At 43.2% G+C, this 144,179-nt stretch overlaps 1 protein-coding gene across 6 annotated transcripts; it reads right to left on the bottom strand.

Moving 5' to 3' along the window:
• Positions 1-40,674: 40,674 nt before the first annotated feature.
• LOC143806825 (synaptotagmin-2-like) lies at positions 40,675-143,859 on the bottom strand. 6 transcript variants are annotated; one of them, XM_077287764.1, is made up of 10 exons: positions 143,746-143,859; positions 77,626-77,711; positions 70,974-71,026; positions 69,921-69,998; positions 67,042-67,209; positions 63,070-63,185; positions 61,045-61,434; positions 57,613-57,732; positions 43,139-43,250; positions 40,675-41,298 (listed from the first exon to the last, which is right to left on the bottom strand). In XM_077287764.1, exons 4-10 carry the CDS (start codon positions 69,934-69,936, stop codon positions 40,997-40,999), a joined length of 1,224 nt encoding a protein of 407 aa, XP_077143879.1. In that variant the 5' UTR covers positions 69,937-69,998; positions 70,974-71,026; positions 77,626-77,711; positions 143,746-143,859; the 3' UTR covers positions 40,675-40,996. The 6 variants fall into 6 exon arrangements, with proteins under 6 accessions (XP_077143879.1, XP_077143880.1, XP_077143881.1 ...); XM_077287765.1 differs by lacking the exon at positions 143,746-143,859 and adding an exon at positions 107,271-107,576; XM_077287766.1 differs by lacking the exon at positions 143,746-143,859 and adding an exon at positions 101,738-102,032.
• Positions 143,860-144,179: the final 320 nt, after the last annotated feature.

Raw genomic sequence — 144,179 nt, 5'->3', positions numbered from 1 at the left:
GACCCTAGCGTCGCCCCTCTCCTGTTGTTGCCCCCTATGTCTTCGTAGGTGATTTGTGTGAGACAGCCCGCCTATAGCTGACTGTCCTGCCGTAGGTTTGAAGTATTGCTTGGAGCCTAGTACTTTCTCGGCGTTCCGGCCACCGGCTACGCACCTCAGTAGGATGTTGCCTCGTCTTACAGCACGACTCCTACTGGTATTTCTCCTAGTTGCGTTGATCTCGTTTCTCACTCAGCACAATATACCTCGCTTCTTGTCCTTTCTTAGGGTACCGCCGCGATCAAGTGCAGGCGCGGTCCCGTAACGTTCTCTCTGTTCGCTAGGCCTCTGTCAGGATCCCACCCCTGACAGGGACCCCCCTGAGTCTCTCCCCGCAACACCCTCTGCCACAGGGTGTTGCTTGTTCGATTCCCAGTCAGCTTCTGTCTAACTTTCTGCCTAACCCCCAGTTTTACCAGATTGTGAGGAGTGGCCTAATACATAGCACCCTTAGCTCCCCCTGGAGGCCAGACTGTGAAGTGTTTTGGTGACTGTGATACCTGGTCAGAAGAACTCCTTCAGTGCCATCAGACGTACCATAGCCCCCCTTAGCGGCGGAGCGTCAGTACTGCAGCAACCAGGACTCTGGGGCGCTGCAGAGACTCCAAGTTGGGTCTTCATCCAGAGGGTTGCCTGTAGTAGAAGGTGTGTCAGAGGCCTATTTTATTGTTTCTACTCTGTAGAATTCGATGCCACTTTAGTGGTGTGTAAAAATAATTTATTGAAATGTGGCAACTCTAAGTTGGGTCTCCATATGGTAGGTTGCCTGTAGTAGAAGGTATCTCAGAGGCCTATTATATTTTTTCTACTCTGCTGAAATTGATGTCACTTTAGTGGTGTGTGACAATAATTTTATGAAATGTGGACACTCCGAGTTGGGTCTCCATCTGGTGGGTTGCCTCTAGTAGAAAGTGTGTCAGAAGCCTATTATACTGTTTCTACTCGGTGGAAATTGATGCCATTTTAGCGGTGTGTGACAATTATTTTTTGAAATATGGAGACTCCAAGTTGTGTCTCCATCTGGTGGGTTGGCTGTGTAAGTAGGGCACCCAGACAGGCAGGACTGCTCTTACTTTCCTTACATTTTTCTACCAATAGTACTGTATGAAACTGATGTTTGCACCATCTGAGTTTAGCTGGAATAATAAAAAAAAATTGGAGTTGTTGCATACGCAGCTACTTTAACGACCAGGTCCTCATTGAAACTTCAATTCCAAGCTGTAAATGCTGGGCCAGATCCTGATACCTCATGCATGGCTCATGGCTGACTGCTGCTGTGCCATTTGCAAATTTCTACTGCGGGTCGATTGTTGCCACTTTTCATGGTGTCTGCCCCTAATTTTAGCTGTTTGGGAAGCTTTTTAGTGATGCTGGAGAGTCCACAGGATCATCTTCTGACGGACATCTAGGGGTCTCCAACTTCAGCTGATTCATTTTGGTAGTTTTGGTAGCAGAGCCTTTTTTTAATTTCTGTTCACTCTCTGACTCCAAACTGACTGCCTCACTCATCTTTTCAATTAAGACTTCATCTAAAATTCCAGGATCTTTTATGCAAATTGCCTCTTCTGAGAAAAAGAGGACTTAACTCTATAGCTCCACCTGTTTGAAGTAGCGATCCTACAAGTCACAATCAACCCTCTAACGAGTCGTGCAATATGACTTAGGATAAAAGCCAAATCAGTATCTCAATTCGCAGACACGGTGTTTAGGGCTGTTGGTCCTCGTCAGTGCGAAGCATGAGAACTGATTTGGCTAGGTGAGAGGCTCTGGACTGGGGTCTAAGGGGTATCGTTTCTCCTTATGGAGAGTGACATACCATCTCTGGCTTGTCAAGGTAAGGAGGCTTATTTGCCGCACAATGCTCCTCTGGGAAATTAAATATGCAAATTGCCTCTTCTGAGAAAAAGAGGACTTAACTCTATAGCGCCACCTGTTGGAAGTAGCGATCCTACAAGTCACAATCAACCCTCTAACGAGTCGTGCAATATGACTTAGGATAAAAGCCAAATCAGTATCTCAATTTGCAGACACGGTGTTTCGGGCTGTTGGCCCTCGTCAGTGTGAAGCATGAGAACTGATTTGGCTAGGTGAGAGGCTCTGGACTGGGGTCTAAGGGGTATCGTTTCTCCTTATGGAGAGTGACATACCATCTCTGGCTTGTCAAGGTAAGGAGGCTTATTTGCCGTACAATGCTCCTCTAGGATCTTTTAGGCACTAATTCATCTGCAACTTGATGTCTTTGTTGATTACTCCTGTTCCTAAAGATCTCAGAGTCGTCTTCTAGACTAGCTCAGCATTAAACTCTTCCTCCACCTCTATATCACCAATGCAAATAACAGTCTGTCCTTAACCCCTTCATGACCTTGGGATTTTCCATGTTTTCGTGTTCGTTTTTCGCTCTTCTCCTTCCCAGAGCCATAACTTTTGTATTTTTCCGTTAATATGTGAGGGCTTATTTTTTGCGGAGTGAGTTTTACTTTTGAACGACAACATTGGTTTTACCATGTCGTGTACTAGAAAACGGGAAAAAAATTCCAAGTGCGGTGAAATTGCAAACAAAAGTGCAATGCCACACTTGTTTTTTGTATGGCTTTTTTGCTAGGTTCACTAAATGCTAAAACTGACCTGCCATTTTGAATCTCCAGGTCATTATGAGTTCATACACACCAAACATGTCTATATTCTTTTTTATCTAAGTGGTGAAAAAAATTTCAAAACTTTGCTAAAAAAAAAATTGTGCCATTTTCCGATACTCGTAGCGTCTGCAATTTTCGTGATCTGGGGTCGGGTGAGGGCTTATTTTTTGGGTGCTGAGCTGACGTTTTTAATGATACCATCTTGGTGTAGATACGTTCTTTTGATCGCCCGTTATTGCATTTGAATGCAATGTCACGGCAACCAAAAAAACGTAATTTGAGAGTTTCGATTTTTTTTCTCGCTACGCCGTGTAGCGATCAGATTAATCCTATTTTTTGGATAGATAGATCAGGCGATTCTGAACGCGGCGATACCAAATATGTGTATATTTGATTTTTTTATTGTTTTATTTTGAATGGGGCGAAAGGGGGTGATTTAAACTTTTATATTTTTTTATTTTTTTCATATTTTTTTAAACATTTTTTTTTTACTTTTGCGATGCTTCAACAGCCTCCATGGGAGGCTAGAAGCTGGCACAACTGGATCGGCTCAGCTACATAGGAGCGATCATCTCAAGGAGACCTCTGGTTACTATGCCGATGCATCGCTGACCCCCGATCATGTGACGTGGGTCGGCGATGCGCTCATTTCTGGCCCGATGGCCGGAAGCGCCGGTTAAATGCCACTGTCAGCGTTTGACAGAGGCATTTAACTAGTTAATAGCGACGGGTGGATCGCGATTCCACCCTTCGCTATTGCGGGCACATGTCAGCTGTTCAAAACAGCTGACATGTCCCGGCTTTGATGCGGGCTCACCGCCGGAGCCCACATCAAAGCCCGGAAATCTGACCTCGGACGTACTATCCCGTCCGAGGTCAGAAAGAGGTTAAGTTCAATTGAACTAAACAAGAAACTATGAGGAGTCTCCTTGTGGCCCTGGTAGATGTTAACGAGTTGGAGGAACAGTTCTTAAGTGGTTTCTTCTTTATATTGCCCCTTTGAAATCATCTTCAGTTGTGGCAATGTCAAGTGACTTTTCATTTCTAGCACATTTTGAAGGTTCAGTCCTGGGCTGATAGCTTTCACCACTCACTCCACGATCTCATCTAGCTGGTAGCCATTCTGCAATCCTGCATCAATCTGGTGCAACAAGTTTGTATGAGGCAGTTTCTCCTTATGTTTGAGTTCCCCAATCTGTCCAAGGATCTTAAAATCTTTCAATTCCTGTAGTTCTGCCTGTGTAAGGGTATGTGTCCACGATCAGGATGGCCGGCGGTATCGTCGGAGCGGCAAAGCCGCTCGGCGCTAAGCCCCGCCCCCTTCTGGGACGCAATGATGCCGGATGTGTTCATTGTACACATCCGGGATCATCGCACCCTCGCATAGGGCCCTGTGTTATTCCTTGCGGCGACACAGCGTCGCCGCAAGGAACACGGACATGCTGCGATCTGAAAAGACGTGCAGCATGTCCGGAGTCGCAGGGCCGCCGCGTGCGTGTTTCCACGCATAGTGGACACGGGATTTCAAAAAATCCCCTCCACTAAGCTGGAACATCTGGACGCTGCGTGTTTGACGCTGCGGCCCCACGCAGCGTCAAACACGCAGCGTTTCCTGACCGTGGACACGTACCCTAAGGAGTTTCCCGTTCTTACTGATTGGCACCTACCTTCGATCCTTCATTTTAAACCCAGTTATAAACTGTGTTAATTCCTGAAGGAATGTCCCTATTACATTCTCATCCTCTCTCTCTGCTAACTTATCCATCTGTTTGCTAATGCCTGTTAATAGATATCTGCGATTGCGTGCTGTAGAGATTGGTTCTTCTGCCATCTTTACATGTCCTGCTACCACATTCAATTTCTCATAGCTTAACTGCTGAAGCAACTCACTGACACTGTTAACCTGTGTTTCCACATCCATAGCTGCTGGTTTTGCTATTGTGCTTTTAGAATGCTGGTCCCCTTTAATTGGTGTAGCAGAGTTGAGTTAAGGTACTGTGTTGCTGTATGTTTCAATAGCTGTGCCTCTGCTCAATTACAGTCTTATTCCATGCCACGCAGGATATCAGAGCGATACAAAGAAAATATGAGTTCTTGTTGGAATCCTGGGGAAATCTTACTCAGGGCGACCATTAATTATAATTCTTTAGAGGGGAGGGTAACGGTTTACAGACACACAGCATGGCACAGTTCTGAACTGAATTTGATCACTGAGGTTTTATTCAAGCTTTTTTTATCACACAGAATCACTTGTTTGCATGCAATGCTTCATCAACATACAGTACAGACCAAAAGTTTGGACACACCTTCTCATTTAAAGATTTTTCTGTATTTTCATGACTATGAAAATTGTACATTCACACTGAAAGCATCAAAACGTTGAATTAACAAATGTGGAATTATATACTTAACAAAAAAGTGTGAAACAACTGAAAATATGTCTTATATTCTAGGTTCTTCAAAGTAGCCACCTTTTGCTTTGATGACTGCTTTGCACACTCTTGGCATTCTCTTGATGAGCTTCAAGAGGTAGTCACCGGGAATGGTCTTTCAGCAATCTTGAAGGAGTTCCCAGAGATGCTTAGCACTTGTTGGCCCTTTTGCCTTTACTCTGTGGTCCAGCTCACCCCAAACCATCTCGATTGGGTTCAGGTCTGGTGACTGTGGAGGCCAGGTCATCTGGCGTAGCACCCCATCACTCTACTTCCTGGTCAAATATCCCTTACACAGCCTGGAGGTGTGTTTGGGGTCATTGTCCTGTTGAAAAATAAATGAAGGTCCAACTAAACGCAAACCGGATGGAATAGCATGCCGCTGCAAGATGCTGTGGTAGCCATGCTGGTTCAGTATGCCTTCAATTTTGAATAAATCCCCAACAGTGTCACCAGCAAAGCACCCCCACACCATCACACCTCCTCCTCCATGCTTCACGGTGGGAACCAGGCATGTAGAGTCCATCCGTTCACTTTTTCTGCGTCGCACAAAGACACTGTGGTTGGAACCAAAGATCTCAAATTTGGACTCATCAGACCCAAAGCACAGATTTCCACTGATCTAATGTCGATTCCTTGTGTTCTTTAGCCCAAACAAGTCTCTTCTGCTTGTTGCCTGTCCTTAGCAGTGGTTTCCTAGCAGCTATTTTACCATGAAGGCCTGCTGCACAAAGTCTTCTCTTAACAGTTGTTATAGAGATGTGTGTTGTGAAATCTGCTCTTGGGCTCCCTCCGGTGGTTATAAGTGGTAGTGCTGCTGTATCTGGATCGCAGCATTCATCAGGTGTGTCAAGTTTTTGCAATCCTGACTGGGATATTTAGCCTTGCTTGACCCTTTAGTCAGTGCCAGTTGTCCATTGTTCCTGGAGGATTCACATCCTTGCCTGCTCTCTCCTGCTTTGCTGTTCCTTTCAACAAAGATAAGTTCTGGCCTTGATTTTTGCTGTCCACATGCTGTGGCCTTATTGTTCAGTTCTTTTCCATGTTTTTTGTCTTGTCCAGCTTGGTCTGAATAAGGATTTGTTTAGCCAAGCTGGTATCTCTGGAGATGCAGATATACCCTCCATATCTTTAGTTAGCTTTGGAGATTTTTGTATTTTCTGTGGTGGATATTTTCTAGTGTTTTAATACTGACCGCATAGTACTCTGTCCTATCCTTTCTATTTAGCTAGAAGTGGCCTCCTTTGCTAAATTCTGATTTCAGTCTGTGTATGTTTTTTCCCTCTCCTCTCACAGTCAATATTTGTGGGGGGCTGGCTATCCTTTGGGAATTTTCTCTGAGGCAAGATAGTTTTCCCTTTTCTATCTCTAGGGGTAATTAGTCCTCCGGCTGTGTCGAGATGTCTAGGGAGTGATAGGTACATTCCACGGCTACTTCTAGTTGCGGTGTTAAGTTCAGGGTCTGCGGTCAGTACAGGTACCACCTTCTCCAGAGTACGTCTCATGCTGCTCTTAGGCCACCAGATCATAACAGTACAACTGGCCAACAATTAGTTAACCGCATCTCAGAAGAAGGGAAGGAAAGTGCTGAGCCATTTTTTTTTCTGTAGTCTGTTGTGGGTTTTTTTTCCCTCTTTACCTCTGGGTGGCTCAGGAGTTCGGCGCTGGTATGGATGTTCAGGGATTGGCTTCTCGTGTGGATCAACTTGCTGCTAGAGTACAGGGTATTTCCGATTATATCGTTCAGACTCCGGTTTGAGAGCCTAGAATTCCAACTCCTGATTTGTTTCTTGGGGACAGGTCCAAATTTTTGAGCTTTAAAAATAACTGTAAACTGTTTTTTGCTCTGAAACCCCGTTCCTCTGGTGATCCCATCCAGCAGGTTAAAATTGTTATATCTCTGCTGCGTGGTGACCCCCAGGATTGGGCATTTGCCCTGGAACCTGGGAATCCGGCGTTGCTTAATGTAGACACCTTTTTTCAGGCGCTTGGGTTATTGTATGATGAACCTAATTCAGTGGATCATGCTGAGAAGACCTTGTTGGCCCTGTGTCAGGGTCAAGAAGCGGCAGAATCATATTGCCAGAAATTTAGAAAATGGTCTGTACTGACTAAATGGAATGAGGATGCCTTGGCGGCAATTTTCAGAAAGGGTCTTTCTGAATCCGTTAAAGATGTTATGGTGGGGTTCCCCACGCCTGCTGGTCTGAGTGATTCTATGTCTCTGGCCATTCAGATTGATCGGCGCTTGCGCGAGCGCAGAGTTGTGCACACTATGGCATTGTCTTCCGACCGGAGTCCTGAGCCTATACAGTGTGATAGGATTGTGTCTAGAGCTGAACGACAAGGATTCAGACGTCAGAATAGTTTGTGTTTTTACTGCGGCGATTCTGCTCATGTTATTTCTGATTGCCCTAAGCGTACCAAGAGAATCGCTAGTTCTGTTACCATCAGTACTGTACAACCTAAATTTCTGTTATCTGTGACCCTGATCTGCTCATTATCGTCATTTTCTGTCATGGCATTTGTGGATTCAGGCGCCGCTCTAAACTTAATGGACTTAGAATTTGCCAGACGTTGTGGTTTCCCCTTGCAGCCTTTGCAGAGTCCTATTCCTTTGAGGGGCATTGATGCTACACCGTTGGCTAAAAATAAACCTCAGTTTTGGACACAGCTGACCATGTGCATGGCGCCAGCCCATCAGGAAGATTGTCGTTTTCTGGTGTTGCATAATTTGCATGATGCTATTGTGCTGGGTTTCCCATGGTTACAGGTGCATATTCCGGTGACGTTCCTTTGATGTCAATTGCCTCCTCCCCCTCTTCTGAAATTCCTGAGTTTTTGTAAGATTTCCAGGATGTATTCAATGAACCCAAGTCCAGTTCCCTTCCACCGCATAGGGACTGTGATTGTGCTATTGACTTGATTCCAGGCTGTAAGTTCCCTAAGGGCCGACTTTTCAACCTGTCTGTGCCAGAACATACCGCCATGCGGAGCTATGTTAAGGAGTCCTTGGGGAAGGGGCATATTCGGCCATCTTCTTCACCATTGGGAGCAGGTTTTTTTTTTGTTGCCAAAAAAGATGGCTCCTTGAGACCCTGAATTGATTATCACCTCTTGAATAAGGTCACGGTCAAATTCCAATACCCTTTGCCTTTGCTTTCTGATCTGTTTGCTAGGATTAAGGGGGCTAGTTGGTTTACTAAGATTGACCTTCGAGGGGCATATAATCTTGTTCGTATTAAGCAGGGTGACGAATAGAAAACTGCGTTTAATACGCCCGAAGGTCATTTTGAATACCTTGTGATGCCATTCGGACTCTCTAATGCTGCATCTGTGTTTCAGTCCTTCATGCATGATATATTTCGGAATTATCTTGATAAATTCATGATTGTATATTTGGATGATATTTTGATTTTTTCAGATGATTGGGAGTCTCATGTGAAACAAGTCAGGATGGTGTTTCAGATCCTTCGTGATAATGCCTTGTTTGTGAAGGGGTCTAAGTGCCTCTTTGGAGTACAGAAGATTTCTTTTTTGGGCTTCATTTTTTCTCCCTCATCTATAGAAATGGATCCGGTTAAGGTTCAGGCCATTCATGATTGGATCCAGCCCACATCCGTGAAGAGCCTTCAGAAATTTTTGGGCTTTGCTAATTTTCATCACCGTTTCATTGCCAACTTCTCCAGTGTGGTTAAACCCCTGACCGATTTGACGAAGAAAGGCGCTGATGTGACGAATTGGCCCTCTGCGGCTGTTTCTGCCTTTCTGGAGCTTAAACGCCGATTTACTTCTGCCCCTGTGTTGCGTCAGCCGGATGTTTCTCTTCCTTTTCAGGTTGAGGTTGACGCTTCTTAGATTGGGGCAGGGGCCGTTTTGTCTCAGAGGAATTCTGATGGTTCCTTGATGAAACCGTGTGCCTTCTTTTCTCGAAAGTTTTCGCCTGCGGAACGCAATTATGATGTCGGCAATCGTGAGTTGTTGGCTATGAAGTGGGCATTTGAGGAGTGGCGACATTGGCTTGAGGGGGCCAAGCACCGTATTGTGGTCTTGACCGATCATAAGAATCTGATTTACCTCGAGTCTGCCAAACGGCTGAATCCTAGACAGGCCCGATGGTCCCTGTTTTTCTCCCGTTTTGATTTTGTGGTCTCGTATCTTCCGGGTTCTAAGAATGTTAAGGCTGATGCCCTCTCTAGGAGCTTTTTGCCTGATTCTCCTGGGGTCCTTGAGCCGGTCGGCATTCTGAAGGAAGGGGTGATTCTTTCTGCCATCTCCCCTGATTTACGACGGGTTCTTCAGGAATTTCAGGCTGATAAACCTGACCGCTGTCCAGTGGGGAAACTGTTTGTTCCTGACAGATGGACTAGTAAAGTGATTTCGGAGGTTCATTGTTCTGTGTTGACTGGTCATCCTGGGATTTTTGGTACCAGAGATTTGGTTGGTAGGTCCTTTTGGTGGCCTTCTTTGTCACGGGATGTGCGTTCTTTTGTGCAGTCCTGTGGGACTTGTGCTTGGGCCAAGCCTTGCTGTTCCCGCGCTAGTGGGTTGCTTTTGCCTTTGCCGGTCCCTGAGAGGCCTTGGACGCATATTTCTATGGATTTTATTTCGGATCTTCCGGTTTCCCAGAGGATGTCGGTTATCTGGGTGGTTTGTGACCGGTTTTCTAAGATGGTTCATTTGGTACCTTTGCCTAAGTTGCCTTCCTCTTCTGATTCGGTTCCATTGTTTTTTCAGCATGTGGTTCGTTTGCATGGCATTCCGGAGAATATTGTGTCCGATAGAGGTTCCCAGTTTGTTTCTAGGTTTTGGCGGGCCTTTTGTGCTAGGCTGGGCATTGATTTGTCTTTTTCTGCCGCGTTTCATCCTCAAACAAATGGCCAAACCGAGCGAACTAATCAGACTTTGGAAACTTATTTGAGATGCTTTGTGTCTGCTGATCAGGATGATTGGGTGGCTTTCTTGCCATTGGCCGAGTTTGCCCTTAATAATCGGGCTAGTTCTGCTACCTTGGTTTCACCCTTCTTTTGTAACTCTGGTTTTCATCCTCGTTTTTCTTCAGGGCAGGTTGAGCCTTCTGATTGTCCTGGGGTGGACTCTGTGGTTGACAGGTTGCAGCAAATTTGGGCTCATGTTGTTGACAATTTGGTGTTGTCTCAGGAGGGGGCTCAGCGTTTTGCTAACCGTCGTCTGTGTGTTGGTTCCCGGCTTCGGGTTGGGGATTTGGTCTGGTTGTCTTCCCGTCATGTTCCTATGAAGGTTTCTTCCCCTAAGTTTAAGCCTCGGTTTATTGGCCCTTATAGGATTTCTGAGATTATCAATCCAGTGTCTTTTCGTTTGGCCCTTCCAGCCTCTTTTTCCATCCATAATGTTTTTCATAGATCTTTGTTGCGGAAATATGTGGTGCCCATTGTTCCCTCTGTTGATCCTCCTGCCCCGGTGTTGATTGATGGGGAGTTGGAGTATGTGGTTGAGAAGATTTTGGATTCTCGTTTTTCGAGGCGGAAGCTTCAGTATCTTGTCAAATGGAAGGGTTATGGCCAGGAGGATAATTCTTGGGTTGTTGCCTCCGATTTTCATGCTGAGGATTTGGTTCGTGCCTTTCATTTGGCTCGTCCGGATGGGCTTGGGGGCTCTGGTGAGGGTTCGTTGACCCCTCCTCAAGGGGGGGGTACTGTTGTGAAATCTGCTCTTGGGCTGCCTCCGGTGGTTATAAGTGGTAGTGCTGCTGTCTCTGGATCGCAGCATTCATCAGGTGTGTCAAGTTTTTGCAATCCTGACTGGGCTATTTAGCCTTGCTTGACCCTTTAGTCAGTGCCAGTTGTCCATTGTTCCTGGAGGATTCACATCCTTGCCTCCTCTCTCCTGCTTTGCTGTTCCTTTCAACAAAGATAAGTTCTGGCCTTGATTTTTGCTGTCCACATGCTGTGGCCTTATTGTTCAGTTCTTTTCCATGTTTTTTGTCTTGTCCAGCTTGGTCTGAATAAGGATTTGTTTAGCCAAGCTGGTATCTCTGGAGATGCAGACATACCCTCCATATCTTTAGTTAGCTTTGGAGATTTTTGTATTTTCTGTGGTGGATATTTTCTAGTGTTTTAATACTGACCGCATAGTACTCTGTCCTATCCTTTCTATTTAGCTAGAAGTGGCCTCCTTTGCTAAATTCTGATTTCAGTTGGTGTATGTTTTTTCCCTCTCCTCTCACAGTCAATATTTGTGGGGGGCTGGCTATCCTTTGGGAATTTTCTCTGAGGCAAGATAGTTTTCCCTTTTCTATCTCTAGGGGTAATTAGTCCTCCGGCTGTGTCGAGATGTCTAGGGAGTGATAGGTACATTCCACGGCTACTTCTAGTTGCCGTGTTAAGTTCAGGGTCTGCGGTCAGTACAGGTACCACCTTCTCCAGAGTACGTCTCATGCTGCTCTTAGGCCACCAGATCATTACAGATGTGCCTGCTGCTAGAACTCTGTGTGGCATTGACCTGATCTCTAATCTGAGCTGCTGATAATCTGCGATTTCTGAGGCTGGTGACTCGGATAAACTTACCCTCAGAAGCAGAGGTGACTCTTGGTCTTCCTTTCCTGGGGCGGTCCTCATGTGAGCCAGTTTCTTTGTAGCGCTTGATGGTTTTTGCAACTGCACTTGGGGACACTTTCAAAGTTTTCCCAATTTTTCAGACTGACTGACCTTCCTTTCTTAAAGTAATGATGGCCACTCATTTTTCTTTACTTAGCTGCTTTTTTCTTGCCATAATACAAATTCGAACAGTCTATTCAGTAGGACTATCAGCTGTGTATCCACCAGACTTCTGCCAAACACAACTGAAGGTCCCAACACCATTTATAAGGCAAGAAATCCCACTTATTAAACCTTTCAGGGCACACCTGTGAAGTGAAAACCATTCCTGGTGACTACCTCTTGAAGCTCATCAAGAGAATGCCAAGAGTGTGCAAAGCAGTCATTAAAGCAAAAGGTGGTTGCTTTGAAGAACCTAGAATATAAGACATAATTTCAGTTGTTTCACACTTTTTTGTTAAGTATATAATTCCACATGTGTTAATTCATAGTGTTGATGCCTTCAGTGTGAATGTACAATTTTCATAGTCATGTACAGAAAAATCTTTAAATGAGAAGGTGTGTCAAAACTTTTGGTCTGTACTGTATATGAAAGTTTCTTTACGGATATCTTCACTTCACAGATAACTTTTCTTCACACACATTGTCTTAACCTAAGCAGAACTGTACCTTGCTCAAGCAATGAGGTTGGGGGAGGGGGTAATTTTGGTGCTGTAGCTCTCTCACTTTTATCTTCTACTATATAATTGTCTAAGGGTCACTTCCGTCTGTCTGTCTGTCTGTCATGCTGTCTGTCATGGATATTCATTGGTCGCGGCCTCTGTCTGTCATGGAAATCCAAGTCACTGATTGGTCGCGGCAAAACGGCCACGACCAATCAGCGACGGGCACAGTCCGGCAGCAAAATGGCTGCTCCTTCCTCCCCGCATTCAGTGCCCGCTCCATAATCCCCTCCAGTCAGCGCTCACACAGGGTTAATGGCAGCGGTAACGGACGGCGTTATGCCGCGGGTAATGCACTCTGTTACCGCTGCTATTAACCCTGTGTGACCAACTTTTTACTATTGATGCTGCCTATGCGATATACTGCGGGGGCTGTGTGATATACTGCGGGGGCTGTGCTATATACTACATGGGCAGTGTGATATACTGCATGGGCTGTGCTATATACTATGTGCCCTGTGTTATATACTGCGTGGCTGCTATATACTGCGTGGGCTGTGTTATATAGTACGTGGGCTGTGTTATATACTGTTTGGGCTGTGTTATATACTGTTTGGGCTGTGTTATATACTGCGTGGCCTGTATTAACGCATCGGCTATTCTACAATATGTATGTATATAGCAGCCACATAGTATATAGCACAGGCCACGTAGTTTTCGTCTGCTATATACTACATGGCTCCTATATACTACGTGGCCTGTGTTATATACTATGTGGCTGCTATATACATTCATATTCTAGAATACCCGATGCGTTAGAGGTGAGGTAATAAAGATGCTCCTGGCTGTCCTGACTGCTTTTATGATTACAGCAATCACTTTCTAGGAAGAACTGGTCTATACAGCTTGTCTGATTTCAGTCTGACAAGAGACTCTCTAAGGGTACTGTCACACAGTGGCACTTTGATCGCTACAACGGCACGATCCGTGACGTTCCAGCGATATAGTTACGATATCGCTGTGTCTGACACGCTACTGCGATCAGGGACCCCGCTGAGAATCGTACGTCGTAGCAGATCGTTTGAAACTTTATTTCGTCGTCAAGTGTCCCGCTGTGGCGGCATGATCGCAGCGCAAAGGTGTGCACGATATTCCCAATGTCCCGTATGACTTCTACATCGCAACTACGTCATGAAATTATCGCTCCAGCGCCGTGCATTGCAAAGTGTGACCGCAGTTTACGACGCTGGAGCGATAATCAAGCGACGCTGCAACGTCACGGATCGTGCCGTCGGAGCGATCAAAGTGCCACTGTGTGACAGTACCCTTAGGCTACTTTCACACTAGCGTTAACTGCATTACGTCTCAAAACGTCTTTTTTGCCGAAAAAACGGATGCGTCGAAAAAGTGAAAAACGGAGACAAACGTATGCCACGCATACAGCATTTCGACGGATCCGTCGCAAATCCGTTAAACGTTTCCGTCGAAAATACTGGATGCGTTGCATACGTTGCGTCCGTTTTTACCATCCGTTACATCCGTTTTTCCGACGGATCCGTTTTTAAAATGGGAGGCTCCCAAATTTGATTGGCTACTGGAAAATAGGGAAAACTATATAGTTACTGTTTTTACAGCCCATCTTTGTGGGTTTTAGTTTTGTGGCAGCGATGGAAGGTGTTCTTGGGAGGATTGCTAGTTTGGTTACCGACGTTATCTTTGAGACGAATCGCCTGGACATCATAGTGCGGGAGAAGGAGGCGGCAGCGGAAAGGCGTAGGATGCTTCTGCAGCAACGGAGACGGAGACGACTGTGGATTTATCCAATTAATGAACTACGGATGACCCGGGGTGTCCAGTCCACTCTGTACCTGGAGTTGCGGCACAATCCACACAAATTCTATAACTACGTGCAGATGAGGCTGGAAAATTTTGACTTTTTGCTTGAAAAAATGGAGGATGTCATCCGAAGACAGGACACAAGGATGAGGCTTGCCATCACACCGGCGGAGCGGCTGATGGTGACCCTGCGGTAAGCCTCTATTTTTTGATGTCATTGGTCATTTTAAATGTTATATTACATGCTGCAGACAATACTGCGCTGGCATACTGCGCACTATTTTCTGCAGCATGTAATTTTGGTTTTCTGGGCGGACATTCCACTGCTTTTCTTCATGTCATTGGTCATTTTTAATGTTATATTACATGCTGCAGACAATACTGCGCTGGCATACTGCGCACTATTTTCTGCAGCATGTAATTTTGGTTTTCTGGGCGGACATTCCACTGCTTTTCTTCATGTCATTGGTCATTTTTAATGTTATATTACATGCTGCAGACAATACTGCACTGGCATACTGCGCACTATTTTCTGCAGCATGTAATTTTGGTTTTCTGGGCGGTCATTCCACTGCTTTTTTTACACCGGTTTCATGCTTGTTTGATTGTGTGTCCCGTCCTTTAAAAAAAAAAAACAGTGAAATTAACAGTGCCATATTGAAACTTGTTGGTCTGTGCAATTTTTGCTAATTTTTTTTTTTTTTTTTTTTACAGTTTCCTAGCTACGGGTGAATCTATGACTTCGCTCCATTACCAATTCAGGCTGGGCATTTCCACTATTTCTGGAATAATGAAGGACACATGTCGGGCTATTTGGACCACTTTGCAACCAGAGTATATCCCCCAACCATCCATGGAAATCTGGTTGCGAAGTGCTGAAGAGTTTCAGCAAATTTGCAATTTCCCTAATTGTGTGGGTGCAGTTGACGGGAAACATATAAGGATTTCGAAACCGGCAGGAACAGGATCGGAGTATTATAATTATAAGAAGTATTTCTCCATCGTCCTTATGGCTATTGCAGATGCCAACTGCAGGTTCCTTGCCGTGGACATCGGAGTGTTTGGACGGTCCAACGATTCCCAAGTTTTTAAAAACTCACCAATGGGTCGTTGCCTTTATGGAGAGAGCTACGATTTCCCGCCAGCCAGACCACTGCCAGGAACAACTGAACCAGCCATGGAATATGTCTGTGTAGGTGATGAAGCCTTTCAACTGTCGCCGCACCTACTGAAACCGTACAGTAGCCGGAACTTAACCCATACCAAGCGGGTCTTTAATTACCGGCTTACTAGAGCACGAAGAGTCGTGGAGTGTTCTTTTGGCATATTGACGGCGAAGTGGCGAGTTCTGCTGACAGCTATCAAACTGAAAACCACAACTATAGACGAGGTGGTTAAAGCCTGTGTGGTGCTCCACAACTTTGTCCTTTCAAAGGAGCCCGTTTCCTTGGATGATGAAGAGTTGGAGACCACCTTGTGGGACTACCGCAGCAGCTCGGTTCGCTCTACAGGTTCAGTTACAAGGATGAGGGACCAGTTTGCCGATTATTTTGTCTCACCTGTCGGGCGGATCCCGTGGCAAGACATGATTGTGTAACCTGTTTCTCATGTGTTTTGTTTATGTAAAAAATGTGTTTCTACCAAAAAAAAAAAAAAAAAAAAAAAGACCCAAAAGCGTGGTTTTCTTGCTAGTAAAACCATTGTGTTATACCTTTCACATGTCTCGTGTTTGTTTTTATTAAACCTTTTCTATTATATTACCTTAATAAATCCACACACACACAAAGAATAGAATTAAAATCAGAGAAAATTTTATTTTAACTCTTTTTAAAAAAAAAAAAAAAAAAAAAAAAAAAATTTTACAAAATAAGATATTTTTTATTTTCCATTTTTTTTTTAAACAATTTGTTAATATTTGAAAAAAAAAATTAGCAAGCAATAACAAAACATTACTAAAGGTTTTCAAAGTGTGGGGTGGAGATACTAGGGGAGGAGGGGCAGGAAGGTTGGACCACGTCGATAGATGGGGAAACCCTACTTGTTTGGGATGCAGTGGAAGGGGGGGTAAAACCAGGAGGCTGAGCAGAGGGGGGTGGTGTTGGGGTAGGGGGAATACTAACTGGGGAAGGTAAGCTGGGCAAGGAAGAAAACAGTGGGGAATGAATTTGGTTTGGGGGCCGGGATGGGTATGGGGACTGGGTTGGGTATTGGGACTGGGTTGGGTAGTGGGACTGGGTTGGGTAGTGGGACTGGGTTGGGTAGTGGGACTGGGTTTGGTAATGGGGCTGGTGTGGGGATTGGGGCTGGGTTCGGTAATGGTGCTGGTGTGGGTATTGGGGCTGGGTTTGGTAATGGTGGGTATGGTGTGGAAATGGGGCCCTTGGTGGGGCCTGGTGTGGAAATGGGGCCTGGGGTGGAATTGTAGTGGAGGTGTGGGGAGGTGTGTGGGTAGATTGGGGGTCATTAACGGCCTGCAGTAGAGCATTATGGCAGGTATTCATTACCCGCATCTGTTGCTCAAAAGAAAGCTTCTCCATGCTCCTGAGCATGGATTGAAAAAAAATATTGGCCGGATCGGGACTTACAGCTGAATGCAGCCTATCCAAGCGACTGCTGGTTTCCTGGCTTGTTTCACTGATGCGGGATTGCACCATGTTGAAACCAGCAGTCACTTGCTCTCCCAAAATTTTGAAAGAGCCTTGGAAGGATGCATTCAGGTGCAAGAACTCAGGAGCATAGCTCCTTTCCTGACCCCTCTGTCGCTGACGCCACGAACCTAATGGTGGTCTCGAGGTGGCAGGATCAGAGGGGTGGGGTAAAGGGAACGCTATCTGTTCAGCATCAGATGCGAGCAATGAAGCCTGCAATAATGCTCCACTGCTTGGGGCGGATGAAGTGGAGGGGACAGAGGGGTCAGAGGAGGGGACAGAGGGTTCAGAGGAGGGGACAGTGGTGTGGGGCCTACCGACGTGGCCCTCAGTGGCGGACTCAGGAGGGATCGCTCCAGAGGGCGCAGAGGAAGATGCAGGCGCACGGTGGCTGGAGAAGGTGCTGTGAAAGAAAAAACAAAAGAAATTAATACATTGAAATGAAAAAGCCCTGACTGAAAGCAAACTAAGTAGACAGTTTAACATGGTTATTAGTGGGCTGTAGAATACTTACACTCTGCTCAGCATGGTTCACCTCAGGAAGGAGAGGGCCTGGCCATATTTGTATTTCCTCCTCTTCCTTCCTGCTGAGCCACTCGGGGCCTGCATCTCCAGGTTGAATTCCCTCTTAAAGCGATCCCTCAGTGACCGCCACTGCTTCCTAACCTTTTGAACTGTGAAGACAAGAATCAAAAGAAAAAAAAAAATTGGTAAATGCTATACATTACAGTCAGCTCAAAACATCACTGGAAAGAATACTTACCTAGTTTGCTCAGCTGCTGAGGATGAAGGCTCTCCCACCTTGGAAACAGGTTGTGACACACTTCGTCCCAGAGCCGACGGGTGACACCGGTATCGGCATGCCTGCGGTCAGCCATGTTCCACAGCGGCTCCCGCTCGCGAACCTCCTCAATGAGGCTGTCGATGTCGATGTCGTCATCATCATCATCATCATCCTCTTCTGCGGGAGCACGCTGTGAAGCCTGTGCCAAAAAAAAGAAGAAAAACAAACAAATTAGTACACTGAAACACTACAGTACCAATAGAATCCCCCTCCCAAAAAAAAACAACTCACTGATGGCCGACCGCGGCGACGAGTCCGCCGACTCTGGGAGTGTCTGGGAGAACCTTCAGCGGCAGCAGCAGGAGCAGCAGCAGCAGCCTGAAATAAAGGAAACAAATTCTCAGTTATGTAGGCATATATTTTCTGTGTTTAGTTATGTATGAAAATCTGTTTTGTGTATGGTGCAGTGTGATGTGCGAAGCAACTGTTTCACCACTACTTACACTTGGTTCCTCCTCCACTGGCATCTCTCCACCCGTCTCGCCCCCTTCTGACAGCTCCTCATCTGATTCAGCTTCCTGTTGAAACATAATTTATGCATGTAGTGATCAAAAAAATGTAAATTTAAAACAAAACAAAAAAAATTTTGTGTTAACTTACCAATACACGCTGTTGCTGTGGAGGAGGGCTGTCAGAAGAGGACATTGTTGTGGTAGCAAGGCCGGCGGCTGTGGTCCTGGTGTTTCTGTAAAAGTTAAAAGACACTTGCAATCTGCTCTACACATTGAAGCAGCAGATTTGGGATCTTCAAAACTTACTTTGAAAGATTTGTGGCTGTGGTCCTGGTGGGCTGGTCCTGGGCTGACAGGCTGCGGCTGTGGTCCTGGGCTGTGGTCCTGGTGTCTCTGTAAGTTAAAAGACACTTGCAATCTGCTCTACACATTGAAGCAGCAGATTTGGGGTCTTCAAAACTTACTTTGAAAGATGTGTGGGTGTGGTCCTGGTGGGCTGGTCAGTGGCTGCGGTCCTGGTGTATCTGTAATATGTATAATTGATTTATAGTTAGACCACCCCCTGAACTAGGTAATGTTTAACGATAAACACCCTGCAAAAATGATGTCAGAAATGTTCATTACAGGTGAACACCAAAACATCCCCAAAAAAGTTGCACGTTATAGCATTCATTTCCATGTCCCAAAAAATAACACTTTGAAATGTTAAACCCACCCTGCAAAAATATATCTGCCACATTTTATTTTAAAAAATCACCCTCCCCCCCTAAAAAAAACCTTTACAGTATAACCTTTATTAAAAAATAAGCCCTCAACCAACTCTGTATTGTATGTGTAACCATTGGTACATACACCAGTTTTAAATTTACCTTTATGAAATGATACTACGGACATTTTTTTAAAAAAACATTTTATTATTCTCTTTTTTTTCACTTTTTTTTTTTTTAAATCACAATTAGGAGCTGAAATGCTCTTTATTTTAAATACAAGTACATCAACTGTAAATGGTTTTAACAGGAAAATAAAATCACTTTTAAATAGAAAAAAAAACACTCACACATTCAAACCACAAGCTGCAGACCACTAGACTTTTAAAAAATACATCAGATTTAAAAAAAACAAAAAAAAAAAAACACATTTTAACCACATGCTACACAGACCACTATACAGTCAATACATCAGAAAAAGGCAATTAACCAATTAAAGCCTGGACAAATGCACATGCAATCAATAAGACGCACACAAACATGCCTGGTATGTGTCCACATTCCGGATCGCATCAGGATTTGGTCAGAATTTTCCATCAGTATTTGTAAGCCAAAACCAGGAGTGTAACAATTTGAGGGAAAGTAGGAAAACAGGCACACTTTTGCTTTTATCACCCACTCCTGGTTTTGGCTTACAAATACTGATGTCTAGTGTTGAGCATTCCGATACTGCAAGTATCGGGTATCGGCCGATACTTGCTGTATCGGAATTCCGATACCGAGATCCGATATTTTTGTGATATCGGGTATCGGTATCGAAACAACATTAATGTAAAAATGTGTAAAAGAGAGAATTAAAATAAAAAATATTGCTATACTCACCTCTCCGACGCAGCCTGCACCTTACCGAGGGAAGCGGCAGCGTTCTTTGTTTAAAATTCGCGCTTTTCTTTCCTTTACGTGAGTCCCGGCTTGTGATTGGTTGCGTGCCGCCCATGTGACCGGGACGCAACCAATCACAGCAAGCCGTGACGTAATTTCAGGTCCTTCAGGATTTTAAAATTACGTTCCGGCGTTGTGATTGGTTGCGTCGCAGTCACATGGGAGACGCAACCAATCACAGCAAGCCGTGACGTAATTTCAGGTCCTTAAGGATTTTAAAATTACGTCCCGGCTTTGTGATTGGTCCGCGTCCCGGCAACATGGCCGCCATTAACCAATCACAAGCCGTGACGTCACGGGAGGCTGGACACGCGCGCTTTTTAAAATGGGCGCGTGTCCAGCCTCCCGTGACGTCCCGGCTTGTGATTGGTTGCGCCGCGGTCAACCAATCACAAGCCGGGAGGCTGGACACGCGCCCATTTTAAAATTTTAAAATGCGCGCGTGTCCAGCCTCCCGGCTTGTGATTGGTTGACCGCGGCGCAACCAATCACAAGCCGGGACGTCACGGGAGGCTGGACACGCGCCCATTTTAAAAAGCGCGCGTGTCCAGCCTCCCGTGACATCACGGCTTGTGATTGGTTAATGGCGGCCATGTTGCCGGGACGCGGACCAATCACAGCAAGCCGTGACGTAATTTCGTCACGGCTTGCTGTGATTGGTCCGCGTCCCGGCAACATGGCCGCCCTGACCAATCACAAGCCGGGACTTCACGTAACCAAGTAAAAGCGCGAATTTTAAACAAACAACGCTGCCGGTTCCCTCGCTGAGGTCCAGGCTGCGTCGGAGAGGTGAGTATAGCGATATTTTTTATTTTAATTCTTTCTTTTACACATTTATATGGATCCCAGGGCCTGAAGGAGAGTTTCCTCTCCTTCAGACCCTGGGAACCATCAGGAATACCGTCCGATACTTGAGTCCCATTGACTTGTATTGGTATCGGGTATCGGTATCGGATTGGATCCGATACTTTGCCGGTATCGGCCGATACTTTCCGATACCGATACTTTCAAGTATCGGACGGTATCGCTCAACACTACTGATGTCAAATCCTGACCAAAACCTGATGCAATCCTGAACATGGACACATACCCTCCCACATGAACAGGCATAAGATTGGCAAAGGCAAGGTGCAGGCACATTACTTACAAAAGCACAAAGCCGTACAAAAATACACACACACACGCACGCACATAAGCTTTATGCAAATACACATATGTACAACAAAGGCAGAAAGGTGAACCCAATCAGAAGACACATACACACTCACATACACACACATACAAATGGCTGACAATCCTTTGGCTGGAGCTGCAGGTCTTCACAGTGGCTGGCATCAGGGTGGATCTGGACTCTAGCATGGCACTGGCTGTTGAAGGACGATGGCAGGCCTCTGGTTCTCTTCAGGTTTTAAGCTCTTGCTGTAGTCAGTAGTACCTCATACACACAGAAATGCACAGGCACACAGATGCACACAAAAATTGCAATACTCACACTGGCTCTATGGTGGCTGGAGTCTTGTGGCTGGAGTCCTGTGGCTGGCTCCTGTGGCTGGCTCCTGTGGCTGGCTGGGGTCTTGCTGGCAGTCTGGAGTCTTGCTGGCAGTCTGGAGTCTTGGTGGCAGGCTTCTTCTCTGTAGGCTTCTTGCTGGCATATGTGAGGTTGAAGGCCCAGGCCAGGTTTATATAGATTTGGGGGTGTCTGGCCAATTGGCAACAACATCCTGCTTCTGAGCATGCTCAGTGTAAAAAAACGTATTGCAGCGCTGTATTGCGTCGTACGACGTGTCCCGACGCATCCGTCGCTCATAGGCTTCCATTGCAGCCAACGACGTATGCCGCAGGATGCGTCGCGACACGTTTTTTAGGCGGAGACAAAAAACGTTACAATCAACGTTTTTTTGAGACGACGTGTCGCCAAATTTCGACGCATACGTCGTAAAACGTACACGACGTATGCCAATCCGTCGCAATACGTCGCCAATACAAGTCTATGGGAAAAAAACGCATCCAGCAAAAACTTTTGCTGGATGCGTTTTTTAGAAAAAAAGACGTTTTGAGACGTAATGCAGTTAACGCTAGTGTGAAAGTAGCCTTACACACAACTTACTTTAGGATGTACAGGACACAATAACAACTTTCCCAATATCACTTGAGGCTGAGCTAACCACTCCCTGTCTGCTATAACTATTTTAACCCCTATAATTACTGGATGATTCTAAATCAAAAGTGCAGCTTCTATCTGTCACACTCGGTTCACATTTACTGTATTTTATCCTCTATGCTAAGGACTTAAACTGGGGTTTCTGTATGATGCCCCCCCAAAAAACCTGATTCCGACTAAACCCCTGACAGATCATTCACTATGAGGCAGATGGAGTCACTTTGGAGTTTGTTTGGCCTCTATTCTGGTGGTGTCCCGTCTTTTTAGGCGTGCACACAATTGTGGTCAACCACATATTTTTGTGCTAAAAAAGCAGAACACCACCAGAACACAGGCCAGACAGAGATATTTGTCTCCATCTGCCTCGTAGTGAAAAGCCTGTTTGGGGTTTCGTCCAAATCATTATTTTGGGGGGATTTTAACTAAATTCCTATGTAAGTGGTTAGCTTTTTGTTACATTTTTACTAACTTTAATAATTTTTTTTACTTGGTCCTACTGAGAAATTTGAATATTTTACATGTTGATTGCTGGTTTCATACACAGTTTTACACTGAGGACGTCAGAGCTGGAAAAACTGGATAAATCAGCCTTCTTCCCTGTGACTGATCTGTCTGCACATGAACTTGATGGTCTCTGTGTTTTAGCATACAGTAGACTACTTTACAATTATAAAAGTAGATATGGTCTCATAAATATGAGACACTATGAAAAACCAGAAAACAAAGTAGTCATCAATGTACAGTACAGACCAAAAGTTTGGACACACCTTCTCATTCAAAGATTTTTCTGTATTTTCATGACTATGAAAATTGTACATTCACACTGAAGGCATCAAAACTATGAATTAAAACATGTGGAATTATATACTTAACAAAAAAGTGTGAAACAACTGAAAATATGTCTTATAGTCTAGGTTCTTCAAAGTAGCCACCTTTTGCTTTGATTACTGCTTTGCACACTCTTGGCATTCTTTTGATGAGCTTCAAGAGGTAGTCTCCGGAAATGGTTTTCACTTCACAGGTGTGCCCTGTCAGGTTTAATAAGTGGGATTGCTTGCCTTATAAATGGGGTTGGGACCATCAGGTGTGTTGTGCAGAAGTCTGGTGGATACACAGCTGATAGTCCTACTGAATAGACTGTTAGCTGCTTTTTTCTTGCCATAATACAAATTCTAAGTAAAGAAAAACAAGTGGCCATCATTACTTTAAGAAATGAAGGTCAGTCAGTCTGAAAAATTGGGAAAACTTTGAAAGTGTCCCCAAGTGCAGTTGCAAAAACCATCAAGCGCTACAAAGAAACTGGCTCACATGAGGACCGCCCCAGGAAAGGAAGACCAAGAGTCACCTCTGCTTCTGAGGATAAGTTTATCCGAGTCACCAGCCTCAGAAATCGCAGGTTAACAGCAGCTCAGATTAGAGACCAGGTCAATGCCACACAGAGCTCTAGCACATCTCTACAACAACTGTTAAGAGGAGACTTTGTGCAGCAGGCCTTCATGGTAAAATAGCTGCTAGGAAACCACTGCTAAGGACAGGCAACAAGCAGAAGAGACTTGTTTGGGCTAAAGAACACAAGGAATCGACATTAGACCAGTGGAAATCTGTGCTTTGATCTGATGAGTCCAAATTTGAGATCTTTGGTTCCAACGACCGTGTCTTTGTGTGACACAGAAAAGGTGAACGGATGGACTCTACATGCCTGGTTCCACCGTGAAGCATGGAGGAGGAGGTGTGATGGTGTGGGGGTGCTTTGCTGGTGACACTGTTGGGGATTTATTCAAAATTGAAGGCATACTGAACCAGCATGGCTACCACAGCATCTTGCAGCGGCATGCTATTCCATCCGGTTTGCGTTTAGTTGGACCACCATTTATTTTTCAACAGGACAATGACCCCAAACACACCTCCAGGCTGTGTAAGGGCTATTTGACCAAGAAGGAGAGTGATGGGGTGCTACGCCAGATGACCTGGCCTCCACAGTCACCAGACCTGAACCCAATCGAGATGGTTTGGGGTGAGCTTTACCGCAGAGTGAAGGCAAAAGGGCCAACAAGTGCTAAGCATCTCTGGGAACTCCTTCAAGACTGTTGGAATTCCATTTCCGGTGATTACCTCTTGAAGCTCATCAAGAGAATGCCAAGAGTGTGCAAAGCAGTCATCAAAGCAAAAGGTGGCTACTTTGAAGAACCTTCAATATAAGACGTATTTTCAGTTCTTTCACACTTTTTTGTTAAGTATATAATTCCACATGTGTTAATTCATAGTTTTGATGCCTGCAGTGTAGATGTACAATTTTCATAGTCATGAAAATGCAGAAAAATCTTTGAATGAGAAGGTGTGTCCAAACTTTTGGTCTGTACTGTAAAGTATAACATAATTATCGCCACCTAGTGGCAAAGTATATGTATATACAGTGCTTAGCATAAGAGAGTACAACCCCTTTTAAGGCTGTGTGCACACGTTGCAGATTTTTCGCGTTTATTTCACGTTTTTTCGCTATAAAAATGCTAAAAAAAGCATACATTATGCATCCCATCATTTAGAATGCATTCCGCAATTTTTGTGCACATGATGCGTTTTTTTCCGTGAAAAAAAAACACATTGCGGTAAAAAACGCAGCATGTTCATTAATTTTGCTGATTTTTTGCGGATTTCCCACTATATTATTGCATTGGGAACCTCCGGAAAAATCCACCAAAAACGCGGTAAAAACGCGAGAAAAACGCATGCAGATTTCTTGCAGGAAATGTCCGGTTTTGCTCAGGAAATTTCTGCAAGAAATCCTGAACGTGTGCACATAGCCTAAAAGTAAAATTTCAATCAGTATCTCACTGAATACAATAACAATTTCCCAAACTGTGACAAGACGGAATTTCATAGAAAATTAGTTTAATCCATATGAAAGTAAGGTTAATAATGGAACTTTCATTACAAGATCTTCAGTTTTACTCAAACTAGTTGATGCAAATATGAATACATCCCACATCAATGACCTCCATAATTTTTTAGGACAGCAAAAAGTCTTTTTGGCATGGAATGAACAAATTGGCGACATTTTACAACATTTATCTATTCCCAGTCCTCTTTTAGAGCCTGGATGCTGGACGGGGAGTGATGGCAACTTGGCAGGAGACACCTAGCCACTGAATCACTGTCACTCTGTTCTTCAAAAATGCACCTGATATGTGTTTTGTATTATTGTCAAGTTGGAAAAGTGCACATCTACCAAGAGCAAGGAGTGCTGGCACCATCTACCCTTTCTATGTAGAGCCGAACATCTGTAAATTCATGACACCATTAATGAAATGTAGCTCCCCGACACCAGCAGTGCTCATGCAGCCTCACATGAGAACATCGCCACCATCATGTTTTACTGTAGGCATTTAGAGAAATGCATGGTGTCTGTATGGAGACGATCCAAAGGTCCAAATAATTCATGATGAGTTCATAAAAACGCAGAGGAGCCAGGGGACAATGTGTAAATACTGAGAAAAAAAATAGCCTATGGTGTATGGAACAGCAGATCAGTATGGTTGTTAAGGAAGTAAAAGCTTTAAAAACAAGTCAATAAAACTCCAATAACATTAACAAAGAGTTTATGATTGCTCGTACATTAACCTGTGCATTAATAACACACAGGCAGCACAACAAAGGGAGAGACAATTCCGGGGTCCTTTAAAGGTTCCCATTCAGTCCCAGCTTTTATTTGCCAGACACACCATTGATTACAGCATACCAGGGGTTAAATGTCAGAGGCTTCTTTAACTTGGACAGTTGGAGCAGGCAGCTGTAAATTACTGCCCATGCTATTGTTAATGATTGTGCAACCAATGCTACTGAACCCACTCCATCAGCACGACTAGTACGCTCATTATGATAGGACCACTGCCGACCACCCATAGTGATGATGAGCACACGTGATTTGTCATTATTAGTGATGAGTGAGTATACTCGTTGCTCGGGTTTTCCAGAGCACGCTCGGGTGTCCTCCGAGTATTTGTAACTTGTAAGTGCTCGGAGATTTCGTTTTTGTTGACGCAGCTGTATGATTTATGGCTGCTAGACAGCCTGAATACATGTGGGAATTCTCTAGCAACCAGGAAACACCCACTCTGTTCTTCAAAAATGCACCTGATTTGTGTTTTGTATTATTGTCAAGCTGGAAAAGTGCACATCTACCAAGAGCAAGGAGTGCTGGCACCATCTACCCTTTCTATATAGAGCCAAAAATTTGTAAATTCATGACACCATTTATGAAATGTAGCTCCCCGACACCAGCAGCTCTCATGCAGACAAAAAAGAAAAAAGACGACTGTAAAAAGCCGTAGCCAGCTCACCAACCAGACCATCAGATGCGGTGCACGGAAGTTCGTCCAGACCAAGACGTCCTGCAATAGCAATCTCAAAAGAACATGGATACTCCAGCTCAAGCAAGATGGGTAAAGAAAAAAAAAATAATTTTTTTTTCCTTTATATTTTATTGTAAATCCAACATGAAGATAAAAAACAAATCCTTACAAAAGGTAGACCAAACAGGTGATTGTGAAGATATGGCTACGCGTTTCGACCAAAATAGGTCTTACTCATGCCTATGCAGCCCCAAAAGTGAGCGCTACACATATAGCACACACAGACCTAAGACACACCCCTCGTGTCACATGATCATTTTGTAAGGCCCTGGAACCACATATATTTTAAAATAATTTCTACAATACTATACAAAACACTTTAAGGGTACGTTCACACAGGACTTTTTTGCTGCTTTTTTTTGCTGCTTTTTTTTATGCTAATTTAGGTGCATTTTTTTGGTGCGTATTTGGTGCGTTTTTTGGGTACGTTCACACAGGACTTTTTTGCTGCAGATTTTTGCTGCAGTTTTTTGCTGCAGTTTTTTTTTATGCCAATTTTCAGCTGCTAGGACACCTCACAATGGCTCTTCACACCTCACAATGGCTCTTCACACCTTACTACCAGGAACTCCCTCACAATAGATCACAATCAGGACACCTTACAATGGCTCACAATGGCTCTTCACACCTCACTAACCACACCCCTAAGCTCTTGGCTGTGAGATCACTTCCTGCTGGCCATGATTTTCTGCACAAAAAACGCAGCAAATAATGCTACATGCGTTTTTGCAGCGTTTTTTTCATCACCCATTCAAGTCAATGGGTGAAAAAACGCTGCAAAAACGCAGCAAAAACGCTGAAAGAAGTGACATGCCCTATGTCCAAAAAAAGCAGCAAAGCAGAAAATACTGATCAAACAAAAAACCAACGTGTGTGCATGAGATTTCTGAAATCTCATAGGCTTTAATGGTACTGTAAAAAGCAGCTGAAAATTAGCATAAAAAAAAGCAGCAAAAAAAGCAGCAAAAAAGTCCTGTGTGAACGTACCCTTAAACATCAACAGTAATGATACATAATTTCATTTCTCCTGTTCATGCCAGCAGGAAAACGGGTATTTAAATTATAGATCCAAAAAGCCTCTCTTGTGAGCACGCGTCTTTTTAGATCCCCCCCGCGATATGACAGATAAACTTTCTCAATGCCGTGCACTTTCAAAGTTGTTATGTCCCCATTATGTTGCATACAAAAATGTTTTGACACCATAGACATATTCCTATTTGTCATATTACGATTAGTAGCATCTCTAATATGTTCAGTTACACGTGTTTTTAGTTTTCGTGATGTACATCCTATATAGGAAATATGACATAATGTACAATCAATCTTGTAAACAACATTTTTAGTATGACAATTAATGAAACTATTTATTTTGTATTCTTTGGTTCCTTCTGAGTTTTGGAAAATATTACCAGGCTGCATATGTGCACATGTACTGCACACAGTAGTACCGCACCCGAAAAAACCCTTACATTCTAACCAAGTCTTGGATTTAGCTTTAACTGGACCCGAAATCAGGGCAATAGTGTCTCCAATAGTTTGTGCCCTCCTTGCTACCACACTTATTCCATCTTTTAAAATATCCAACAATGTATTATCTTCATATAGGATAGGTAAGGTACCGTCACACTAAACGATATCGCTAGCGATCCGTGACGTTGCAGCGTCCTCGCTAGCGATATCGTTTAGTTTGACACGCAGCAGCGATCAGGATCCTGCTGTGATGTCGCTGGTCGCTGAATAAAGTCCAGAACTTTATTTGGTCGTCCGATCGCCGTGTATCATTGTGTTTGACACCAAAAGCAACGATACCAGCGATGTTTTACACTGGTAACCAGGGTAAACATCGGGTTACTAAGCGCAGGGCCGCGCTTAGTAACCCGATGTTTACCCTGGTTACCAGCGTAAAAGTAAAAAAAACAAACAGTACATGCTCACCTGCGCGTCCCCCAGCGTCTGCTTCCTGCTCTGACTGAGATCCGGCCCTAAAGTGAAAGTGAAAGCACAGCGGTGACGTCACCGCTCTGCTGTTAGGGCCGGAGCTCAGTCAGTGTCAGGAAGCAGACGCTGGGGGACGCGCAGGTGAGCATGTACTGTTTGTTTTTTTTACTTTTACGCTGGTAACCAGGGTAAACATCGGGTTACTAAGCGCGGCCCTGCGCTTAGCAACCCGATGCTTACCCTGGTTACCCGGGGACCTCGGCATCGTTGGTCGCTGGAGAGCGGTCTGTGTGACAGCTCCCCAGCGATCAAACAGCGACGCTGCAGCGATCGGCATCGTTGTCGCTATCGCTGCAGCGTCGCTTAATGTGACGGTACCTGTAGTCTCTTATTAATTATCCTTTAATTTGATTAAACTGAGAGGAAAACTGCAAACAGACATATGGCTTTCCATCATAATTTTTTCTTTTTCCTTTTTGACACCTCACCATTATTAGACATTATCAAATCCTCCCTCTGTTTTTTATCCACTATTTTTATGGCTCTGTTTAAAGTCCAGTTTGGGTATTTGCGAGTTTTAAGTTTATTACTGAGTTGATTGAATTCTCTTAACCTATCCTCCTCCCTACTGCAATTTCGTTTCAGCCTAGTGAACTCACCCACAGGTATTGATTTAATGGTGTGGGCAGGATGACTACTCCCAGCGTGTAGAAGCGTATTACCACTAACTGGCTTTACATGTGTCTTACTCCTAACCCATTCCCCAACATGGCCATACAAATCCAAGTCCAGAAAGGAAATATTACAAAAATCATGAACAAAAGTGAATTTGATACCACAGTCATTCGAGTTGATGTATTTTATAAATCCTGGTATGGCAGACACATTGCCCCTCCAAATGATGAGAGTGTCATCGATGTATCTGCCATACCAGGAGATACACTCAACAAAGGGATTATCGGCAGAATAAATGAATTTTTGCTCCCAATATGCCATAGTTAAATTGGCTAAAGACGGTGAGTATTTAGCCCCCATGGGGACTCCCGACTTCTGAACATATATTTCGTCCCCAAAAGAAAAAATATTGTTTTGCATGAGGAAATGTAAAACCTGTAATGAAAAATTAATCAAGTCCTCAGAATATTGTCCATAATATTTATTATTTATTATTATTTTTTTATTTTCATTTCTCAATATGCAATCGCAAGACAGCCCAGTCAGCTTCTCCCTAACTTTCTATCTAACCCCCAGTTTTACCAGACTGTGAGGAGTGGCCTAATACATAGTGCCCTTTGCTCCCCCTGGAGGCCAGACTATGAAGTGTATTGGTGTCTGTGATACCTGGTCAGGTGAACTCCTTCAGTGCCATCAGACGTACCATCCCTCCCCTTAGCGGCGGAGCGATGTTACTGCAACGACCAGGTCTCTGGGGCGCTGCACATGGAACAGCAGATCAGTATGGTTGTTAAGGAAGTAAAAGCTTTAAAAACAAGTCAATAAAACTCCAATAACATTAACAAAGAGTTTATCATTGCTCGTACATTAACCTGTGCAGTAATAACACACAGGCAGCACAACAAAGGGAGAGACAATCTCGGGGTCCTTTAAAGGTTCCCATTCAGTCCCTGCTTTTATTTGCCAGACACACCATTGATTACAGCATACCAGGGGTTAAATGTCAGAGGCTTCTTTAACTTGGACAGTTGGAGCAGGCAGCTGTACATTACTGTCCATGCATTGTTAATGATTGTGCAACCAATGCTACTGAACCCACTCCATCAGCACGACTAGTACGCTCATTATGATAGGACCATGGTGATGATGAGCACACGTGATTTGTCATTATTAGTGATGAGTGAGTATACTCGTTGCTCGGGTTTTTCTGAGCACGCTCGGGTGTCCTCCGAGTATTTGTAAGTGCTCGGAGATTTTGTTTTTGTTGACGCAGCTGTATGATTTATGGCTGCTAGACAGGCTGAATACATGTGGGAATTCTCTAGCAACCAGGCAACACCCACATGTACTCAGGCTGGCTAGCAGTTGTAAATCATGCAGCTGCGTCGTCAAAAACTAAATCTCAGAACACTAACAAATACTTAGAGACCACCAGAGTATGCTCAGGAAAAACCGAGCAATGAGCATACTCACTCATCACTAGTCATTATGCAGTTACTCGTAAAGTCACACATACATGAAAAATGTAAATTCCCCTTACAAACCTGGGGAATAGCTCGATCTTTGGACCTCTTGCAATCCTTGCAAAGAGATGATAACTTTCAACCGTTCCAGAACCATTGTCACAAATCTGGGGGACACTGTCCGGAGAGGATCTACTGATTTCAACTGTAACTGAATCCCGAGGGCACTGCTATAGATAGTTGAACAACAGTGGAGCAGACAGCCATCAGATCCCTACTCCACTATTCACTTAGAGTAGAGACTAAAGGACCTTCAAGTCACGTGATCAGCAGCAGAGATCACCTCGAAAGAGAATCAGGACACACAAGCAAGTTGAATGCTTGCATTGGGCATCATACTGTGTGTGGGGAGGGCAGAAGGGACATCATGCTGTATAGGTCTGTGACGGGCATTGTACTGTCTAGTGGACAGGGTTAACTGTGGGAGTGTACTATTAAAAACATCATAATGTGTGTGGGTGACAGTGGAGGCATCATACTGTGTGTAAGGGGCTGTGGAGAAATTTACTTTGGGGGCATAATACTGTGTTTGTTGAGCACTGTTTCTGACATCATGCTGTGTAGTAAGCACCACGTGGGCTATGAAAAAGGTGCCATACTGTGGGGGGAACACCAATGGCTTTCATTAGGAGCAACATTTCTGTGTTGGCACATTTAACCCCATAATGACCGCCAATATGTCTTTTTACTGACATGAGATATAAGAGCATAGCCTCCCCATACAGGTGAAAATCCAGCAGCTGTCGGCTGTACACTATAGCTTACAACTTGCTGCATCAGCCACAATCAATGTTTTCACGGTCCAAATCTGTTTAACCCCTTAGGCTGCCGCCACACTAGCAGTATTTGGTCTATATTTTACATCAGTATTTGTAAGCGAAAACCAGGAGTGGGTGATAGAAACATAGCCACAACTTCTGGATTTATTATACTTTTCCTCTAATTGTTCCACTCCTGGTTTTGGCTTACAAATACTGATGTAAAATACATTACTGACCAAATACTGCTAGTGTGACGGCAGCCTTAGATGCTGCTATCAATAGTGACCACATCATTTAAATGGGGCTTCCTCTTTATCCCATTTGGTGACCTCAGATCATGATTGTGTGGTCCTGATGTTTGCGATGGCAATTCACGGCCAAATAGCGGCCGTAGAGTCTGCCGGCTGTTGTAACCTGTTCAGAAGTTAGCGGCATTTGGGTAGAAAGATACACATTTTCATTTCTGTCAAGCCACATTGCATTAATTCCTGAAAATCCCCTGAAGGGTTAATAAACTATCTGACTGCAGTTTTCAGTATGTCAGGTGTTGTTTTTAAAATGGTATAACTTTTGGGGGTTTCCCAATATATGGGACCCCTAAAGTCATTTCAAACATGGATAGGTCCCTAAAAAAATAAATTTTGCAAATTTCCTTGAAAAAATGAAAAATTACTACTATATTTTTAAACCTCCTAAAATGCTAACAAAATAAAATAACATTTTACAAATGGTGCTGGTAAGGCCGACATGTGATAAATGTTATTTATTAATGTTTAGCTGTGGTATGAGTATCTGGATTAAAGTGATAATCATTAACCCCTTTACCCCCAAGGGTGGTTTGCATGTTAATGACCGGGCCAATTTTTACAATTCTGACCACTGTCCCTTTATGAGGTTATAACTCTGGAACGCTTCAACGGATCCTGGTGATTCTGACACTGTTTTCTCATAACATATTGTACTTCATGATATTGGTAAAATTTCTTTGATATTACCTGCGTTTATTTGTGAAAAAAACGGAAATTTGGCGAAAATTTTGAAAATTTTGCAATTTTCCAACTTTTTAATTTTTATACAATTAAATCACAGAGATATGTCACACAAAATACTTAATAAGTAACATTTCCCACATGTCTACTTTACATCAGCACAATTTTGGAACCAACATTTTTTTTTTTGTTAGGGAGTTATAAGGGTTAAAAGTTGACCAGCAATTTCTCATTTTTACAACACAAATTTTTTTAGGGACCACAACTCAGTTGAAGTCATTTTGAGGGGTCTATATGATGGAAAATACCCAAGTGTGACACCATTCTAAAAACTGCACCCCTCAAGGTGCTCAAAACCACATACAAGAAGTTTATTAACCCTTCAGGTGTTTCACAGGAATTTTTGGAATGTTTAAATAAAAATGAACATTTAACTTTTTTACACAAAAAATTTACTTCAGCTCCAATTTGTTTTATTTTACCAAGGGTAACAGGAGAAAATGGACCGCAAAAGATGTTGTACAATTTGTCCTGAGTACGCTGATACCCCATATTTGGGGGTAAACTACTGTTTGGGCGCATGGCAGAGCTCGGAAGCGAAGGAGCGCCATTTGACTTTTCAATGCGAAATTGACTGGAATTCAGATGGGACGCCATGTTGCGTTTGGAGAGTCCCTGATGTGCCTAAACATTGAAACCCCCCACAAGTGACACCATTTTGGAAAGTAGATCCCCTAAGGAACTTATCTAGATGTGTGGTGAGCACTTTGACCTATTAAGTGATTCACAGAAGTTTATAATGCAGAGCCGTAAAAATAAAAAATCATATTTTTTCACAAAAATGATCTTTTCGCCCCCAATTTTTTATTTTCCCAAGGGTAAGAGAAGAAATTGGACTCCAAATCTTATTGTACAATTTGTCCTGAGTACGTTGATACCCCATATGTGGGGGTAAACCACTTTTTGAGCGCAAGGGAGAGCTCGGAAGGGAAGGAGCGCCGTTTGACTTTTCAATGCAAAATTGACTGGAATTGAGATGGGACTCCATGTTGTGTTTGGAGAGCCCCTGATGTGCCTAAACATTGAAACCCCCCACAAGTGACACCATTTTGGAAAGTACACCCCCTAAGGAACTTATCTAGATGTGTGGTGAGCACTTTGACCCACCAAGTGCTTCACAGAAGTTTATAATGCAGAGCCGTAAAAATAAAAAATCATATTTTTTCACAAAAATGATTTTTTCGCCCCCAATTTTTTATTTTCCCAAGGGTAAGAGAAGAAATTGGACCCCAAAAGGTGTTGTCCAATTTGTCCTGAGTACGCTGATACCTCATATGTGGGGGTAAACCACTGTTTGGGCGCATGGCAGAGCTTGGAAGGGAAGGAGCGCCATTTGACTTTTCAATGCAAAATTGACTGGAATTGAGATGGGACTCCATGTTGTGTTTGGAGAGCCCCTGATGTGCCTAAACATTGAAACCCCCCACAAGTGACACCATTTTGGAAAGTAGACCCCCTAAGGAACTCATCTAGATGTGTTGTGAGAGCTTTGAACCCCCAAGTGTTTCACTACAGTTTATAACGCAGAGCCGTGAAAATAAAAATTATTTTTTTCCCCACAAAAATTATTTTTTAGCCCCCAGTTTTGTATTTTCCCAAGGGTAACAGGAGAAATTGGACCCCAAAAGTTGTTGTCCAATTTGTCCTGAGTACGCTGATACCCTATATGTGTGGGGGAACCACCGTTTGGGCGCATGGGAGAGCTTGGAAGGGAAGGAGCGCCATTTGGAATGCAGACTTAGATGGAATGGTCTGCAGGCGTCACGTTGCATTTGCAGAGCCCCTAATGTACCTAAACCGTAGAAAACCCCCACAAGTGACCCCATATTGGAAACTAGACCCCCCAAGGAACTTATCTAGATGTGTTGTGAGAACTTTGAACCCCCAAGTGTTTCACTACAGTTTATAATGCAGAGCCGTGCAAATAAAAAATCCTTTTTTTTCCACAAAAATTATTTTTTAGGCCCCAGTTTTCTATTTTTCCAAGGGACACAGTGTAAATTGAACCCCAAAAGTTGTTGTCCAATTTGTCCTGAGTACCCTGATACCCCATATGTGGGGGGGAACCACCGTTTGGGCGCATGGCAGAGCTTGGAAGGGAAGGAGTGCCATTTGGAATGCAGACTTAGATGGAATGGTCTGCAGGTGTCACGTTGCATTGCAGAGCCCCTACTGTACCTAAACCGTAGAAACCCCCCATAAGTGACCCCATATTGGAAACTAGACCCCCCAAGGAACTTATCTAGATGTGTTGTGAGAACTTTGAACCCCCAAGTGTTTCACTACAGTTTATAACGCAGAGCAGTGAAAATAAAAATTATTTTTTTTTCCCCACAAAAATTATTTTTTAGCCCCAGTTGTGTATTTTCCCAAGGGTAACAGGAGAAATTGGACCCCAAAAGTTGTTGTCCAATGTGTCCTGAGTACGCTGATACCCCATATGTTGGGGTAAACCCCTGTTTGTATGCACGGGAGAGCTCGGAAGGGAAGGAGCACTGTTTTACTTTTTCAACGCAGAATTGGCTGGAATTGAGATCGGACGCAATGTCGCATTTGGAGAGCCCCTGATGTGCCTAAACAGTGGAAACCCCCCAATTATAACTGAAACCCTAATCCAAATACACCCCTAACCCTAATCTCAACTGTAACCATAACCACACCCCTAACCCTGACACACCCCTAACCCTAATCCCAACCCTATTCCCAACCGTAAGTGTAATCCAAACCCTAACCCTAATTTTAGCCCCAACCCTAACTTTAGACCCAACCCTAACCCTAACTGTAGCCCTAACCCTAGCCCTAACCCTAGCCCTAACCCTAGCCCTAACCCAAGCCCTAGCCCTAACCTTAGCCCTAACCCTAACCCTAACCCTAACGGGAAAATGGAAATTAATAAATTTTTTTAATTTTTTGTAACTAAGGGGGTGATGAAGGGGGGTGTGATTTACTGTTTATAGCGAGTTTTCAAGCGGATTTTTGATTGGCAGCCGTCACACACTAAAAGACGCTTTTTATTGCAAAAAATGTTTTTTGCGTTACCACATTCATGTGAGGTCTTGATTTTTGCGGGACGAGTTGACGCTTTTATTGGTAACATTTTCGGGCACGTGACTTTTTTTATCGCTTTTTATTCCGATTTTTGTGAGGCAGAATGACCGAAAACCAGCTGTTCATGAATTTCTTTTGGGGGAGGCGTTTATACCGTTCCGCGTTTGGTAAAATGGATAAAGCAGTTTTATTCTTCGGGTCAGTACGATTACAGCAATACCTCATTTATATCATTTTTTTATGTTTTGGTGCTTTTATACGATAAAAACTATTTTATAGAAAAAATAATTATTTTTGCATCGCTTTATTCTGAGGACTATAACTTTTTTATTTTTTTGCAGATGATGCTGTATGGTAGCTCGTTTTTTGTGGGACAAGATGACGTTTTCAGTGGTACCATGGTTATTTATTTCCGTCTGTTTGATCGCGTGTTATTCCACTTTTTGTTCGGCGGTATGATAATAAAGCGTTGTTTTTTGCCTCGTTTTTTTTTTTTTTTTTACGGTGTTCACTGCAGGGGTTAACTAGTGGGACAGTTTTATAGGTCGGGTCGTTACGGACACGGCGATACTAAATATATGTACTTTTATTGTTTGTTTTTTTTTATTTAGCTAAAGGAAAATATTTATTTTAAACAATATATTTTTTTTTATTATTATTTATTTAGGAATTTTTTTTTTTTTTTTTTTTTTACACATGTAATTTTTTTTTTTTACATTTTTACTTTGCCCCAGGGGGGGCATCACAGTAAAGTGACAGATCGCCGATCTGACACTTTGCTGTGCACTGTGTCAGATCGGCGATCTGACATGCACAGAAGGGAGGCTTCCCGGCGCCTGCTCTGAGCAGGCGCAGTGAAGCCACCTCCCTGCAGGACCCGGATGCAGCCCCACGGCCATTTTGGATCCGGGGCTTGCAGGGAGGAGACGCTCGGTACAAGGTGAGCACATCGCCTTGTACCAATCGTCTCAGGGAAGCACGCAGGGAGCCCCCTCCCTGCGCGATGCTTCCCTGTACCGCCGGAACACTGCGATCATGTTTGATCGCAGTGTGCCGGGGGTTAATGTGTCGGGGGCAGTCCGTGACTGCTCCTGGCACATAGTGCCGGATGTCAGCTGCGATAGTCAGCTGACACCCGGCCGCGATCGGCCGCGCTCCCCCCGTGAGCGCGGCCGATCGCGCTGGACGTACTATTCTGTCCTTGGGAAGTAGGGCCCACCCCACATGGATGGAATAGTACGTCCAATGACAGAAAGGGGTTCAAAGTTTGAAAATTGCTAATTTTTAACATTTTTCGCAAATTTCTGATGTTTTTTATAAACACAAAACATATCAACCTAAATTTACCATTATCATAAAGTATAATGTGTCATGAAAAAACAATCTCAAAATCACTGGGATTTGTTGAAGCATTCCAGAGTTATTACCACAAAAAATGACACTGGTCAGATTTCAAAAATTAAGAACTGGGTGAGATTAGAGTAGTGCCTTAGCAAAAAAATAATAATTGCCGCTGTATGTGTTCATCTTTCTTATCATTCACAGTTAGTAGATATGCTATATATTTACTAAATTTTTTACAGGGGCTTTAGAGGAACATCGTTGCTATGTATCCCAAAATGTCAGACAAGCATATCGGGGTGGAGATGACTGTGACCTTTATCTTCCTTTCAAAGAAACCTCTTCATCAGTGGCCAGTGTAAAAACAGAAATGTAAGCATTTTTTATATACACATATAGATCATGATATGACCATTAAACAAATACCAGGCAAAAAATGGTTAAAATAAAAATTTTAATTATTGGTTGAGCCAATTTGAAAGGGGTGTGGAACCGGGAGGAGTTGTATGAAGCGAGCTTAGGTGACTACTTTGTTTTCAGTGGGTGCCATCAGGTTTGTACATTGTACATCTGACATCTAAGCATCACATTTACGGCCCTTAGATGCCTCAGCCTCTAATGGATGAGACAAAGGGAGTATCCCATTGTCACTCCATTGTACATCCCCAATGAAATGTATAAGCATTATCTAGCCTCACAAGAAAATTCAGCTTTATGTGACTTTAGATTGCTGAATCGTGACAGTGTGATGCGCACATTGTCTGTATTCCCCTCTATTATCCATAATGTAACTACATGTATGCAATTTGCAAAATTGTGGACATGTGCCAACTAAACTCCTGAGCTTCTCACCCAGCTTTCCTGTATGGAAGAGAAATGAGAAACTAGTTGGCATGTGACCATAAGCATGCAAATTGCATATTGTGATGACGCAGTATTTTATCTTAGGCTACTTTCACACTAGCGTCGTACTCGACGGGCCGACGTACCGACGCTAGCAGTGAATGTGCCGCACAACGGGGGCAGCGGATGCTGTTTTTCTACGCATCCGCTGCCCCATTGTGAGGTGCGGGCGGAGTTCCGGCCGAACATGTGTGGTCGGAAATGGCGGACCGTCGGCACAAAAAAACGTTATATGTAACGTTTTTTGCTGCCGGCGGTCTGCCAAAACACGACGCAACCGTCGCACGACGGTTGCAACGTGTGTGCATACGTCACAATGCGTCGCCAATGTAAATCTATGGGGAAAAAACACATCCTGCAGACAACTTTGCAGGATGCGTTTTTTTGCCAAAACGACGCATTGCGACGTATGCAAAAAAACGCTAGTGTGAAAGTAGGCTTAATTAACCAGACAACTATTTTCAGTAAGCCAGGGGGAATAGACTGCTATCTATATGTTGACTTTTGAATTTATGTGCTAGCGGACTGGAGCACCCGCTGTCTCCAAACATACAGCTCTGGCAGAAATGAAGAGACCACTGCAAAATATTCAGTTTGTCTGATTTTTCTCTTTATAGGTATATTTTTGAGTATAATGTGAATTGTTCTTTTATTATATAAACTTCTGACAACATGCCTTTGAATTTCCAAGCAATAAATTTTTTATTTTTTCTGAAAAGGAGAAATGGTCAAAATAAAAATAAATAAATAAATAAAAAATCGCGCTTTCAGACCTCAAATAATGCAAAGAAAACAAGCTCATAATCATTTAGAAACAACAATACTATTGTTTTATCTCAGTAAGACTTCAGAAATCAATATTTTGTGGAATAACCATGATTTTTAATCATAGCTTTCATGTATCTTGGCATGCTTTCCACCAGTCTTTCACACTGCTTCTGGCGCAAAAATGTAAGCAGTTCTTCTTTGTTTGCTGGCTGGTGACTATCCATCATCGTCTTGATTACATTCCAGAGGTTTTCAATGGGATTCAGGTCTGGAGATTGGGCTGCCCATGACAGGGTTTTGATGTGGTGGTCTCTTAATTTTTGCCAGAGCTGTATATATGCAGTCAAGTGACCGCCTACCTAAATGGGAAATACAGGGGAATCCTGACCTTGTGCGCATTGAGTGATGGCTGACTTTTCTTTCTTCTGAGACCCTTTAAGGGTGCCAATGGATGGCCATGGCAGCCAGAGGCTTGGTCTGTCTCCTGTTGAGTCCTGATTTAGTACAAATTAATAGGAAGCATGACAGGTGCACAGCACTGCAGTCAAAACTATTGGGATCCAACTACATGACACCCTTTTGACAATGCTATAGAAATGTGCCCAATACCACATCACAAATGTATCTATTTTTACCAGGAAAGATATATATCTTTGTACTGTGTTAGCCAGTAGATAGAAAAATATTTAGATTTGAGAGTCCTCAGTGGTTGATAAAGAGTGTGCACTGAGTGTGCCAAAGGTTGTCATAAGTTTATACTCTCAGATCCTTTTGTCTCTCTGAGATGTGAAGTTACCTTTTAATACAAGTAATTTCATGACCATGGCGCTGTTATCAGGGATACAAAAATGCTTTGCCAAAGGTAAATCTATTCTTTTTTGTTGTATTGTGTTGTGATGAGCACTCAGTGCAAGAATTAATGTGTCACATGGATTTAGGTATTTCTACATCAACTAAGGAATTTGCTCCTCAGACCCTGTGGGGGCCTCACAACACAGAACCAGACCCCAATCAGAGGACAATAAAACTTTCACACTCCTTATCTATGAACTGTTCCAATATTTACAGCCACAACTGTTTATCCCTCCCCCATAATGATAGTTCTGCCTCATGTCACTTGCGTTATCTATTGCATTATTTCTGTGCCCTGTTGTGTATAAATATATGATTCTTTAGATTTACTATTATCTTGAGATAGCTATTTAATCTATTTGCTATGCATATCTTATGTAATCTAAAAAAAATCTTGCAATTTTGCCAATGGCTGTTTATTTCTTTTGTGTGTATTGGAACAACAGAAAAAATGTAAAAAGGGCAAATTAGACATAATTTCGCAAAAAAAAACCCAAAATGGGCCAGACAAAATTGTTGGCATCGTTACAAAATGGTGAGTAAACAACTTTGTTTCAAGCATTTGATGCTTGTTAAATCTCACCTGTGGCAAGTAACAGGCGTGGGCAATCACACCTGAAACCAAATAAAAAGGGGAGAAGTTGACTCAATTTTTGCATTGTGTATTTGCGTGTGCCACACTAAGCGTGGAGAACAGAAAGAGGAGAAGAACTGTCTGATGACTTGAGAACTAAAATTGTTAAAAATATCAACGATTTCAAGGTTACAAGTCCATTTCCAGAGATCTTGATGTTCCTTTTGCCCATGGTGCACAACATAATCAACAAGTTTACAACCCATGGCACTGTAGCTAATCTCCCAGGATGTGGACGGCAGAGAAACATTGATGAAAGGTTGCAGGATAGTCCAGGTGGTGAATATGCAGTCCAATCAACTTCCAAAGAAATTCAAGCTGTCCTGCAGGCTCAGGGTGCATTAGAGTCAGTGCGAACTATTTGTCAACATTTGAATTAAATTAAATGTTATGGCAGGAGACCCAGGAGGACTCCACTGCTGAAACATATAAAGCTAAACTGCAGTTTGACAAAATATAGGTAAGTCAAAATCCTTCTGGGAAAGCATCTTGTTGACAGATGAGACAAAGATGGAGCTTTTTGGTAAAGCAAATCATTCTGTTATCGGAATGAGTCCTACAAAGAAAAGAATACAGTACCTACCATCAAATATGGCGGAGGATCAAAGATGTTTTGGGGTTGTTTTGCTGCCTTTGGCACTGGGCGCCTTGACTGTGTATAAGGCATTATAAAATCTGAAGATTACCTAAGGATTTTGAGTAGCAATGAAGTGCCCAGTGTCAGAAAGTTGGGTTTGTGTCCAGAGTTGTTTTTATGGATTTTAATTTGTCTCTGACATACAGTGTTGAACCAAGACCCACTATACCATTGTAAGAAGTTAACGATGCACAGGTAGTCATAACTTATGGCAGACAGTCATTTATTCTTATTTTGTATAACAAAGTGCACATAAACCATTTATTTTAGCAGTGTAACACCATGCTTTTCAATTGTAATTCTAGTGCCTGTTCATTAGTTTAATATTGCAACTTTCTGGAAGCTTCTTTAATTGGTTCTCCATAAATATAGGATCTGTATATAGACAGTCTTAATTTTTTTCTCTTGAGGAAACATCTAGTATTGGCTAAAATCCAAGGAGTTATGTGAAGAACCTTTGTCCACCAATCTAACAATCTTGGTCACAGTAAAAGAAATGGACAGCAGTGTTCCGAGCGATTGCATTAAATATAGAGAGGATGCCAGTCAGCTACTGGCTGACGTAGAGATTGTATCATTAAATCCCAATGATGATCTTTTAAATTAGTCTTCTGGTTGCCCAGTGTTGTTTGCCCAATAAGCTTCTTCCCAGTGGACAAAGTTTCATACAGGGAGATAAGAATCAAACAGTGTGTTTTACCAGGGTCAGGAAGACTAAAAAGAAAAGTCTCATTGAACACGGTTACTTTTGATTTTGCTCGTAGACTTGACTTCTGATGCTTTTGCTTATGTTGATTGCTAAATACATCTATTCTTGCATACACATCTAAAAAGGAAAGACAAAAATATATTGAGATGATAGAATATGACTTTAAAAGTTACAAGGCATAATACAAACCCAGGCTAGGACTGGCCCATAGGAGGACAGGTGAATTCCCCGGTGGGCCCCTGTGCAGGAGTAAGTCACTTACCTCTTAACGTGGCCAAATACATTTGATTTACCAGACACAAATAATATTTCATCAATCATTCAACAAACTGCCAACTTATTATACAGAAGCAAAGATAGATTTTTGGATGAAGGTTATGTAATATTTGCATGCAGCTGAACAATGGACCCCCAGAGTCAATGTTACTGATGGGTCCTTGCTTTCCCAGTCGGACACTGTACAAGCCCATAGAGACTCTGCCTCCAAACTCTTTTTATACACAATCATGTGACTTATTAGAAAATGGACAATCCAGTACCCTGTCATTAATACCACTTTTCCATCATTTTACTAACACACCTTTTTTGGAGATGTGTGGTCCTATGTTCTACTGTGAATACAATGTCTCTTTGAGATTTCCTAATCATCGTTTACTTAATTTCTTTACATTTTACACAGTGTCCCAGCATTTTTGGAATTGGGTTTGAATGTAAAAATGACATTTTGCTACCGATAGGCAGCTTTCTGTGTACAGTTACAGAAATCTGCTAATCAATGCTGGGAATAGGGTTGGACTAGGAGGCACATGGTCAGTTGTCCTGTAATGATAATCTCCTGTTGATAAAACACTGATTGTATTATAACAGCAAACTACAACCCAGTAAGTGACACATCGCTGTAATCAGATACTCTGCTGCTCTTACATCATGGTGCTGTCAGGTTACATAGCAAAAATCTGCTGACTGATTCCTTTAAAACTAGGTAATTTCTGCAGAAAAATCTCTATTTTCCTTTAGAGAGCACGCTGTATGCTGCAGTTTCTGGTGTAGCCAATCCAATAGAATGGCCACAGAGGTTTCAAATGTAACCTCTAATGCAGAGGCAAACATAGGCCTCAATTTACTGAACAGGTTTTGCCAGTTTCCTGGTGTAAAACTGCATGATACATCACAAACCTAAAGTTGCACAGATATTTTGCGACTTTTGGCATTTTTACACCACTCCCAACTAGCTCAACCAACTTTTTGAACAGTTGGTGGCGTTCTGACAGGGTGTGGGCATTATGGGCCCTACAATTCCGTCATAGCTTATCCAACAAAAGTGCATAAACTATGACAGCCCATGACTGAAGTACATTTTTGGCGGTGGTGCACGGCAGCTGAAAGATATGCAAATTTTTTAAGAGATACATACATGTTAAAGAAAGATACACTGGAGTAAAATTCACCAAATTCTTTAACATTGGCATACAAAATGCCAGTATTAATGAATCGGGGCCATAGTCTCAGACTGATACAGTGAAAAGTATGATAATTATGATAATTCTTTAACATGATCAATACTTTACACCAGGGGTGGGGAACCTCAGGCCCTAGGGCCATTTACGGCCCTCGATGACCTTTTATCTGGCCCCTGGGCAGATTCTCAGGGACCGCATTCTTGGGCAAGGAGCTGTATTTTGATTGCCACCAGCTCATTAATTTCTTCTTGCTCTGTTAGCACACACATGCAGTGCTCACTACTGAACACTGAAGGGCATGCAATGAAAGATTAAGTCCTGAAACCAGTGCCAGAGTCAGGATGCACTTTGTTGACGGAGTTTGTACAGCCCCCGAAGGATGGTATAAATATCCAAATGGCCCTTGGCAGAAAAAAGATTCCCCTCCCCTGGTTTACACCTTGGAAACACTTTGTAATAAATTGTATCATGGGTCAGTCTACTGATTAAATACATACCCCTCTCCTTAATAACGCTGGATGAGCTTGTTTTAAACTTTAGTATCCCAACTTCTATTTTCTGTGCTGTAGGGAGACATTTCAGTGAGATTAGGACCTCTCCTATGATGTCCTGATGTTAAAAACAACAACAAAAAATGACACAATGGAATATAGTTAAATATAATGGATTAGAATTCATTTTTCTAAAGTCAAAAACTTTTTGAACAAATTGAGTAAAATTAGCAATTCGCGTTTTAACATCAAGCATTTTGGTTAATAAGCATTTTGGTAGCCAGAGCGCTGCTGATGATTGACAGTTTGGTCCTACAGCATAATTGCTCCACTAGCCCAAACTGTAAACTTAAATGCTGTACCCAAAGAGGAGCACAGAGTTACTGAAGTTGGCTGGATCCAATGATCTGGTCATCTCTAGAGCGCTTGCAAACTATTTTATGAAGAGCTTGTAAGTGTTGCGCCAATTGCCTAAGAAACCATCCACTACTGAGTGCATCGGTAGGCAGTAATCTGGGCAACAACATGTAAACTATTGATCAAAATCCCTGCGTTCTTAAGAACAGAGAGTATTTGTAATGAAGTTTATTACACTGTATACATATTGCTAAGGGAATAAAATTTTATTCTGGTAGTTTTCCCTTCAGAAAGTCATACTTTGCCTACACAAAAAGCACATATTTACATGTAGTTCTGTAGTGTGGGATTCAGTCTGGATAGTAGACAAGGTAGCAAAGTATAAAATACAGATACCAATTAAAGAAATGAAAAATTGGGGGTTATGCCCATGGTTTTTGCTCAATTATTCTCTGAACACATTACACTCAAGTGTATTTCTTTTCATGACACCGGTTCCATTATGTCTGGCAAAATGGAAATAAACAGTGGGATCAGGTCACAAACAGTCAATGGGGTAATGTGGTGAGGACAGGAGCTTCGATTTTTTTAGGACCTGGACATTTTAAGTTATGTTCACACAGCGTCTTTTCCAGGTGAGGGAGCCCAATTTTTCGATAGGAAACAGTTTCAGGAAGTGCTGGTGATTTTTTCCATAGGTGTCTTTTTAGATATCTGCACACAGTGTCTTTTTAGGTGGATTCCATCCAGAATCCACCTGAAAAAGTGCTGCAAAAAATGGACATGATGCACAGCCATGTCAAAACGGCATTGCTGTGCGCTTGTTCTGGCTTACGTCACGTCTTTTAACCACTTCGGAGATTAGAAACCATGGAGGGCTTAGAAGAAGTAACATGTTCATTCTTCGGGCAGCTTCGATTGGAAACCTCCCACTCTTTTTATAGAAAATACAGTAAAAAGACGGTGGATTCAATGTGAAAACGATCACAAAACCACCATCAGAGTCTATTTAGGACAAAATCTGCCAGATTTTTCTTCATGCAGATTTGTGTTAGAAAATTCCAGCTTGTCTGCTGTCAGATTAAAAGTGTTGTGTGCATATGTACGCCTAGTGGGGGGAAGGGTTGTACTCTCATGAGCATTGTTTCAATGTTATTGGCTGACAATTTTTTTTAATGTTTTTAATACTGCCATTTTTCAGACTTTTTTTAAAATCTAAAATCAACAATTTCGATAGTGCTGTAAATTTTTCAAGAAAAAATGCTGGCAAAACTCTCAAAAAGAGCACTTCCATTGACTTGTAAGCATAGAGCATAAAATGCGGAAAACACTTGAAGAATAGGCAAGTTACTTTTTTTAACCGCTTGGCATCTTTGGAAACTTGAAGTGGTTAAAATATGCTCAAGAAATTGAACGTATGAACAGCAAGTTGTTTTTGCATATATATATAAATACTAGCTGTACTACCCGGCTTCGCCCGGGGTAATAACTGCTGTTAGCAAAATAGAATGTGTTAACAAAAATTTATTCTGCACAAAAAAAACACAAAACAAATAGATAGAAATGTGGATTAAAAGGCAAAAACTAAGCTAATAGAAGCATTTTACAACATATATTTCAACACCAGAGATATTCCACACAGATTTAACTAAATTGGCCAAGTAATGTGAAGTAATCTTCTACTACTTATTCGAGAGCCTTTTGATAAACGACATTCTTAGTTTTTCCTTCAGGTGCAAAGACAAACAGATTTTTGGCTGTTCCAACTCTTGAACAGGCCACATAAAGTTGACCATGAGAAAAGCATGGAGATTGTAAATCTAAGCTAGCTGAAGAGCCCGGCGTTGCCTGGGCATAGTAAATATCTGTGGTTAGTTATAGCACCTCACTTCTCTTATTTTCCCATCACGCCTCTCATTTTCCCCATCACATCTTTCATTTTCCCCCTCACATCTCTCATTTTCTCCCTCACACCTCTCATTTTCCCCCTCACTCCTCTTATTTTCCCCCTCACTCCTCTCATTCCCCCCTAACACTTGTCATTTCGACCTCACATCTGTCATTTTCCGATCACTCCACTATTTTCCCTCACTCCTCTCATTTTGCACTCACACCTTTTCATTTTCACCTCACACCTCTCATTTTCACCTCAGTATATACATGTTTGTCATCTCCCTTATATATAGTATACACCTGTATGTCATCTCCTGTATATAGTATATACCTGTATGTCATCTCCCCTGTATATAGTATATATCTGCTGTGTGTCATCTCCCCTGTATATAGTATTTACCTGTATGTCATCTCCTCCTATATATAGTATATACCTGTATGTAATCTCCTCCTGTATATAGTATATACCTGTGTGTCATCTCACCTATATATAGTATATATCTGTGTGTCATCTCCTCCTGTATATAGTATATACCTGTATGTCATCTCCTATACATAGCATATACCTGTATGTCATCTCCTCCTGTATATACTATATACCTGTAGGTAATCTGCTCCTGTATATAGTATATACCTGTGTGTCATCTCCTTCTGTATATAGTATATACCTGTATGTCATCTCCTGCTGTATGTAGTATGTACCTGTATGTCATCTCCTCTATATAGTATATACCTGTGTGTCATCTCTCCTGTATATAGTATATATCTGTGTGTCATCTCCTCCTGCATATAGTATATACCTGTGTGTCATCTCCCCTGTAAATAGTATATACCTGTGTGTCATCTCCTCCTGTATATAGTATATATCTGTATGTCATCTCCTCCTGTATTAGACCTCGTTCACACGTTATTTTGGTCAGTATTTTTACCTCAGTATTTGTAAGCTAAATTGGCAGCCTGATAAATCTCCAGCCAACAGTAAGCCCACCCCCTGGCAGTATATATTAGCTCACACATACACATAATAGACTGGTCATGTGACTGACAGCTGCCGGATTCCTATATGGTACATTTGTTGCTCTTGTAGTTTTTCAGCTTATTAATCAGATTTTTATTTTTGAAGGATAATACCAGACTTGTGTGTGTTTTAGGGCGAGTTTCGTGTGTCAAGTTGTGTGTGTTGAGTTGCGTGTGGCGACATGCATGTAGCAACTTTTGTGAGATGAGTTTTGTGTGGCAACATGCGTGTAGCAACTTTTTGTGTGTCGAGTTGCATGTGACAGGTTAGTGTAGCAAGTTGTGTGCAGCAAGTTTTGCGCATGGCGAGTTTTGCGCGTGGCGAGTTTTATGTGTGGTGCCTTTTGAGTATGTGCAAGTTTTATGTGTTGCAACTTTTGTGCATGTGGCAATTTTTCCGCGTGTGCAAGTTTTGCGTGTGGCGAGTTTTCCATGAGGTGAGTTTTGCACGTGTGGCGAGTTTTGCATGTGGAGAGTTTTCCATGAGGTGAGTTTTGCACGTGTGGCGAGTTTTGCATGTGGAGAGTTTTGCGTGTGGCGAGTTTTGAGCTGCGACTTTTGTGTTTCAACTTTTATGTGGCGAGGTTGGTGTATGTGTGGTGAAATGTGCGCTGAGGGTGGTATATGTGTTTGAGCACGTGGTAGTGTGTGGCGCATTTTGTGGGTGTGTTCATATCCCCGTGGTGGTGTGGTGATTATCCCATGTCGGGGCCCCACCTTAGCAACTGTACAGTATATACTCTTTGGCGCCATCACTCTCATTCTTTAAGTCCCCCTTGTTCACATCTGGCAGCTGTCAATTTGCCTCCAACACTTTTCCTTTCATTTTTTCCCCATTATGTAGATAGGGGCAAAATTGTTTGGTGAATTGGAAAGCGCGGGGTTAAAATTTCACCTCACAACATAGCTTTGACGCTCTCAGGGTCCAGATGTGTGACTGTGCAAAATTTTGTGCCTGTAGCTGCGACGCCTCCAACACTTTTCCTTTCACTTTTTCCCCATTATGTAGATAAGGGCAAAATTGTTTGGTGAATTGGAAAGCGCGGGGTTAAAATTTCACCTCACAACATAGCCTATGATGCTCTCGGGGTCCAGACGTGTGACTGTGCAAAATTTTGTGGCTGTAGCTGCGACGGTTCAGATGCCAATCCCGGACATACATACACACATACACACATACATACACACATTCAGCTTTATATATTAGACTAGCTGTACTACCCGGCTTCGCCCGGGGTAATAACTGCTGTTAGCAAAATAGAATGTGTTAACAAAAATTTATTCTGCACAAAAAAAACCACAAAACAAATAGATAGAAATGTGGATTAAAAGGCAAAAACTAAGCTAATAGAAGCATTTTACAACATATATTTCAACACCAGAGATATTCCACACAGATTTAACTAAATTGGCCAAGTAATGTGAAGTAATCTTCTACTACTTATTCGAGAGCCTTTTGATAAACGACATTCTTAGTTTTTCCTTCAGGTGCAAAGACAAACAGATTTTTGGCTGTTCCAACTCTTGAACAGGCCACATAAAGTTGACCATGAGAAAAGCATGGAGATTGTAAATCTAAGCTAGCTGAAGAGCCCGGCGTTGCCTGGGCATAGTAAATATCTGTGGTTAGTTATAGCACCTCACTTCTCTTATTTTCCCATCACGCCTCTCATTTTCCCCATCACATCTTTAATTTTCCCCCTCACATCTCTCATTTTCTCCCTCACACCTCTCATTTTCCCCCTCGCTCCTCTTATTTTCCCCCTCACTCCTCTCATTCCCCCCTAACACTTGTCATTTCGACCTCACATCTGTCATTTTCCGATCACTCCACTATTTTCCCTCACTCCTCTCATTTTGCACTCACACCTCTCATTTTCACCTCAGTATATACATGTTTGTCATCTCCCTTATATATAGTATACACCTGTATGTCATCTCCTGTATATAGTATATACCTGTATGTCATCTCCCCTGTATATAGTATATACCTGCTGTGTGTCATCTCCCCTGTATATAGTATATACCTGTATGTCATCTCCTCCTATATATAGTATATACCTGTATGTAATCTCCTCCTGTATATAGTATATACCTGTGTGTCATCTCACCTATATATAGTATATATCTGTGTGTCATCTCCTCCTGTATATAGTATATACCTGTATGTCATCTCCTCCTATACATAGCATATACCTGTATGTCATCTCCTCCTGTGTATACTATATACCTGTAGGTAATCTGCTCCTGTATATAGTATATACCTGTGTGTCATCTCCTTCTGTATATAGTATATACCTGTATGTCATCTCCTGCTGTATGTAGTATGTACCTGTATGTCATCTCCACCTCTATATAGTATATACCTGTGTGTCATCTCCCCTGTAAATAGTATATACCTGTGTGTCATCTCCTCCTGTATATAGTATATATCTGTATGTCATCTCCTCCTGTATTAGACCTCGTTCACATGTTATTTGGTCAGTATTTTTACCTCAGTATTTGTAAGCTAAATTGGCAGCCTGATAAATCTCCAGCCAACAGTAAGCCCACCCCCTGGCAGTATATATTAGCTCACACATACACATAATAGACTGGTCATGTGACTGACAGCTGCCGGATTCCTATATGGTACATTTGTTGCTCTTGTAGTTTTTCAGCTTATTAATCAGATATTTATTTTTGAAGGATAATACCAGACTTGTGTGTGTTTTAGGGCGAGTTTCGTGTGTCAAGTTGTGTGTGTTGAGTTGCGTGTGGCGACATGCATGTAGCAACTTTTGTGAGATGAGTTTTGTGTGGCAACATGCGTGTAGCAACTTTTTGTGTGTCGAGTTGCATGTGACAGGTTAGTGTAGCAAGTTGTGTGCAGCAAGTTTTGCGCATGGCGAGTTTTGCGCGTGGCGAGTTTTATGTGTGGTGCCTTTTGAGTATGTGCAAGTTTTATGTGTTGCAACTTTTGTGCATGTGGCAATTTTTCCGCGTGTGCAAGTTTTGCGTGTGGCGAGTTTTCCATGAGGTGAGTTTTGCACGTGTGGCGAGTTTTGCATGTGGAGAGTTTTGCGTGTGGCGAGTTTTGAGCTGCGACTTTTGTGTTTCAACTTTTATGTGGCGAGGTTGGTGTATGTGTGGTGAAATGTGCGCTGAGGGTGGTATATGTGTTTGAGCACGTGGTAGTGTGTGGCGCATTTTGTGTGTGTGTTCATATCCCCGTGGTGGTATGGTGATTATCCCATGTCGGGGCCCCACCTTAGCAACTGTACAGTATATACTCTTTGGCGCCATCGCTCTCATTCTTTAAGTCCCCCTTGTTCACATCTGGCAGCTGTCAATTTGCCTCCAACACTTTTCCTTTCATTTTTTCCCCATTATGTAGATAGGGGCAAAATTGTTTGGTGAATTGGAAAGCGCGGGGTTAAAATTTCACCTCACAACATAGCTTTGATGCTCTCAGGGTCCAGATGTGTGACTGTGCAAAATTTTGTGCCTGTAGCTGCGACGCCTCCAACACTTTTCCTTTGACTTTTTCCCCATTATGTAGATAGGAGCAAAATTGTTTGGTGAATTGAAAAGCGCGGGGTTAAAATTTCACCTCACAACATAGCCTATGACGCTCTCGGGGTCCAGACGTGTGACTGTGCAAAATTTTGTGGCTGTAGCTGCGACGGTTCAGATGCCAATCCCGGACATACATACACACATACATACACACATTCAGCTTTATATATTAGATGTTCATTCTTTTGAGTATTTTCAGAGCCCTTTTTCAGGCAGGTTTAAAAGCAGTCATGCCTGAAAAAAAATTATGTGCACATACACATTTATTAGACAAGAAAATACATAAGGCCAAAATCTGACCACCTTTTGTATAAACTAAAGCCTCCTGAGCCGCAAAAGAGTAGGAATGAATTTCAACTTATTGATTGACTTTGTCAAGTCCTTCCTGAAACCCCATTTGCCTGCCGTGGTAAGATCTGAAATAAATTTCTTTTCCTAGAAGATTTGCTCCAGTCCGTCAAGCACATTGATCATGTTTACTATGTAAATGCTGATAATGACAAGAGCATACACTAAAGAGGCATCTCCAATAAAACCTTCTTCCACATGCTGCCATCATCACTCATTTGCATTGCTAGATTTCAGACAGGAAGGGATGGATCACCACCATTATCAAATGGACATCTTGAGGGTGCGGAATCCATTAAAACTAAAGTGGATGAAGATGAAGAGAAAGTATTTTTTGGCAAAATCTCGTATTACCGTGAATTTCTGGGCTCACAGGCCTCCTTCTCAAGTAACATGAGACATTGCCAAGGGAGAATTTCTCTTCTACTGCTTACATTGTGGTTTTGCTACATTCCGTGCCCTAGAGATATCTGTTTGATGAGGTGGCAGTCTACCCTCTCCTAGTTTGAAGGACTACTCTATGGTAATTTTACGTTTCATGCGTAAAGGATACAGACATTGGCTGCACTCAAATCAAATAAGTGTATATCATTGGAGTTGTGTCCACATAAGGTGAACCTTCGGTAATCTTTGCTATCTACATGTCATTTGCCTCATTGTACCAACCCTATGAAATTTTCTTAGGACTCATTTACACGACCCTATTTTTGGTCTGAGTGCTCTCCGGTGAAAAACAAAAAGAACAGATGTTAGGGCTAGCGGAACGCACCTAATGAAAGTATATATTTTATTATGACAGATGCGTTCGCAGCCCGGGGTCCACCGTGCAGGAGAACCTGCTGCTAGCAAATAGCGGAACTAATGGCAGTGTTAGCTAACTCTGTTACTTCACAGAGCAGCCGTGAACTCAAAGCACTGCGCCCTGTTAGACTCCACAGAGGCACAGGCTAACTGTCTAAACAAGAGCAGTCAGTGGTCTTGCATGCACACGAAACTCCTCGCCGGAGGTGCCAGCATTCTAGGGGCGTATTTCAGCCGGGTCCCTGAACACACTCATACAAGACCACATTGGCGCAAAGTACATAAATTAAAGCAATACTAGCGCATGGCCGTGCGGCCGTGCGGCCATGCGAGCCTTATATAGCTGCAGCAAGTAAAAGACCTTCCTAGAAGGACCAATGAGAGGCTGCCATACCTGAGCATGTGACCCTAAATCTCCACTGAGAGATCTTGCCCTGGGCATGCTCAGTGTGTGCTAAGAAGGACTTAGTCCTAGCACCTACAGGACCTTCCTGAAAGGACCAATGGACTTAGCTGCAGTATCTGACCATGTGACCTTCGATCTCCACTGAGAGATCTTACTCAGGGCATGCTCAGAACGAGAAGAGCAGGACTTAGTCCCAGAAGCGTCTGCTCGCCGCTGCCCAGCACTGACTTCAATGGCAGAAGCAGGAAAAGCAGCAGTAACTCTTTGTACAGAGCGGGACTGAGCAAGACACTGGGACTGACATCTCCGCTGAGCAGGCTCCACTGCGGCAGGAGAAGAATGGGAGACCGCAGCGGAGATGGCCCGAGATTCCTCCTGTGCAGAGGCAGTAACTCGACCAACAACAGACAGGCACTTGAACCAATGTTATTCAAATGAGCAAATATTTTTCACCAACCAAACCTGCATGTGAAAAAAAATAATCAGTGTAGACTAAGGCCGGCCTCACACTCAGCGTCTAAAAATACGGTCCGTTTTTTACGGACGTAATACGCAGAAAAGTCCCAAAAATAGTGATCCGTATGTCATCCGTAGGCAGGGTGTGGCAGCGTATTTTGCGCATGGCATCCTCCGTATGTAATCCATATGGCATCCGTACTGCGTGATTTTCTCGCAGGCTTGCAAAACCGACATCTAATGGATTTATGTGCTCAAATGTTCGGTAAAACATATATACAGTATATATATATATATATATATGTCATTGAGACACATAAATATATATAATCTGTATGTATATTTAATTCAGCGCGAGATATGTGAAAAGCCGGCAATTGAATTACCGGCTTTTCACTAACACCGCTGCGTATTTCTCGCAAGTCACACTGCTGGTCCGTGTGGAATCCGTATTTTTCTCGCCCCCATAGACTTTCATTGGCGATTTTTTTGCGCAATATGGTGACAAACGCAGCATGCTGCGATTTTCTACGGCCGTACAAGACCGTATATTACGGATGCGTAATATACGGCAGATAGGAGCTGGGCCATAGGGAATCATTGGGCCGTGTGTAATGCGAATTTTACGGACGTAGTTTATGCGCTCATACGTCCGTAAAACTCGCTAGTGTGAGGCCGGCCTAACACATTCAAATCTAAGGGTGTACGGAAAAAAATGGATACCATACAGAGCCACAGTCTAGCATCTGATTTTTACGGATTCATTGCAATTCTGCAACATGGGAAACTGTAAATGGTCCTGTAAAAGATTAATAGCGGCTACTGTAAAAAAAAAACGGATCGGATCACAACTAGTAAGAAAAAAATTGTCCTACATTTCTGGATGAAAGCCTGGATGATTTTTTATATGCTCATGTGAAGCTAACGTAAAATGAGGTTAAAAAATTAGAAAATTAGGCACAAAAACATCTTTTATACCCATTTTCAGGGAATGAGTCAGCAACAGGGGACATCTAGACGTGGGCAAATATCAGATCTCATCTTCTCTGCAAATCCCAGAAAACTGAACTTTGAGTAGCAATTTTCTCTCCCCTTTCAGGTGTTAAATCTTCTAATATTCAGATGTATCTTGAAGACCACATTCTTATTGGAACCTTATTTTTCTCAGATTTATGTACACACCATGATTGTATACCTGTGTAATCAGAATCAGGTGCTTTATCATACTAGTTACTTTGCTAGTCTGTTACCCTGCAGGATTCTAAAAAAAATAAAGTTGGAGACAAACAAAAGCAAAAACACCTTTCAATATCGTATTACAAGCCAGAGATGTAAGAATAAAAGGTGGGTTTACATTTGTTGACCTGTGGCCATTAAACGATTGCCAGTTATCTGCATCCAAGATTATTGGTGGTTGTTGAATACATTGTTTAAGCTGCATTTACACCAGATGATTATTGGGAATGAAGCGTTCATAGAGTGAAAAGAATTTTAAACTTGCTTGAAAAGTCTTTGTTCTCGCTTGCACATCGTCTGGGGTAAATAGGTGTGGGTGCTGCTGAAAATATGATTTTCCTGTGCACATTAAGATGTAGTCAATAGGCAGTCGTTTAACAGCTACAGATCGATAAGTGTAAACCCACCCGAAGATTAGGCCGACCGTACATTTATGCACACAGATTATACAATTGATATTCTAGGGACACAAAACATCGTTCTTGGCAGCACGTTTACACGAGATGATATGCTGCCGAAAAAAAGTAACTTTTAAGGAAGTTGAAAAATTAATTCACCCAAAAAACAAACGTTTTGCTCATTCATAGAGGAATTGCCAGAATGTTTAGAGTATAGTCAGACGGCCGTATAAATCAGATCCAGATCGGACCGCACTGAATGTACCGGAAGTAGCTCTCCTGATCTGAGCGTGACTGTGTAGGGTGGAAAGTCAAGCTAGCGGTCTCGCCTGCGTATCTGGGTTGGAACCATTGGGGATGTCACCAGTGTTTCAGGGGGAAGAGATTGTGTACCGGAGCAGTGCCTGTGACTGTGTCTGCTAGATTGTGTCCTTCTACTGCGACCTTGCCTATTGAACTTTCTGCTTCTTCTTCTGTGCCGCCAACCATCACCCCTACTCGACCGTGTGCATGCATCAGGAGATCACGTGCTGAAGAATCCGGAGGATTAGTCATTGCAAGAAGAAAGTGCATCGCTCATCTGCGGGACCGGATCGGAGACGTCTCGTGCCATCTGCAGTGCCGCTGAGGAGTCTTCCAGCCACCTTCCTCCAGTGCACAGAGTCTGATAAGTTGATCCATTATATTCTATTGCATTTGACTTTCCCCCTATCCTCCAATCACATCCTTTACCCCCCCCGCGTGTACTATAAGGCTGTGTGAACATGTTCCGGATTTTTCACGCTTTTTTCACGTTTTTTCGCTATACAAATGTGATAAAACTGAGAAAAAAATGCATCCATTAAGCATCCTATTAATAGAATGCAATCCGCAATTTTTGTGCACATGTTGCGTTTTTTTTCCGCGAAAAAAACACATCGCGGTAAAATAGCAGCATGTTCATTAATTTAGCAAATTTTTCATGGATTTCCCACCATTTATTTCACTGGGAAGCTCTGGAAAAAAACGTGAAAAATCCAAGCAAAAAACGTGCAAAAAACGCGCACAAAACCCATGCAGAAAAAGTCCGGTTTTGTTCAGGAAATTTCTGCAAAGAATCCTGACGTGCACATAGCCTTAATGTTCCTATATATAAAGAACCTGTTAACCCTTGCTCTGCCTCCTGTGTCTCACTGCATCCTACGCACCTGCTAGCATCCTACAACTGCTTCATGTATTTCTATATAGCGATCACGCTCGGGAGAGCTGCCAGCCAGTCCATGTACTGCGCTCCAATATATACGCCCGTCGGATTGCACCCTTAGACCGGTCGATAGTGAGGAAATGAGCACTCCTAGGAACATTGGCCGGTATAAATGGGCTCCAAGCTCAGAAGATCATGAGATTTCTCATTGTTCTGCGATTTGTACCACAAAATTAGAATACAGCTAAAGAAGAAGAATAAATGCACCATAGTGACGAACCACTCTGGTTGACCTCAGCTGGCCATTTATTACATGCATTATAGAACGAGTTGTCAGACGAGCAAATACATATTTTTACAAAATGTTCAAAATTAGTTAAAAAAATAATAGAAGCGAGAACTTTATTGATTTCTTGCTGCTCCCATTCCAATTCTGTGAAATCCCCACAATGATTGGCTATAGCAGTCACATGTCCCCAATACAGGAAATCATCGCTGCAGCAAAATGAAGAGACTGGTTGGGAACTGGACAGCAATGGAACAAAAAAAATGAAACTATTTGACCCAGACAGACAATTTGTACTCACTGGTCAACCCTTTCAGTGGCCTTTACGTAATACTATAGCGCTCTTTTGCTAACTGGTGATGGCCAAACCCAATCTTCATGGCAGCTCAAAATTAAAGGGGATTCTGGGCTGAAATTTTTTTTTTTAAATGTTGGGGAAAAATATGAGATGTTGTAAGGAAAAAACGAATGTCTAACGTGCCCAGCAAAATGGACAAAATACAAGATGCTACATGAACATTATCACATTTATGCGTCTTAGGGTACTGTCACACAGTGGCACTTTTGTCGCTACGATCCGTGACGTTCCAGCGATATCCATATGATATCGCTGTGTCTGACACGCAGCAGAGATCAGGGACCCTGCTGAGAATCGTACGTCGTAGCAGATCGTTTGGAACTTTCTTTCGTCGCTGGATCTCCCGCTGTCATCGCTGGATCGTTGTGTGTGACACCGATCCAACGATGCGTTCGCTTGTAACCAGGGTAAACATCGGGTTACTAAGCGCAGGGCCGCGCTTAGTAACCCGATGTTTACCGTGGTTACCAGCGTAAAAGTAAAAAAAAACAAACCGTACATACTTACATTCCGGTGTCTGTCCTCCGGCGTTCTGCTTCTCTGCACTGTGAGCGCCGGCCGGCCAGAAAGCGAGCACAGCGGTGACGTCACCGCTGTGCTTTCCGGCTGGCACAGACACAGTGGAGAGAAGCAGAACGCCGGGGGACAGACACCGGAATGTAAGTATGTACGTTTTTTTTTTTTTTACTTTTACGCTGGTAACCACGGTAAACATCGGGTTACTAAGCGCGGCCCTGCGCTTAGTAACCCGATGTTTACCCTGGTTACCCGGGGCCTTCGGCATCGTTGGTCGCTGGAGAGCTGACTGTGTGACAGCTCCCCAGCGACCACACAACCACTTACCAACGATCACGGCCAGGTCGTATCGCTGGTCGTGATCGTTGGTAAATCGTATAGTGTGACAGTACCCTTAGGCTTTATTCACACATCAGTATTTCATCAGTATTTGTATACAAAAACCAGGCATGTCTCCAAAACACAGGACTGGTGTCTATCTATCTTTCAATTACAAATTTCCCTTACCTTGCTTTCAAAGACCCTGAACTTAAATGTAACATAACTTTAGATGAAATTTAAGAAGATAATTAATGTTAAAAAGAATATTTAGTTTTACTTATTTAGTTGTCTATGGTCTAATTGGTAAGTAAGCAATGCTGAAAGTCAAATGTGCAAATGTGGCACTTGATAACAAGACAGGCACGGCCAGTCAGAAAGTCAACTTTCTAACAAAGGGCTTATGTCCTCATATCTTTACGATAATGATTGGACAAGGGAAACCAAGACTAATCCAAGATCAAGAGAACAAAATGTTATTCATTAACTTCTTGAAAGATATAAATCATAGCTGATACACATATAGCACTATCCAATGTGGCTAATCAGAAGGGAAAGTACATGATAGAAAAAAATTGCAACGGAACTTTTACTAAGCTACAGTATATGCACAACACATTCAGGTTACATTCAGCAGGTCTGAGTGAATAGTTCCAGAGTGTATATATATATATATATATATATATATATATATATATATATATATATATATATATATATATATATATATATATATACACACACACACACTTCCTGATGCAAATAAATTCAAGTGCGTGTTTTTTTATTATTTCCAGCATAGACAGCTTTGTAGCATTTTTTCGCACCTGACAACTTTTGCACAGAGCCATAATACACACATATATATATATATATATATATATATATATTCACTGTATATAGATAGATAGATAGATAGATAGATAGATAGATAGATAGATAGATAGATAGATAGATAGATAGATAGATAGAATCTGAAAAAAAACAGGCAGCACTCCAAACATCAAAGTGAAAAACCATGGCTTTATTGATCCACTAGCAGCAACGTTTCGGCAGAGTTCTCTGCCTTTCTCAAGCTGTTTTTTCTGATTTTCTGTTTTGGAGGTTTGGACTTCACCTTTACAGGTTTTATTGCACCCATTTTTTTTTGGTACTGCTGCCAAATTTTCTTTGATTATATATATATATATATATATATATATATATATATATATATATATATATATATATATATATATATATATATATATATATATATATATATATATATATATATATGTATATATATATATATATATATATATACATACACACAAACCACATACTGTATACACAAGTCATTGGTGTACCTTTGTTTTCTCCTGCAAATCTTCAACAAATTCCAAAGTTTCTGAAGCTTTTAGATCCTTCAGTGCAGTCCTCGTCTCACCAATTAGAGTGTGTCTGGAATATTTGTCAAAATCTTTTACCTGTTTTGGGAAATATTTCAAAGATAAAGTAAATTAATGTCTCATCTGTGAGTTTTCAATTCAAATATTCCTTTCTTATGCAAAGGAAAAGGTAGAGCTTTAAAAGGTGCATTTAGACTGGTTGAAAATCAGCAAACAAACAGTTACGAGAATTCTCGCACCCACTTTTCAGCCTGTGTAAACATGCCAGTGATCACCCAACGAACTAACATAATTCTTGTTTGTCGCGTGATTACTGCCAAAACCTATGATTTTTTGGTGGCATAAACGATCCAGAGGATGCGCTGCTGATATTACGATCATACTGGTCCATGCAGGATAATGTTGACGATTGTTCTACTCCCACCTTTATTGGTCAACGTCTGTAAGCAGACCAGTAAGACCGGTTTTACATGTCCACCACGTTTCATGGTCTGATTATGGTCAGCAATAATTTATAGACTGGCCACAAGTCTCCCGGCCATAGTGACAGCTTTCTAGGCAATATATGTTAAGGATATTAAGTTTCGGTCAGAAGACCCACAGCCAGTCCGTAACCCGGCCATGAAGCGCAGATGTGTGAAATCAGCCTAAAAAGGACCAATCACCTTGTATATAGTGATCAATGCTCATTAATGGTCCTAGGCCGTCCAATCTAACTGCAACTCAAACAAACTAAATGCTTCATAAGCATTCCTTTATGTCTGTATTCACACACATGGGCTTTGCTGTGAGCGAAAATCACAATAAGCCTGTGTCACTGTGATCTTTTCTCTACTCCCGAGTTATCACTTTATTGTACTGGGAAACAGACTGCACAGCCTATATTAATGATCTGTGGTTTTGCGGGTAAACCATCCTTTTTGCTGAAAAATTAAGAAAATATAAAGGGAAGCAGTGAAAAGTGGCACAAGGCTGCTGCAGTATAAAGCCGTAGCACTGCTGTGTGGCCTTGTTACCTAAATTATGATGATATAGGGAGTTATAGGAGTTGTTCCACAAACAATGTACATTGTAATCATTAGATCTTGGAATAATAAGTTGTTAAAATAAATAATGTTCCTGTGATGAGATAATCCTATAAATGTGCTCCAGCTGTGTACTGTGTAATGGCTGTGTCTGACCGTGCAGGAACATGGTCTGATCATACAAAAGCACAGAAACATTTTTTTTAACATTATTTTTATTCTAAGATCAATTTAAAATAATCTTCGGAGGCAGAGTTATCTTCTAGGCACCATCCTCCTGAGAGCCTGGAAGAGGTCAGTTATATAAAGTGATAAAAGATTAATTCTCAACAAGGCATCTGATATGAGGCATACTGGTATCACTCTTTTCAGCAATCTATAACCTGCATTACCAAACTAATATTATGGTAGAGTAGCAAATCACTTGGGAAAATAGGTAACAAACTAAAAACTGCAAATGACCCTGCCGGTTCCTGTACAGACTAGAGATCCTGACCAGCAGTCCTTTATGGTTACTATGTGAGCCCTAACCACAGACTAGAAGATGGCGGCTCAGACCTATGCTACCTAAAAGGCTGTCGAGCGCTTCACGTTCTTCCTAATGAACCAGAAGGTAGAGCATAGTGTAAATTACCTCCAAAAGGGAAAGTGTGCTAAAAAAAGGAAAGATGCCAGAGTGAGTAAAGTAAACCATGAAATACAAAATAAAGTATAACATATTTGCAGTTAGATTATATGCTGCCTACTTTTTAAAAATAAACAGAAAATAGGTGCAGAGTAATGAACAGAAACAGCAAGGAAACAAAACCTAGTTGGAATTTCACTGAATGGCTTTAAGCTATAGCAGAATGGCTGAACAGTGACAAGAAGCTATCACCAGCAGAGGGAGAGAATATAAAGTGGCACCCGAAAGGTGATAGGGCAGACAAATGAAAACACCTGTGTTATGCTGAACAGACAGCAACCAGAATAACAGAACCTAAATACCCAGCAAAAAGGTGTGTCTGCTGTGGCTCGGCGGATAGAGAAGCCAACTACAAAATACAGGCTCAAAGGTTAGTATCCTGGAGCAGGACAATTAATAGTTTAGTCAGGTCAAATGTGATGACAGATTCCCTTTAAAGTGTATTTTATTAGTGGGACAAACCCTTTAATTACCACTTTAACTTTCATTTCAATGTCACATTAATCAGGGGAGAAATATACCAGCAACCATTTGCAAGGTCATTCGCCCTCACTCATATTCGCTGTTTTCTGCAGCAGGAGATATTTTGCCTCTCACCAACTATTTTTCTGCCCGCATGAAAAATCTGATCAACAAGAGTTTTCTCATTTTCTCGTTGGGCAGGTTTACACTGGAAATGATTTGTACGAACATTTAATTATTTCCCCATCTAAAAGGTGATTTATTTTCTGCTGTAAATTACATTTATCATTTGTATTTCACATCGGAAAGAAGAAACAAACAAGGAATTCAAATGATTCTAACTCATTAAAAATCCTATCCTGGCATTAGCTCATATTTTTCTTCTTTCTGGTGGATGCTACCAATTCATGATTAATCATTGAAAAAATCTGACCGTTCACTTAGTTAAAGGGAGGCTACCTTAAGCTGATAGCAGCATAATGTAGAGGCAGAGACCTTGATTCCAGTTATGTATCACTTACTGGGCTGCTTGCCGTAGTTTTGATCAAATAATTTTTAATCAGCAGATAATTATCACTACCGGACTACTTAACCTTCTTCCAGGCAGTCTAACCACACCTCAACCACTTATTGGCAACTTTCTGCCTATGCACAGTGTGCACAGAAAGCTGTCAATCAGTGGTGTGGGCGGGGTTATACAGAGCTCAGCATTCTGAGAACTGGTAGATCTTCACCAGAAAAAAGTTTTCAATCAAAACTGCAGCACCCTGTAAGTGGTATATTGCTGGAATCAGGGTCTCTGCCCCTACATTATGCTTCTCTCAGATCAAGTAACAAAAACCTGGTGACAGGTTCCTCTTAAATAAAAATGAATTAAATCCAATTAATATCCAAGTACAAGAACTTCAAGAGTTGGTTTATTATGACAACCTCATCTCTAGTGGATCATTTATGGTCCAGCTCCAGGAACTTCTAGCTGCAACCAATGAAGGAGAAATGCTGTGTTACATGTAGGCCAGGCAAGTCTATGGCACACCATGTAAAATAGAGGGATCAGATATGCCAAAAACGTGAGAGCCACTCTACTTTGACTATTGGAAGGGGCCTCAAACATGAGACTTCAATCTGTGACAATCCTACGCCCTTGTGAGACATACCCTTTAATTCTGACAATCAATAAAACAAACAGATCAAGAAGCAACATTTTAGATTCTCTACCTCAAGCTTTAGACTTAGGTTTGATAATGGGTAATCCTTTAGCAAAAATGAAAAATCTTCATCAAACACTGGATTTCTGTTGTTTTTCACTACTTTGGTTTCACATTCATGGATGACAGATTGGACTTCAGATTGTGGTTCTTCAGATTTGGAGAAGACTCGAATCCTTACGAATGGGTCTCTGCTGTATTCTGGAAGATCCGTGGCTTCAATCACAGTGAGTGCTAAGGTTGTCATCTTTTTGTTATACTGAAGGTTAAACTTAAGCTTTCCTCTGGGCCCCTGAGGACGGTCAGAGTCACTGCCCACATCATCTAGGCTTTCTGTGCTAGGAGGTGAAGGGGTTAAGTGTACTTCCAGTTTCTCCATTTCCTTCTGCATGAGCTGAATCTAGAAAATTAACAGAGAACAGCAATTTCATGATTTAATCAGACTTAATTATAAAATAGAAGCATTTTTATTTTTTAATAATAGAAGCATCTGTCACTACGTATATCACTATCAATACTAATTTTTGAGATATGGTTCTGACAAACTAAAATATTTTTCAGTCTTTTTTAAATGTTACATTTCCTAAAAAAAATAGCAGAGAGGGCTAAATTAATTCATAGGACCTTGCTTCAGTGGTCTAGGCAGGCTTCCAAACAGGAGCATTGAAAACTGCCTCTTACCTGTTGACATTATTAGCTACTGTTGTGATTTGTAGTCCTGGCAATTGCCAAAACAATAATGTCCCACCAGGACTATAAATCAGAAAAGGAGTTGGGGAGAATGGTACTGTAACTAGGAGGCTCCAATCCAGGAGCCATGGACTACTGACGTGTCCACTGGACCCGAGTCCTGCAAATCAGTTGTCTTATCCCTAAAGGGTTTGGCTACTCCATGAAGAGATCCATAGGAGAACGTTCTGAACTAGTGATGATAGGTGTCAATGTGTTTGGGGCTTATTGTGTATATTGTTAGATAGCTAGAGGTTGATTTTAGCTATGAAAAGTATAGAAAGAGGACTTTGAAACAGTTATTGCATGGTTTAATATGTCTGGTTAAAGCAATGGCATTTCGAAGTAGGTGAAGAACTGTCAAGAGTTGAGCTACAATTATCCATCCTTATTTCCCTGGAAGTTATGTTTTAAAAGGTCAGATGGATAAATACACTTAATCCATGTTTGGACCAAAGCCTGAAGCACTTGAGCTAAGTTAACTTGATTCACAGATCCACCACAGGTCTCCAGACTCCAACTCAACAGGTTCGTAGACATATGGTTAGAAGATCCTCAGCCAGGCCGTAAATCACAGTTTGTGCTTGGATCATGACACAGATGAGTGCGTGATGCAAAACTCCGCAATTAGGCTTTTGTTATAGTGGAAATCCTGATGGACTGGCAAAATTGTGAGTAGATCCTCAGCTTGAAAAGCTTTTGCCAACTTTACCAAAGCAATAACCAGCCAGAATGTAAAGAGGTGTTTCACCATGAAAACACCATCTGAAAATTAAGCCAGCAGGCTTGACTTCTCAAAGCCCTGGAACTCAGATGAACAGTAATCCATATAAAACAGGTATGGACTGATTCTCCTAGAGAGAGTAAGTTACACATTGCCTTCATACATCCATGCGTTGGTGTCCGAGAACTTGACTGCCTCATATATGCCAATGAGGCTGTTGCGTTCAGGTTGACAGACTCCAATGCTGATTCGTGAATCATGGACCGAGACACATGGATGTATGAAAACAGCCTTTATCAGTGGCTGTCCACTCTGGCTCAGAGAGGTGTTCCAACTTGGGAATCCCGCTCTGTGAAAATCATTTGCCCCAAAATGGCAAAGGTTGTTGTGCCATCCAACATAACAGGAATTGCTCAGAAGGGTTAGTTAGCCTTTTAAATTTTCATGCTAGTAAAATTTCTCCATATTGTAGAAGACCAGAGAAAAGCAGGAGGCCAGAAGTTGCACCTCATTTTGGTAATTGAGGCCCTTTAAATCATTGTTCTGTGGTCTGTATTCAACTAAAGTTATAGATAAACTTACCTTTGAGTCTTGTTCCTTTCTTGCAACCTTTAAAAAGCTTGGAGATAAACTTTTTACAAGAATGTTTCCTTCAGTTTTCTTTTCAACATTAGAAGCAGTGATGAACTTCTTGTCGCCTGCAAGAGAAAACAGCTATTGAATTAATAAGCAGCAATGCAATGGCTTGGGCTTACTGATGGATATTATTAGGAACATTTTACCCTTTCTTTTACATTTTAATAGACAAATGCCTTAAGGTCCCAACATGACACTAGTTTTCTGGAGTAAATCGTGACTATGGCTTTTAACTCAAATGCTGTAATGCTGCTGCAGTGCAGTATAGCGCAACCTCCACCAGGGGATGCTGGTGAAGGAAGAGAGGTTGAACACACAGCGTAGCACCACTGAGCAGTAGCACAGGTGCCACCAAGTGGCGTGAAAGTGGTCACATGAGCCAAGTCAGAAACAGTCAGGACAAGAAATACCAGAGGTCACAGCAATATACGTGGTCAAATACAAGCCAGAAGTCAGAGTCAGACAGGAGCAGAGATAACAAAGACATGAGACAGTCAAACAGGTCAGAAGACAAGCCGGGTCACGTACCAAGAGGTCCAAGCACAGGGAGTGAACACTAAGACAAGCGGAGTGGCAGGAAAGGGACGTCACGGGAGCAGAGTAAACGGGCAGAGGACAAAACACGGTATCAATGGGTCAGCTGCTCTAGCCTGGGAGCATGAACTATCACTGACATTGGTCTGTAGGCCACAGCAGACTGAAATAGCCCCACAGAACCCAAAATGAGGCAGAGAAGGTTAACCCCTGAACGACCAGACCAGGGAGAGAAAAACACAAACCTAGGCCTGAATCATGACAAATGCTGTATTTTTCAAAGCCCATGAACTTCTTTTTCAGACACGTGCAAACATAGAAGATAAGATTGGTGGCTTTGGTAGATGCACATGGGCTATTATTTTAATACAAAGGAACTACTATCAAGATATTAAAATTTGATTTGCAGCAAATAAATTTGCTTGACTTTCAATACTGGAAAGCTTTCAATTGCTCTGAAAATACATGTGGGTGAGATAAACAAAAAGAGAGGACCCCGTTGACCAGAGGAGCTTACACTCTACAGAAGAGAAAGAACCTCACTGACCATAAGAGCTCACACACTACAGAAGAGAGAGAGGACTTTGCTAATCATAAGAGCTTACACTCTACCGGAGAGAGAAAGGACCCCACTGACATAAGAGCTTACACTCTACAGAAGAGAGAGGACCCTGCTGACCATAACTGCTGATACTCTACAGGAGAGAGAGGACCCTGCTGATCATAAGTGCTGACACTCTACAGGAGAGAACCCTGCTGAACATAAGAGCTTACACTCTACATTAGAGAGAGATGACCCAGCTGCCCATGAGAGCTTACACTCTACAGAAGAGAGGACTTCGCTGACCATAAGAGCTTACACTCTACAGGAGAGAGAGAGAGAGAGAGAGAGAGAGGACTCCACTGATCATAAGAGCTTACACTCTACAGAAATGAGAGGACCCCACTGACCATAAGATCTTATGCTCTTCAGTGGAGAGAGAGAACCTCACTGACCATAAGAGCTTACACTCTACAGAAGAGAGAGAGGGCCGTGCTGACCATAAGAGCTTACACTCTACAGGAGAGAGAAGACCCCGCTGACCATAAGAGCTTACAGCCTACCAAAGATAAAAAGGAAACTGCTGACCATAAGAGCTTACACTCTACATTAGAGAGAGATGACCCAGCTGCCCATGAGAGCTTACACTCTACAGAAGAGAGGACTTCGCTGACCATAAGAGCTTACACTCTACAGGAGAGAGAGAGAGAGAGAGAGAGAGGACTCCACTGATCATAAGAGCTTACACTCTACAGAAATGAGAGGACCCCACTGACCATAAGATCTTATGCTCTTCAGTGGAGAGAGAGAACCTCACTGACCATAAGAGCTTACACTCTACAGAAGAGAGAGAGGGCCGTGCTGACCATAAGAGCTTACACTCTACAGGAGAGAGAAGACCCCGCTGACCATAAGAGCTTACAGCCTACCAAAGATAAAAAGGAAACTGCTGACCATAAGAGCTTACACTCTACAGAAGAGAGAGAGGACCTTGCTGATCATAAGAGCTTTCTATTTACATGAGAGAGGACCCTTACACTCTACAGAAGAGATACTTACCCAGTGACTCCAGAGATGTAAAACTACTCTAGCATACAAACTGTTCTCCATTGGGAACCGCTGATCTGTGATATTCCACTAGAGGTTATAGCTGTAGGGCATTATGGAGAGGCCACACAAAAAAAACATTAGCTAGCTCTCTGATGCTTCAGCAGTCTGTAGAAAATGTGCAGTTTTTGGTGGGTTTTTTGTGAACCATGAATCAAAACTCAAAATGAAACTACGAATTTCAGAAAATTTGATTCAAACTCGACTCGGTCCTCCATGTATCAATCCACTCATCTGTTACGCCCCAGGATCCTGGTCCTCACAGTGGCATTGATTTCCCCTTGGGGAGAGTGATGTCACGTTTGGAAGCGATGAAGGATATCTTTCACCAGGTAATCACATACACACAACACGTTCATACTCCAGGCCAGAAGGGGGAGCTCTAAACCTGGTTTAGGGTGAACTCCCCTATAAATACATTCAGGTCTGGAGGGAAAGAGAGATTTCAGTCAGACTGTCAGAGGACAGGGAAGAGAGCAGACAGACATAGCGTGTCAGAAGGTCTGAAGGGGCCATGTAGTCTGAGGTACTACAGCTCCTGGAGAAAAGAGAACTTAGAAAGAACGAACAACTTGTGGAAAGTGTGCATGAGAGAAAAGGCACAGGAGAGTGATACCAGTGGTGCAGAGCAGTGAATTAGCTTCCTCCCCGGCTGGCGCAGATTCCAGTAACCGGAAGACTGTGGCCGTGCTGAACTCTAAGTGGCATAGCTGAAACCGGCAGGACAGCTGAACTTCAAGTTACCTGTCCGTCTTTACACCCAGGAGACACAGTGATACTTATAGGGCCTGGGTCGTTATAGAGACCCTATAAAAAGGTCTGCTTCACCTGTCATACGGGTTGCGTCCTAACCTTTATGGGAGACAGAGAAGAACTATAAGGACCTTATCAGAAGCCATTGGCAGTAAGGGACTACAACACCACAGCGCTTTGAGGAAGGCTTTTATCTCCACCTGGTGAAGGGGACTCTGGATTCGCTTCCAAGCCGGCCGGACCCTAGCTGTCCTGTAATCTGGTGCCCTGGACCGCGGTTGCCTGAAGCTACAGTAAACCAGGTAAAGAGACTGCAAACCTGTGTCCTCGTTCTTCACTGCATTTCTCACCATCTTCACCTATACACCAGGAGCCATGGGGACATACTTCACCTGTGGGAAATTATACCATCTAGCTGCCATACCATCACCCCAGAGGACCCCTTTAAGCAGCGTCAGTCCCTACTGACTGAATACCACAGGTGGCTTCACGAACATAAACTTTAATCAATATTCCTTTTATATGGGCACCCAGGGCCACGGACCGGGTCGCCGCAGTGACACGTCCCCTTAAGTACTGGACCCGGTACCGAGTGCCCCACGGCCCTGGCGGGCGTTCCACATCTCTAGTATAAATTTATTAAAGCATACCCTCCAGAAATAAAAATCTCAGTGTATTATAATTTTATTCCATCCAAGCATTATGGAAAAAAAAATATAAAGATATTTTCAAGCTGAATACAAGTGTCAGTGAAGCTAGATACACTAACATATTACTATATGATTGTCCTGAGCACTGTCCTCATGCTATTTTGCTACAGTTTTTGTGACTATCAGAAACCAGCTTTGACAATGTCCTCAAGCACTTATTCTGTAAGAGCTACCCACAATTTTGCTATATGTATAAATTCATTACTCAGTTCTTTTTTTCTTGTGATTTTATCAGCGTTTGCAGCTTTTTTCTGATATGAATATCCCACTTACCTTTTCCAATTGATCCCGCTTTATATGAGTAATACTGGCGCATTTTGCATGCTAAAATTATGAGAGCAGCCAGAAACAAAGCAATAGCAAGTGCCAGAAGGCAGTATTTCAAAGTATCCGAAATTGGCAGTTGAATCTGGAGGGACATATATCGGAAGGTCATATTCTCTACAAAACAAAACAAAAAGTAATGTATTAAATAAAGCATATACAATACAGCAGAACCGCTTTGAGATGAGCACCTTTAAGAAATGGTCTTCTACAGTACTGGTCCTTTCACAGAGGAGGCCATTGTGCGCAGAAGATAGGTGGACTGAAAATCTGTCATTGAGTTGAGCTCTCTAAGGGCGTTTTCACACTCGTTCAGTGGTCCTGTTGGGGCTTACGTCCAATTTGAGATTCAGCACCATTATAGTCTATTTCAATCAGTTAACCCATTCTTAATTATGGCAAAACAGGTGAACATTGTATGCCATGATCAAGAGCAGGTTAACCACTCGAAAAGCATATGCTCCGTATCTCATTTATCCTACTCTGTTATAACATGTTTTTACTATATGTTCAATAACGAAAATGTTATGCTCTGTCCATGTGGCTGGACTAAAGATGCATTTTGGATTTTTATTGGAGCATGGCCCGTGTCTTGGATTAAGCCTATCCACACCCAGAGAGAGCTGGTTCACTCTTTGCTTTTTGTATTTTAATATTTTTTCATTTTCCATATTACTATCTATTTGGCTGAAATTTCCTATGTAGCGATCAATTTTCAGCATGTTTTGTGCACATTAGGGGCAAGGGTAGCAATCAACTCATTGGTTTTGCCCATTCCCAATTTTCACGGTATTTAAAGAGAGGTTTCTAAGAATGTTGGTGCCCATGGTGGAGATGGCAATACTCAATTTGCCAACTTCATTACAAGACGTTTAACATAAGTTGCTGAATTGCAGAACTTGGGAACAACCACTATACATTGTAAATAGCTATGCTGTTTTAGGTTCAGTCAATGTTGACATCCGGCTGCCGACAAAGTCAATAGCAGCTGATCAGTGGGGATGCTGAGTGTCTAAAATTTGATAGGTCATCAATATGTCTATTCTGGAGAAATCCTTGGGGAATCATATAAGTCATTGTGAAGGAACAATAACATAAATTCTCATTAAAGGGTTAGGGTACGTTCACACAGGACTTTTTTGCTGCTTTTTTTTGCTGCTTTTTTTTATGCTAATTTAGGTGCGTTATTTTGGTGCGTATTTGGTGCGTTTTTTGGGTACGTTCACACAGGACTTTTTTGCTGCAGATTTTTGCTGCAGTTTTTTGCTGCAGATTTTTGCTGCAGTTTTTTTTTATGCCAATTTTCAGCTGCTAGGACACCTCACAATGGCTCTTCACACCTCACAATGGCTCTTCACACCTTACTACCAGGAACTCCCTCACAATAGATCACAATCAGGACACCTCACAATGGCTCTTCACACCTTAGGGTATGTTTCCACGTTCAGGAAACGCTGCGTTTTTGACGCTGCGTTTTTCTGCTGCGTCAAAAACGCAGCGTCCAGATGTTACAGCATAGTGGATGGGATTTTATTAAATCCAGACTCCACTATGCGTTTAAAAACGCATGCGTTGTGCGTTTTTTCAAAACGCTGCATGTTGCTACTATGAGCAAAACACGGAGGTACACCGCAGGTGACCTGCCAGTGACCTCAGGTGCAGTTTTGGTCAGGATTTTACTTGCATAAAATCCTGACCAAAGACTGATGCAATCCTGAACGTGGAGACATACCCTTATTCTCAAGTTGCTTCTTTAGCAGCTAACCGCATTCCAGTCTTTTTCACTTTCTGGTTTCTGGCAGGGTGACTCTCCTCCTTCAGTGACAGTTCAGGTGAGTAGTAGACCTGTAGTATTAGAACTATAAAGCCCAGCACAAGTTCAGCTGTAACATATCCATCTATCAGTAGATTTAATATGGGGTGTACACTGCTAGCACCATGTTTACTTATATAGATAACAGGGCATTTGAACAAGCATACAGCTCTGGACAATGACAGCCATGATTAGGTGAACTGCTCTGAAAGCTCCCGATAAAGAGGTCAGGTGATTTTGCAAGAGTTAGGCTACGTTCACATTTGCGGTCGGCGCCGCAGCGTCGGGCGCCGCAGCGTCGCCGCATGCGTCATGCGCCCCTATATTTAACATGGGGGCGCATGGACATGCGTCGCACTTGCGTTTTGCGCCGCATGCGTCCCTGCGGCGCCCGCGTCCGGGCGCAGAGGACGCAGCAAGTTGCATTTTTGCTGCGTCCAAAATCAATGAAAAAAAGGACGCATGCGGCGCAAAACGCAGTGTTGTGCATGCGTTTTGCTGTGTTTTTGTTTGCGTTGTGCGTTGCGGCGCCGACGCTGCGGCGCACAATGCAAATGTGAATGTAGCCTTATAACAGCAGCTTGTCAGGAGCTGAGAGAGAAAAGGAGGGAGTTGAGCTGCTAACTGTATAGAAATCAATTGGTTGAAGAGAGGTGGCAGGGATATTAGGCGTTAACCCCTCTCTGGAATATACAGTAACTACTGAGCACACGCGGCAAGAATCCTTGCAGGCTCTGGTAGCCAAACTCCAGGTGAACCAACTGTGCACTTTGAAAGATAAAAGCTTTCATTGCAGGAGAATGGCAGTAGTTAGAAAATGCAAGTCACATGCAAACTTGCTTATTTTCAACCTGATTAACTAAAGCAATGTAATAACTTGAGAATACCACTTACTGCTCTAGTCATGCTATACAGATCATTATCTCTAGGAAAGTACTGTTGTTTTTTTAACTGAATACAGATTCTATATCAAAATGAAAAACTCATCAACTTTATAAAATTAATTGTAGGTTACCAAATGCACTGCACATTCTGGATTCAGGGTTAAAACTTTAGGTTCGAGTCAGTAATTTGTCACCATGCCAGTTTATGCCTGAAAATGAAAATAATATTTTTTAAAACATGTATGTGTCTACTGTCACTAAAAATTATCAAGAAATATCTCTATACCATGTTCAGTTTACATTTGCTTTATTTTGCAATCATCCACAACTATTATATACAGTAGAGGCCAGATAAGGTTGAATTCAGATGTCTAAGTATCATGGTCTGACTACGAACCATTATGTCTAGAACAGGTCAACGGATCTCCTATGCCAAACTCTACAGCCTCATTGACACATCCATACTCTGACCATAATACACAAATGTTAACCTAAGTTATCAGATAAGTAGTTGTTGACCGAGACATTCACAAGTAAAAGCAATATACAAAATCACAGTAGGTACATTTCAACATTGTTTCAGGTTACATTTAAAAGGAATCTGTCGGAAGGATGTATTTTTTCATGAAGGTTTTTCGAAGACCAGCAATACCTTTACATGACCAATCCATTACTCAGTTACTGAGAAATGAGAATTTGAACTGATATGCAAATCAGTCTGAAGCACTATGGTAGATCTGAAGCCTTGTCATTCCAGCTCTATTCCCGGCCCAGCACTGACTCCTCCTGCTTGACTGATGAACTCCTTTGCTTGAAGACACACAGCATAGAGGCTACAAGTCAAGCAGGAGGAGGTGGCGGCGCTGGGCAGAGAATAGAGCTGGATTCACACAGATTTCAAATCTACAAACAGTTCTTCAATGTGATTTGTATATCAGTTCAAACACTGATTTCTCAATAATAGAGGAACGGACTGACCAGGCAAAGGTATTTCTGGACTTGTCTTGGAAAAAGCTACAAGAGCATATAAAATAGTTTGGGGGGTAAAATCTGCAGACAAATTCCCTTTAATGATAACCTCTTTGAAAAACATATTTTGTATAACTAAAGAAACTGCATTCTTGGACATAAAGGCATTTCCTATTTGTCAATTAATATAAGTATCTAATAAATTGAATTCATACCTTTTTTTGAGTAGTGAGAAGATCCAAGCAAATATCCCTTAACATCCCTACAGCTGTGAATAAAATAAAACAGAATATAAAACACACATGCTAAAAATTGCATTGTTTGGGGCTAAGTGGCGACTTTTGCTGTGACATAGGAAGCATGGCCAAAGAGTGGTGTATGCCCTGCTACATCACAGCATAATGCAAGTGAAAGGGATCACATTTGACAGGTGGAGTGCCCATACCAGAGCAGCAGGGTACTCTGTATCGGGTCCGGTCAACTTAAAGGGGATGTCACGGTGGCTGCGACCCGGTCCGTGGCCCTGGGCGCCCAATTAAAAAGGGGGAAAGGTCTTTAAAGGGGAATTGTAGATAAAGTTTGTCGTGACGCCACCTGTGGTGCTCAGTCAATAGTGGGACCAACGCTGCTTTAAAGGGGTCCTCTGGGGGATGTTGTTGCAGGAATGATGGTAATGCTTCCCACAGGTGAAGCGGGTCTCCAGGGTCCTTGGGTGTATGGCGATGATGGTGTACTCCGGGTAACGAACAAAGGACACAAGTTGTAAAGTCTTTACCTGGTTTACTTGCAGTAGCAGTCCACAGTTCAGGGTACCAGATACAGGTGTCCTGTGGTCCGGCCGGCCTGGAGGCAATATCAGAATCCCTTTTCCAGTTGAGGTCCGTGAGCCTTTTCAACTAGCGCTTGCTGTAAATGAGGTCCTTGCTGCCACTAACTGGAGTGAAGTTTACTGGCATAGTCCTCTTTCCTCCTGAGAAAGGTACCTGCATGACGGGCAGCTTGAGCCTTTTTATAGGGACTCTATCATGCCCTGGGCTCCTCTAGTGCTGCTGCGTCTCAGGTGTGGTGTGGGCCAATCCCATAAAGTTCTCAGCCCTCCGATTCTACCAAGTGTCCTACAGTTCTACTAAGTCCTCGGGCTCCCGGTACCCGGTACTGTGCTTCGGCTCTGAGGGTGCCTTGACACAGTTCCCCTCTGAACCCTGTTCCTGTCCTCTGCTCCTTTCCTCAAAAGCTCCACCATATACAACCCTTCGGGTCTTTCTCCTTCCAGTGGCTGCAGCTCCCACGTGGCTGCCAGGTCTCTCTGTCTGCTCTCTCAGACTTCCTTCTCCTTCTGTGTCTCTCCCAGACTGTCCTGCTTGGTCTCCCTGGACCAACTAACTAACTCCTCCACCAGGTCAGGATACATATAACTTAGGGAAGCTCCCCTGAATCCGGGTACCGAGCTCCCCCTCCTGCCCTGGATTTGGAATGTGTTGTGTGTGAGTTCCTTACCTGGTGAAAAGAACTCCATTGCCTCCAATCATGATATTACCCTCCCCGAAGGGAAGGCAACATCACTGCAGCAGCCGGTTACCTGGGTGCTGCACATGCAAGTCACAAATAGTGGGACCAGTTGTATTTTTTCTTTTCCAATATTTTTATTTTGGTTTCATTTTAGTAACATAACATGACTCATGTTTATAGGCATTGTTTGCAATTAAGTAACATATAATATATAATACAATATTTGATATTTGACTTATAATCATTGTCTATAATGCTTTGTTTTGTTTTGTTATCAATATTCAATTGTAAGCGTTTCAAACGCTTTATAACTCTTTAAAGTTATAACCAGTTGTATTTTTTGTGACTTGCACCCTGTGGGTCGTCATGTGACTCCATTGACTTACAAGATGCTAAGATGTAGCAGCAACATACAGCAATCTTTGGCCACATGACGTGTTTTGTGACCAAAGTTCCAGTCTCAATCCATCAATGGAAACACTATCTTTTTTATGGGTCATTTAAAAAAATAACATACATATACTGATCTGTAAGCGCATAAATCCTTTAAAAAGATGTTATAAAAAAGCCAACCCAACAGTTACGAAAAAGCCAACACGACCGAACTAAGAGGACCAAATTCTCTCCATTAACAAGTCAGTCTCCTGGTCTTGTACTAATGTATTTTATATCAAAGTTTTGCAGAGAAGAAAAAGGTCTTGTTGTTAGACTTTGTTATGGATCCGTTAAATATAATGAAAAAATAAAAGTGTATTATTTGTAATTTACAGTTAGGCTCCTCCAGGTTCTGTCCATATGGAGCAGTTGCAGGATACAGAGGCCATGTTATTCAATATGGGTATTGGTTACTTCCCTCACTGTGATAATGAGTCCCCTAAGGTTGATGGTGGCTCCAGTTGCCAACCAACCAAACACCATGGATCCCTCATATGAAGATGAAGGAACATCCTTGTGTGCTATTTTTCCTGTTACGTGGTTGATTGTGTTCCTAAACTGAGCAAGACCTTGTTCAGGGATTACTCTCATATCTCATCTTTTGGACTTGCCCGTTCCTGTGGTTCTACTCGAGAACCGTCTTAAGGTATGTTCGGACAAACTGATATTAAGTCGGTGTTGCAGACAGACAGCACACATAACCTATGCTAGCCTCCTAGACCACATTGGTGATTTCCTACACAGACCTCAGGGGCAGGGAAATAGAAAAAAGACACAATTTACAGATCAGGCCATTACATGTAAGTACAGGCAGCTTCTGCACCCATCCACAATGCGGATGAACACACAGAACCTGTCCGGTCCGCAATTTTCAGATGTGACTTGTCTTATAAATTCAAACAGCACATGTAAATGAACCCTTATAGTTATAAAAAAGCCGTCTCCTCCTCCGGCTTTTCTCATCCTGCTCACTACTGTACCATTAGCTACATCCCTGACTTTGCTAAATGTTTTTCACTACAATGCATTTGTTGCCAATTGTGAATCCGTGTGGGAAATTTCACAGGAATTCAAGTGGGAAAAATCCACGGGAATCTGTATATGAACATCCATGGGACTCCGTGTGGGAAATTCCACAGGAATCCATACGGTCAAGTCCACAGGAGTACATGTAGGAAAGTTCACTGGAGAAAATGTGGGAAAATCCACAAGAGTAAGTGTGGGAAAGTCTACTGGAATCAGTATGGGAAAGTCCATGGGAATCCATGTAGGAACGTCTACATCTATTTGAAGGAGTTAAGAGTGATGAACAGTGATATACACTTGGAAAGTCCACAGGAAACTGTGTGGGGAAGTCTATGGGAGTACGTATGGGAAAGTCCATGGGAAACCACATGGTAAAGTTTCTGGAATCTGTGTAGGAAAGTCTACACCTCCTTGATGGAGTTAAGGGTGATGAACAGTGAAACACACTTGGAACGTCCACAGGAAACTGTGTGGGAAAGTTTACAGGACTAGGTATGGGAAAGTCCACGGGAAGCCTTGTGGGAAAATCTACTGGTATCTGTGTAGGAAAGTCTACACCTCCTTGATGGAGTTAAGGTTGATGAACAGGGAGACATACTGCAGCCCACCCAACATCAAATTTATTGTAGCTTAGAAGAATACACTTCCCCAGCGAGAAACATAACCAACATTTTCCTGTCTATCTAATGCTGTGTATTGGACCATTGTCCCTCTTTGAAGAACTGTTTTCAGTGCTTTTAGAAAGAGTATTGTTGTATGGGATAGCGCCTATATGGAACAGAACTGATTACATTGAAGTGCGTAAAACTGTTTTGTATAAAATTTGGGTGGATTTACAAATTAACCAATGATTCAACAAGGACAATGTGATCTTGATTTATAGGTTTTTCTGACTTGCCATGCAGATCAAAGATATAGTCACCCTGGGAACAAGCTTCTCACCACCATAAGCAATGATGCCATGATCACCCGACACCTGAGCAGCCACCGATTAACTGCAAGATCAGGGGATTGGTGATCGGATTTCATCATTTCTGCTCTGCCATAGGACTAGAGTGGACAGATTTACCGGGTGACTATATCTTCTTTTATTCTCATGGCTTGCGTTGTCAGTTTTTTAACAAGACAGATTATTTAACTGGATCATCAATCCAGTCTGAACAAGACAGATTAACTATTCCTTTAAAAGAACAGTCAATTATTTTGTAAACATCATGCGGTAAATCAAGAAGGGAAACCATACAGGCATAAGAGAGGTGGTCTTTCATTTCAGGAAAGACATGCTATTGGACAATGAAAGGAACACTCCAATATAGAAAGTTAAGTTAGGGGAAAGGAAGTTCCAGCTCTTATAGTGCTGGCAGAATGCTGTGGAAGAAAAACCAACCAATGAAATAGAGTGGTAGGCAAGTTACAGAGCACCAGAATCTAGGCTGTTTCTGAACAAATTAGATAGATATTTTCGCCAAAAGCACTTATGGTGAATAAGAGCAGCAAAATCATACTCTGGTTTGAGTCAAATGACAGCTATGCTTGATATTCCATTCTCTGATCAAAATACTTGTACTGCATAATATACTTGCTCACGACAAAGATTTAAAGATCAGTCATGAGACCAGAGCAAGTATGTTTGCTGTTAAACAGAGGAGTTAAACAAAGTGTTTGTTTTAAAGAGGTTGTACATACAGTCTAAGGGTACCGTCACACAGTGCCATTTTGATCGCTACGACGGCACGATCCGTGATGTCGCAGCGTCGTATGATTATCGCTCCAGCGTCGTAGACTGCGGTCACACGTTGCAATCACGGCGCTGGAGCGATGCCGAAGTCCCCGGGTAACCAGGGTAAACATCGGGTAACTAAGCGCAGGGCCGCGCTTAGTAACCCGATGTTTACCCTGGTTACCAGCGTAAACGTAAAAAAAACAAACAGTACATACTTACATTCCGGTGTCTGTCCTCCGGCGTCTCAGCTTCTCTGCACTGTGTAAGCGCCATAGCCGGAAAGCACAGCGGTGACGTCAGACGTCACCGCTGTGCTCGCTTTCCGGCCGGCGCTCACAGTGCAGAGAAGCTGAGACGCCGGAGGACAGACACCCTGGTTACAAGCGAACACATCGCTGGATCGCTGTCACACACAACGATCCAGCGATGTCAGCGGGTGATCAAGCGACGAAAGAAAGTTCCAAACGATCTGCTACGACGTACGATTCTCAGCAGGGTCCCTGATCGCTGCTGCGTGTCAGACACTGCGATATCGTATGGATATCGCTAGAACGTCACGAATCGTACCGTCGTAGCGATCAAAATGGTACTGTGTGACGGTACCCTTAGACTGTATGTACAACCTCTTTAAAACAAACACTTTGTCTTGTAAGGACAGCTTAGTGCGTGAAATATGAGAATCCAGTATTATGTCTTAGGCAAGTACAAGAAAACATCGACATATTAACAGGAAACCGATATTCCATGTCTGCTTTGTGAAAGACAATATGGAAGATCTGTTGCGTAAATAACAATTAATACTGAAAAGCTAATAAACCTTAAAGGATCGCTGAGATTCATGTAAAACCATCAGATCTTTACCCCTGAGAAAGGCCTCATTCAGAAGTCCGATTTTCTCAGGTATAAGAAAAACGGACCAATTATTTTGATCAGAATTTTTCTCATAAATGGAGAAAAAAAATTTTGGAAAAAAAATTCACCGTCAAAATTGACATGCCACATTTCAGCAAAAATACAGCAGGTCTCTATATCTGCGTGAAAAAAATAAAAGCACCCTGTGCATGAGATTTCAGAAATCTCATTAATTATTCCTGGGACACACCACATGTGCTGCATAAAATATGCAGCAAAAAAGCTGCAATTGTACCACGTGTGAACATTGCCTTACAGTCCTCAAGTATTCCAAGTTGCCCCGTCACAGACCTAAAACGCATTTTTCATGCACTCCTGTTGTTATTTTTACTGAATATCTACCTTTAGGATGTTGTCCTTGAGCATGACTTAAAGGGAACATGATGAATGATTCAATATGGCAGCAGGTTCTCTTTGAATTACATAAATAGTAAGCAGAGGGTTTTTTACATAAATCTTGAAGCAGATGCGGCTCCAAAAGCCACACGAAAAACTACTTCAATTACTCTTTGAAAGAGGTTCCTATTGATTTCAAGACTGCACATTTTTTTTCCACATTCTGTTTCTTTTTTTTAGGCTGTAAAACTAAGCAATTTGTCAATTATTGAGGCAAAACTGTGCCTGTAAAATGGCCACGAAATTGGCAACTGAATAAATATTCACACATAATTTTTGTATATGGAGTTTGTGGTGGATTCAGGTCAAATGCTCTTTGAATTGGTTTCTTATTGATTTGAGTGGGAGAATCATATTACCGATCATTGCACTTTTTTCAATTCAGTTTTCAAAATTCTGATGAAGAAAAATCCAAACCAAACTGAACAATAACAAGTTAAAAAAAAAAAAAAAAAAGCCATGTCAGAATTGAAAACACCAAGAGAAGAATATGCTTACAGAGGGTTTTTTTTATTTTAGAAAAATCAGATTTCTATTTTACAGAGAAATCCACATCAGAAATCCAAGTGTTTCTATGATGTGTTTTAATCAGTTCTGTTGCACTTTTTGTAGCTGAATTCTTTCTACAAGTTTTTTTTTGCAATTTTCTGACTATACTGTAAAGTTTGGTGCAAATTCAACATTAAGGAAATGACACTGTACTTTTTTCTATTATGTGTTTTTTTTTAAACTTTTTGATAAGGATTTTGGAGAAAAATCTGCTTCTAAACTACATAATAAAACCATATTCTTGGTTCCCAAAAACAGGTTACACTAGGACAGATGTACAACATAACTCACAACTAGTTGTAAAGAATAATACAGACCTAATTTTTGAAGGTGAAACATTTTGGTCTTTTTCCAATGTGAAGGTTAGCTTCTTTCTCTCTCATGCTGTTGTGATTTCTGATACCTGTAAATCAAATAAATATATTTTCATCAGTAACTCAGCAATAAAGAAGTAGACATTTGAGATTCAAAATTTCCTTTTTTTCCCAGCCAGGTCTCATTTATGTAGCAGACAAATATCCAAACTTAATTTCAAGAAGTATTGTAATGGTCAGAAATGATATACACATTTTCAATGCAGTAAGATGTCTTACTAATGTACAATCTGTAGCGGAGATGCCTCTGTAAGGGTATGTTTCCACTGTCAGGATGGCCGGCGGTATCGCCGCAGCGGCGAAGCCGCTCGGCGCTAAGCCCCGCCCCCTTTCTGGGACGCGATCATGCCGGATGTGTTAACTCTTCACATCCGGGATGATCGCTCTCTCCCATAGCGCCCTGTGATATGCCTTGCGGGGACGCTGCGTCCCCGCAAGGTGTACGGACATGCTGCGATCTGAAAAGACGCGCAGCATGTCCGGAGTCGCAGGGCCGCCGCGTGCGGGTTTCCACGCATAGTGGAGACGGGATTTCATAAAATCCCCTCCACTATGCTGGAACATCTGGACGCTGCTTGTTTGACGCTGCAGCTCTGCACAGCGTCAAACAAGCAGCGTTTCCTGACCGTGGAAACATACCCTAAGCCAGTCTGAGGCCACATTCACACGTTCAGTATTTGATCAGTATTTTACTTCAGTATTCGTAAGCCAAAATGAGGAGAGGTGTATGTGTTTCTATTATACTATTCCTCTGATTGTCCCACCCCTGGTTTTGGCTTGCAAATACTGATATAAAATACTTACCAAATACTTAACGTGGCCTTACATGCAGATATCTTTGTCATGCAATACAGGAGGTCACAAACTACATGCATAATACATCCATTATTCTATGTCTTTTCTCCCTCCCTCTCCCAAGATAGATTGTGTTTCCCATGCTGGTCAGCAGAAAGTTTAATTACATTACTTTCCTACACATTTTAAAAGAAAAGTCAGGAAGGCAGCTGTAAACAGAGTCACTGGAGCAGATTTACAGGATACTCCAGTATTTTTAATTAAATTGCACTATATTTATTATTTCAAACACTTTTTTCACCTCATCTGACAAGGGGCACGACTTAAGATGAGCCAAATTACATCAAAACTTTGGTGCAAAAAACTGCGCATGGTAAAGTTAGATAAAATGGATCTAAAGATGCACCATACTGATTCATTTTCCACATGTAGTCTGATTCTAACCCATCAACTTTTAATACCATATTAATAAATCCGCCCCAAAGCCTATGAGAGAGAAGAGAACTAATGGCAATGGTAACACCACCCATAGCAAGAAGCCCTGGAAGCAGATACTCAGCTCAGAATAACATTGCACATCCAATAAGTAATTAATTCTGAAAATCCCTTTAAAGTTTTAGCCACTTTACCCTTTCGTAAAGTTGCGTTCACATCGTAGTTTGAGGTTGCATTTGCAGACTCTAGCACACATTCCATCATACACTGCATTGAAAAAGAATTCATACCCTGTGAACTTTTTCACATTATTTCAATTTACTCCCACAAATGTAAATGTATTTTATTTTAATTTTATGTGATATACCAACGTTAAGTAGCTAGTATTTGTGAAGTGTATAGGAAATGATACATGGTTTTCTAAATATTTAAAAAATATAAATCTGAAAAATGTGATGTGCATTTGTATTCAGCATCCTGTAGCCTGATACCCCGAAATAAAATTCTGAGTGACCAATTGCCTTCAGAAGTCACATAATTAGTAAATTCAATCCATCTGAGTGTATTTTATTCTCAGAATAACTAAAGCTGTTCTGTGAAGGCCTCAGAGGTTTGTTTGAGATCATTAGGGATCAATCAGCATCATGAAAACCAAGGAACACACCAGACAAGTCAGAGATAAAGTTGTGAAGTAAAGTAAAGCAAGGTTAGATTATAAAAAATAGCCCAAGCTCTGAAGATCTCATGGAGCACTGTTCAAAGGCGTATGGCACAACTGCAAACCTACCAAGATATGGATGTCTACCTAAACTGACAAGCCAGGCAAGGATAACTCTAATAGAACAACAGCCAAGAGGCCCATGGTCACTCAGGATAAGCTGCAGAGATCCACAGCTCAGGTGGGAGAATCTGTCCACAGGACAACTATAAGGCACCATTCACATGTTCAGTAGGTGGTCAGTATTTTACATCAGTATTTGTAAGCCAAAACCAGGAGAGGAACAATCAAAGGAAAAGTATAATAGAAACATGTCACCACTTCTGTATTTTTCTCCCACTCGTGGTTTTGGCTTACAAATACTGATGTAAAATACTGACCAGATCCTGAATGTGTGAACGGGACCTTAGTCATGCACTCCACAAATCTGGACTTTTTGGAAGAGTGGCCATAAGAAGTACTGATTGCAGTCTGTTAAAAGCCATGTAGAGGACACAGCTCGCATGTGGAAGAAAATGCTCCGGTCAGGTGAGACCAAAGAAGAACTTTTTGGGCTAAATGCAAAATGCTATGTGTGGAGTAAAAACTTATGGTAAGGTACCCTGAAAACACTATTCGTACCATCAAACAGGGACAGGGAAACTGGTCAGAGTTGATATGAGCATGCATGGAGCTAAATACAGGGCAGTCCTGGAGGAAAACCTGTTAGAGGCTGCAAAAGACTTGAGACTAAGGGCTCATTTCCACTGGCGAGAGACAAATCGGTCCGTAATCTGGACCGAAAAAACGGATGTAACCTATGTGATTGTCATGCGAGTGTCATGCGAGTGCAATGCGAGTGCAATGCGATTTTTAATCGCATCATCTGTATGACATCAGTATGACATCCGTATTGCTGTCCGATTTTTACGCACCAGTGTCCTTTGAAAAGCCGGCAATTCAGCGCCGTGTACAGTAAAATCACACTGACAGGTTAGAATAGAGTAGATATATGCACATAGAATGTGTATATATACATATATACATGTCAGTGAGACACCTATATATGTATATTTATATTTAATGCAGCGCTAGATAGCTTAAAAGCCTCTAATTCAATTGCCGGCTTTTTCCTTCTCCTTCACAAACCCGACAGGATATGAGACATGGTTTACATACAGTAAACCATCTCATATCCCCATTTTTTTTGCATATTCCACACTACTAATGTTAATAGTGTGTATGTGCAAAATTTGGCCGCTGTAGCTGCTCAAATAAAGGGTTAAATGGCGGAAAAAATTGGCGTGGGCTCCCGCGCAATTTTCTCCGCCAGAGTGGTAAAGCCAGTGACTGACGGCAGATATTAATAGCTAGGAGAGGGTCCATGGTTATTGGCCCCCCCGTGGCTAAAAACATCTGCCCCCAGCCACCCCAGAAAAGGCACATCTGGAAGATGCGCCTATTCTGGCACTTGGCCACTCTCTTCTCACTCCCGTGTAGTGGTGGGATATGGGGTAATGAAGGGTTAATACCACCTTGCTATTGTAAGGTGACATTAAGCCAGATTAATAATGGGGAGGTGTCAATTATGACACCTATCCATTATTAATCCAATCGTATGAAAGGGTTAAAAAACACACACACACATGATTTAAAAGTATTTTAATAAAATAAACACAGCGGTTGTTTTAATATTTTATTGCTCTCTCAATCCATTTGCAGACCCTCGCTTGGCAAAACAATAAACACACAATATACATACCTTCTGCTGACCCGTCACGTCCCACGAGGTAATCCATCTGAAGGGATTAAAATAATTTACAAGCAGGAGCCCTGCAAATGCAGCTGTGCTCGTGCTTGTAATTCCCCGGTGAATGAAGGAAATGTAGGTCGTTGACCTACATTCCCTTCAGTCGCGGTGATGCGCCCCCTGGTGGATGTCCTCATATGACCTGGAGCGTGGGAAAAAGTTCCCAGGCTGCAGTTCATGAGAACATCCAGCAGGGGCGCATCACCGCGACTGAATGTAAGTATAGATCACTCTGCTTTCCTTTCAGCACCCGGGGATTACAGGCACGAGCGAGTGGTTTAGCGCAGCTCATGCCTGTAATATTAGTTAACCCCTTCAGATGGATTACCTCGTGGGACCTGACAGTTCATCAGAGAGGGTATGTATATTGTGTGTTTATTGTTTTGCCAAGCGAGGGTGTTCCTGATGGATTGAGAGAGCAATAAAATACTAAAACAACCTGTTTGTTTCTTTCATTAAAATACTTTTAAATCATGTGTGTGTGTGTTTTTTAACCCTTTCAGACAAATGGATTAATAATGGATAGGTGTCATAATTGACGCCTCTCCATTATTAATCTGGCTTAATGTCACCTTATAATAGCAAGGTGGCATTAACCCTTCATTACCCCATATCCCACCGCTACACGGGAGTGGGAAGAGAGTGGCCAAGTGCCAGAATAGGCGCATCTTCCAGATGTGCCTTTTCTGGGGTGGCTGGGGGCAGATTTTTGTAGCCAGGGGGGGTCCAATAACCATGGACCCTCTCCTGGCTATTAATATCTGCCCTCAGTCACTGGCTTTACCACTCTGGCGGAGAAAATTGTGCGGGAGCCCACGCCAATTTTTTCCGCCATTTAACCCTTTATTTGAGCAGCTACAGCGGCCAAATTTTGCACATACACACTACTAGCATTAGTAGTGTGGAATATGCAAAAAAAAAGGGGATATGAGATGGTTTACTGTATGTAAACCATGTCTCATATCATGTCGGGTTTGTGAAGGAGAGAGCAAAACCCGGCAATTGAATTAGCGGCTTTTATGCTATCTAGCGCTGCATTAAATATAAATATACATATATAGGTGTCTCACTGACATATATATATGTATATATACACATTCTATGTGTATATATCTAGTCTATTCTAACCTGTCAGTGTGATTTTACTGTACACCGCGCTGAATTGCCGGCTTTTCAAAGGACACCGGTGCGTAAAAATCGGACAGAACTCGCATGGTGCGAGTGCTGTGCGATTTTTTTCTCGCACCCATTGACTTGCATTGGCGAGTCTCGTCCGAGACTCGCAGCAAATCGCAGCATGCTGCGATTTTTTTCTCAGTCCGATTTCGGCCGAGAAAAAAATCGCAAATGAAAAGACACCTATTGAATAACATTGGTCCGAGTGCAATCCGATTTTTTATCGGATTGCACTCGTCCGTTTTCCTCGCCAGTGGAAATGAGCCCTAAGGCATAGGTTCAAATTCCAGCAGGACAAGACCCTAAATGTCCTGCCAGAGCTACAATGTAAGGCCGGCCTCACACTAGCGAGTTTTACGGACGTATGAGCGCATAAACTACGTCCGTAAAATACGCATTACACACGGCCCAATGATTCTCTATGGCCCAGCTCCTATCTGCCGTATATTACGCATCTGTAATATACGGTCTTGTACGGCCGTAGAAAATCGCAGCATGCAGCGTTTGTCACCGTATTGCGCAAAAAAAATCGCCAATGAAAGTCTATGGGGGCGAGAAAAATACGGATTCCACACGGACCAGCAGTGTGACTTGCGAGAAATACGCAGCGGTGTTAGTGAAAAGCCGGTAATTCAATTGCCGACTTTTCATTTCTCCTTCACAAACCTGACATGATATGAGACATGGTTTACATACAGTAAACCATCTCATATCCCTTTTTTTTTGCATATTCCACACTACTAATGATAGTAGTGTGTATGTGAAAAATTTGGGCGCTGTAGCTGCTAAAATAAAGGGTTAAATTGCGGAAAAAATTGGCGAGGGCTCCCGCGCAATTTTCTCCGCCAGAGTGGTAAAGCCAGTGACTGAGGGCAGATATTAATAGCCAGGAGAGGGTCCATGGTTATTGCCCCCCCCTGGCTACAAACATCTGCCCCCAGCCACCCCAGAAAAGGCACATCTGGAAGATGCGCCTATTCTGGCACTTGGCCACTCTCTTCCCACTCCCGTGTAGCGGTGAGATATGGGGTAATGAAGGGTTAATGTCACCTTGTTATTGTAAGGTGACATTAAGCCAGATTAATAATGGAGAGGCGTCAATTATGACACCTATCCATTATTAATCCAATTGTATGAAAGGGTTAAAAAAACACACACACATTATTAAAAAGTATTTTAATGAAATAAACACACAGGTTGTTTTAATATTTTATTGCTCTCTCAATCCACCTGAAGACCCTCGCTCTGAAAAATAATAAACCAACAATATACATACCTTCAGATGATCTGTCACGTCCCACGAAGTAAATCCATCTGAAGGGGTTAAATCATTTTACAGCCAGGAGCTGTGCTAAAGCACTCGCTCGTGCCTGTAAACCCTGGGTGCTGAATGGAAAGCAGGATGATCTGTACTTACCTTGAGTTGCGGTGAGGCGCCCTCTGCTGGATGTCCTCATATGAACTCGAGCGTGGGAACTTTTCCAAGGCTTTTCCTTGCTACTTTGTGTTGGTATATTAGATGCAAGCTCAACAAAATACGTTTAAGTTTGTGGGTGCACCATGAAGCACGGGTTATGAATATTTTCTCAAGGAACTGTATTTGACGGGAAAAATAGTTCTGCATGCTGCTGTAATTTCTTCTCGACCGAACCCAACAGACCTCTGTCAATGGGGTCTGTCAGACGCTGGCGTCATCTCTCATCTGATGGATTTGGTGTCATAAATAGAGTTGGGTGAATTTTTCAAAATTCAATTACAATTATGATCGGCAGAGAATATTGTTTTTGCAATATTCATCAAACACAGCTAAATGTCACTGGAGTTAATGGGAGTAGAAATTAATGATTATGTTCGAACCGATCATCAAACATAAATTCGGCACGAATAGGGTACCAATGCGGCACGAATATGGTAAATCCAGATTTGGCGAATGATTCAGAACATATTCCCTCAATTCTAGTCATAAATTTCTACTTATAACGTAAACCTCAACACAAGTGTGATCAGAGACTTTTTTTGTGTTTTTTACCAACAGGAATTACTTCATGCTCAAACATACTCAAAGTCAACAATGCAAGTTCTCTGGAAGTTCAATGTGTTCTTAGTACATTCATCTTTCAATTCTCCTCCCATTTACAGAAATGTCTGAGAAGGTGGCAAAAAAAACAAACAAACCCACAAAATGCTATTTTTGCTATCTGTCAAGTGCTTTAATTTGCTAACCGAACATTGCATTAATTTCGCAATACCCATAAATACATTGTCTCACGATGGCATGATGTGTTAAAAAAAAAGAAACAAAATTTCAGGATCACATATGTAAAGATAATCATATTTTAAGTATTTAACAATCACAAACATCGTCAACCTACATCATTGCTACCCAATAGCAAACCGCATTGTCACAAATCAAGTCCAAATTATTTGCACGGAATGTTTTAGAAAAGTTTTTTTAAAACAGCTGATGACAATCTCTATCTACACAGCAAAGCATCAGTATAATACAACAGCAAAAAAAAAGCCATATGATCGTTTAATCTCTGGAATGCGATAATGATTATCATAGGAATATTTGTTATTTTTTAGACTTGATTTAAAGATTCCATTTGTTGCAGTTTTAGGAACAAACGGAATTAACAGCTAAAACAAATCTGTTGCATAACTGATACAAACGGAAGAAAGAATGTATCACGGGGTTACCGCGACAAAGAGGAGCCAGAATACTGCAGCGTCTGATTTCTCCTACTCCTGTACTAATTAGAAGCACTTCACCTTCATATTAAAAGATGTAAATTTCTTTGACAATGCAGGGGTTAATCTGCTCAGTTGAGAGCTCCTAGAGCTAATGCTTTCAGCTGTGCACTGCTAGCCTCTCCCATCTTCTATGTGCTCTCCTGGGTCCTGGCTAGCACTCATTGTCAGCCGTAGCTTATGCTGCATGGCTGGAGGTTGTTGTTGGTTATTATAGAAGGCATTTGGTGGATTTATCTGTGACTGTTTCTAGGTTTTGAGTGTGTGATAATTCCATTTCTTCTCCTACTTTGGTTTAACTCATCCTCCACTCCTCGGTGCATTCCTCTGTTATATGTGTGAGCATATTTGTATGTTTGGTATTTTTTGGTACCCCCGCTGCTATTACCTTGTTAGTCTGGTTGGTGTATTACGGTGCACTACTACTAATTTCCGCTTCTCTGGGTGGGGGAAGGGTACAGACTGATAGCGGATTAAGGAGCTAAGGTAAGGTATGTGGTCTCAGCGTCTTCACCATCAGAAGTAATCCGGGGAGCCGGGCAAGCTAGGGTGTCCCTAGCATTAGGGACAGGGATGGAATTCTTGGTCCAGGAACATCTGACAACAGAGTCGTGACAGCGTCCCTATTAAATATTATGGTGTTTCTCTAGGTTCCATTAAATGATCATTTTTAAAACTAAATAAAAAGTTCTGCATGATGCGCTTTTTTTTTCCATTGGAAAACTGACATAATGGAACCTAAAGGAATCCCATAATAATGAAAGGGGTTATTCGAGAGTTTAACATTGATGGCCTAATCTTAGGATAGGTTATCAATGTCTGATTGGTGTGGGTGTGACATCTGGCACCCCCAGCAATCAGCGGTTCCTAGTGTCTGTGGCAACCAGAACTGCTCAGTTTCAGAGCTGCACAGACAGTACAGCCATTAACTGTATAGTGGCCCTAGCCAAATACTGCACATCTCCCATTCAAATCAATAGGGGGTGAATGTGCTATACCTAGCGTCACCCACTATTCCATTGATGGAGTTGTGCAGTGCAGCTCCATAACTGAGCAGTTCCAACTGCCACTGACACCGGGAACAGCTAATCGGTGAGGGTGCCGGGTGTCAAGTGTCGTAAAACCAAGGATGAGATATTGATGAGCTATCCTAAGGATGGGTCATCAATGTTAAAGTAGAGGACAACCCATTTAATAGAGTTCCTCTATTTTTGGTTTCCACCAGTTATGCAACTTATCCATTTTGCAAGTTAATTCTATTTGTCTGTTCATAAAAACAGAGCAGACAAATGTACTGTCCAATCGCAAACCTAATGCAGTTCTATTTAATAGTGTAGAGTCACAAAAGAAAGATGTGCTTCTTAGTGGAGGCCACAATGCTAAAAATGGTATAATTAAAAAAAACATACTTAAAGGGAATCAGATTTTCTTCTACTCAATTTAATGGCAGTATGATGTAGGGGCAGAGACCCTGATACCAGCAATGTTTCTGTGGCACCCCAGGAGTCCGGTTGTCACAATGGCATTGCCTTCCCATGGGGGGTGATGGCATGCCTGGAGGTAAGGAGGGATCCCCTTAGCAGGTAATACAAACATACAACACTTTCCTGTCTCCAGGTCAGAAGGGGGAGCTCTAAACTCAGTTTCAGGGGAACTTCCCTATAAGTTCTGGTCTGGAGGCAGGGTTAGAGAGTTCTGTGTGAAACAGTGAAGGGAGAGGAAGCAAGTGAGGAGAGAGACTGGGAGTGGAGTTGTGACTGAGCTCTTCCCAGGAATAAGTGTAAAAATAAACCGGACACTGGAGTCCGTGGTTGCATGGGTACTAAAGGCCAAGCAACTAGTACCGGAGGGAAGGAGATTACAGGTCTCCTGGCCCATCTAGCACCTGAAGGCACCACAGCAAGTCAGGAGCCTGGAGCTGCCAGTGAGAAGACTGTCATGTCGGACGCTGTTCATACCAGGGCGTTCGACAGACAGCGGTAATTCCGCTTTTGTCCACTATGTGCTCAGTGGCGTCGGCTAGATTTTATCTAGCTGGTCCGGGGTTAATTTAGCTGGTGCTCGGATTGGAAGCTGGGCCACGCCCACTGCCTTTAAATAGTTCTTCTGAACATTGGGCGTCGCCGATTATAGCTTCTGTCTTGTGCTTGGTTATCTCGGTCTGGAGTGGTGAGCTAGGAGTTGGAGTATCGTTGCTGGTGGTGTATTTCCCTTTGTCTTATTTTCTCCTTCCTATATTTGTATTTATTTTGCCCTGTGCACTTATAGTGTATTCCTGAGTGTCTTCGGCGTGTTGCATATTTTTCCGTTATCCTTGTCTGTGCTAACTGTGGGTATTGGTGTGTGGTCTCATTACTGGGTGGTGGGTGGTGGTTTCACCCTAGGGTTGAAACAGGAGACAGGGTGAGGATGGAGGCCCAGACATGCACACCATCAGTGTAAACTCTGGGAGAGGGTCAGTCAGGGTTTCCCTAGTCTGAGGGAATTCGCAGGGGCCCGGGTCATTAGCTCTTGCATACCTAGATCTCCCGTGACATTATAATCGGCCAACATTATTTAAAATTCCATGGATCCCATGAATTCCATAACCCGCCAGTTGGAGGCACTATCCCTACAGGTCAATGAGTTAAGGGGGGCAGTGCAGCAACAGGGACTAGCAGTATCTAATGTGCAAGCCGGAGTGACAGGTAGAGTTGCTGAGCCTAAGTTTCCTTTGCCTGAAAAGTTTACTGGGGAACGCAGTAAATTTGTTACTTTTCGTGAAGCTTGCAAACTTTATTTTCGGATGCGTCCGATCTCCTCAGGTAATGAGGCTCAGCGTGTGGGCCTGGTGTTGTCATTATTAAACGGGGATCCTCAAGCATGGGCGTTTTCTTTGCCATCTGATTCTGCTGCATTTAACTCTGTGGAGAGTTTTTTTTCTGTTCTTGGACACATTTAAGATGATCCTGACAGAATGGCTCTAGCAGAATCTAAGATACGCACTATTCGCCAGGGGGAGCGTGTTGCAGAGGATTACTGTTCTAAATTTCGCCGCTGGGCGGTCGACACTCAGTGGAATGATCCCGCACTGCGGTGTCAGTTTATTCATGGGGTTTCTGGAAGGGTTAAAAAAGCCCTCCTGATGTACGAGACTCCTGCTTCACTAGATTCCGCTATGAGTCTTGTTGTCCGCATTGATCGCCATTTGCGTCAGGGGGAGCATGAGACGCCGCCTGTGGGAGAAGGTTTAGGTTCACGTGAGGTTGCTGCAGGTGAGCCCACGGAACCTATGCAAATCGCAGGGGTGTCACATGTTAAGCATCGAGCCCCTGTGCTCAGGAAGCAGGGAGCCTGTTTTTACTGCGGTAAAACTGGTCATTTTGTTAATATTTGTCCTCTGCTGTCAAAGAAAAACGCAACGGCGGAAAACTTCTAAGCTCAGAGGGTGTGGAGGAGTCTGTTGTGAATTCCGTTCTGGAGCTCCCTCCTGTGGTTGCTAATGGTTTTTTTGTGAGTTCTGCCCTTGGGCTCCCTCTGGTGGTTTCGAGTGGAACTGCTGGTCCTTTAGGTAGCTGTAGCAGCTGCCTTCACTAATCGCCTTGCCTGGGTTTGTTATTTAAACCTGCTCTGGGCTTTAGTTCATGCCAGCTGTCAATGTTCTTGGTTGGATTTGGTTCTCTCCTTGGATTTCTCATATGGCCTGTCCTTGTCAGCAAAAGATAAGTTTTTGCTAGTTCTTGTTTGTCCATTTGCTTGGACTCTATTGCTCTGCAAATATGTCTCTTTTTGTCCAGCTTGTCATTATGTAATATTCAGGCTAGCTGGAAGCTCTGGGAAAGCAGATTTTCCCCTCCACACCATGAGTCGGTGTGGAGTTCATTTTTGTAAACTCTGCGTGGATTTTGTAGTTTTTAATACTGACCGCACAGTATCCTTTTCTCTCTGTCTATCAAGTTTAGTATTGGCCTCCTTTGCTGAAATCTGATTTCATTTCTGTGTACGTCATTTCCCTCTCCACTCACGGTCAATATTTGTGGGGGGCTGTCTTTCCTTTTGGGGTTTTCTCTGAGGCAAGATAGCTTTCTATTTCCTTCTTTAGGGGTAGTTAGTTCTTAGGCTGTGAAGAGGTGTCTAGGGAGAGTCAGGAACATCCCACGGCTATTACTAGTGTTGTTGTTAGGATTAGGGACTGCGGTCAGTAGAGATACCACCTTCTCAGAGCTCATTCCATGTTGCGTTTTAGCCACCAGGTCATATCAGTGTGGCCTCTTAACCACCAGGTCATAACAGGAGTCCAATCTGAGCTTATGTATATCCTCCATGGTGGTTTCTCAATGCATGCTCCCTGCCAAAGTTATTGTCGCTGGCAGAGAGCTGCCAATCACGGTTTTTGTGGATAGTGGTTCTGCCACAAATCTCATTGATGAGGAGTTTGCGCGCACAGCCGGTTTTAGGGTCGAAAAACTGCCTCATCCTATCCGCGTGGTCACCATCAATGCTGCTCCTCTCCCACAGGGGGAGATTACTGAGTTTGTGGCTGAGGTGAAACTCCACATTGGGGTTCTTCATTTCGAGCAGGTTACATGTAAGGTGCTCAAAAGTCTTCCAGCACAATTGGTTCTGGGTTTTCCATGGTTGTCTATGCACAACCCGGTTATTGACTGGAAAACTCAGGACATATTTCAGTGGAGCGAATTCTGCCAGGAGAATTGCTTGGCCACATGTGTTTCTGCTGTGACTTCAAGCGTTCCTGAGTCACTTCTGGATTTTGTGGATGTGTTCTCTGAGAAGGGTTGTTCAGAGCTGCCACCACATCACCCCTATGACTGTACTATCAGGTTTAAACCAGGGGCCAAATTGCCTAAAGCAAGGATGTTTAACATCTCCGGTCCGGAGAGACAAGCGCTAAAGGATTACATTGCTGAAAGTTTGAGCAAAGGGCACATCAGGCCTTCATCCTCGCCAGTGGCAGCAGGGCTCTTCTTCGTTAAGAAGAAAGATGGCGGACTACGCCCGTGTCTGGATTTCAGGGAGTTAAACCAGATTACGGTTCGTGATCCATACCCTATGCCATTGATACCGGATTTGTTCAACCAGGTGGCAGGTGCTAAGTGGTTTACCAAGCTTGACCTCAGGGGGGCGTACAACCTTATAAGAGTCCGTCAAGGTGATGAGTGGAAGATGGCTTTTAATACCCCTGAGGGTCATTTTGAAAATTTGGTGATGCCATTTGGGTTGACAAACGCACCAGCAGTGTTTCAACATTTCATAAATGATGTGTTCTCGCATGTTTTGGGGAAATTCGTTATTGTGTACCTAGATGACATTCTCATATATTCTTGCGACCGTGATACTCATTTAGATCATGTCAGGCAGGTGTTACAGCTTCTCAGAGAGAATAAGCTATATACAAAACTTGAGAAATGTGTTTTTTCAGTTCAGGAGTTGCCTTTCTTGGGTTATATTGTGTCTGCTTCTGGTTTAAAAATGGACGCCGCTAAGGTGCAAGCGGTGTTGCATTGGGAACGGCCTGATAACCTAAAAGCTCTTCAGCGGTTCCTTGGGTTTTCTAACTACTATAGGAAGTTTATCAAAGATTTTTCCATCATTGCTAAACCGCTAACTGACATGACTAAAAAGGGTACCAATTTCTCCGTTTGGCCTGAGGCTGCTGTGCGCGCATTTGAATTTCTTAAAAACAGTTTTGTTTCGGCCCCCATTCTTGTGCAGCCAGACGTATCGAAACCTTTTGTTGTGGAAGTCGATGCGTCGGAGGTTGGTGTGGGGGCGGTGCTGTCACAAGGCTCATCCTTGAGTGGTTTGCGACCATGCGCATATTTTTCCAAGAAACTGTCGCCCGCCGAACGTAACTACGATATCAGCAACAGGGAGTTGTTGGCAATCAAATTGGCCTTTGAGGAATGGCGACACTTCTTGGAGGGGTCGGTTCATCAGGTTACTGTTATTACCGACCATAAGAATTTGCTTTATTTGGAGTCTGCCAAGCGTCTGTCTCCCAGGCAGGCTCGCTGGGCATTGTTTTTCACTCGGTTCAACTTTGTTGTCACTTACAGACCTGGGTCTAAAAACACTAAAGCGGATGCTCTGTCCAGGTGTTTTCTGGGGGGAGAACCTCGGGAAGATCCAGTACCCATCCTCCAAAAGGGTGTTGTGGTTTCGGCTCTCACTACCGAGGTTGAGGCTGAGATTGCCAAGGCCCAGGAGGAGGTACCATCTGAGCTTCCCATCAACAAAACGTTTGTACCGCTTCATCTCCGCTTAAAGGTTTTGGCGGAGCATCATGATGCTGTCCTGGCTGGCCACCCAGGGGTTAGGGGTACCTTGGAGTTGGTGTCATGTCGGTTTTGGTGGCCCAAGATCCAACAGGACGTGGTTTCATACCTGTCAGCTTGCACCACGTGCGCTAGGGCTAAGACGCCCCGCTCCCGTCCTGTTGGCACACTACTTCCTCTCGAGGTACCTAGTAAGCCATAGACGGAAATCTCCATGGATTTTATCACTGACTTGCCCTCCTCAGCTGGGAACACGGTCATCTTGGTGATTGTTGATCGGTTCTCAAAAATGTCACACTTTGTGTCTTTGCCTTCGTTGCCTAACGCTAAGACTCTGGCTCAGGTATTTGTGCAGGAGGTGGTCAGACTTCATGGGGTTCCATCTGACATCGTTTCTGATAGGGGGTCTCAGTTTGTGGCAAAATTTTGGAAAGCATTTTGCTCACGGCTGGGGATCAAGTTGTCTCATTCTTCGGCGTTTCATCCTCCATTCAACAGTACTTACGCTGCTTTGTTTCTGATAACCAGGAGGAGTGGTCGACGTTCCTTCCTTTGGCTGAGTTTGCCATCAATAATCACCGCCAGGATTCGTCTGGGGAGTCTCCGTTTTTTTGTGTTTACGGGCTACATCCTCAATTTTGTACTTTGAGTCAGGGGGGCTCTTCCGGCGTCCCGGAGGAAGACCAGTTAGGAGCACAATTATCATCAGTCTGGAGGAGAGTTAAACAGCGCCTGTTGAGTGTGGGTGCTAGGTACAAACGTGTGGCTGACAGTAGGCGTGTGCCAGGTCCGGACCTGAGTGTGGATGACTGGGTGTGGTTATCCACAAAAAACATAAGACGCAAACTACCATCCCTTAAATTGGGTCCAAGGTTTATTGGTCCTTTTAGGGTCCTTTTACACTCTCGTGTAGTGCACCGCACTTTACAGTACTTGGTACACTGGCGTGGTTATGGGCCTGAGGAAAGGTCCTGGGTACCAGCCTCAGACGTTCATGCGGATCGGCTGGTCAGTATGTTTCACCGCCGTCATCCGGACAAGCCGGGTCCTATAAGCCGTGAGGGCCCTGGGGTCCCTCGTAGAAGGCGGGGTACTGTCATGTCGGACGCTGTTCATACCAGGGCGTTCGACAGACAGCGGTAATTCCGCTTTTGTCCACTATGTGCTCAGTGGCGTCGGCTAGATTTTATCTAGCTGGTCCGGGGTTAATTTAGCTGGTGCTCGGATTGGAAGCTGGGCCACGCCCACTGCCTTTAAATAGTTCTTCTGAACATTGGGCGTCGCTGATTATAGCTTCTGTCTTGTGCTTGGTTATCTCGGTCTGGAGTGGTGAGCTAGGAGTTGGAGTATCGTTGCTGGTGGTGTATTTCCCTTTGTCTTATTTTCTCCTTCCTATATTTGTATTTATTTTGCCCTGTGCACTTATAGTGTATTCCTGAGTGATTGCGGCGTGTTGCATATTTTTCCATTATCCTTGTCTTTGCTAACTGTGGGTATTGGTGTGTGGTCTCATCACTGGGTGGTGGGTGGTAGTTTCAGCCTAGGGTTGAAACAGGAGACAGGGTGAGGATGGAGGCCCAGACATGCACACCATCAGTGTAAACTCTGGGAGTGGGTCAGTCAGGGTTTCCCTAGTCTGAGGGAAATCGCAGGGGCCCGGGTCATTAGCTCTTGCATACCTAGGTCTCCCGTGACAAAGACAGTGCCCATGAAAGGTCCATGCTGTCCACCATACGGGTTAGGAGTAACAGACACTGAGAGGAACTTGTGTAAAGCTTCAGGCAGCAAGAGACAGAGAACTCAGCGCAGAAGGAAGGCCTCCGAACCCACCTGGCTAGGTGGATCCCAAGTTACTCCCAGGCATTCCAGACCCCATCAACACCTGTAACCTGTGCCCCAGACTGCACCTGCAATTCAGCAGTAAAAGGTAAAGGAAACTGCAATCTCTGTGTCCGTCAATTATTTCCTGCGCCCTTAGTCCTGCACCCCACCGTCTATCATCCCTTACCAACTGCATCTGTAGCCCTGGGGCCCAGCTCCACCTGTGGGGAGCAGAACCATCCTCGCTGCATTACCATCTGCCCCAGCGGTCCCTTTGAGCAGCGTCGGCCATCCTGGCTGAATACCACAGGTGGCGTCACAAATTGTCTCCCATATACTTTATTGTCCACTTCCCTTCATCATTTTTGTTGGACGCCCAGGGCCAAGCACTGGATCACCACTTCCGTGACCACCTCTTTAAGTACTGCCGGACCCAGCCTGAGTACCCCACGGTCTTAGCTGGCACTCCATTTCCCTTACTAGGCTACTTGCTACATTTTTTATAAAGTCATAGTTTTATCTGCTACAGATCCAACAGTTCTCTGAATGCTAAGCTGTGTATAACCCCGCCCCCACCACTGATTGGCAGCTTTCTGCCTATTCACAGTGTACACAGAAAGCTGCCAATCATAGAAAAGATGGAAAAAATATTTTTTTCCATCTTCTCATCTGAGAGAACTGGATCACACTCTGATCAGAATCCGATTCTTTTGGATGAGAGAAAAAATCTTGCATGACCCCAACCTTAGTTTTCACCATCAGGGATTTTCACGTAAAAAATATAGATTGCAAAGCTATTCCCATTCATTGCAATAAACTTTGATGCCGTCCATGCGTTATCACAGATTTGTATGGGTCATTTTGATCCATGACTCAGATCAAAAACTGACATGTTTCCATTATTTTTTATAGAACACTCAGACATGTGTACAGCCTCAGAGATTATAATGGGTACAAGTTTTATCCACAAAATTCACAGATAGAACATGTAGGTGATTCACAGACATCTGAATGATGCTTAAGGCTTGTACACACCAAAATATGCAGACAATGCAAAAGTTACAAATATCTCAAAACTACACTTTTCAGAAACAGAAATAGTTCATTTCTAAAGTATAAGTCAACATCAGACTATGAAACATAAAAAGTATACCCCAACTGTATTCCCAGACACCAAAGAGCATTCACAGTGATTAATGCCTTTTTTTTGTAAAATGGAGCTTAAGAGTGGTGTACCCTAATGTCCAGCGGACGTCTTCACTTGCGTATTTTTCGACAATTGTTGGCCATTTAACCAGCTTCCCTCTAGTGTTTAAACTACGTATGTACTGCATGGCATTTTATCCTGGAGCTTATTGCTAAATGTTACAGCTCTTCTAAAAAACACATTTTTTACTTTATTTATTGACAGTGAGTGATAGTCATGAAGTGCCTACAACAGAGCTTCTCAAACTGTCCCAAGTGGGACCTCACCAGACAGACCCAGAGGCTTCACCATCGATTGGGCTTGCCAGCGCAAAAATGAAAAATATTGCTGAATTTACTTTGATTTGCCCCCAAAACGCTAAATAATCTTGAATTATAAGCATAACACACAAGCCCATATTCCCTGCAAGGGATGGGCAGCACTTCACATAACACTACAGCATACTGAACCCACAGTTAGATAGACTGTGTTCAAAGAAGTGTCACAAAAGTATATTAAAAACTGAATATCTTTATTATAAATGATTAGAATACATAAATAAACATGAACATTGAATGAGGTGCCTCAAACAAACCACCAACTAGTACACATGAGGTCAGCTGGAGCAAGACACTTAATAATTTAAACAGGAATTAAACTATATGAACAGAGCACATATCAGGGTGTTGGAGGATGCACATGATTCAATGCAATCCTCTGGATGCAATGGCAGGACTAACCAAGAACCTAAGCCATGGATCTAACAGATCCCAATGCACTCTATGTTTCACACTATTGCTGTAATCACAGAACATGTAAATAGCAAAATACCCAACACCCTGTACGTATTACCTGATCCGTGTCTCTCCCAAAGTGCTCGGCCAAATGGCACGTTGAACCTTCCAGCCCCGACGTGCGTTTCACGTGTGCTTCTTCCTGGGGCGTGGGATATTTTGCTATTTACATGTTCTGTGATTACAGCAATAGTGTGAAACATAGAGTGCATTGGGATCTGTTAGATAAATGACTTAGGTTCTTGGTTAGTCCTGCCATTGCATCCAGAGGATTGCATTGAATCATGTGCATCCTCCAACACCCTGGTATGTGCACTGTTCATATAGTTTAATTCCTGTTTTAATTATTAACTGTCCTGCTCCAGCTGACCTCATGTGTATTTGTTGGTTTGTTTGAGGCACCTTATTCAATGTTCATGTTTATTTATGTATTTTAACCATTTATAATAAAGATATTCAGTTTTTAATAGACTTTTGTGACACTTCTTTGAACACAGTCTATCTAACTGTGGGTTCAGTATGCTATAATCTTGAATTAGTAGAAAAAATAATCATATTTCTAATTCAGAGATTGCTGGAGCCTGAGAACAAACATTGGGCAGTGTTTTACCACCTCTGTAAAAATGCCTCACCAACAACTACATGGATATGGAGCCATAAGAAAAACCAGAGAAGGTGCTCCTAGGATTATGAAAAAGTGCTTGTTGAAGTAGCCTTGTATTTTTTTCATTGTCCCTGATGTTCTTACCATTAAAGCAATTGTTTGTATTGCAGCGCTGGAGTTGTGCTACTAATCGAAGTTCCCTGCTCCTAGTATTATACTTACCAACTGCCGTCTTAAGCTGGGACTGGATCCTGCATCACAATCTTGCGACGGCACCTTCTGACTCATCGGAATTCAGAGCTAATGGTCACAATCACAAGCTCTCAATGTAAGTCAATGATATACTCGTTCTGGCCTCATTCTAATTCTCATAGACTTACATTGAGTTGTGTCTTCTGGATCCCTCAGCAAACACTGGAGCGATCCGGTAGGTCACAAACTGCTGGCTATGGACCACAGTTGTGCCAAGAACAGATGAAGATGGAGACTAGTAAGTTTGAGACTAGGAACAGTGAAGTTAGATAAGTAGCACCACTCCAAAAAATAATGCTTAAGTGGTGCTTTAAAGTGATTCACCCCTTTCATAAAACGTTCCTGCCAAATCAGAGATGAAAACAGTTGAACCTAACTAATTTTTTGGTGCTAAAAAAGAATATGATATTTAAGTTTACTGATTGGCCCCAATTTTCAATAACCAGTGGAATTTGCAATTACTTATGACACCTTTCATGCAGTGTTAGGGTAGGCGGAACGCACCGAGTATACAGTATATGTATTAATAGGTGCGTTCGCAACCATGGGCCACCGTGCAGGAGAGGAACCTGCTGCTAGAAAATGGCGGCACTATATGGCGGTATAAGCAAATTCTTAACTCCACAGATTCTCTAGAAACAAGATGCTGTGCCCTGTTAACCTCACAGAGGTACACAGCTACCAAACAGAGCAAAACTGTGGTCATGCAGTCAGAGAAACAGGCAAACAACTCCTCACCAGAGGTGCCGGTATTCTAGCGACTTATTTCAGCCAAGACCCTGAATACACACATACAAACTCCTCACTGGAGGTGCCGGTATTCTAGGGGCTTATTTCAGCCAAACCCTAACCACATCCAGACATGACCACACTGGCCGTGCGGCCATGCGAACCTTTTACAGCTGTAGCAGACAAGGACCTTCCAAAGTGGTCCAATAGGAGCTGCTACAGGGCCTGAGCGTGTGACCCCCGACCTCCAATGAGAGGTCCTCCCGTGGGCATGCTCAGTTTGTGTAAAGCAGGACTTAGTCCCAGAAAAGCCTGCACACCGCTGACCAGTGCTGGCTACAAAAGCAGAACCTGGAAAGGCAGCAGTAACCCTTTGCACAGTATCAGGCTGAGTGAGACGCTGGGACCGACATCTCTGCTGAGCAGCCTCCACTGCGGCTGAAGCAGAATGGGAGACCGCAGCAGACATGGCTCAAGATTCCCCCTGTGCAACAGCAGGAACTCGACTCCTAACATTTCCCCCTCCTAGGGCCCCCCCCCTTGGGCCTCGCTACGCTCAAAGGCTGCAATGAGCAGCAGAGCCCGAATGTGCTTCACAGGTTCTGACCTCTGGGCCGTGACCCTTCCAGTCCACCAAATAATATTTCTTGCCACGTACCACCTTGCACCCCACGATAGAGTTCACCACAAACTCATCCGTGGACGAACCCGATGTCCCGACAGATGACTCGGAAAACCGGGACAAATAGACGGGCTTTAAAAGGGAAACGTGAAAGGTGTCGGTGATAAAAAGGCACGGAGGAATAGCCAAACGGTAGATCACAGGGTTGACCTGTTCCAGAACCTTGAAAGGGCCTATGTAGCGAGGCGCAAACTTAGAGGACTCAACTCGCAGCCTGATGTTACGGGCGGAGATACACACTAAGACGCCAGGAGCAAAGGTCAGAGCGGGGCGGAGAACAGGGACCATCTAGCCTGGTGAGAATTTAGCCGCTGGGCTGTCTGTAAATACACCAAGTTCTTGTGGTCTGTGAACACCTGGAAGGGAAAGCGAGCTCCCTCCAGGAGGTGTCTCCACTCTGAGAAAGCCAACTTCATAGCTAGCAACTCCCTGTCCCTGATGGAATAATTCCTCTTCGCTGGTGAAAAGGTCTTGGAGAAGAAGAAGCAAGGATGCTTCTGACCTTGAGCATCCTTTTGGAAGAGGACTGCTCCAGTACCAACGGATGAGGCATCCACCTCCATAATAAATGGCTTATCTACATCGGGGCGATGTAGGATGGGAGTGCTAGCGAAGTGTGACTTAATCGAGAGAAAGGCCTTGGAGACCTCCTCCGACCACAACTTGGGATTTGCTCCCTTCTTGGTGAGGGCAACCAAGGGAGCTACCAAAGTTGAGAAGTGGGGAATGAACTGGCGATAGTAATTAATGAACCCCATAAAGCGTTGCACCGCTTTGAGAGAATGGGGTTCCTGCCAGTCCATCACAGCCTGTAGCTTGGCAGGATCCATAGCCAATCCCTGGGTAGAGATGATATAGTCAAGGAAAGGCAAGGACTCCTGCTCAAACACACACTTCTCCAACTTGGCATAGAGGGAGTTAGCCTGTAGGAGGTCGAAGACCTTGCAAACCTCTCTCCGATGGGAGTCACTATCTGGAGAGTAGATGAGAATATCATCTAGATAATCTACGACCGAGGTGGTAAGCATATTCCGGAAAATGTAGTTTACAAAGTCTTGGAAAACGGCTGGGGCATTACAAAGCCCAAAGGGCATCTCCAGATATTCATAGTGCCCATCCCTGGTGTTAAAAGCCGTCTTCCATTCGTCCCCCTCACAGATGCGAATCAGGTTGTAAGCACCCCGCAGATCTAATTTAGTAAATACCCTTGATCCCCGTAGCCTATCAAAAAGCTCAGATATCAAGGGTAGTGGGTACTTATTCTTAATGGTGATGGCGTTAAGACCCCTGTAGTCTATGCATGGACGCAGTTCTCCACTCTTCTTCTGTACGAAGAAGAACCAAGCCCCTGCAGGTGACACTGACTTCCTAATGAATCCTCTTGCCAGATTCTCTTGGATATACTGTGACATTGCCTCCGTCTCCGGAAGAGACAACGGATAGACTCGACCCTGGGGAGGCTCAGCACCAGGCAAAAGGTCAATAGGACAGTCATAGGGGCAGTGAGGCGGAAGGGTATCCGCAGCCCTTTTGGAGAACACGTCCGCATAGGACCAATATTGCTTGGGGAGAGAGGATAGATCTGCGGGTACCTCAGTTGTAGCAACCTGAACGCTTTCCCTCTGACATCTACCCCCACAAGATTCACCCCATCCTAAAATTCTGCCTGTGGACCACTTGATATGAGGAGAGTGATACCGTAGCCACGGCATCCCTAACAAGACCTCATCAATTCCCTCAGGAATGACGAGCAGAGATATCTCCTGATGAGATGGCGACAAGGACTGAGTGAAAGGGATGGTCTGGTGTGTTATCTGTGAGGGCAGTGTCGACCCATTCACCAGTCGTACAGTTACTGGTTGAGCTAGCATTACCAGGGGTATTGCGTGACATTGGGAGAAGGCAGAAGACATAAAATTGCCCTCCGCCCCAGAATCCACGCAGAGCTCTACCAAGTGAGTGAATGAGCCTATTGTAATTTTCCCCTTAAAGGACAATTTGGAGGCAAATGTCGCCGTGTCTAGTGTACCTCCACCTACTACCACGAGACGCTGACGTTTCCTCGACCGCTGTGAACATCTTGTGGCAAGATGTCCTGACTGCTGGCAAACATGGCAGACCTTGAGTGCACGAGTGGTCCGGGACTTAGATCCAGCTCATGACACTTCCATGGCCTCATATGACTCAGTGACCAGGACTGGAGATTCCAAAGGTTTGGCGAAGGTGGGAGCCAGCCGAAACCTCTGCCTACACTGGGCCCACTCTAACCTCCGCTTGTGAAAACAGAGGTCAATACGGGTAGACACAGCTATTACTGTAACTCCTCCAGTGTGGCGGGAATCTCTCTTGAGGCCAGAGCGTCCTTCACGTGGTCAGCCAGCCCACTCTAAAATATAGGGATAAGGGCTTTTTCTGACCACTCCAGCTCAGATGCTAGGGTTCAGAAGTGGACAGCAATATGGCTGACCAAGAACGAGCCCTGAGTCAATGCCAACAGTTGGAGCGCTGTATCATGGGTGACTCGAGGCCCTAAAAAGACCTGTTTCAGAGTGCTCAGGAACAGCGGAGCACTCTGCACCACATGATCGCCACGCTCCCACAGCAGCGTAGCCCACTCCGACGCCCTGTCCAACAGGAGAGACACAATAAATCCCACCTTTGCCCGCTCTGTGGGGAAACCTTCGGCCAGGATACGAGGTGTATAGAGCACTGGCTCACGAAACCCCTACAAGATTTACTATCACCAGAAAAATTTTCTGGCAGCGGGAGTCCAGATAGAGTCAGAACAGGGGTGGCCGTGGACAAGGTTGCTGCAGCGATGCTAGCAGCCTGAACAGTACTGCAGTAACATCCACAGCTGAGGTTGTGCACTCGAGAGCCAACAAACTACCCTCCAGCTGCTGGATGTACTGCAAGGATTGCTGTTTGTCCGCCATTTACTAGCCAGACCCTGGTGCTAGTATTATGTTAGGGTTGGCGGAATGCACCGAGTATATATATATGTATTAATAGGTGCGTTCGCAACCCGTGGTCCACCGTACAGGAGAGGAACCTGCTGCTGGCAAATGGTAGCGCTATATGGCGGTATAAGCTAACTCTGTTAACTCCACAGATTCACTAGAAACAAGATGCTGTGCCCTTTTATCCTCACAGAGGTACACAGCTATGAAACAGAGCAAAACTGTGGTCATGCAGTCAGAGAAAAAGGCAAACAACTCCTCACCGGAAGTGTCGGTATTCTAGCGGCTTATTTCAGCTAAGGCCCTGAATACACACATACAAACTCCTCACCGGAGGTGCCGGTATTCTAGGGGCTTATTTTAGCCAAACCCTAACCACATCCAGACATGACCACACTGGCACTGAGCTCATAAACTTTGGTTTGATACTAGCGCATGGCCGAGCGGCCATGCAAACTTTTTATAGCTGTAGCAGACAAGGACCTTCCAAAGTGGTCCAATAGGAGCTGCTACAGGGCCTGAACATGTGACCCCCTGACCTCCAATGAGAGGTCCTCCCATGGGCATGCTCAGTGTGTGTAAAGCAGGACTTAGTCCCAGAAAATCCAGCACACCACTGACCAGTGCTGGCTACAAAATCAGAACCTGGAAAGGCAGCAGTAACCCTTTGCACAGTATCAGGCTGAGCGAGATGCTGGGACTGACATCTCCGCTGAGCAGGCTCCACTGTGGCTGAAGCAGAATGGGAGACCGCAGCAGACATGGCTCGAGAATCCCCCTGTGCAGCGGCGGGAACTCAACTCCTAACATGCAGGTTTATAGAAAAATAGCGTCTTTATTATTGTATTGATAGTAGCTGGTCTATTAATCATCTATTTAGTCTTTTGAGTCTTCAGTATTCTCTCATCTTAGGGCGATCAATCAAAAAACACCAACTCAGCTCCGACAACGTCATCCTAATTACAGTTGCGTCACCTATTCTTCTAAATGCTCTCTGTGTAAGGTATACAGTTTTAGGATTTCTTAGCTTAGTTTCTTAGCTTATTGACAAGTTTCTATGTTTTGTTTCAGATAAGTATCATTCTTACCTTAACAAAGTGGATAGATTATGCTATTTCAGTGGAATGTCCTAGCGGGCAGTGTTTGGATTTCTTTGTTCCACAACCGTGAATAAGATCTTGTCCAACACTTCTTGATGGAAGGCGATCTTATGGCAAGCAACAACGTCAACAGTTAAATGGAAGGTCTGAAAATAAGTCATAATCCAGAGGAATGGATCTTCTTCATCGATTCGTCCAAAACAAGCCTAAAAGCCGTCTTGCCACATAATGGGAATGCGCTACCTTCAATTCCAGTTGGTTATACAATCCACAGGAAAGAAACCTATGATAACATGAAACAGCTATTGAGGTGCCTGAACTATGACCAACATTTGTGGTCCCTCTGTGGTAACTTAAAGGTGGTTGCCCTCTTACTTGGTCTCCATGGTGGATATACAAAGTACTGTTGCTTTGTGAGTGCAGGAGAATAACACTACAATAAAAGAAACTGGCCTTTACAACGTTCACTTCAGCCAGGGAGTAAAAATTTCCTGCATCCAGCCCTTGTTGACCCAAAGAAGATTTTGTTACCACCATTGCATATCAATTTGGGCCCAATGAAGAACTTTGTAAAGGCAATGGATAAAAATGCAAAACTATTCAAGTATCTCATTGATATATTTCCAAGGTTGAGTGAAGCAAAGATAAAGGAAAGAGTCCTTATTGGTCCTCAGATGCATAAGCTTCTTCAAGATGAGAAGTTTCTCCGTTTATTGCATCAATGGTAACTTATTTTGGGGGGAAACTTAAGAGCAGATAACTATGAAGAGTTGGTGGAAAATATCATCAAAATATATAAGAATATTGGCTGTAACATGTCCTTGAAGATTCATTTCTTACATTCGCATCTAGACTTTCTTTCCACCAGGCTGCAGAGCAGTGAGAGATTTCACCAAGATGTTTCTGTATGTGTATATATATATATATATACTGTATACAGGGGTTGGACAAAATAATGGAAACACCTAACGTTTTGGCATCATAATCTTCGAACATGTGATAAACATGCAAACCGTGACATATGGTAATGTTTTGTAGTTGATTATTTGTGTTATGTGATATGTGTATGTAAATTAACTGTTTGTTTTGCATAATTGTAAAAACATTGATGAGAACCTGATACCAATGGCAGACCTCTCGGATTTTCAAAGAGGCCAAATTGCTGGTGCTCGTATGGCAGGCGCTAGTGTAACAGAAATTGCCCGAATGCTTGGCGTGTCAAGAGGTACTGTCTCCCAAGTAATAACTGCATTTGAAAGAGAAGGAAAAACGTCAGAAGCAAAGCACAGGTCCGGCCAAAAGTCGGACTCTAAAGCGAATTGTGAGAGAGGATCGCAAGACCACAGCTCCGAAAATCACGGCTAAGCTCAATGAACACCTACAGAACCCAGTTTCCACGAAAACTGTTCGTCGGGAGCTGCACAAATCTGGATTCCACGGAAGAGCTGCAATTAGAAAACCGCTGCTCTCAATGACAAATGTTTCCAAGCGTTTAGAGTGGTGTAGAAACCTCCAGAATTGGTCCCTCGAGCAGTGGAAACGTGATATTCTCAGACGAATCATCGTTTACCCTATTTCCGACCTCCGGCCGAGTTTACGTTTGAAGACAGCTGAAAGAAGCATTCCATCCAGACTGCTTTCTCCCAACAGTAAAACATGGCGGAGGTTCTGTGATGATCTGGGGTGCTATTTCGTGGAGATCTGCCGGGCCAATGATATCCCTTCATGGAAGAATTAACAGCCGAGATTATTTAGGCATTTTGGGTGACCAAGTGCATCCAATGGTTTAAGTACTGTTCCCGGAGGGGAACGCCATCTTTCAGGATGATAATGCACCAATTCATACAGCTAGAATCGTTAAAGCATGGCACGAGGAACATTCTAATGAAGTTGAGCATCTCATCTGGCCCCCACAATCCCCAGACCTCAACTTTATTGAGCATTTATGGTCGATTTTAGAGATTCAAGTTAGACGTCGATTTCCGCCGCCATTGTCGCTCAAAGAACTGGAGGGTGTTTTAACTGCAGAATGGGCTAAAATTCCTTTGGAAACAATTCACACCTTGTATGAATCCATACCTCGGAGAATTGAGGCTGTAATCGCCACAAAAGGTGGACCTATACCAAATTAAACTAACTTTTGTTGATGTTTCCAGGTGTTTCCATTATTTTGTCCAACCCCTGTATATACAAAGAGAGAGACACTGTATCCAAAATGTATCTGGATTAACACTCGTCACCAGCCCAATGATCAGACGATCGATGTCTCGTGTCCCATATGTGCAGGGAAATCAAGGAACAAATAAACTCAAACACCACTCTATAGCATCCAAGATACAAAATGGTTTAGTACTAGTGATGAGCGAATAGCATTGTTGCTCGGGTCTCCCCGAGCACACTCGGGTGATCTCTGAGTATTTTGGCGTGCTCGGAGATTTAGTTTTTGTTGCCTCAGCTGCATGATTTACGGCTGCTGGACAGCCTGAATACCTGTGGGAATTCCCTAGCAACCAGGTAACCCTCACATGTACTCAGGCTGGCTAGCAGCTGTAAATCATGCAGCTGCGTCAACAAAAACTAAATCTCCGAGCAGTCATAAATACTCACAGATCACCCGAGCGTGCTCTGGAAAACCCGAGCAACAAGTACACTCGCTCATCACTATTTAGTACTTATCTTGTACATGTAAAGGCCTTATATCCAAAAAGAATCTCTCTTGAATCCCAATCTCCAAAATTCATGAATTTGATTGCAGAGGTTGAGTATTTTGCCGAGTATAAGGAGCAGAAACTCTCCATGTGCACGCACACTTATTGTTTTAGAAAATTAATAATGCCATAAGACATCATATTCAATATGCTAATAACAGACTTAGGCAACACTGCCAGATCTTGCCCTATAAAACTTCCAGCCTCAGTGTATCATTACACAAACTGCCAAAGGTTACAGACAGACTCGGCCACTAACATCTCCACATTATGGTGCAGATCTCCTTCCCTTTGGCAGAAATTACATATGAGTAGCCAAGAAGGTTGCTTATTGAAGCCATGTAGTAACTGCTGGTCTGCTAATTCTTCTCATCTGTAAGGGGGGCTTTGACTTTAAAAAAAAAAAAAAAAGAGCTTAAAGTATTTCAGGAATGTAAAAGTCATTTAATAATGGGAAATGTAGTTTAGATTTAATGCGATTTAAAAAAAATCATAGATAAAAATCATTACCTGGCAAGTCCCCTGCCACTACAGTGATCCTGCAGTGATGAGGTGTCTTACAAATCAACGGGACTGACAGTACCCACAGAGTGTTAGCCATGGAGTGGTGGTGGCTTTACCAAGTGATCAGTGATACATTTATTTATTTTTTTTTATATTCTCTTTAAAGGGAATCTTTCACAAGGTTTTTGCCTCCTAATCTGAGAGCCGCATAATATAGGGGCAGAGACAGTGATTTCAGCGATGTATTCCTTACTGGGCTGCTTCGTGCAGTTTTTATATATTCACTCTCTTTATCAGCAGGAATTTATTACTAGAGGACTAGTAAATCTGCTACCATGTAGTCTTCCATATTCATGAGCTCTGTATAAACCCGCCCACACCACCAAGCTGCCAATAAGTGATGTGGGCGGGGTGATACAGAGCTCGGGCATTCAAAGAACTGCTAGATCTTTTGCATAGAAAACAGTGAGTTCAGCAAAACTACAACAAGCAGCCCGTTAAGTGATACATCGCTGAAACCAGGGTCTCTGCCCCTACATAATGTTGCTATCAGATGGGTAAACAAAAACTTTCTGACAGATTCTCTTTAATTATCTCAATTTTTCAAAAAGTTAAAGCAGGCAATATCCTAAAGCCATGTCCTCTTCTTACACCTATGACTTTAATATTCCTTTATGCTGTGCAATTTAGCACAGAAGCAGAGTAACAAATAAAAATAATACACAAAAGAACTATGTCAACAGGATACGCTAAATACAGCTGGATTATCTTAATTTCTGCAGATCTATTGTATTTCGCATGTACTTACTGCTGCTGAGCTGACATTTCATGCTGGCATAGTGTCTGCACAGAGCTTGCTCTAATGATTTATACTCTGAGAGGTGTAGAAGTAAGTAGGGCAACATGATCTAGAAAAATACACCTCTCCCAGTGCAAGAAGTACAATGTCAATATTATAGGCTGCTAGACTATTTCTGCTAAGACCTAGACACACAATTACATCTCTGGGCTGGAGACTATATGGAAAAAAATATATATAAAATAATACAAGAAGCTCATGAATGTGCAGAACCACAGATTCACTTGTTTTAAAATCAGTGTATCTTTTGGAAATACCCTCACCTGGAGAATTTCTCTAAGTTGTAACAAACAATGGTCGGAATTCAAAATTTCATTGAGGAAATGTCATGGAGTTGTTGAAGCATCACCAGTGATCTCCGGGCCTGGACTGGTCACTGCTCTACTGAGCATGCATTGGTATCAATTCCGATATTCGCTCAGTAGATTCTTGCCAGTGCACAGTGACAGTGCGCTCTCTCGCTGGCTCTGATCAGAAGTAACAAGCTGACAAGAGAGTGCACTGTAAATGCGCATTGTAAGAATACCCAGCGTGCAGAGACTCCGAGACTGGACTGGTCTGGACTGGACTGGTCATTGCTCTACTGAGCATGCGTTGGTATCAATTTCAACATATGCTCAGTAGATTCTTCCCACTGTGCTCTCTTCTTCTCAGTGCACAGTGACAGTGCCCTCTCTCGCTGGCTCGGATCAGAAGTAACAAGCTGACAAGAGAGCGCACTGTCAATGCGCATTGCAAGAATACCTGGCGTGCAGAGACCAGTGCCGCCTCCACAAGTGACTCAAGTCAGGCCTCTGAAATGGAGGTCACTGATGAGGGTTCGTTTCGGGGAGAGGGCAGAGGCTACGGCAGTGACCAATGCCTCTGCCCCCTGATAACGCTTTGATAATCCCAGCATACACTGGGATTCTCACATGAAGCATCATCAAAGAGGAAGAAGGGGGGAAAAAAGCAGTTAGTCTAGTTAGGTCAGGATATTGAATTTTTAAAAAAATAGATTAGATTATGAAATCAAATAGACAGACATTTAGAATTAAAATTAATTTGTGTTTTGGACCACCTCTTTAAACCATTATTCATTTCAGCCTTGGAAGAAGACATCCCTCAGGTGTAAATCTTCATTCTGGGGCTGCAACATGTATTGGTTTTACAATAATGATAGTAATTATTTAAACTAACTCCATATATGTGAAATCGTGTGGCGAGTGCCAGCAAATTGGCCCTATTTAATCCACCTGGCATGCGGCATCTCCAGTTTTAGGCTAGATTACATAACTTCTGACACTTCTATATACAAACAGTGAAATAAAAATCCAAATTAACCTTAAGTTTAAAAATTGCATGCATTTGAATGTGGCTGTTTCTGCAGCACATGCATGAATTTCTGCAAACCTCATTGAAATACATACAGCAAACACTTCTATGACAAATATGTCATGTGTGAACATACCCAAAGTTTCTGCTTCCCGGTTATAGAGATCATTTGCTCATTATTTTCCAAGTTCTGTTATATCCATAGCTCAGGAGGATTCAAAGAATATTAGAAGTACTAGGGGAGTTCAGCAGACGGCCTTTCTTCCAGTGGAGACATGTCAGTATTTTGTGATATGAAGAGTAGTAAAAAATGTTTGCACGTTCCAAGCCTACTCCTTCTAAAAATGTCACAGTACCGGCAAAACCTGACTCCGGGAAATGTCAGCGCCTTATGGAGGCATAGCAGCATACTTTTTTTTTTACAGTTTAATTGTTTAGAGCTATGTGCCATGTGTGTTCTGAGGACTTTATCTCCAGCAACGTTGTTTATTTAAGACGGCGTAATCAGAAGAAAAGGCGAATACGCCCATCAAGTACACCGACGTATTCTAAAGATCAATTCCGTTTATATCCTGTAACTATTGAGAAGTTTTTAAGAAAAATATAACAATTATTGAAGTAGTAACGCTATCAGTTCCCCCACCAAAAACAAAAACAACTAATACCGGTAATCTTATTAAATAGGACGAGACCGATCGTCAGGATTTATAGTATTTTGTAGAAAAATTCAGTCCTTAAGTGCCAGAATGTTCTTTGTCTTTCCTATACCTTAAGAATCAATATTAACAAATGAGATCACAAATGTTAATTATTAATTCTAGGCCTTAGATTAAATGATAGGACAGATCTAAGAGAAAATAGCATTTTTTTTTTTCCATTTTAATTACGGTAGATATTAATGAACATGTCACATAGATTGAGCGAACAAGTTATTCTCTGTCCGGCTCAGACTCAATCTTTGAGTTTTAGGGTAAATTCACGCTAGACGTTTTTTCAGCATTTTTTTTTTCTGCAGCAAAACCTGATCTCTTGGTAGGAAAGAAGCTGTAGAAAAAAAACTGTTTTAATTGTTTTTTCTTGCGTTTCTGATGCATTTTTGCAGTGGTTTTGGCATGCCAAAATTTTACCTTGTGCATGCTGATAAAGTTTAGTGTTAAAAAAAAAGTCATATTCCACAGGTTTTGGCACAAAAAATGCATCAAAAAATTATACATGTGTTTTTGGTGCCTTTTTTCAGCATTTTTTCAAGTTGGGTGAAAAACGCTGAAAAACGCTGAAAGAAGTGACATGCTCTATGTCCAAATAAACATGCAAAATACTGATGACAGAAAAAACAATGTGTGTGCATGAGATTTCTGAGATCTCATACGCTTTGCTGGTACTGTAAAATGTAGCTGAAAATTAGAATAAAAAAAGCAGCAAAAACATCTAGTGTTAACTTAGTCTTAGGCCATGTGCACACGTTCAGGATTTTTCGCGTTTTTTTCGCGTTTTTTCGCTATAAAAACGTGATAAAAACGCGAAAAAAACACTAACCTATGCCTCCTATTATTTACAGTGTATTCCGCATTTTTTGTGCAAATGTTGCGATTTTTTCCGCGAAAAAATCGCATCGCGGAAAAAAAAGCAACATGTTCATTAAAAATGCGGAATTGCGGGGATTCCGCACACCTAGGAGTCCATTGATCTGCTTACTTCCCGCACGGGGCTGTGCACACCATGCGGGAAGTAAGCAGATTATGTGCGGATGGTACCCAGGGTGGAGGAGAGGAGACTCTCCTCCACGGACTGGGCACCATATAAGTGGTAAAAAAAAAAGAATTAAAATAAAAAATAGTGATATACTCACCTTCGATGTCTTCCCGCCTCTCAGCGGCATGCTGCCGCTTCGGTTCCTGTAGCTGGTGTGCGGTGAAGGACCTGCGATGACGTCACGGTCCTGTGATTGGTCGAGACCGGTCATGTGACCGCTCACGTGAACGCTCACGTGACCGCGACGTCATGGAAGGTCCTGCGCGCACACACCATCTATACGGAACGGACGCCGCTAAGGTCTGCGGGTGAGTATAAGCATTTTTTTTATTTTTTTTATTATTTTTAAACATTCTATCTTTTACTATAGATGCTGCATAAGCTGCATCTATAGTAAAAAGTTGGTCACACTTGTCAAACAGTATGTTTGACAAGTGTGACCAACCTGTCAGTCAGTTTTCCAAGCGATGCTACAGATCGCTTGGAAAACTTTAGCATTCTGCAAGCTAATTACGCTTGCAGAATGCTAAAAAAAACGCGAAAAAAACGGAAAAAAAACGCAAAAAAAAAAATGCGAATTTCTTGCAGAAAATGTCCGGTTTTCTTCAGGAAATTTCTGCAAGAAATCCGGACGTGTGCACATACCCTTATTGTCCGTTTGCATCAAAAAACCCTAGAGGGGAGAAAAATCCAGTAAGGCACATATCTTTTAACAAGACTTACTTTGTTGTCAAAATAATGACCAAACTTTCAATTAAAGGGCACCTGTCACCTCGTTTTTTCAGTATGAGATAAAAATACTGTTAAATAGGGCCTGAGCTGTGCATTACAACAGTGTATTTTGTGGACCCCGATTCCCCACCTATGCTGCCGAAATACGTTACCAAAGTAGTCGTTTTCGCCTGTCAATCAGGCTGGTCTGGTCAGATGGGCGTGGTGTCTTCCCCCAGATCTTGCGTAGTTTTCCGTTGGTGGCGTAGTGGTGTGCGCATGCCCAAGGTCCCGAATCCACTGCACAGGGGAGTGAAAAGATCGCGATGTGCGGTATTTCATTGGTGATCGGTGGGCACGGCCATCTTCCTTTGGCCGCACGTGCGCAGAAGCGGCGCTCTGCTGGCCGCGGCTTCAGGAAAATGGCCACGGGATGCCGCGCGTACGCAGATGAAGATCGCGGCGGCCATTTTCCTGAAGTCGAGATGCGAACTTTGCTTCCGGAAAATGGCCGCCGCGATCTCCATCTGCGCACGCGCGGCATCCCGCGGCCATTTTCCTGAAGCCTCGGCCAGCAGAGCGCCGCTTCTGCGCACGCGCGGCCAAAGGAAGATGGCCGCGCCCACCGATCACCAATGAAATACCGCACATCGCGATCTTTTCACTCCCCTGTGCAGTGGATTCGGGACCTTGGGCATGCGCACACCACTACGCCACCAACGGAAAACTACACAAGATCTGGGGGAAGACACCACGCCCTTTTGATCAGACCAGCCTGATTGACAGGCGAAAACGACTACTTTGGTAACGTATTTCGGCAGCATAGGTGGGGAATCGGGGTCCACAAAATACACTATTGCAATGCACAGCTCAGGCCCTATTTAACAGTATTTTTATCTCATACGGAAAAAACGGGGTGACAGGTTCCCTTTAAGCCTCCGATGCAAAAGTGAATTTAGCCTATGGTATTAAAAATCTAAAATTGAAAACAGGAGGAAAGTTTAATTATAATTATAGACGTAGAAGATTTAATCATAATCGCAAATGCACATTTTTTCACTGCAAGAGCAGTGAGAATATGGATTCTTTACTGTAAGAGCAGTGAGAATATAGATTCTTTACTGTAAGAGCAGTGAGCGTATGGATTCTTTACTGTAAGAGCAGTGAGGCTATGGATTCTTTACAGTAAGAGCAGTGAAGCTATAGATTATTTACTGTAAGAGCAGTGAGACTTTGGATTCTTTACTGTAAGAGCGGTGAGACTATGGATTCTTTACTGTAAGAGCAGTGAGAATCTGGATTCTTTACTGTAAGAGCAGTGAGAGTATGGATTCTTTACTGTAAGAGCAGTGAGACTATGGATTATTTACTGTAAGAGCAGTGAGACTATGGATTCTTTACTGTAAGAGCAGTGAGAATCTGGATTCTTTACTGTAAGAGCAGTGAGAGTATGGATTCTTTACTGTAAGAGCAGTGAGACTATGGATTATTTACTGTAAGAGCAGTGAGACTATGGATTCTTTACTGTAAGAGCAGTGAGAATCTGGATTCTTTACTGTAAGAGCAGTGAGAGTATGGATTCTTTACTGTAAGAGCAGTGAGACTATGGATTATTTACTGTAAGAGCAGTGAGACTATGGATTCTTTACTGTAAGAGCAGTGAGAATCTGGATTCTTTACTGTAAGAGCAGTGAGAGTATGGATTCTTTACTGTAAGAGCAGTGAGACTATGGATTATTTACTGTAAGAGCAGTGAGACTATGGATTCTTTACTGTAAGAGCAGTGAGAATCTGGATTCTTTACTGTAAGAGCAGTGAGAGTATGGATTCTTTACTGTAAGAGCAGTGAGACTATGGATTATTTACTGTAAGAGCAGTGAGACTATGGATTCTTTACTGTAAGAGCAGTGAGAATCTGGATTCTTTACTGTAAGAGCAGTGAGAATATGGATTCTTTAATGTAAGAGCAGTGAAACTATGGATTCTTTACTGTAAGAGCAGTGAGGCTATGGATTCTTTACTGTAAGAGCAGTGAGGCTAGGGATTCTTTACTGTAAGAGCATTGAAGCTATAGATTATTTACTGTAAGAGCAGTGAGACTTTGGATTCTTTACTGTAAGAGCAGTGAGACTATGGATTCTTTACTGTAAGAGAGGAGAGACTATGGATTATTTACTGTAAGAGAGGAGAAACTATGGATTATTTACTGTAAGAGAGGAAAGACTATGGATTCTTTACTGTAAGAGCAGAGAGACTATGGTTTCTTTACTGTAAGAGCAGTGAGACTATGGAGCTCTCTGCCACATGATGTTGTAATGTTTGATTCACTACTAATATTCAAGGAGGGCCTGGATGCCTCTCTAGATAAATATAATATTATAAGTTATGGACACTAGATTCTGTAATGGGGCATTGATCCAGGGAACTAGTCTGATTGCCATATGTAGAGTCAGAAAGGACTTTTGCCCCTAATATTGAGCTATTAATTTCTGCAACAATGAAGGCTTTGCCTTGAAGATGTTAGGCTATAGGTTGATCTCGATGGACTTAAGTCTAACTTCAACCTTAAACACTATGTTATATGTGCCATTGGAAGGCTCAAACTTAGGGACGTACAGAAAAAGGAGGGAGGTTATACCTTGCCATCTTTTTTGCCTCCTTAGCACACGTTTACCATGTCTACAGTATACTATGAGAGCATTGGAGCCAAAACCTTTGTGAACTTATTGATTCCATTCAATGCTGTCGGCTTAGTAAGTGGTGTATAAATACACTATAAACACAGTAGGATTTTGGTAATTATTTGAAAGGCAAAAAAAGATGTTTTCACCGCCACCCTGTTTTGAATCCACTCCTAGTTTTGACTATGGCTGATTATCCAGAAATTAATGCAGTGTTAGACAGTATCATGAGTAGAATTACTTAATTATAGACTTTCTGTAAAACTTTGTTGTTTGCATGAATGCCAAATGTAAAACCTATCTCAATGTTTCCAAAAACCAAACCATCATCAACCAAGGTAGACGAGTCAGAGTGGAAACCACACAATTTACACTGCTAAAAAAAAACACGCCAAGGGCACACTCCCTCCGTGTGAAGAAAGAAAAGATACCAAAAACCTTATTTACAAGAACTTTGAATCTATGGAAAATCTTCCCCAGAAACTGACTATAGTGGGAATCAGGGCTCGTTCACACGAGCATATAACTCTGATGAGTGCTATCCGATAGAGCTCGGACCAATATTATAGTTTGGGGTAGTGCAGATCTGCCTTTTTTCTCATGTCAATGCCAGGAGTCAATGTGCCCCAGCATCGTTAAAGATGCATAGCATACATAGTGCTGAAGAATTCCTCTAGGAGGAAAGATGTACGACAGCGCTGTGGACGCACGCAGATAAAGGAATCTGTCCCCATAGAGAGAGAAAGAAGATTATTCAGCTGGGCAGCACAAGCAAGATGTGGCAGATCTTTGCCTGGGTGGCAATTCTTAAAACCGGGGAGAAGCAGTGTAGGACTCCCCCATGTGAGGCAAGAATTCTGGAAAGAATGGATTTGGTCCGACCCGGGGCTGAACATAGTGAAGGAAAGGACAGAGAAGGGACAGAAAGGAAGAAATGAACTGTGATACTTGAAGTGCCTGTATTTGAACAAGCTGTGCTGAGTAAAAGAGTTAACGTTGAAGTTAAGCCGGAGTGTGTCTCCTTTATTGTGGATCCGTCTGTGAGCCAGCTACAAGGTACTGCAACAGAGATGTGATCCTATGCGGGAAGGGGTTCAGGGAACGATACAGGGATTGCTGTCTGCCATGGCTGCTGCCCTGGTCTCCGACCCCTTCATAAACATATAGAATTCTTGTTGTGGATATTGATCTAGAATGCTACCTGTTTGGATCAGGAGAGAAACTTTTAGTTCATCACTTCTAAATTGGTCATAAATAATTGCCTTAGAATATGGTTCAGAAGAGAGAATGTCTCATTAACAAGTCCATATGTTATCACATATCTACTATTGGTTTACTTAACAGAAAACTCATGAAGATGTTATAGTTTATGGCTCCGTTTACATGTCCATTTTTATTTGTGGGCGATAACTGCAAAAAATTAAAATATGAAGGTGCAAACGAGTTTGGTCCAATTTGAGTGCCAGGCACACACATTTCTTTGAATGTTTCAGTGAAGTGACTGGACGGCACCTCAATGTCATCAATGTTCTGTTTACTTGAGATAAGAATATGTGAATTCAGCCCAAGAACTCATTCAGACGTCATGTGAAAAAACGAACCAATTTTCGTCACAACACAGACGTGGCACTCATTCTGTTTGAGATTTTGTAACATTTTTATACAACTTTAGAAGTTTTTATTTAGTTTATTGTGTCTTTATGAACCAGCTCTTCAAACTTTGTGAAAATGTTGCCAAGCTTAGTGGAAAGGAGGAATGGTCAAACACGACCAAGAATTAACACCTCAAACGTGTAGTAATTTACGACAGAAATGTACTCCAGTCCACGAATAGAGTATATTTCTTGTGGTGGCGCATGACATCTGAAAGATGAGTCAAAGTCATTAAGAAGTGGGGGCTTTGTAATGAATTTGAGCATCTTACTTAATTATTCCTTTCACCAAGATTGACTTGCAAAATGCCAGTGTTGATGAATTCGTCGACAGTGATTTTGTGGGAATTGACATCAGCCACTACTTCTTGATGCACCTTCTGACATTTTCTTTGGCAACTTATCTTCTCTACAATCAGAAACTAAAGTTATCTGTCTTCGTTAAATGATTAACTATAGATTACATTTTAAATAGTAAAATATGGATGAAAGTCAAGAAGAGACAACAGGACATACAAGATATCTAGAGGAAAGGGGGAAACATCTGATTTTTCTTTGGCATCTAAATAAAGAATATAATGGATAATTCTGTATACAGTATACAGGCTGTACATCATGCTCATTGAAGGTCCTCATCAGACGACACCTTTCAGATGTGGCAAGTCACACGGCAGTATCAATTTTCACTGCATCTAAACACTTTGCAAATATACATGGAGGTAGTGTAGTTAACTTTAAATTCCGGGTGTAGAAAAGGTATACAAGCAAATAAGGGGTGGAAATTATAGAAGCAAACTATTAAACAGAAAATTCTACTGGATGTTCATGCTGGACACTTGATTCCCAAATGGCTTAAATAGCAGACACGATTTTTTTTTTGTATATTCCCCAAAAAAATTATGAATATTTATATTGTTTTCTGACAAATCTGGTTCTTTCCCCCCCCCCTTTTTTTAAAGCAACATTGCGATCACAGCAAAAAAAAAAATCACATCAGGGTCATAATGTTTAAACGCACCCCCAAAATTCTCTGTTTAGCTAAAGGATGAATATTTTTTTTATTTTTTTTTTTTTTACTGAATCATGTTTATTAAAAAATTTTCAGGTTACACAGATAAACACAACAATTCCGCAAACAGAGCAGAGTAGATTATTAATAAAATAAGAAAACAGACATACCAACGCAAGGGAGGGGGGGGAAAGGGAGTAGGTACACATAGGTATACAACTGTAGATTATTTAGATCAAAGGTCTAAACATAAACTAACCTACTGAAATACAGGTTCCTGAAAGTCAAAGCGACATATAAACTAGACAGCTAGGCACAGTGCAAGATTTTCACGGGCCGGGAGTATCAGATCCCGGATCACAGTAGGACAAGCGTCTTCACGCTGGGATAAAGGAAAACCGGCTATCAAGCCACGGCTCCCAGATCTGAGACTTTTTTGTTTTTGATGACGCAGATAACACCAGTGCCCGTTCGTATTGGCAATGAAGGTTCATCCTATCAATCACAGATTGTATGGTCGGTGCGCTAGTCACTCTCCATTTGGAAGCCACTGCCAGTCTAGCGGCTATAAACAAATGTGAGAACACACCTCTCAGCCCATGTGGGATCTCATCCAAACCAATATGCAATAAAACCATACTAGGTCGCAGGGCCACCCGAATCCCAGTCACCTCCGCTATCACGTCCTCTAAACTAACCCAAAGATTTTGTAATTTCGGACATGACCACCACATATGGCTAAGCGTCCCCAACATACCGCAGCCTCTCCAGCACAATGGGGAGCATTGAGGGCCAAAATGGGCAACTTTAACTGGGTAATAGTACCAGCGTAAGTGGACTTTTTTTAATTGTTCCAGATGGTTTACACATGAGGATACTCTCCGAACCTCTAACACCGCTTCCCGCCACCCATCAGGCGCTAGGGTGACCTGCAAGTCATCCTCCCACTGGCTCATGAATTGCAACTTAACCTCTGGGTCAGGATCATTCAGGGCTCTATACAAAATAGATACATTGCGAGTACTAGGACCAGGCACCAAGAAAAGACCATTTACTGTACGAACTAGGTTGGTATTAAAAAAGGGCGTCAGTTGAGTAGTGTGCATAAGATGTCTTAATTGTAAAAACTGATAAAATCTATGCCGAATATCAGGGTGTTTCGCAACTAGGCGATCAAACGGTTTAATCATTGTGTCATCAAGCAGCTGATGAAGTGATTTTACACCAGCTAGTACCCATGGCTGTAAATCTATATATGGAATATGTAATTCTAGCGCCTTCAGTGACACTTCAGTTAACGGAATTTTAATAAGAGACGGGACCGTCTGTCTCCAAAAATGCAGTGCAGTAGACATGGTCGGTAGGGGGAGACTACCTGTCCGCAGACCCAAAGCTTCAACCTCCAGCATGAATCGGGTGGAGCCTCTAGTTGCATAGAAATTTTCAATTTGCAACCATCTATGATCCTTATCAAGCTGCCACCAGTCCCGCAACCCTGCCACCACCGAGGCCTTATAGTACGCCATCAAATTTGGTAATCCCATTCCCCCCAACTCATAAGGGTAGTACATAAGGGATTTAGCCACTCTAGGAGTTTTGTGGGCCCATATGTATCTATTTGTTAAGCGTTGAAAGTTTGTTATGATTTTGCTTGGAACCCTCAAAGGGAGACATCTAAAATAATATAATATCTTGGGGAGAATTTTCATTTTGAAAATGTTGATTCTGGCCACCCAGGATGTCATAAACATATGCAAGGTGTCTAACTCAGACTTAAGGATGAATATTTTAAGTGTATATTGCTGACTACAGTCTCCAGGATATGAAAATTCTAGGTAATTACATTTTTAAATATTTGGATTTTTAATGACCACAGATAAATATAGTATTCTTCTGTAAAATTTGAAAACTTATCAAGCAAAGGAAAATTGCAGTTTTGTGTTTGTCAAAGTTATAAGTGGCTACTAAGGGGGTTAAACAGGATGTCTATTTATACAGAACATTCTCAAATGCAACACTGCTCTAGGAACAAAGGGTAATGTATTTGAACAAGTCACATTAATTTTATTTCTTCTCATGCTTTGTTACTGAAAAGAAAGATACCTAACTTCTTACCATTATATTCTAATGACTTCATAGCTATCATGCTGCACATCTAAGGTGCATTTACACTGCACGTCTGATGCAATTGAGTGTTGGCAGCACGGGGGCGCAGTGGTTAGCCTTGCAGCGCTGGAGTCCTGGGTTCTAATCCCACCCAGGACAACATCTGCAAAGAGTTTGTATGTTCTTTGGTGTGGGTTTCCTCCGGGTACTCTGGTTTCCTCCCACATTCCAAAGACATACTTATAGGGATTTTAGATTGTGAGCCCCATCCGGGACAGCGATGATAATGTGTGCAAACTGTAAAGCGCTGCGGAATATGTTAGCGCTATATAAAAATAAAGATTATTCTTATTAGTAGGAATGGTTGTTCGTGATAATCATGCAGTGTAAACAGGCTAACGATTACCCGACAAATGAGCAAAATACTCTTATTTTTGGTGAAACATCATTCAACTCAATCACACCAGGATGATGTAGCCTCTGACAGTGACATCATCAGCTGGAGTCAGTGTTATGCTCAGTCTGCCTGCTCTACCACTATAACACTTAATATTGTACGTGGCTGAATTTTCATTCCATCAATGACACCTTTTTCTGTCCTGCCTAGAGTTTCCTAACCCACAGCTTCCCAGTGTGTAAGGAATATACAGTGGGGAAAAAAGTATTTAGTCAGCCACCAATTGTGCAAGTTCTCCCACTTAAAAAGTTGAGAGAGGCCTGTAATTGACATCATAGGTAGACCACAACTATGAGAGTCAAAATGAGAAAACAAATCCAGAAAATCACCTTGTCTGATTTGGCAAGATTTATTTTGCAAGTTATGGTGGAAAATAAGTATTTGGTCACCTAAAACATGCAAGATTGCTGGCTCTCACAGACCTGTAACTTCTTCTTTAAGAGGCTCCTCTGTCCTCCACTCATTACCTGTAGTAATAGCACCTGTTTGAACTTGTTATCAGTATAAAAGACACCTGTCCACAACCACAAACTGTCACACTCCAAACTCCACTATGGTGAAGACCATACCTACTGTGGGTAGCAACATCATGCTTTGGGGCTGTTTTTCTGCAAAGGGACCAGGAGGACTGATCAGTGTACATGATAGAATGAATGGGACCATGTATCGTGAGATTTTGAGTGCAAACCTCCTTCCATCAGCAAGGGCATTGAAGATGAAAACATGGATGGATCTTTCAGTATGATAATGATCCCATGCACACCCCCAGGGCAACAAAGGAGTGGAATTGGTAAGAAGCATATGAAGGTCCAGGAGTGGCCTAGCCAGTTTCCAGATCTCAACCTCATAAAAAACCTTTGGAGGGAGTTGAAAGTCCGTGTTGCCCAGTGACAGGCCCAAAACATCACTGATCTAGAGGAGATCTGCATGGAGGAATGGGCCAGCATACCACCAACAGTGTGTGCCAACCTTGTGAAGACTTACAGAAAATGTTTGACCTCTGTCATTGCCAACAAAGTATATATAACAAAATATTGAGATGAACTTTTGATAATGACCAAATACTTATTTTCCACCATCATTTTCTAAATAAATCCTGCTAAATCAGACAAGGTGATTTTCTGGATTTGTTTTCTCATTTTGACTCTCATAGTTGTGGTCTACCTATGATGTCAATTACGGGCCTCTCTCATCTTTTTAAGTGGGAGAACTTGCACAATTGGTGGCTGACTAAATACTTTTTTTCCCCACTGTACTACACCAGAACAACTTCCAGTTAATTTGTTGAAAGACGTGAACAGTCAGCCTTTGTTCTTGGATGACATAGAAGCAGAGAAGATAGAGGGCATGATTTTTATGCCAAGATGTTTTGCTGGCTATGGAAGCCATGGTAGTAGGGGTACTGGCAGTGGTAGTAGGCCTCTGAGCCAGGGCATACCTTGAGATGTAATCAGACAGGGAGCCCAGACCATTTCCTACACTGAGGCAAATGTCAGCTGAATCAGGGATGGCGATGATGAGGATAATGATAACAATTCTGTGGTGGAAAAGATTTGGGAGCCAGACGGAGGTGTCTGATGTAATCAGAGGATGACTTTATTGGCCTCAGCATTACACAGCACAGGTGACATGTGGCTAAATTAGCTTAGACAAACTCTGCTTTCTTGGAGTTCAGCTCTGGAGCAGGTTGTGTTGTGACTGTTGTTGATGATGGAGCCTTTACAGCTGTGATGGAGATAATGATGATATGTGTAGGCATCTTATGTGGGGGAATTCTTTACTATGTTGCTGCAGGACCAGTTTGTTGCAGAATGCCAGCGGCGCTGTTGGAAAATAAGCTGGGTAAATCCTGGCACAGATCAAATAGGAACTACATCTCTCCATCAGCATATGAAACGGCATTACCTGCTCATGTGGGGAAAGCAAAGTGAACAAGAAGATGAGCAACACTTTAGCTATCCTTCGCCTTGTGATCAATTTTGTGATAATGAGTCTGTACCCACAAGAAGAGCATTGTTATTGCCATGATCCCCATCATTATCCTCACCTACTGCTTTCCCTACACTTCCTCCTCTATCTCCATTGCATCATTAGTTTTTCTTTTGTGTGCCAAAAAAACATGTGTTCAGTCATCCAATTATGTGGAAATTGTACTCACACATGTCCATGTTCACTACAATGGATTGTACCTCCGTTTGCATAATAATTGCATGCCCTCAAGCACAATGGAGGTTACCTAGCTGCCATTATTTATTTACTTAAATTGAAACCCTGTCAGGTCTGGGCACAAAACGTATGTTCATCAATTTGTTTTATTTTTATACAATGAAATCATCTTCTTTCTAATTTTGGATGAAATTCAATTTTATTGTGCCTGCATCTGGGGTAAATTGTCTGGCAACCCCCTGATTAGGATTGTAAGAAAGGGCAAAATTGTTGAAAATTATCAAAACAAAATGATTTGTCTTCCATGACTGCAATACTATTTACCAAAATTATAATTTTTTTCAGAAATTGTTAAGATATTTATGGGGTGGAAGGGGATTTGTGTATTATCAGGAAAATCTGCATTCTTTAACCCCTTCAAGACCTTGCCCTTTTCCGTTTTTGCGTTCTCGTTTTTCGCTCCCCTCCTTCCCAGAGCCATAACTTTTTTATTTTTCCATCAATATGGCCATCTGAGGGCTTGTTTTTTGCGGGACAAGTTGCACTTTTGAATCATTGGTTTTACCATGTCCTGTACTAGAAAACAGGGAAATAATTCCAAGTGCGGTGAAAATGGCAAAAAAAGTGCAATCCCACACTTCACTTGTTTTTTTGTTTGGCTTTGTGCTAGGTTCACTAAATGCTAAAACTGACCTGCTGTTATGATTCTTCAGGGCACTACGAGTTTATAGACACCAAACATGTCTAGGTTACGTTTAATCTAAGTGGTAAAAAAAAATTCCAAACTTTGCTTTTAAAAAAAAAATGTGCAATTTTCCGATACCCGTAGCGTCTCCATTTTTGTGATCTGGGGTTGGATACCACTTTTGTGCAGATACATTCTTTTGATCGCCCGTTATTGCATTTTAATGCAATGTCACGGAGACCAAAAGAACGTAACTCTGGCGTTTCTAATTTTTTTTCTCGCTACGCTGTTTAGCGATCAGGTTAATCCTTTTTTTATTGATAGACAAGGCGATTCTGAACACGGCAATACCAAATATGTGTAGGTTTGATTTTTTTTTTCTTATTGTTTTATTTTGAATGGGGCGAAAGGGGGGTGATTTAAACTTTTTCATTTTTTTTTTTTCATATTTTTTTAAACATTTTTTTTACTTTTGCCATGCTTCAATAGCCTCCATGGGAGGCTAGAAGCTGGCATAGCCTGATCGGTTCTGCTACATAGCAACGATCATCAGATCGCTCCTATGTAGCTGAATTACAGGCTTGCTATGAGCGCCGACCACAGGGTGGCGCTCACAGCAAGCCGGCATCAGCAACCATAGAGGTCTCAAGGTGACCTCTGGTTACTATGCCGATGCACCGTTGACCCCCGATCATGTGACGGGGGTCAGTGATGCGCTCATTTCCGGTCCGATGGCCGGAAGCGCCGGTTAAATGCCGCTGTCATCGTTTGACAGCGGCATTTAACTGGTTAATAGCGGCGGGTGAATCACGATTTCACCCGCCGCTATTGCGGGCACATGTCAGCTGTTCAAAACAGCTGACATGTTCCAGCTTTGAGGTGGGCTCAGCGCCGGAGCCCACCTCAAAGCAGGGGTCCCGACCTCCGCAGTAATAGTACGGTTGAGGTCGGGAAGGGGTTAAAGCTATGATTTTCCGCAGCACCATTTAAGACATTATCATCGCTGGCCACAATGGGGCTCACAATCTATATTCCCTATCAGTATGTCTTTGGAGTGTGCAACCCTTCAAGAACGTCATATGTCGTGATTCACACTCTGATGCGGATGCCTGCGCTAAGCCCGCATCTTCTCCGGCACATGACAGCTGATTAGATCATCTGACATCTGCCCCTAACAGCCACGGGTGGAATTGCGATCCACCCACAAATGTTAACATGATGAATGCTGGTATAAATCTCTGACAGCGGAATTTATCATGATCGCACTCTACCCATCAGTGCCCCTGTCACATGATCACGTGGTGCCAGTGGGTTGGCATGACAACCGGAGATCTATAGGAGACCCCTGTGGTTGTCATTGCTGATCTGCTATGAGCTCCGCCCCTGTGGCCGGTTTTCATAGCAGATGAGCATTTCTGCCACACATAGCAGGGCTGAAGCTCTGCTATGTGTGGCACATGCAATCAGAAGATTGCTGCTTCAAGTCTCCTAAAGAGACTATTAGGGTGTGTGTCCACGGTCAGTAAACGCTGCTTGTTTGACGCTGCGCAGAGCTGCAGCGTCAAACAAGCAGCGTCCAGATGTTCCAGCATAGTGGAGGGGATTTTTTGAAATCCCGTGTCCACTATGCGTGGAAACCCGCACGCGGCGGCCCTGCGACTCCGGACATGCTGCGCGTCTTTTCAGATCGCAGCATGTCCGTACACCTTGCGGGGATGCAGCGTCCCCGCAAGGCATAACACAGGGCCCTATGGGAGGGGGGCGATGATCCCGGATGTGTACAGTTAACACATCCGGCATCATCGTGTCCAAAAAGGGGGCGGGGCTTAGCGCCGAGCGGCGCCGGCCATCCTGAACGTGGACACGCAGCCTTAGGGCTCATTCTCACTTGCGAGCAACTCGGATGAGTCTCGCATGTTTAAAACCCGGCACTGCATCCGGCACTCAGATCGGACCGTGTGGCCGCATAGCAATACATGCAGCCGCACGCTCCGCTCCTCTGTACCAGGTGCAGTGCCGGGCGAGACTCGCGCAAGTGAAAAGGAGCCCTAAAAGCAAGTAAAAAGTGTAAAAAAAAGTTTACAAATATAAAATATATATATATATATATATATATATATATATATATATATATATAAAGTTCAAATCAGCCCCCTTTTGCCCCATTCAAAATAAAACAATTCAAAAATTAAAAAATACACATATTTGGTATCTCCGCATTCAGAAATGCCTGATCAAAATATAAGAATTAATCTGAATGGTGAACGGCATAATGAGAAAAAAAAACCACACCAGAATTAAGTTTTTTTGATTGCCACAATAACAGGTGATCAAAACATCATATCAACCCCAAGATAGTATCAATAAAAATGTCAGGTTGGAACTCAAAAAATAAGCCCTCATTCAGCCCCAGATCCCGAAAAATGGAGATACTACAAGTCTTGGAAAATGGCGCACTTTGGATTTTTTTTCATCACTTTAAGAAGAAATAACCTATACATGTTTGGTATCTGTGAACTTGAAATGACTTGGAGAATCATAAAGGCAGGTCAGTTTTAGCATTTAGTGAACATGATAAAAAAAATTGCGGAATTGCACTTTTTTTTGCAATTTCACCACACTGAATTAATTTTTTCCAACTTTAAAGTGCATTATTTGGTAAAATCAATGGTGTTGTTCAAACATACAACTCTTCTAACAAAAAATAAGCCCTCACCCAGTCATATTGATAGAAAAATAAAAAAGTTATTGCTCTGAGAAGAAGGGGAGGAGAAAATGAAAATGGCCTTGGATAGAAGGGGATAAATCACATTATTTGTAATATAAAAAAAATTCCACTTCCAAAATTCCATTCCAATTCCATTCCAATTCCATTCCAATTCCAAAAATTCCAACTACTAACGCAATGAACAAAAAGTAAAAAATAAAACACAAGAAATGGCTAAAAAACAAAAAACACAAAAAAACTCTGGACATTTTGACGTGTTTCTTAAAGCGAACCTGTCGGTAGGATTTTGCTAAGTAAACTACAGGCTGTCATGTTTCCATTCATACACTGATTAAAATGATACCTGGGGTGAAGAAATCCGTCTTGTGGTTCTTGTGTAATCAGTGTGAGAGGTTTTCCGTTAATGATATGCCCGTGCTCCATGGCAGGACTGTAGGCAGAGTCTTATCTTCCTGCTTTAAGCCAGAGAAACCAAGGAAGACCTGCCCACAGGCCGCCTCGAAGCACAAACTGTCTGTCTCTCTCTGTCTCTATGATGAGGACCATGTTTGTGCTTCGGGACGGCCAGTGGGCAGGTCTTTCCTTGGTTTCTCCAGCTTAGAGCAGGAATATAAGACTCTGCCTACAGTCCTGCCCTGGAGCACGGGCATACCATTAACGGAAAACTTCTCACATTGATTACACAAGAACCACAAGACAGATTTCTTCACTCCAGGTATCATTTTAATCAGTGCAAGAGCGACAACCTGACAATCTCTGTAGGTTACTTAGCAAAATCCCACTGACAGGTTAACTTTAAGTAAATAAACTTGAATGTGGAGGAAGTTTTAGGCCGTGTTCATGCAATGCAATTGTGTTGTGTTTTCTTGCTGGAATTTTCCAAGTCGTAGTTTTGAAGAAAAAAAAATTGCAACTGTTTACTTCACAAGAAACTTTACTAAAGATCGCAGTGGCATATTCAGGGGGGTGTTATGATCTGGTGACCTTGGAGCCGCATGAAAACTTTCTCTGGAGTCGGTGGAACCTGTACTGACCGCAAATCCTGAACTAACACCACAACTAGAAGTAGCCGTGGGGTGTGCCTAACAAACCCTAGACACCTTGACACAGCCGGAGGACTAAATACTGTTGTGAATTCCGTTCTCGGGCTCCCTCCTGTGGTCGTGAATGGTACTTTGGTGAGTTCTGTCCTTGGACACCCTCTGGTGGCTTTGAGTGGAACTGCTGATCTTTGAGGTTGGCTTTCTCAGCTGCCCTCATTTATTGCTTCTGCTCGCTTCCCTATTTAACTCTGCCCAGGTCGTTAGTTCATGCCAGCTGTCAATGTCTCAGTACTGGTTCAGATCTCTCTTGGAATTCTCAGATGACCTGACTACTCCAGCAGAAGCTAAGTCCTTGCTAGTCATTTGCTGTTCATTGGTTTTTGAATATATTTTTCAGTACATGCTATGTTTCAGTCCAGCCTGCTATTATGATATTTCCTTGCTAGCTGGAAGCTCTGAGGGTGCAGAGCTGCACCTCCACACCGTGAGTCGGTGTGGAGGTCTTTTTGCACACTCTACATGTTTTTTTGTAGTTTTTATACTGACCGCATAGTTCCCTTTCCTATCCTCTGTCTTTCTAGAGAAGATTCGGCCTCCTTTGCTAAAATCTGTTTCATTCCTGTGTTTGTCACTTCCCTCTTAACTCACAGTTAATATTTGTGGGGGGCTACCTTTACTTTGGGGAATTTCTCTGAGGCAAGGTAGGCTACTATTTCTATCTTTAGGGGTAGTTAGCTCTTAGGCTGTGAAGAGGCGTCTAGGGAGAGTTAGGTACGCTCCACGGCTATTTCTAGTGTGTGTGATAGGATTAGGGATTGCGGTCAGTAGAGTTACCACTTCCTCAGAGCTTGTCCCAGGTTTTCTGTTTTAACCATCAGGTCACTTCGGGTGCTCCTAACCACCAGGTCATAACAAAATACCCCTATAGATGGAAATAGGAATGCTATCTTGCCTCAGAGCAGACCCCCAAAGGATAGGCAGCCCCCCACAAATAATGACTGTGAGTAGGAGAAGAATAGACACACGCAGGTAGAAAACAGGATTTAGCAAAAGAGGCCACTCTAGCTAAATAGGAAAGGATAGGACAGATTACTAGGCGGTCAGTATTAAAACCCTTCCAAAAATATCCACAACAGATAATACAAAAAGTTCCACAATCTAACTAAAGACATGGAATGTATATCTGCCACTCCAGAGAATCCAACAAGACTGAGAAAATACTGACACAATCTAAGCTGGACAAGAAAACACAAAGAATAGCACTGAATTGTGAAGCACACAGCATGTGTGCCACAGGAAAAAAAAACAGACACTTACTGTATCTTTGCTGATTTGGCAGAAAGGCAGGAGGAACCAGGCATAGGTCCTACACCTCCCAACAACAATTGACAACTGGCAAGGACTAATGAATCCTGCACACTTAAATACCCCAGTCAGAACTGCAATCAGCAGATACACCTGACCAGGACTGCAACTCAGGGACAACTGCATTACCACCTACTACCACCGGAGGGAACCCAAAAGCAGAATTCACAACAGTACCCTCCCCTTGAGGAGGGGTCACCGAACCCTCACCAGCGCCCCCAGGCCGATCAGGACGAGCCAGATGAAAGGCACGGACCAGATCAGCAGCATGGACATCAGAAGCAAAAACCCAAGAATTATCCTCCTGGCCATAACCCTTCCATTTGACAAGGTTCTGAAGCCTCCGCCTCGAAAAACGAGAATCCAAAATCTTCTCAACCACATACTCCAGCTCCCCATCAACCAAAACAGGGGCCGGAGGATCAACAGAGGGAACAACGGGCACCACATATTTCCGCAATAAAGATCTATGGAAGACATTATGGATAGCAAAAGAGGCCGGAAGCGCCAATCGAAAAGACACCGGATTAATAATCTCAGAAATCCTATAAGGACCAATAAACCGAGGCTTAAACTTAGGGGAAGAGACCTTCATAGGAACATGACGGGAAGACAACCAAACCAAATCCCCAACCCGAAGCCGGGAACCAACACACCGACGACGGTTAGCAAAACGTTGAGCCTCCTCCTGAGACAACACCAAATTGTCCACCACATGAGCCCAAATCTGCTGCAACCTGTCAACCACAGAATCCACACCAGGACAGTCAGAAGGCTCAACCTGCCCAGAAGAAAAACGAGGATGAAAACCAAAATTTCAAAAAAAAGGCGAAACCAAAGTAGCCGAACTAGCCCGATTATTAAGGGCAAACGCGGCCAATGGCAAAAAGGCCACCCAATCATCCTGATCGGCAGACACAAAGCATCTCAAATAAGTCTCCAAAGTCTGATTAGTTCGCTCGGTCTGGCCATTTGTCTGAGGATGAAATGCAGAAGAAAAAGACAAATCAATGCCCAGCCTAGCACAAAAGGCCCGCCAAAACCTAGAAACAAACTGGGAACCTCTGTCGGACACAATATTCTCTGGAATACCATGCAAGCGAACCACATGCTGAAAAAACAACGGAACCAACTCTGAAGAGGAAGGCAATTTAGGCAAAGGCACCAAATGAACCATCTTAGAAAACCGGTCACAAACAACCCAGATAACCGACATCCTCTGGGAAACCGGAAGATCAGAAATAAAATCCATAGAAATATGCGTCCAGGGCCTCTCAGGAACCGGCAATGGCAAAAGTAACCCACTAGCACGGGAACAACAAGGCTTGGCCCGCGCACAAGTCCCACAGGACTGCACAAAAGAAAGCACATCACGTGACAACGAAGGCCACCAAAAGTACCTACCAACCAAATCTCTGGTACCAAAAATACCAGGATGACCAGCCAACACAGAACAGTGAACCTCAGAAATCACTCTACTAGTCCATCTGTCAGGAACATACAATTTCCCCACAGGACAGCGATCAGGTCTATCAGCCTGAAATTCCTGAAGAACCCGCCGTAAATCAGGGGAAATGGCAGAAAGGACCACCCCTTCTTTCAGAATGCCGACTGGTTCAAGGACCTCAGGAGAATCAGGCAAAAAACTCCTAGAAAGGGCATCAGCCTTAATATTCTTAGAACCCGGAAGATACGAAACCACGAAATCAAAACGGGAAAAAAACAAGGACCATCGAGCCTGTCTAGGACTCAGCCGTTTGGCAGACTCGAGGTAATTCAAATTCTTATGATCAGTCAGGACCACAATACGGTGCTTAGCTCCCTCAAACCAATGTCGCCACTCCTCAAACGCCCACTTCATAGCCAACAACTCCCGATTGCCGACATCATAATTGCGTTCAGCAGGCGAAAACTTGCGGGAGAAGAAGGCACATGGTTTCATCAAAGAACCAACAGAATCCCTCTGAGACAAAACGGCCCCTGCCCCAATCTCAGAAGCATCAATCTCAACCTGAAACGGAAGAGAAACATCTGGTTGGCGCAACACCGGAGCAGAAGTAAATCGGCGTTTAAGCTCCTGAAAGGCAGAGACAGCTGCAGAGGACCAATTCGGCACATCAGCGCCTTTTTTCGTCAAATCAGTCAAGGGTTTAACCATGCGGGAGAAGTTAGCAATGAACCGGCAATAAAAATGTGCAAAACCCCAAAATTTCTGAAGGCTCTTCACGGATGTGGGTTGAATCCAGTCATGAATGGCCTGAACCTTAACCGGATCCATCTCCATAGATGAGGGAGAAAAAATAAAGCCCAAAAAAGAAACCTTCTGCACCCCAAAGAGACACTTAGACCCCTTCACAAACAAAGCATTGTCACGAAGGATCTGAAATACCAACCTGACCTGTTCCTCATGAGACTTCCAATCATCAGAAAAAATCAAAATATCGTCCAAATATACAATCAAAAATTTATCAATATATGTTGTGAATTTGGTTTCTGGGCTCCCCCGGTGGTTTCTGGTGGTACTGCACTTGTGTGCTTCATCTCCTCTGTTCACCTGTTTTCCATCTGGATGTGGGAGTTTTCTATTTAGCCTTGCTCCTCAGTCATTTCTATGCCGGCCAACAATGTTACCAGAAGCCTTTCTGTTGCATGTTCCTGCTCCTAGACAACTATCAGCTAAGTTGGACTTGTTGTCCTAAGTTTGTTTTGCATTTTTGTTCCAGTTCTCTGTGATTGAATATTTCTGAGGCTGGAAGCTCTTGTGAGCTGAAATTGCCACTCTGGTGTCATGAGTTGATATTAGAGTCTTAAAGTAATTTCAGGATGGTATTTTGAAAGGGTTTTCAGCTGACCGTGAAGTTCCCTTTTCTGTCTTCCTACTATCTAGTAAGCGGACCTCAATTTGCTAAACCTATCTTCATACTTCGTATGTCAATTTCCTCTAAAATCACCGCCAATATATGTGGGGGCTACTGTCTGCCTTTTGGGGAAAATTTCTCTAGAGGTAAGCCAGGTCTGTATTTTCCTCTGCTAGGGTCAGTCAGTTCTCCGGCTGGCGCTGGGCGTCTAGGGATAAAACGTAGGCACGCTACCCGGCCACTGTTAGTTGTGCGGTAGGTTTAGCTCATGGTCAGCTCGAGTTCCCATCTTCCAAGAGCTAGTCCTTTTGTATGCTTTATTACGTTCTCTTGCCATTGAGAACCTCGACAGTTTGGCCGGACAAGAGTTAAAATAATTGGCAGAAGAAAGGAGAGAATAGAAGTCTGCAGAGATTTTTTTTTTTCCTGAGTTTGCTCATTAGTTGATTCACTAGCATCTCTGCTTACTGCAGCCTTCGTCTCTCTCTCCTTCTAATCCTTGAATGGTTCTGATTTCACCTGATTAATATGGATCCTCAGAGTTTAGCTACAGGTTTGAATAATCTCGCTATGAAGGTTCAAAGCTTACAGGATTTCGTTATTCATGCTCCTACATCTGAACCTAGAATTCCTTTACCTGAATTTTTCTCTGGGGATAGATCTCGCTTCCAGAATTTCAAACATAATTGTAAATTATTTTTGTCTCTGAGATCTCGCTCCGCTGGAGATCCTGCACAGCAGGTCAGGATTGTAATTTCCTTGCTCCGGGGCGACCCTCAGGATTGGGCATTTGCTTTGGCACCAGGGGATCCTGCGTTGCTCAGTGTGGATGCGTTTTTCCTGGCTTTGGGGTTGCTTTATGAGGAACCTCATTTAGAAATTCAGGCTGAAAAAGCCTTAATGGCCCTGTCTCAAGGGCAAGATGAGGCTGAAATATACTGCCAAAAATTTCGTAAGTGGTCTGTGCTTACTCAGTGGAATGAGTGCGCCCTGGCGGCGAAATTCAGAGAGGGTCTCTCTGATGCCATTAAAGATGTTATGGTGGGGTTCCCTGTGCCTACAGGTCTGAATGAGTCCATGACAATGGCTATTCAGATTGATCGGCGTTTGCGGGAGCGCAAACCTGTGCACCATTTGGCGGTGTCTACTGAGAAGACGCCAGAGATTATGCAATGTGATAGAATTCTGTCCAGAAGCGAACGACAGAATTTTAGGTGAAAAAATGGGTTATGCTTCTATTGTGGTGATTCAACTCATGTTATATCAGCATGCTCTAAACGTACTAAGAAGGTTGATAAGTCTGTTTCAATTGGCACTTTACAGTCTAAGTTTATTCTATCTGTGACCCTGATTTGCTCTTTATCGTCTATTACCGCGGACGCCTATGTCGACTCTGGCGCCGCTTTGAGTCTTATGGATTGGTCCTTTGCCAAACGCTGTGGGTTTGATTTAGAGCCTCTGGAAGTTCCTATACCTCTGAAGGGTATTGACTCCACGCCATTGGCTAGTAACAAACCACAATACTGGACACAAGTAACTATGCGTATTAATCCGGATCACCAGGAGATTATTCGCTTCCTTGTGTTGTATAATCTACATGATGTGTTGGTGCTTGGATTGCCATGGCTGCAATCTCATAACCCAGTCCTCGACTGGAAAGCAATGTCTGTGTTAAGCTGGGGATGTCAGGGGACTCATGGGGACGTACCTTTGGTTTCCATTTCGTCATCTATTCCCTCTGAGATTCCGGAATTTTTATCTGATTATCGTGACGTTTTTGAGGAGCCTAAACTTGGTTCACTACCTCCGCACAGAGATTGCGATTGTACTATAGATCTGATTCCGGGCAGTAAGTTTCCAAAGGGTCGTTTATTTAATCTATCTGTGCCTGAACATGCTGCTATGCGGGAATATATTAAGGAGTCCTTGGAAAAGGGACATATTCGTCCTTCGTCATCTCCCTTAGGAGCCGGTTTTTTCTTTGTAGCTAAAAAAGATGGCTCTTTGAGACCGTGTATTGATTATCGGCTTTTGAATAAAATCACGGTTAAATATCAGTATCCTTTGCCACTGCTTACTGATTTGTTTGCTCGAATAAAGGGGGCCAAGTGGTTCTCTAAGATTGATCTTCGTGGGGCGTATAATTTGGTGCGAATTAAGCAGGGGGATGAGTGGAAAACCGCATTTAATACGCCTGAGGGCCATTTTGAGTACTTAGTAATGCCTTTTGGTCTTTCAAATGCCCCTTCAGTCTTTCAGTCCTTTATGCATGACATTTTCCGTGATTATTTGGATACATTTTTGATTGTGTATCTTGATGATATTTTGATTTTTTCGGATGACTGGGACTCTCATGTCCAACAGGTCAGGAGGGTTTTTCAGGTTTTGCGCTCTAATTCCTTGTGTGTAAAGGGTTCTAAGTGCGTTTTTGGGGTTCAAAAGATTTAGTTTTTGGGGTACATTTTTTCACCCTCTTCCATTGAGATGGACCCTGTCAAGGTTCAGGCTATTTGTGATTGGACGCAACCCTCTTCTCTTAAGAGTCTTCAGAAGTTTTTGGGCTTTGCTAATTTTTATCGTCGATTTATAACTGGTTTTTCTGATGTTGCTAAACCGTTGACTGATTTGACTAAGAAGGGTGCTGATGTTGCTGATTGGTCCCCTGCTGCTGTGGAGGCCTTTCGGGAGCTTAAGCGCTGCTTTTCTTCCGCCCCTGTATTGCGTCAGCCTGATGTTACTCTTCCTTTTCAGGTTGAGGTTGACGCTTCAGAAATCGGAGCTGGGGCGGTTTTGTCGCAGAAAAGTTCCGACTGCTCCGTGATGAGACCTTGTGCGTTCTTTTCTCGTAAATTTTCGCCCGCTGAGTGAAATTATGATATTGGTAATCGGGAGCTCTTGGCTATGAAGTGGGCTTTTGAGGAGTGGCGTCATTGGCTTGAGGGGGCTAGACATCAGGTGGTGGTATTGACCGACCACAAGAATTTGATTTATCTTGAGTCTGCCAGGCGCCTGAATCCTAGACAGGCGCGCTGGTCGTTATTTTTCTCTCGGTTTAATTTTGTGGTTTCTTACCTACCAGGTTCTAAAAATGTGAAGGCGGATGCCCTTTCTAGGAGTTTTGAGCCTGATTCCCCTGGTAATTCTGAACCTGCAGGTATCCTTAAGGATGGAGTGATATTATCTGCTGTTTCCCCAGACTTGCGACGGGTCTTGCAGGAGTTTCAGGCGAATAGACCTGATCGTTGCCCGCCTGGTAGAATGTTTGTTCCTGATGATTGGACCAGTAGAGTCATCTCGGAGGTCCATTCTTCTGCGTTAGCAGGTCATCCTGGAATCTTTGGTACCAGGGATTTGGTGGCTAGGTCCTTCTGGTGGCCTTCCCTGTCGCGAGATGTGCGAGGTTTTGTGCAGTCTTGTGATGTTTGTGCTCGGGCCAAGCCTTGTTGTTCTCGGGCTAGTGGATTGTTGTTATCCTTGCCTATTCCGAAGAGGCCTTGGACTCACATCTCCATGGATTTTATTTCTGATCTCCCTGTTTCTCAGAAGATGTCTGTCATCTGGGTGGTGTGTGACCGTTTCTCTAAGATGGTCCATTTGGTTCCCTTGCCCAAATTGCCTTCCTCATCCGAGCTGGTTCCTCTGTTTTTTCAAAATGTGGTGCGCTTGCATGGTATTCCGGAGAATATCGTTTCTGACAGGGGAACCCAATTCGTGTCTAGATTTTGGCGAGCGTTCTGTGCTAGGATGGGCATTGATTTGTCTTTTTCGTCTGCTTTCCATCCTCAGACTAATGGCCAGACCGAGCGAACTAATCAGACCTTGGAGACTTATTTGAGGTGTTTTGTGTCTGCGGATCAGGATGATTGGGTTGCCTTTTTGCCCTTGGCGGAGTTTGCCCTCAATAATCGGGCTAGTTCTGCCACCTTGGTTTCTCCTTTCTTCTGTAATTCGGGGTTTCATCCTCGTTTCTCTTCCGGTCAGGTGGAGTCTTCGGATTGTCCTGGAGTGGATGCTGTGGTGGAGAGGTTGCATCAGATTTGGGGGCATGTGGTGGACAATTTGAAGTTGTCCCAGGAGAAGACTCAGCATTTTGCCAACCGCCGTCGTCGTGTTGGTCCTCGTCTTTGTGTTGGGGACTTGGTGTGGTTATCTTCTCGTTTTGTCCCTATGAAGGTTTCTTCTCCTAAGTTTAAGCCTCGGTTCATCGGCCCGTACAAGATATTGGAGATTCTTAACCCTGTGTCCTTTCGTTTGGACCTCCCTGCATCTTTTTCTATTCATAATGTCTTCCATCGGTCATTGTTGCGCAGGTATGAGGTACCGGTTGTGCCTTCCGTGGAGCCTCCTGCTCCGGTGTTGGTTAAGGGTGAGTTGGAGTACGTTGTCGAGAAGATCTTGGACTCCCGTGTTTCCAGACGGAGACTTCAGTATCTGGTCAAGTGGAAGGGCTACGGTCAGGAGGATAACTCTTGGGTGACAGCCTCTGATGTTCATGCCTCCGATTTGGTCCGTGCCTTTCATAGGGCTCATCCTGATCGCCCTGGTGGTTCTGGTGAGGGTTCGGTGCCCCCTCCTTGAGGGAGGGGTACTGTTGTGAATTTGGTTTCTGGGCTCCCCCGGTGGTTTCTGGTGGTACTGCACTTGTGTGCTTCATCTCCTCTGTTCACCTGTTTTCCATCTGGATGTGGGAGTTTTCTATTTAGCCTTGCTCCTCAGTCATTTCAATGCCGGCCAACAATGTTACCAGAAGCCTTTCTGTTGCATGTTCCTGCTCCTAGACAACTATCAGCTAAGTTGGACTTGTTGTCCTAAGTTTGTTTTGCATTTTTGTTCCAGTTCTCTGTGATTGAATATTTCTGAGGCTGGAAGCTCTTGTGAGCTGAAATTGCCACTCTGGTGTCATGAGTTGATATTAGAGTCTTAAAGTAATTTCAGGATGGTATTTTGAAAGGGTTTTCAGCTGACCGTGAAGTTCCCTTTTCTGTCTTCCTACTATCTAGTAAGCGGACCTCAATTTGCTAAACCTATCTTCATACTTCGTATGTCAATTTCCTCTAAAATCACCGCCAATATATGTGGGGGCTACTGTCTGCCTTTTGGGGAAAATTTCTCTAGAGGTAAGCCAGGTCTGTATTTTCCTCTGCTAGGGTCAGTCAGTTCTCCGGCTGGCGCTGGGCGTCTAGGGATAAAACGTAGGCACGCTACCCGGCCACTGTTAGTTGTGCGGTAGGTTTAGCTCATGGTCAGCTCGAGTTCCCATCTTCCAAGAGCTAGTCCTTTTGTATGCTTTATTACGTTCTCTTGCCATTGAGAACCACGACAAATATAAGTCCGGAAGATATCATGCATGAAGGATTGAAAAACAGATGGAGCGTTAGTGAGCCCAAATGGCATCACAAGGTATTCAAAATGGCCTTCGGGCGTATTAAACGCAGTTTTCCATTCATCACCCTGCTTAATACGAACAAGATTATATGCCCCCCGAAGGTCAATCTTCGTAAACCAACTAGCCCCCTTAATCCTAGCAAACAAATCAGAAAGCAAAGGTAAAGGGTATTGAAACTTGACCGTGATCTTATTCAAGAGGCGATAATCAATACAAGGTCTCAAGGTGCCATCCTTCTTAGCAACAAAAAAAAACCCTGCTCCCAACGGTGAAGAAGATGACCGAATATGCCCTTTCTCCAAAGACTCTTTAACATAACTCCGCATGGTGGTATGTTCAGGCACAGACAGGTTGAAAAGTCGGCCTTTAGGAAACTTACTGCCTGGAATCAAGTCAATAGCACAATCACAGTCCCTGTGCGGTGGAAGGGAACTGGACTTGGGCTCATCGAATACATCCTGAAAATCAGACAAAAACTCTGGAATTTCAGAAGAGGAAGAAGAGGAGATTGACATCAAAGGAACATCATTATGAACCCCCTGACAACCCCAACTAGTCACAGACATAGATTTCCAATCCAACACAGGATTATGTACCTGCAACCACGGGAAACCCAGCACGATAACATCATGCAAATTATGCAACACCAGAAATCGACAATCTTCCTGATGGGCTGGCGCCATGTGCATGGTCACCTGTGTCCAAAACTGGTCTACACGAGAAGCTAATTCCTGAACATCCATGCTGGCACAAGACTCCTCAGCCACCCATAAATAAAGAGGGAAGAAAAGACAGAACAGACTGCAGAAAAAAAAATGGCTCAACACCTTTCTTCCCTTCTTCTGAGATGCATTTAACTCATTATGGGCCAGTTGTACTGTTATGATCTGGTGACCTTGGAGCCGCATGAAAACTTTCTCTGGAGTCGGTGGAACCTGTACTGACCGCAAATCCTGAACTAACACCACAACTAGAAGTAGCCGTGGGGTGTGCCTAACAAACCCTAGACACCTCGACACAGCCGGAGGACTAAATACTGTTGTGAATTCCGTTCTCGGGCTCCCTCCTGTGGTCGTGAATGGTACTTTGGTGAGTTCTGTCCTTGGACACCCTCTGGTGGCTTTGAGTGGAACTGCTGATCTTTGAGGTTGGCTTTCTCAGCTGCCCTCATTTATTGCTTCTGCTCGCTTCCCTATTTAACTCTGCCCAGGTCGTTAGTTCATGCCAGCTGTCAATGTCTCAGTACTGGTTCAGATCTCTCTTGGAATTCTCAGATGACCTGACTACTCCAGCAGAAGCTAAGTCCTTGCTAGTCATTTGCTGTTCATTGGTTTTTGAATATATTTTTCAGTACATGCTATGTTTCAGTCCAGCCTGCTATTATGATATTTCCTTGCTAGCTGGAAGCTCTGGGGGTGCAGAGCTGCACCTCCACACCGTGAGTCGGTGGGGAGGTCTTTTTGCACACTCTGCGTGGTTTTTTGTAGTTTTTATACTGACCGCATAGTTCCCTTTCCTATCCTCTGTCTTTCTAGAGAAGATTCGGCCTCCTTTGCTAAAATCTGTTTCATTCCTGTGTTTGTCACTTCCCTCTTAACTCACAGTTAATATTTGTGGGGGGCTACCTTTACTTTGGGGAATTTCTCTGAGGCAAGGTAGGCTACTATTTCTATCTTTAGGGGTAGTTAGCTCTTAGGCTGTGAAGAGGCGTCTAGGGAGAGTTAGGTACCTCCACGGCTATTTCTAGTGTGTGTGATAGGATTAGGGATTGCGGTCAGTAGAGTTACCACTTCCTCAGAGCTTGACCCAGGTTTTCTGTTTTAACCATCAGGTCACTTCGGGTGCTCCTAACCACCAGGTCATAACAGTACAGCTGGCCTACAAAGTGTTAATGCATCTCAAAAGAGGGAAAAGAGAAGTTCTGAGTCAATTTTTTTTTCTTTGCAGCTTGTTTTGTCTTTCTTTTCCCCTTAACCTCTGGGTGGTTCAGGACTCAGGTGTAGATATGGATATTCAAGGTTTGTCCTCTTGTGTGGATCAACTCACTGCTAGGGTACAGAGTATTCAAGATTATGTAGTTCATAATCCGATGTTAGAGCCTAGAATTCCAATTCCTGATTTGTTTTCTGGGGATAGATCTAAATTTTTGAATTTCAAAAATAATTGCAGACTGTTTCTTGCTCTGAAACCCCGCTCCTCTGGTGATCCCATTCAGCAAGTAAAGATTATTATTTCTTTGTTGCGTGGTGACCCGCAAGACTGGGCATTCTCCCTTGAGCCAGGAAATCCTGCATTGCTTAATGTGGATGCATTTTTTCTAGCGCTTGGATTGCTTTATGACGAACCTAAGTCTGTGGATCAGGCAGAAAAGATCTTGCTGACTCTATGTCAGGGTCAGGATGAGGCAGAAGTATATTGCCAGAAGTTTAGAAAGTGGTCTGTGCTTACTCAATGGAATGAGTGTGCCCTGGCAGCAATTTTCAGAAAGGGTCTTTCTGAAGCCCTTAAGGATGTTATGGTGGGGTTCCCCACGCCTGCTGGTCTGAATGAGTCAATGTCTTTGGCCATTCAGATTGATCGGCGTTTGCGCGAGCGCAAAATTGTGCACCATTTGGCGGTGTCCTCTGAGCGGAGGCCTGAGCCTATGCAATGTTATAGGACTTTGACCAGAGCTGAACGGCAAGAACATAGACGTCAGAATGGGCTGTGTTTTTACTGTGGTGACTCCTCTCATGCTATCTCTGATTGTCCTAAGCGCACTAAGAGGTTCGCTAGGTCTGTCACCATTAGTACTTTGCAGCCTAAATTTCTCTTATCTGTTACTCTGATTTGTTCACTGTTGTCCTACTCTGTTATGGCATTTGTGGATTCAGGCGCTGCCCTGAACTTGATGGACTTGGAGTTTGCCAGGCGCTGTGGTTTTTCCTTGGAGCCTTTGCAGAGTCCTATTCCCTTAAGGGGGATTGATGCTACGCCATTGGCCAAGAATAAACCTCAGTACTGGACTCAGCTGACCATGCACATGGCTCCCGCACATCAGGAAAATATCCACTTTTTGGTGTTGCATAATTTGCATGATGTTGTTGTGTTGGGTTTGCCATGGTTACAGGTTCATAATCCAGTACTGGATTGAAAATCAATGTCTGTGTCTAGTTGGGGTTGTCAAAGGATACATGGTGATGTTCCTTTGATGTCAATTTCTTCTTCCACTCCTTCTGAAGTCCCTGAGTTTTTGTCGGATTACCAGGATGTATTTGATGAGCCCAAGTCCAGTGCCCTACCTCCTCATAGGGACTGTGATTGCGCTATTAATTTGATTCCTGGTAGTAAGTTCCCTAAAGGCCGACTGTTCAATTTATCTGTGCCAGAACATGCCGCTATGCGGAGTTATGTAAAGGAGTCCTTGGAGAAAGGGCATATTCGCCCGTCTTCCTCGCCGTTGGGAGCAGGGTTCTTTTTTGTGGCCAAGAAGGATGGCTCTCTGAGACCCTGTATAGATTACCGCCTTCTCAATAAAATCACGGTCAAATTTCAGTACCCTTTGCCTCTGTTGTCTGATTTGTTTGCTAGGATTAAGGGGGCTAGTTGGTTTACCAAGATTGACCTTCGAGGGGCGTATAATCTTGTGCGTATTAAACAGGGCGATGAATGGAAAACAGCATTTAATACGCCCGAGGGCCATTTTGAGTACCTGGTGATGCCATTCGGGCTTTCTAATGCTCCATCTGTGTTTCAGTCCTTTATGCACGACATCTTCCGGAAGTATCTGGATAGGTTCATGATTGTATATTTGGATGATATTTTGGTCTTTTCGGATGATTGGGAGTCTCATGTAAGGCAGGTCAGGATGGTGTTCCAGGTCCTTCGTGCTAATGCGTTGTTTGTGAAGGGCTCTAAATGCCTCTTTGGAGTTCAGAAGGTTTCCTTTTTGGGCTTCATTTTTTCCCCTTCTACTATCGAGATGGATCCTGTCAAAGTTCAGGCCATTTATGATTGGACTCAACCTACATCTGTGAAGAGTCTTCAGAAGTTCCTGGGCTTTGCTAATTTTTACCGTCGCTTCATTGCTAATTTTTCTAGTGTGGTTAAACCTTTGACTGATTTGACGAAGAAAGGCGCTGATGTGGTGAACTGGTCCCTTGCAGCCGTTGAGGCCTTTCAGGAGCTTAAATGTCGTTTTACTTCGGCCCCTGTGTTGCGTCAGCCAGATGTTTTGCTCCCTTTTCAGGTCGAGGTTGATGCTTCTGAGATTGGGGCAGGGGCTGTTTTGTCTCAAAGAAGTTCTGATGGCTCCTTGATGAAGCCGTGTGCTTTCTTTTCTAGAAAGTTTTCGCCTGCTGAGCGTAATTATGATGTCGGCAATCGGGAGTTGTTGGCTATGAAGTGGGCATTTGAGGAGTGGCGACATTGGCTTGAGGGAGCCAAACATCGCGTGGTGGTCGACTGATCACAAGAATCTGACTTACCTCGAGTCCGCCAAGCGGTTGAACCCTAGACAGGCTCGATGGTCACTGTTTTTCTCCAGTTTCGATTTTGTGGTCTCATACCTTCCGGGATCTAAGAATGTGAAGGCTGATGCCCTTTCTAGGAGTTTTTGCCTGATTCTCCGGGAGTCCCTGAGCCGGCTGGTATTCTTAAAGAGGGGGTGATTCTGTCTGCCATCTCCCCTGATTTGCGGTGGGTACTGCAGGAGTTTCAGGCTGATAGACCTGACCGCTGCCCAGTGGAGAAACTGTTTGTCCCTGATAGATGGACTAGTAGGGTTATTTCTGAGGTTCATTGTTCAGTGTTGGCTGGTCATCCTGGGATTTTTGGTACCAGAGATTTGGTTGCCAGGTCCTTTTGGTGGCCTTCCTTGTCACGGGATGTGCATTCTTTTGTGCAGTCCTGTGGGACTTGTACTCGGGCCAAACCTTGCTGTTCTCGTGCCAGTGGGTTGCTTTTGCCTTTGCCTGTCCCGAAGAGGCCCTGGACACATATTTCCATGGATTTTATTTCTGATCTTCCTGTCTCTCAAAGGATGTCTGTCATCTGGGTGGTTTGTGATCGGTTTTCTAAGATGGTCCATTTGGTACCCTTGCCTAAATTGCCTTCCTCCTCTGATTTGGTTCCATTATTTTTTCAGCATGTGGTTCGTTTGCATGGCATTCCGGAGAACATTGTGTCGGACAGAGGTTCCCAATTTGTTTCTAGGTTTTGGCGGTCCTTTTGTGCTAAGATGGGCATTGATTTGTCTTTTTCTTCAGCGTTCCATCCTCAGACAAATGGCCAAACCGAACGAACCAATCAGACCTTGGAAACCTATCTGAGATGCTTTGTTTCTGCTGATCAGGATGATTGGGTGACCTTCTTGCCATTGGCCGAGTTCGCCCTTAATAATCGGGCTAGTTCTGCTACTTTGGTTTCGCCTTTTTTTTTGTAATTCTGGTTTTCATCCTCGTTTTTCTTCAGGGCAGGTTGAGTCTTCTGACTGTCCTGGTGTGGATTCTGTGGTGGACAGGTTGCAACAAATTTGGACTCACGTGGTGGACAATTTGACGTTGTCTCAGGAGAAGGCGCAACGTTTTGCTAACCGCCGTCGCTGTGTTGGTCCCCGACTTTGTGTTGGGGATTTGGTTTGGTTGTCTTCTCGTTATGTTCCTATGAAGGTTTCTTCTCCTAAGTTCAAGCCTCGTTTCATTGGTCCTTATAAGATTTCTGAAATTATCAATCCTGTGTCGTTTCGTTTGGCCCTTCCAACTTCTTTTGCCATCCATAATGTGTTCCATAGGTCGTTGTTGCGGAGATATGTGGCGCCTATGGTTCCTTCCGTTGATCCTCCTGCTCCGGTGTTGGTTGAGGGGGAGTTGGAGTATGTGGTGGAGAAGATTTTAGATTCTCGTATTTCGAGACGGAAGCTTCAGTACCTGGTTAAATGGAAAGGCTATGGTCAGGAGGATAATTCCTGGGTTGCTGCCTCCGATGTCCATGCTGCCGATTTGGTTCGTGCCTTTCATTTGGCTCGTCCTGATCGGCCTGGGGGCTCTGGTGAGGGTTCGGTGACCCCTCCTCAAGTGGGGGGGGTACTGTTGTGAATTCCGTTCTCGGGCTCCCTCCTGTGGTCGTGAATGGTACTTTGGTGAGTTCTGTCCTTGGACACCCTCTGGTGGCTTTGAGTGGAACTGCTGATCTTTGAGGTTGGCTTTCTCAGCTGCCCTCGTTTATTGCTTCTGCTCGCTTCCCTATTTAACTCTGCCCAGGTCGTTAGTTCATGCCAGCTGTCAATGTCTCAGTACTGGTTCAGATCTCTCTTGGAATTCTCAGATGACCTGACTACTCCAGCAGAAGCTAAGTCCTTGCTAGTCATTTGCTGTTCATTGGTTTTTGAATATATTTTTCAGTACATGCTATGTTTCAGTCCAGCCTGCTATTATGATATTTCCTTGCTAGCTGGAAGCTCTGGGGGTGCAGAGCTGCACCTCCACACCGTGAGTCGGTGTGGAGGTCTTTTTGCACACTCTACGTAGTTTTTTGTAGTTTTTATACTGACCGCATAGTTCCCTTTCCTATCCTCTGTCTTTCTAGAGAAGATTCGGCCTCCTTTGCTAAAATCTGTTTCATTCCTGTGTTTGTCACTTCCCTCTTAACTCACAGTTAATATTTGTGGGGGGCTACCTTTACTTTGGGGAATTTCTCTGAGGCAAGGTAAGCTACTATTTCTATCTTTAGGGGTAGTTAGCTCTTAGGCTGTGAAGAGGCGTCTAGGGAGAGTTAGGTACGCTTCACGGCTATTTCTAGTGTGTGTGATAGGATTAGGGATTGCGGTCAGTAGAGTTACCACTTCCTCAGAGCTTGTCCCAGGTTTTCTGTTTTAACCATCAGGTCACTTCGGGTGCTCCTAACCACCAGGTCATAACAGAATACCCCTATAGATGGAAATAGGAATGCTATCTTGCCTCAGAGCAGACCCCCAAAGGATAGGCAGCCCCCCACAAATAATGACTGAGTAGGAGAAGAATAGACACACGCAGGTAGAAAACAGGATTTAGCAAAAGAGGCCACTCTAGCTAAATAGGAAAGGATAGGACAGATTACTAGGCGGTCAGTATTAAAACCCTTCCAAAAATATCCACAACAGATAATACAAAAAGTTCCACAATCTACCGTATTTTCCGGCGTACAAGACGACTTTTTAACCCCTGAAAATCTTCTTAAAAGTCGGGGGTCGTCTTGTACGCCGGGAATCGCCTTGTACGCCGGGTGTATATGGTGGGTGGGGGGGGGAGTGATCCTGATGACGACGAGGGGGCGTCTCACAGAAAAGTGAGTATCCCCCATTACCTTATCATAGCGCTGCAGCGTGGGGTCTCTGTGCTGGGAGCGGCGGCGGCTGCTGTGCTGTGGCGGCTCCTCTTCTGCAGTGTGGGGCCTGTGGGGCGGTGGCGGCGGCGGCGTATCTTCATGCAGTGGGGGCTCCTCCGGCATCTCAGCCTGGAAGCCCCGCCGGCAACTCCATCGGTACAATGCGCTGGCCTCCGGGAAAATGGCCGCTGCTTAGATTCAGATCTCGTTGAGATCTGAATCTGAGCATGCGCAGCCCCCAGCGGCCGGGCCACCGCATCGCACCTATTGAGCTGCCTCCGGGAAAATGGCCACTGCTCAGATTCAGATCTCGTCTCCCGAGATCTCGGGACGAGATCTGAATCTGAGCAGCGGCCATTTTCCCGGAGGCCACCTGACCGCATTGTACCCATGGAGTTGCCGGCGGGGCTTCCAGTCTTTGAGATGCCGGAGGAGCCCCGACTGTATGAAGATACGCCGCCGCCACCGCCCCACAGCACCAGAGGCCCCACACTGCAGAAGAGGAGCCGCCACAGCACAGCACAGCACAGCACAGCAGCCGCCGCTCCCAGCACAGAGACCCCACGCTGCAGCGCTATGATAAGGTAATGGGGGATACTCACTTTCCTGTGAGACGCCCCCTCGTCCTCATCAGGATCACTCCCCCCCCCCCAAAAGGCACATATTCACCGGCCCTATAAGACGACATAGGGTGTATAAGAAGACCCCCGACTTTTAAGAAGATTTTATTTTTTAACTGGTAAAGTTGGGGGGTCGTCTTATACGCCCAGTCGTCTTATACGCCGGAAAATACGGTAACTAAAGACATGGAATGTATATCTGCCACTCCAGAGAATCCAACAAGACTGAGAAAATACTGACACAATCTAAGCTGGACAAGAAAACACAAAGAATAGCACTGAATTGTGAAGCACACAGCATGTGTGCCACAGGAAAAAAAACCCAGAAACTTATCTTTGCTGATTTGGCAGAAAGGCAGGAGGAACCAGGCAGAGGTCCTACACCTCCCAACAACAATTGACAACTGGCAAGGACTAATGAATCCTGCACACCTAAATACCCCAGTCAGAACTGCAATCAGCAGACACACCTGACCAGGACTGCAACCCAGGGACAACTGCATTACCACCTACTACCACCGGAGGGAACCCAAAAGCAGAATTCACAACAGGGGGGGCAGCCGGGGCATGTGCCCCGGGCGCAGCCGACAGGGGGGCGCCAGCAGGCCGCCTGATGCGGCGGTCCAAGGAGGAGGCTCCCCGTCGGTGGAATTCTGCTGCCCCCACACTGAGATTCTTCCTTTCTCTGAGCCGGCTGTCAAATTGACAGCCGGTTCAGAGAAAGTGCTGAACATCGGTTCCCAAGGATGTACTACCGTCTTCAGATGCTAGTACCCTTGATCTATAACCTGACCGCCACTGGCACTTCCGCATCAGTGAAGCGCCAGCAGTGTGATCAGGTCACATGATCACGCTGCTGACGTCACTCGCCGGCTCTGCACAGGCAGCCTTGCGGTTTGTGGTAAATGCTCCAGCTCCAGACAGCTGGGAAATGGAGGCTGGAGCTGAAGACACCAAACTGCCAGAAGGAGAGATGCGGGCGGTGCTGTATACTACTATGCGGGCTGTGCTATATACTACTATGTGGGCTGTGCTATATACTACTATGTGGGCTGTGCTGTATACTACTGTGTGGGCAGTGCTGTATACTACTATGTGGGCTGTGCTATATACTACTATGCGGGCTGTGCTATATACTACTATGTGGGCTGTGCTGTATACTACTGTGTGGGCAGTGCTGTATACTACTATGTGGGCTGTGCTATATACTACTATGTGGGCTGTGCTGTATACTACTGTGTGGGCTGTGCTGTATACTACTGTGTGGGCTGTGCTGTATACTACTATGTGGGCTGTGCTATATACTACTGTGTGGGCTGTGCTATATACTACTGTGTGGGCTGTGCTGTATACTACTGTGTGGGCTGTGCTGTATACTACTATGCGGGCTGTGCTGTATACTACTATGTGGGCAGTGCTGTATACTACTGTGTTCTTCAGATTTCTCCACCACATGCAACTGCACCCGGGAAGGGAAGGGAGGGGATGGGGCAGAAATCAGGACATTATGGGGCAGAAGAAATCTGAGCACATTACAGGGGCAGAGATCAGGACATTATAGGGGCAGAAATCTGAGGACATTATAGGGGGCAGAAATCTGAGGGGGGGGGCGCCAAACTGATAGTGTGCCCCGGGTGCAGGAAGAGCTAGATACACCTCTGAAAGATCGCAGCAAATAACGGAGTGTCTTCACATCATGTGAACATGGTCTTATGTTCTCTTTAAATATATATTAAGAATAGTTGCAGAAAGCAGACCTATTTTGGCTTTCATTCTACTGGAAAAAAGTACTTTTTTATTTTAACTGTCTGCAGTATTTATAGTAATTCCCTTCATGATCAAACATCACAAAAACTGAGACGTAAAAGTAATGACAATCTCCACATTGGAAATTTTCTGCAGGAGCTACAACTCGATGACGTACGAAAAGGCATTCATGCTGCTGCAGTGTTATTTGTTGCACAGTGAACTCTATTATTGTATTATAGAAATTAAACCAAGATAATAGAGAAATAATGAATATAACGTAACATTGAAAATCAGGAGCTTACCGTGTGATTCTGTCCAGGCAGCCAGCAATGTGTTGTCAGCTCAGCAGCATATGGTGTATGCTCAGTTTCTGGCATAATGTGCTAGATCAACAAGAATAACCTGCCCGACTTATTTAGTACACACCTGAATTACTTTAACTCTTATCCCCACAAGGCATACCTGGGGTAAATTGCTATGCTTTTCTTTAAAGGCTATGGGCACTCTTGAAATTGAATATAGGATTTTTAATTTTTTTTTACATCTGACAGTGGTAATCTTTAGTCAGAGCTGGTTTTAGATAAAATGTAGCTCTCTGCAAAAAAATAAAAGTGTTGCCCTCAATGCTAACATATTGCTGCCTCACAAAGAAACATTTCGGTTGCATTTACACAAGTTGATTTCAGACTGTTAAATGGGAACAATAGACAATATTCAAGTAGTTCGGTGCTCGTTT

This window comes from Ranitomeya variabilis, chromosome 2, assembly GCF_051348905.1.
Source record: "Ranitomeya variabilis isolate aRanVar5 chromosome 2, aRanVar5.hap1, whole genome shotgun sequence".
NCBI classification, from domain to species: domain Eukaryota; kingdom Metazoa; phylum Chordata; class Amphibia; order Anura; family Dendrobatidae; genus Ranitomeya; species Ranitomeya variabilis.
The sequence above is the reverse complement of the archived record's forward strand: the minus strand, read 5'-3'. Positions and strand labels throughout refer to the sequence as shown.

Excerpts from the sequence above, each read along its gene's own strand:
- LOC143806825 (XM_077287764.1), bottom strand. Across the intron at positions 61,435-63,069 it reads GAAAGGAACAAGACTCAAAG|ATTCAGCTCATGCAGAAGGA; the intron begins GTAAGTTTATCT and ends TTAATTTTCTAG. Across the intron at positions 41,299-43,138 it reads CAGCGTTATTAAGGAGAGGG|ATGTGTATGCAAGAATAGAT; the intron begins GTATGTATTTAA and ends TTTCCTTTTTAG.